At 35.0% G+C, this 144179-nt stretch overlaps 8 protein-coding genes across 10 annotated transcripts; 4 read left to right on the top strand and 4 right to left on the bottom strand.

Moving 5' to 3' along the window:
• Window positions 1–12324: 12324 nt before the first annotated feature.
• Window positions 12325–18413, top strand: LOC123895301 (ribosomal protein L11 methyltransferase). The gene is made up of 7 exons (XM_045945557.1): window positions 12325–13053; window positions 13493–13576; window positions 14666–14806; window positions 15543–15608; window positions 16607–16774; window positions 17591–17920; window positions 18062–18413. The coding sequence occupies exons 1-7, from the start codon at window positions 12814–12816 to the stop codon at window positions 18182–18184; spliced, it is 1152 nt and encodes a 383-aa protein (XP_045801513.1). The 5' UTR covers window positions 12325–12813; the 3' UTR covers window positions 18185–18413.
• A 5772-nt stretch (window positions 18414–24185) lies between these two features.
• Window positions 24186–27324, bottom strand: LOC123895300 (protein yippee-like At5g53940). Its single transcript, XM_045945556.1, has 5 exons — window positions 27114–27324; window positions 25830–25873; window positions 24885–24993; window positions 24667–24722; window positions 24186–24565 (listed from the first exon to the last, which is right to left on the bottom strand). Exons 1-5 carry the CDS (start codon window positions 27207–27209, stop codon window positions 24463–24465), a joined length of 408 nt encoding a protein of 135 aa, XP_045801512.1. The 5' UTR covers window positions 27210–27324; the 3' UTR covers window positions 24186–24462.
• Window positions 27325–41192: 13868 nt separating this feature from the next.
• LOC123895299 lies at window positions 41193–59515 on the bottom strand. Of its 3 annotated transcripts, none has more exons than XM_045945553.1 (17): window positions 59345–59515; window positions 59201–59264; window positions 58865–58973; window positions 58382–58444; window positions 56968–57071; window positions 55630–55696; window positions 55436–55507; window positions 52454–52615; window positions 49936–50009; window positions 49743–49840; window positions 47079–47189; window positions 44978–45084; window positions 43962–44099; window positions 42929–42976; window positions 42644–42758; window positions 42397–42497; window positions 41193–41458 (listed from the first exon to the last, which is right to left on the bottom strand). In XM_045945553.1, the coding sequence occupies exons 1-17, from the start codon at window positions 59397–59399 to the stop codon at window positions 41372–41374; spliced, it is 1575 nt and encodes a 524-aa protein (XP_045801509.1). In that variant the 5' UTR covers window positions 59400–59515; the 3' UTR covers window positions 41193–41371. The 3 variants fall into 3 exon arrangements, with proteins under 3 accessions (XP_045801509.1, XP_045801510.1, XP_045801511.1); XM_045945554.1 differs by having other exon boundaries at window positions 59201–59275; window positions 59345–59453; XM_045945555.1 differs by lacking the exon at window positions 59201–59264 and having other exon boundaries at window positions 59345–59465.
• Window positions 59516–61357: 1842 nt separating this feature from the next.
• Window positions 61358–63804, top strand: LOC123895298 (30S ribosomal protein S20, chloroplastic). The gene is made up of 3 exons (XM_045945552.1): window positions 61358–61601; window positions 61688–61854; window positions 63387–63804. Exons 1-3 carry the CDS (start codon window positions 61466–61468, stop codon window positions 63615–63617), a joined length of 534 nt encoding a protein of 177 aa, XP_045801508.1. The 5' UTR covers window positions 61358–61465; the 3' UTR covers window positions 63618–63804.
• Window positions 63805–71929: 8125 nt separating this feature from the next.
• On the top strand, window positions 71930–75790 carry LOC123895297 (probable aminotransferase TAT2). The gene is made up of 7 exons (XM_045945551.1): window positions 71930–72464; window positions 73390–73729; window positions 73847–74065; window positions 74496–74555; window positions 74961–75116; window positions 75223–75316; window positions 75469–75790. Exons 1-7 carry the CDS (start codon window positions 72199–72201, stop codon window positions 75585–75587), a joined length of 1254 nt encoding a protein of 417 aa, XP_045801507.1. The 5' UTR covers window positions 71930–72198; the 3' UTR covers window positions 75588–75790.
• A 4584-nt stretch (window positions 75791–80374) lies between these two features.
• LOC123895296 (uncharacterized exonuclease domain-containing protein At3g15140) lies at window positions 80375–84784 on the top strand. Its single transcript, XM_045945550.1, has 6 exons — window positions 80375–80758; window positions 81012–81214; window positions 81334–81414; window positions 81828–81944; window positions 82077–82200; window positions 84439–84784. The coding sequence occupies exons 1-6, from the start codon at window positions 80516–80518 to the stop codon at window positions 84637–84639; spliced, it is 969 nt and encodes a 322-aa protein (XP_045801506.1). The 5' UTR covers window positions 80375–80515; the 3' UTR covers window positions 84640–84784.
• Window positions 84785–97925: 13141 nt separating this feature from the next.
• LOC123895295 (protein SAWADEE HOMEODOMAIN HOMOLOG 2) lies at window positions 97926–106840 on the bottom strand. The gene is made up of 9 exons (XM_045945549.1): window positions 106676–106840; window positions 103724–103809; window positions 103577–103622; window positions 103343–103502; window positions 101512–101587; window positions 101359–101410; window positions 100673–100816; window positions 100442–100561; window positions 97926–98652 (listed from the first exon to the last, which is right to left on the bottom strand). Exons 1-9 carry the CDS (start codon window positions 106727–106729, stop codon window positions 98206–98208), a joined length of 1185 nt encoding a protein of 394 aa, XP_045801505.1. The 5' UTR covers window positions 106730–106840; the 3' UTR covers window positions 97926–98205.
• A 1483-nt stretch (window positions 106841–108323) lies between these two features.
• Window positions 108324–114271, bottom strand: LOC123895294 (oligopeptide transporter 7-like). The gene is made up of 5 exons (XM_045945548.1): window positions 114054–114271; window positions 113417–113975; window positions 110399–110968; window positions 109493–109934; window positions 108324–109084 (listed from the first exon to the last, which is right to left on the bottom strand). The coding sequence occupies exons 1-5, from the start codon at window positions 114085–114087 to the stop codon at window positions 108470–108472; spliced, it is 2220 nt and encodes a 739-aa protein (XP_045801504.1). The 5' UTR covers window positions 114088–114271; the 3' UTR covers window positions 108324–108469.
• Between the last annotated feature and the right edge of the window lie 29908 nt (window positions 114272–144179).

The following is a 144179-nucleotide window of genomic DNA, read 5'->3' as shown; positions in this document are numbered from 1 at the left end:
AAGAAGGATTTGTTGTTGATAGAAGTATGGTTCCTCCAGCTCCTGTAAACATGTATAATCCTAAGAGGAAACCAAAGAGGAAAGCTGAACAAGAAAAACCTGATCTTCTGGCTCAGAAGAAGGTTAAGGTAGAAGAAGCTACTGCTGAGCAAAGAACAAAGAGAAAACATGAAGCTTTGATTGGAAAAGCTGCTGCACCATCATCAAAGGAGCCTATCATTGTTGATGATGAAGAGGAAAGTGAAGAAAGTGAATCCTCTGAATCAGAAACTGAATCTGATGAAGAGACTCTGGCTGCACGTTTGAGGAAAAGACCTGCTCCTACTCCTAAAGATAAAGGTAAATCTACTAAGTTCATCTTTAATGAAAATGAAATTGGATTAGGTTACACCAAACCTCTCAGAACTGTTTTACCAACCTCTGATATTCCAACCTCTGACAACCCTTTGTCTGAACTAGAGAAACATCTTAGTCCAGATCCTCTGAATAACCAAACCTTCATCTCCACCTAAACCTCAATCACCTCAACCTCAACCACAAAAAGAAACACCTATCACATCACCATCTGAACCTCAACCAGATATTCCAAATGCTGAACCAACCTCTCCCATCAAACAACCCTCTCCTGAACCAACCCCTGAACAACCAACTCCTGAACCAACAGCTGAACATAAAACTCCTGAACCATCTCCTGAACATATTTACCCTGAATCAACTTCTGACATCTCATCATCTGAACCAACCCCTGAACCCCATTCTAACCCAAGTGCTGAACATGCTTCTCCTGAGCGTATTCACACTTGTGCTCCCAAGCCTTCAGAGGCAGAAGTTGTCATTATTGACAATCCTGCTAATGAATCAACCAATCTCTTTACCATTCCCAATCCTTCATCCTCATCATCCAACCCTTTTCGTAATCTATCCACTCAGTTTCATGATGACTTGGTTAGATTATCTTTGCTAAAGGACAGGTTTCTAGTTTGTCCTTCTGATGTGGATTTGGAAGTATCAAGCATTAAGGCAAGGATTTGCAATGCTTTGGATGGTGCTGCTGAGGAAATTAAGGCTGTGGTTGGAAGAAGAGACTTGGATGTGATAAGCTTCATGAGGAAAAGTCTGGCTAGGGCTGAATTGAAAAGGTTAACGCCTTTCAATCATGACGAACATGAGCGTGCTAAGCTTGCCGCTATATCTGCTGCTGTGAGGCGTCTGTCTGCATTCAAGGATTGCTGGGTTGATTCTACTCTTTTGCAACGTCTTGAGGATCAACGGATTGAGAATGAACGGCTGGAAGAAGCTGCTGCTAGAGTTGCCGAGTTGGCAAATGAGCTACATAATGAGGATGCCACAGAAGAGGATGTACTGAATGTGCTGAACCAGGATGATGTCCTGATGATTGATTATCCAGAGGAAGGTGAACCCTCTGATAAAGGCAAGGCACCTTTAGTTGAAGAACAAGTGCCTTTGGTTCAAGATCAAGCTCCTGTTGTTGCTCCTATTGTTGGTGATCAGTTGCAGATCTTTCAAGAAGCTCTGAGGGAGCAGCAAGAAGGTTTAGAAAGGCAAAGGACAGCTCACCTCAACTTGGAATCCAAAGTGGATGGTCTGGTTTCCAACGTGGGATCTTTGAACGACAAATTTGATCAACTCTTAGCTTTTCTTAAGAAACCTTAGGATTTCTTTGCACTTATTTTTTTATGTTGTTTTATCTTTGTCTGAACAATTTCTTTTCATGCTTGCCTTACAATATTTCAAATTATTCTGGTTATATTTTGCTTGTTTGCTGTTTATGATTATGATTATATTTTCTTCATCTGATGTTTTTGATCTTAAGATGGAACAGAAAAACAAACAAGAACTTTATTTAAACTTTTTATTGATAAAGAGAATGTAGAGTACATAGAAAGCAGAAAAAGAAATACATCAACCTAAATTTAATCAGACTGATCCTCAGAAGAAATCTCCGATTTCTCCTCAGACTCATCTGAAGATAGCTCAATGAGTTCAAAATCTGGGTTGTGTTCTTCTTCTTCTTCTTCAGCTTCTTGTTCTTCTTCAGGAATTAAGTTAGCCAGATACTCTATGTAATCTTCATCCATATACTCTTCCTCAGACTCTGAGTCTGACGAGATGTCAATGATCTCTGTTTCTTGTGGCGTTTTTTCTTCTTTTTCATTCTTCTGATCTTCTTTCTCGCGTTTCTCTCTCTTCTTGTTTGCTAAACGCGCACTGAATCTTCTCATTATTTTTTGATTCTTGCTTTTGATCAATGTTTTGTGAAGAAACTGTGGTTTTCGTTTCCCTTTTATACTGTGTTATTGAACTTTGTTTTCTGTTCTTTGACTTTAACTCATCTTTGTAACTGCCAAGTTTTTCTTTTGACTGTCTTGGTTTTCTAAACTTCTCTCTTTTTGATAATGACAAAAGGGGGAGTAGTTACGCATTAATTGATAAGTGATAAGTTCAAAACTGAAACCACACTTTTATCTCGCTTTTATCCGTTATGTTAAAAGTTGTTATTTTTTAAGTTGTTTTACGTATTTCAAGGTGGAGACTAAGTTAGTTGAAACTGAAATAAATTTCATAAGTAAGGATAAGTTAAGAGTGCAATTTTAACTTAGCCTTATGAGACTTAGGGGGAGAGCTTGCAAACCTCTCACTCTGAAGAAAGATATGAAACTTGTTTTATTTCTAACCATCTTAATTTTATACTAAATTAAAATATCATGGATAAAACATAAAGTTCAGACTTTATGGAGTATCAATCTTAGGGGGAGCTTGCAAACCTCATAAACCTAAGAGAAACATGATAAGTTAATTTAACAACAATTGTCAATTAATACTGATGTTTGTCATCATCAAAAAGGGGGAGATTGTTGGAACAAAATTGATTTAAAAATGTTTGCCCCTAAATCTATAAAGGTTTTGATGATAACAAAGTATTAATTAACAATTGGAAGGACTAAAAATTTATTTTAAGTGTGCAGATATAAGCATCATATAAGCTCTGAATGAAGTTCAGAGGATGTGAATTCAGAAGTTCACAAGCGCTCAGAAGATGTTGGACTTCAGAAGTTACAACCTTCAGAGGATGAAGTCTTCAGAACTTCTTGACTGACTACTAAGCTTCATCAAAGTCTGAAGATCTCTTTGAAAGCTGTGAAGATTCTCTCTGTTAGTCAACTCTTCTACCAATGAAGAAAAGGACCCTTCAAGCCTGATCAGTTCAGCTACCCTCAGTTTGTCTGTTCTCTTTTGAGAACGTGGGTTTTCAGTTTTGTTAGCTGAATAAGGAAAGTCCACTCTGCAGTAGTCAAAGTAACTGAAACTCTTTCTTAGTTTTGGATACAACCAAACTGCATCAAGACAGACTGCTTGAAGACAAAAGATTATCAACTCCAACGGTTCTTTTCGCAACGACTCTTTTCTAGTGGTATATATACTAGAAGATTCAGCTACAACAAGATATAATTATTAAGGATTGAACGTACGCTGAACAAACTCTGAACTTTGTGATATACAAGCTCTGAACCGCTGTTAAGTGTTTTTGCACTTTAGTCAAATACTCTGTACTAATTGTATTTGCTCTCTTTAGGTTCATCTAAGAGCATTTGTATATTGTTATATACTTTTCTATTACTTGAGGAAACTTAAGCTTGTGTGCTTAAGTGTGAAGTCTTAAGCTTGTGTGCTTGAGCATTGTTGAGAAGTCTCTTGCTTGTGTGCTTGAGCAGGTGTAATCTTGTGTGATTATAGTGAACTCCCTTGGAAGTGCAAGGGGACTGGACTACTCTCGTTTTGTGAGAGGAACCAGTATAAATTGCTTGTGTGATTTCTCTCTCTCTATCTTGCTTTTATTTGTGTTATTTATCCGCTGCTAACGTAGTTGAGTTAAGAACTTGAAAAAGTTTTAACTTGGCTAAAACACAATTCAACCCCCCCCTTCTTGTGTTTTCACACCTTCAAAGTCGGTGGAGACTAAGTGATGTTGGGAACATCGTATATGTTGGAGTAGTATAGTAATACTATGTGGTAAGGAAATAAAATATTTTGGATATCTTCATCATGGACGATGAAATGATAGTTAGTCGACGAGTGACTTAAGGTAATATTTTGGATAAGAATATTTCGACGGGAAATGATATCGGGAAGGTCATGTTAAGGAAGTCAGAATTTGGATAAGAGATTGTTTGGAAGATAAAACAGTTATGATGGGGTTCGACGCAACGATTTGGGAATTGCGAAGGAAAAAGAATTTGACGGTTGGATAGTATATTTTTGGCATGTGTTAAGAAATTTGAGAAGTTAGACAGCAGATGGGTGTAGAGGTTGTGCTACCGAATGAATAGTTGGAATGAGATTCGGCATAGTGAAACGATTTAAGAAAATGTTGAGAACCTATGGAACTTAAGGAGTTGTGAAGTATGCAACGGAAGGGTCTTTCGGAGTATTTTGGGTTAAGTGGTTTTGTTTTTGGGGCGGTGCTGTGAGTACCGTAAGATGTTAAGAGAAAGTTTTAAGTAGTTTGATGAGAATGGTTTATGCCATCATCACGATTGTTGACTATCTATCGACAAATCAAGGGATTAGCTGTCCTTGATCTATTGTTGATGAGTAGACGAGATTGTGTCGATTGGGATTGACTGATTTTGTCAAACTTGGTTTGGTTTGGAGTTTGTGTGTGTTGTTGGTACGAATCCGGAAGAAGTGTGATTTTGAATCGGAGTTGTGTAAGAGACCGTATCGGTTAAGGTATTATGACTAGAAAACCCATTGGTTAGAATGCAAGTTGGGAATTAGAAAGTCGGATGAGGGAGTTTATCCGGAGTTGTGTTTTAGTCGGGTAATTTTCGAGGGCGAAAATCTTTTAAGGGGGGTAGAGTTGTAACGACCCAAAATTTAGTATTCGTTATTTAATTATTTTATTACGCGAGGGCGTGATTTATAATTAAATTATTAAGCGGCGAATAATCATTTAGCGAGAACGTAAGTTAATGAGCGAGAAGTTATGTTGTTTGGGCCTTTGGGCGTGGAATAGGCATTGGGCCTAAGCCAAGTGGGCTTTGATCCATGAGAATAGAGAGAGCTATAAGTAGCCAAGTCAACCATGAATAGTCTCATAATTATGTTTCATGAGAAAGGAAGATTGAGAGCTTAGCTAGGGCAAGGAGCTCATGAGGGAGAGGTAGAGCTCGTGGGAGAGAAAGAGAAGAGCAAGCTTGTGGATTCGTCGAGCTAAGGTACGAGAGTTAGATTACATATTCGTGAGTGATTCGAAAGAGGGGAGGATGTCGATTCCTCCATTCCCAAACTCTTTCCACTCTATTTTCTTGTGAGTTTTGTGGGTGATTTTCTTAATGGAAAATGGATTCTTTTGATCCTAACATGTGTAGTGAACTCATGGTAGATGAGGTAAACAACTTTGGGGAGTTGAAAATGGGAATATGTAGATGTTTGATCAATGATTTGCATGTTTATGCAACTTTGCTTATTTTGCAAGAAATTGGCATGATTTTGATTGTTTGATGTATTTGGATGTTTAGAAGGGATGATTAATGTTCCTTGATACCATATATGCTTGAATTAGCTGTTTATAAGAATTTATAACATGTCTAGATGGATTTTTGAGTTGATTTGAGGTTAAACCGCCTTATTGAAACTCAAGAACAGATATTTTTCTGGTATAGTTCGCTAAGCGACCAGGAGTTCGCTGTAGCGAACAGGTTCGCTGAAGCTCGCCGAAGCTCGCTATGAGCAGGTGATCCCCTGGTGAGGTTCGCCATGTCTCGCTAAGCCTTCGCTTAGCGAAGGCCTCTGTGACAGCAATTTTTGTTAATGTTTGTAAGTGTAATTAGGCACTTGTAACATGGTTTAAGGGTATCCTTACATGTTTGTTGATACATGTTGATGTTGTTAATGCTTATTGTTAATCGTTATATGATTGATAAACGTGTATGCAATAAGTTGTAGCTTAAAGTGAGCAATGAGATGTTTTAGCATTAATTTGCAATGTTAAGGAAATGATGTGTGTTTTATGACATAAGTGTAAATGAAACCTTATGTGTATAAAAATGGTTATGCAGATAATTATCATGTGAATAATTATGATTGGAGTGATAGGATATTGTGTTATCCTAATGTGTTAGATGTTGGAATTGTGTTTCCGCATCAGTGAATGAATAGCTTCGAGCTAGATAGCGTCATGTATTTGATGTGTTTAAAAGTAATCATGCATTCATGAATAATTGTGTTATGGGAATCATGTGAATTCCAATAATTGATGAAAATGGACTATGTTTATGAAAAGTGGCCGAAGATGGGATTATGTTATCCGAGATCTGGAGCCCATATCCAAACATGATATAAAACTGTGTGACTCCTCTTTATGGGAGAGATGGTTGATGATAACCGAGATCCGACATGATTTTAAACTGTATTGATGATGATCCTGCATGATCTAAAACTGACACCATCCAGCAACGATGTAAAACTGAATGAGATGGTCTAAGTTGGCCAGCATCCTGCATGATGTAAAACTGACAGCATCCTGCATGATGTAAAACTGATGTAGAGTCCGTGCATGACTATAATCTGAACAGTCCGTACATGACTATAATCTGAACAGTCCGTACATGACTATAATCTGAACAGTCCGTCATGACTGAAATCTGAACAACGTGGAAATGGTACCACATGCATTAGTCGTGTCTAGGGATGACATGACATTGGATAATTGGCATTAGATGCATTAGGGTAAATGCACATGTATTGGATAATTGTTATGTGACAATATCTGATTGGATTGTAATGTGTTTTCCGTATGTGTTAAGCTTTGGTATTTACTAATTGTTTAATACTATGATTGTTGCCATGACTTGGTATGTGAGTAGAGTCCGTCATGACTATAAAATGAACAAGTGTAGAGTCCGTCATGACTATAAAATGAACACTTTGGTAGTGTCCGAGAAGACGTGAAACTATATGATTGGTGTGTTTGTAAATGGATGATTAATTGGTAGTCGTATTTGACGATGTATGTGCGTGAGTTAGAAATGTATGATAGCGTGTGAAGTGTGTAGTATACTACTCACACTTATATTTATGTTTATGTTTTCTAACTCTCTGCTTTGTGTTAATTGCTGGACCTTTGGGGGTCCAGGTTGACAGGTTATGTGTTAGCCTCGTCCGAGTGCAATGGTGAAGCTCTGCTCTGATTGAGACACGGGAAAAAGGGGTTTTTATATGTATATGCATGTAGTCCTCTTAGTATACTCTGTTGGTCTTAAGCTTTCATTTGAAAAGTATCTGTTTTGTATAACTAATAACGCATCGTTCGATGCGAGGTTTTGTTTTTAGTTCATTCGAATATTTTACTAGATAAATGTATTAGTATTATCTTTGAATGAAGTTTGTGATATTCAAACCAGCGCTTTATAAATCAGATTTTCAATTTTCCGCTGCGTATTTTCGAAAAAGATTTTATAAAGGCAGAGTTAATTAAATAACGGGTTTGGGTGTTACAGGTTACGTCTGAAACAACAACTTATTATGATGCAGAGGTGCTAGTGGAAGTTGGGAATTGGTGGAGTGTCGAGTCATGGACTTTGGAAGCTCCTATCACATGTGTTTGAAGAAGAAATACTTTTGAATCCCTAGAGCTAGTTGAAGGTGGAGTTGTTCATCTCGGTGACGGAAAGCTAGTAAGGTTCAAGGTATGGGTGAGTTTCTTTTAACATAATGCGAGGTATTTTCTTGAACTTTGATGCATAGATAGTAGGTAGATACTTGTTAGATAGTTCTACTATTATTGGTTATGCATCTGTTACTAGTGGTGATTCTCATGTTTTGGTTAAGTTGTGGATCTTCGGGTGGGTACTTGTTAGTGACATGAGTTTAGTTGGACTAGTGAAACAAGGTTTACTAGGTGATGTAACTAAATTGGAATTGTTGGAGCCTAACAATGGCCTGAGGTGGTTTCATAGATGTTTGAAGTTGTTCAAGTGACACATTGGCATCATGGATGCAAGGTGTGTGATGATAGCGTGCGGGCATTGGTTGGCGTTGATGCAAGGTACGCGGTTATCTCGATGGCTGATGAACTTCCGGAGAAAGCCAACATGGAAGTTGCACCATAAATTTTCAGCGAGGTTTCGAGATGAAATTCTTGGGATGGCTTGGTTCCAAGTGAAGAAAAATCTTGGGATGGTTTAGTTTCAAGTGAAGAAAATTCTTAGGATGGTTTAGTTCCAAGTGAAGCAAAATCTTGGGATGGTTTAGTTCCAAGTGAATAAAATTCTTGGGATGGTTTAGTTCCAAGTGGAGTGTACTTTTTTATGGTGAAGTATGATAATTTAATTTGTCGGTATAGACAATGAGAATTATGATTGTCGGTGAAGACAATGATTGTCGGTATAGACAATGGAAGCAGAAGATAATGATTGTCGGTGTAGACAATGAAGATTGAAGACCATTACAATCAAGGTGGAGATTGTTGGGATTGATTGCAATGTAAGTCCCACATTGCTAATGAAGAAAAAGACGGAGGTTAAAAAATAGCTATTGAAAGTCCCACATCGCTTAGAATTGTGAAGCAAGGAGGAAATCAAAGCTGTATAATGGACCTAAGTTATTTGTTTATAATTGCACCAGTCAGTAGCACTTTAAGCTTATATCTGATTTTTTTTTGTTTTTCTCTTGTACTCTTGTATTAGAGGGTTGAGAGATGTAGTTAGGTATTTGCTTTGGAGAGTGTAGGTGTATTGGGGGCCAAGGGAAGGTTGAGGGTAGTCTATGTGTTGTAACAATTTTCACGTAGTGTTTATTCTCTGGTTGTTGTTTTTGACAACGACCGTGGTTTTTTCTCCTGTTTGGAGTTTCCACGTTATATTCTTGTGTTGTGCTTGCATTCTTTTATTTTCTCTATGCCTGTTTTTCCCAACAAATTGCTCTCTCCCTGATTTCAACAACTTGAGTTTTGCTTGAAGCTCGTTGATGTAAGCAATACATATATAGGTAAATTCTACGAGTTTACCTTTCCATTCCACCTAAACAAATTGAGTTGGTGTAAAAACTTGATTACAACTTTAATCAGAAGGGGGTATCTTAGTTTTTGTCACAACAAAATGTCATGATTTAGTCTATAGACATTGTGTATTAAGTTTTGATAGGTTAATTCCTGTTTTCGCTCTATTTGATGTAGATACTTTTGCTAGAATTTTTCCTACTAATTTTATATTTTAAAACAATAAAAAATAAAAATGTTTTCAGAAAGTTAAGGTGAACTTATTTTTCTTTTGGTCAATACAATAAGTAAACGGAGAAGCTCTTACCTAGGCCCAACTACTTTAGGCACAATTTTAGGCAGACATACATCAATCCAAAAAATTAAATAGAAAATATATTTGTCACATCAATTAATATAAATTGAATTTATTTTTCTTTAATTTTATTTACTTAATGTGAGTGTGCCTGTTGTTTTTCGGATTTAAAAAACCGTTAAAAAATAATTTTTACAGCCACCGAAGAGATTACTAGGTTGAGTCGCGGACTAGGTCGCTATCTTTAAGATGTTTCGTGGCACTGCCCAAAATTGTGCAAGCAGACTATCAACCACGTCGTCCCCAGGATAAAACAGCCCAGTTACAACTGTATACCGATATGCTACTGCACGGTAGAAATCGGTCAAAGAATACACCTTCTTGAATGGTACTACAATACCACTCGAATTGATGCTACGACATCAATCTATGATTCATCGGTGATTCAGTGGTACTACAATACACTCAAATTGATGCTGCGACATCAATCTATGAATCAACGGTACTACGATACCACATGTGGTACTACAATACCACATGTATTGATGATACTACAATATCAATCAATATAATGACACTAAGGTCATTCCAATATGGTACTAAAACCATTCTCAAATCAAAGGGATAATGGTACTAAGACCATTCTTTATTTGAAGGAACTAGTGATACTTTGATCACTCTCAAACCAATTAACACTAATAATAATATTGTTAGTATCATATATAATACATAGAATAAATATTGTTTTTCTATAAAACAATTACGAATGCAAATCTTTCTAATAAAGAAAATAAAGAAACAATATAAACTATATTTTCATTAATCCAAAGTCATATAGAGGACAGATTATGAACTATAAACAAATAGAAAATTATATTCAACTTATATAATATCAAGTTATTCAATTTCCTCTATATATGATTCATCGACCCACCGCAAAGTTAGACTTATATAATGAATTATCACAACAAATAACAATATAAATTAATTACTTCAAGCTATCACCAATCTAAGTATATACTATACATATTCCTAACCAATTAAACAGATTAAGAATTTAGCTTCAAAGTAATGAACATGATCATTTATCAATGGCCAACATATCTAATAATAATAGTCATATAAGCATAATTCTTATAATAACAAAGTTGTGTTACCTGATCATGTTCTTAAGACATAATGGCACTAGATGCCTCGTCAACGAATTGGATGTTTAATCCTCTGAATCTACCAAATGGTTTTAGCAAGGGAAATCAATACAATTGAGTATATGAAAATGCTAAGCTGATTATAATGGTGGCTTAGCAACTGGTTTTTTCTTGTTAGCAATTAGCAACCCAATTTAAAAATAGATTAAATTATATCTCTATACTTGGCAGCAACCAATACACCATATATTCCGTAGCCATGCTTGTATCTCATTTTCTATATATTTCAAGGAATCTACTCCTTCTTCAATGATATATTGGTATCCACTAAAAAAGAACATAGAAAACTATGGTAGGTAGTCTTAGTGTAGCCATAAAATAGAGTTATTCTCCCATCAACTTAACCGTTACAAATTAATGGAAAATAAATCACAATAAATCAAATAAATAATTGTGAGACTTAATAAATTTATTTCCTCAAAATACACACTAGTATGCTACAACACACTAGTATGTTCTAGTACCCGATATGAGACTCAATTTTATTTTTCAATTCACACACCAATGTGAACTTTGTTCCAACAGTGCCTAACAAATCATTATTTGTATTTGTGCCCATATAAGTATTTCTCAAGTAAACGAGTATTTTCTAGAAGAATTTTTATTTTCTATTATTTAAAAAATTATAATAACTAAATATTATTTACAAAAACGGTCAAAAAGATTAAATATTTCCTTATAACTAAATAATGAATTTTTTTTATGAAAAATGTAAAAAAAAAATTAGTATAATGCTTATAAACAATAAAATTGTATTTTTTTTTCTTATAAAATTATTACACTTCATTAGTTGGAAAATAACTTTTTAATTCTTAAAAATAATCTTTAATTTATTAATCTAAGGGTTAAAAATAATCTTTAATTTATTAATCTAAGGGTTAAAAATAATCTTTAATTTATTAATCTAAGGGTTAAATAATCTGGTGGTATTGACTTGGGACCTGAAAGTGTAATATTCCTCTTTGAGATCTTAGGTTCGATTCTATCTCGTGCCAATTTGGGTGAGCTAATTTAACTTCTTAAAAAAAAAAATCAAGGGTTAAATAAGTAAATGACCCTATAATTTTTCGGAATTTCGTTTTAAGTCCCTAAAGATTTTTTTCGCATTTTTGGTTCCTGAAAAATTTTCTATCACAACTTTTGGTCATACTTTTAATCAAACTGTTGTATACTTTAACATTTTTCAACGGTTTTTTGTATTCATGTTTATATATTATAAGAACATCTCCGATAAAAATTTAGAATTTTTAACATAAGATGAATTATTTATAAATTTTTATGTGCAAAAAACTTAAAAATTCATATTTAATTCATCTCTTGTTAAAAAAATTTAAACCTTTACAAAACAAATTCATATAATGTACTAAACATTAGCGCAGAAAAAAAATTAAAATTGTACGGGTTGAATGAAAAATAGGGACAAAAAAATCATGAAAAAAAATAAAATTAGTAACTAAAAACAAAAGGGTCATGCTAACTAGTGCCCTGACACTAGTTAAGGAACTAAAGAGGGAAAGAAAAGAAAAAAATTGCATTGAATAAACAAAAATTTAAATTTTTAAGATGTTGACTTCACAAATTTCAAGATAATATTACTATCTTTAGTTACCTTAGAGCTGTGTTATTTAAACACAAATTTGGTCAACACGTATTTGACAACGTATAAATACAAGAGGAAATGAGTGTGCACGCATCTATAAAGAATTATATTATTTAAAAAATAAAAAAGTGTATATTTGTTTGGTTTGTGTTTAGAATTTGGGTTGATATATCATTTCTCGTTACCTACCAGTGCCCCGGGCCACCTGTGCATTTTCCAAAACAAAATTGCGGAAAGTTATAGGAAGAAGTTCCCAATTTCCATGTTACCACGGGGAAATACTTGTGATAATCTGTACTCCCTCCGTCCCGTAATATAAGCAAAAAAAATCTTTTTTTGATGTCCCAAAATATAAGCAAAAAACAACTTTTTTAATACTAAAGTTACAAAATTACCCTTAGTCATAATTCACTATTGTTTAGTTTCCCAATAAACTTTTGGATAGTTAGCTTCTTTCAATATGACTTTTTAACTTTCATCATTCAAAAAGCTAATTTTTTCCATTAACAAGAAGTAATTATAACAAGGGTAATACGGGAAACTCAATTGTTTGTTTTGATAAAATTTAGAGTTTCTTAATAAGTGTGAAATATTTTTTTTTTTGCTTATATTCCGGGACGGAGTAGTATTATATTATTAATACATAACACACGTCGCATGCCATCGAAACATCAAACATCGCAGTTCCATGGCGGCGTGGCATTTCCTCAAACATCTAACCTGCACATTTGGCGCCCGTTCGACCACCCTCTCCCGCCGCCCCCTAATGCGCTCATCACTACTTCCGTTTCTCTTCAAACATCATCACAGAGTTAGTTACCACTGGCCTTCCCATAATATCCCAACCAAATTCAAAATCCATACTGCAGCAACAGCTTCTTCAACTCCCTATCTTTCTGTTCTTATTCACTGTCCTAAACACAATGCGGTATTTACTTTACCTTTTTTCTTTTCTCGTTGTAATCTCAATGCTGCACTGCATATTCACTAAGTAGGCGAGTTCAGAGTTTTGAGTTTGAGTCCTATAATTGGCGATTATAGATTGCATTGTTTTTTGATAAGCTACTGATTGCATTGTTTAATTAGTTCATAATAAGTGTTTCGGAAACAACTTATAGTTATGAAAACAGCTTATAGTTTATACGAAAACATAACTTTATTTTATCTTTTGTTATAAATAGAAATTAGCTTAGACATAATCAATACTTATATTGATAAGTGCTTAGTTAAGTTGGGCCATGTTCTGTGTGGAAACAACTATACAACTACAAGTGTTACTCAGACTCCAATTAAATATTTATTAGCTTAGTTCCACCCTTGTTATGTTGCCAAAATGTTTGACTTTAACTTTTCTTCGTGCTCACAAGGATGCGCTTGGAGAAGCGCTGTTATGCTTTGGTGCAAGTTCTGTTAGCATGGATCAAAATGATGTCTGTCAAACAGTAGATGAGGTACACTTTTGCCATTTATTTTAAGTTTTCAATTATTGTTGTTGAGTGCTGTTAAGATCAGTTGCAAGATTACCTGAATATATGTTTATAAGTGAGGGCGGCAATCCTCACCCGATTTTGTAGGGTTGAGTTAGACCTAATACCTAATTCTAAGAGTGAGGATTGCCTCACCTTATAAGCCGGTTTTTTTATTCTTTTCAGATTTATTTTAAACGTAATAATGCTTTTTAGAATTTTGATTATGGTTTTTTGTTTCAAGGTTAATTGAATTTTTTGAAAATAAATATGGTTAGCAATAAAATGAGGAACGGATACCATACAATATAATCATGTCTTCGCCTGCGCACAAATCATGTTTAAATAACAACCTACAAAATATTACTTCACTTTTAAGTTTTAATCATTTCTGTATGACCAAGTTCAGTTGTCCTAATCAATGCCGGTTTGATTGTTTAAGACCATAGAATGAATTTTCGAGTTTTAAGAACATAGGGAAACCAGTAGATTTGCAGACATTTGGCTATTCATGTAGTCTTCTTATTTCTCTTATTTATTGTTGTCGACATTCTGTTGTCTCTTCCAGCACTGTTATTTCCGCCAGTACAATTTCATAGCCTGTTTCTCTTTCATTTGTGATTGTTTTTTTGGATTGGTTTTACATCAGTATGATATCTGCCCTAACTGATGAGCTGTTAGCCTGTTAGAGGTTGTTGAATGGTTAGATTTGGTTATAACTTATAAGTAAACTAGATATTCAACACTAAAAATAATTCACTGTATTCAGATTCAGTTAAGAACTTCACATTACATTTTTATTGATTGATTTTCACTCTGTTCTACTTTCTCTCAAATTTTATCAAGAGGTTTGAAAATCTATGATTGTTCAAGCTATGGTTCTTAGGATTTCCGCTGCAGTTTAGTATCAGGGAATGCGACATTTATTCTTTGCACAATCTTCTTTTACTGTATTTTTGTTTTTCTGGAAGCTCAGCTTTTACAGTAGTTCTTATAACCATCTTTTAAATTTAATGTTGAAAGGAGTAGTTTTACTCATTTGTGTGTGTTCTATAAGAATATTATTTTCTGCAGATATGCATTACTTCTATCTACCCTGAAGACGAGGATATTAACATGAGCATTTCCCATGCATTTGATTCTATTGGATTCAAAGAGAAACCAATATATGAAATTAAAGCTATTGAGGAGGAAGACTGGATAAAGAGATCTCAGGTCAATTTGATTTGCTTATTTTGTTCCTTTTAATTTTCATTGTCTGCTTTGCTATGTATATTAAAAGATTGAATTTAACTTTGTGTAGAAACTCACCTATAAATAATTCTTGCACTAAATCTACTTTTCTCCAGCCATATAGCATCTGCTCTGCAATATATATGTATAAAAGTTTGTGATTAGAAGGTTCCTTGCTTTGTTTTTTCACTCTGAAGAAGGATAGCAGAAACTTTTTTCTCAATCTTTTTTAGTATTTTTTTTCTCAAATTGTAACTGTGGGGCCCAAGTGAAATTCACAGGAGCATTATCATGTGAACCAGAAACTTGTTTTGCATGTAAAGTTGTAGTATGTCGCTAGTGAAGGAACTATTGATAGCAGAAATTTCTTTCTCAATCATTTCTAGTGTTCTCAAATCAATTAATGTGTGCGGCACAAGTTAATTTCACAGGAGCGTTCTTGTGTGCCAGAAACTAGTTTGGGATGTGAAGTTGTAATATGTCGCTAGTGATATAATGGACTTATTGCTAAATTCTAAGTACTAACTACTAATTAATTATTTTATCTCACACCAGAAGTTTACTGGTTTCAATTCATGATATTCTTGAATGCGGTATATTGTTAAGCACAAAATCTTCATATCCTTAATATTCTTGAGTGGCATATGGTTTTTTCTATCCTTAATAAGTTAATATTCTTAATATTGCTGAAATCATACTCATTTATCCATGCTTACAGGAATCGTTTCATCCAGTAGAAGTTACTAAAGGCTTGTGGGTGGTGCCCGAGTGGAGTACTCCTCCTGTATGACTATCTTAAACTTCCTTTGTTGATAATGTGTTGATTACTTGCTATGGTTGCTGATGATGCATGTCACCTCTCTTTATTGTCCTAACTTCTACTGGAAAATACTGCACTTGGAAATAAAGTGCAGTATTCAGACCACTAGTGGCACAAAGTTGCGAATTTTCACGGCAATAAAGTGCAGTACACCATTCATCCTTGTTGTCTACCTAATACTATGAATTCACGGCTTCTGCAGAAGATGGAAAAGTTGGGCCTGTAATGATTGGCGGGAATTTCTCCCATGTAGTAGTCTGAATGGTGTACTCATCTGTATTCAAACATTCTAAATTTCTAATTAGTATAGTATTGAACCGGACCAACACAACCACGTGGTACAAGAATTTTATTTGTCATCCAAAAAATGTGCAAGTGTGCATACAGGCATCTATCCGTCTATGGGTCGAAAACTAGCTATATTTGAGCTTGGCGCCCACCCACTTGCTTGAACAATTGTCCATAAATGGCTCAAGAAAACCTTTTTCTCTTTCAGATACAATATAAGTGGGAGATCCGTGCAATTTTATTATCTCTGTGATGAACAAACACCTTAGCAACTAAGAAATGAGCGAACTTATTTTGTCTATTCACCCCACACCTTAGGTAGCCCCCAATTAAAATTTAGACTATGCCTGTGAAGGAGTTTGTAGCAGCTGTAAAATAAGCCTGAATTATGATAAGGTTTTGTATTTGTTCTGTTGGAAAATACCAGATGATCTAGCTTCTTTCTCATTAAACCGACTGCACATGGAAATAAATTGCTTGATTTAAGTCTTTATACCTTCCGAAGAAAAAACAGTTGAAATTCTCTGTTATGAAGAGAAAGTTTGTATTCATCACCCAAAAAGAATTTTATTGTGTTTATCAGGAACTGACTTGTTTTGTTTTTATGCATTAAATTTAACCCAATGTTCAAAATATAAGCGAATTTCTGCTAACCGTTACTGAATTTCGTATAGGATGTTCAAGCAACAAATATAATTCTCAATCCCAGACATGCTTTTGGAACAGGAGAACATGCCAGCACTAAACTTTGTCTATTACACTTGCATGGCTGTATAACAGGAGGAGAATACATCCTAGACTATGGCACAGGCTCTGGAATTCTTGCAATTGCAGCTGTTAAGGTATTCAATTTATTATCAGCATACTATAGAGTTGAACTTATGTGAGAAAAACTGTTGAAGAACAAGCATACTCGAGACCACATTAATGGTCTTTTAGTTTAAGGCTTAATTACAATTTTGATCTCCCATTTTTTACTCAATTATTGAATTGGTCCCTCTATTTTTAAATCACTCAGTTTTGGTCCATCCTTCCAATTTTTTGACTTCAAAATGATGATGCGACATATTTTAAATGATATGACATACGACCTAATGATGTAGAATCATTCAGGTGAATTAATTATTTATATTTCACTAATTAAATAATAAAAATGAAATTTTTTTGAAGTTGAAACTTATATTTTTTAGGGGGTTTTCTTGTAATTTCATGGGTGCTAATCATTTTATATCATCAGATCGTATGAAACGTCATTTAAACTATGTCAAATCACTATTTTTTAATCCAAAAATATATAGAAGGGACCAAAACTGGGCAATTTTAAAATAGGGAGACCAATTTTTGAGCTGGTTAGAATAGAGGGACTGACTATAACCGTAATTAAGCCAGTTTAATTATGTTCAATATCAGAAAGGTAGAAAATGCAGTCCTGGACTCTGGTGTTTCTACTTGTGTTGGCCATAACCTTTTTGCTTCTCTGCAAAAAGCCCCTAATACTTCTCGATACGTACTCAAAAAGTATTCATTACTTTTACAGCTTTTCAATAATGTTTATATATATATATATATATATATATATATATATATATATATATATATATATATATATATATAGTTGGATATTCCATTCCGATTTTGACATCCTGTTGTATTATTAGTTCGGTGCTGCCTTTGCAGTTGGGATTGATGTAGATGCACAAGCAATTGCATCAGCATATCAAAATGCTGCCTTGAACAACATTGGACCAGACAGAATGCAACTGCAGCTAATTGCTAGCGAAAATACTTTATCGTCTGAGGGTGACCAGACATCTGGAGTTGTAGAGGGAGAAAACACTCTTGACATACAAACTTTTACTGACAAGGATAAGTATGATGTGGTCATTGCAAATCTACTCTTAAATCCTTTGTTAGATAATGCTGATCAAATTATCTCTTGTGCAAAGCCTGGAGCAGTTATTGGTCTCTCTGGTATATTATCTGAACAGGTAATTTAGTTAATGCTTATTATTGATTTTCTTTTTCAATAGGCAGCCTTCTGTTAATTGTCACCTAGGATATTCTGTTTAGTCTAACTGTTTTTCAATTCTATGGTACACCTGGGTTCATAGCCATTGTGTTTTATGCAGGTTCATTACATCATTGAAAGATATTCACCATTCTTAGAAAGCATAGAAGTATCCAAAATGGATGACTGGGCCTGCGTTAGTGGTAGAAAAACTAGGAATTTGGATGCAGATACCTGTAATTGAGGGTTATTTGGGTTGTGTTGCTAAACCTATTGACGGTCGAGGAGAAATTTCACGATGCTGACTCATATGTATAAGTGATCAATTTGGATGGTTCTTGTTTGGTAGTTCCCAGGCAACCTCAATCATATTTTGTATGTTGGGAGAGCAGGATGTATAAAAGTTGCTTTAAATTTATGACAAGTACATGTCTAAGATTGGTTAATAGGTATTTTTTAAAGTAGACTTCATATATCATGTTTTTATCATTTATCTCGATCATTTGTTTATTTTTTAAATAATCAGTAAGAGAATCACTAATGAGCGGATGCCTAGAACTTTTTTTAAGGAAAATAGTGAAGATTTGTCTCTTGATTTAGAGATTTATGGTATATGTAAACTTGTTTGAGATTGTATAAGATGATCCATTGTGGGTCTTACTATTGTATAAGTTTGTTTCGTCAAAGAGCAATTTTGTCATGTTGCCTACCGTGTTTCGATGGTTATTGTATTATTATTGTCATATTGTGGACTAGCTCCTCTCATCTCATCTTCAGTGTCCTGAAGTCCTCTACGCCTGCTCCTCCACCACTGAATCCCTCCGCTTCTTCAATTAATCTTGCTCTCACCACCCAACCTCTGACAAATTCGAAGAAATTGGGAAATGGATTAGGTACAGTTGAAATTTTGGTGCAGTCACTTTATAACCGTTCGATCACGATCGGACGGTTTAAATAAATGCAGTCAATAAAAATCATCCCCACCAAAAACTACCAAACCATGCAGTTCATCATTATCCACCAAATAACTCACCGCCACCTCTCCTCGCCCTCTTTCGTCTTTTCCTTATTTGAGTCCTACGGTCAACCAATCCATCCAGCTTTTCGACAATTGCAAGCAAAGTCTTCAACTTTCTTCATAATCTTCAGCTCTATAACTCCGTCATTTTCGCCCTGAATCCAAACTCTTCCGCACCGCCTACGCCCTCATTCTCTGCATGCCTTGCAAAGGCCTCACCCCTAACAAATGCTTGCACCTACACACTTCTCGTCACAAGAATTCCTATAATCTCTACATTGTTGAGGCAAAATCCATTTTAGTGTTTTAATGACAACAAACCTTATGGAATAAATGTTAAGTTTTATGAATGGTGATCTACTGATGTTTGCACTTGAGTTTTTGTTGAAAGATAGGTAATGACAAAAGTGGACAAGCTAGAAGCCACTCACATCAACAAGTGCATTTTATATACTCAAACAATGAAAGAATCGGAGTAGCATCAGATGATCATAACAAAAGCATCACAAGCTTCATGAAGATTTTTAAAGGATGTTGTTTGAATCATAAGAGGTTTCATTTGAAGATTCAAACAAGAAAGCAAGTTTCATGGTTAATAGTCTTCCTCATCACCACAAGGTTCACAATGAGTATTAAAGATTCAAGGAAGAATATGAAGATCATAGTTGATGGAAATACATTGCATCATGAGCTACATAAGAACATATTTGATGTTATCATGTCAAAGCTCACATTGAGTTTTGTTACATGCTTTGAGGATTTACTACTACAATTAATATCAATGGAAATGATGCATATGTTGAAGATCTTCAAAACCTACTCAAAGTTTCATCTTAGCTTCTCAAGACAAGAATGATCTAAGAATGATTTTCCATGAATTTACAAAGGAGCTTATGCACCACAAGGCATAAAAGTTTCAATCATTGTCTAAGCTAGAAAATGATAATCCTCATGATGAGTACTCCCACGCCTCCACTAAAAGCATCTCAAAGTACTCAATGAACAAGCAACAATGTGTGCAAAACATCAAGAGGAATTGTGGAAAGTTTTGCAGCAACATGAAGATCCCTCTTTAAGAAAATCTTAAGATACTGTTTCAAGAATGATCTGAGAACATTCTTAACAGACAGACTGCACGTTTTGGATTAAGTGCTTTCTGATTTTATAAGTCAACTTTGGACAAAACAAATAAGCACTTTACAAAGGAAATATGGATCAAATCTCTACAGAAGATAATCTCTTTTGGGATCAACAATATTGATGGAATTTGAGCATATACCTTTCCTAGTCATAATTCATGCAATGAATTATGAGTTTGATCTTTCATGATCTTTTATGGTATTGATCATCCAATGGAAATATATGATCATAGGCCAATCAAAATGCAACAACAAATTTTGATCTATGAGTTATGATGCACTTGAGCCAATTACACACAAGGAACATTCTTTAATGCATGTGTCATAACAAGTACTCTTTTGTCCTACATGCTTTGATACTTTTCCAGCTTGTTTATTCTCAAGCTAAACCTATTTCTGAAGTGTCCTTAAGCCTACTGAACAGCTGCATATCACAAGGAAGGAAGGATGAAGCTTCACCACACTTACTGATATGCTGAAAGAATGGTTCAAGAATGATTCAAGAATGTTCCTGCACACAGTTTTGCAAAACCACCTCCAACTGTCATGATTCTTTTTCTGAGGCTTCAAACGGCTATATTCTGACCTCTGACATTGGAAGGAAGCAGGAAACAACTCATTTGTACTTGCCAACAGCTCACACTTCTTTGGCTCTTGTGGATCAAAGCAAAATTCAGTTCAAGACTGTTTCAAGAATGAGCAGAGAATCTGGCAATTTTGCAGCAGCTGTCTAAAGCATCTTTGGCACTGAGTAACAGCTATAATTTGCTCTCTAACTGATATACTTGAAGGCCAAGACTCACACATAAGGTTGCATCTATAAAAGGCAAGCAAATCCAAGAGAAAGAGCAAGAGTTCAAGCTAAAAATCATCAAATACTTGTTTTTGTCTACAAGTTATAAAGCTCTTCTTTCATCACTCAAACTCAGGCTCTTCATTGACATCATATTTCTGAGTTTGCTGAGTGTTTCTATTTGCTTCTCAAACAACATTTGAGTTTCTACAAGCAAATTTCTCAAGAGACCACTTTTCAACATAACCCACTTTTGAGTGGTTGTATCTTTGTCTCTCAATTTTACCACTCACACTCCAGCTCTCTAACAACCTATTGGATCACAATATTACTGAGTGTATTTTGTATAAGCTTCTCAAACTAGTTTTGAGTTTGTGTATAAGCTTAGATCCAGAACAACTTCCTTTGTAAAAGAAAATGGCTCAAGTCAATACGTAACTATTGATTGAGTGACATCTCTGTAAGGCTGAGGTAGATCAAGCTTGTAGGGCTTAGAGGTTTTTGATCTTGGTTTAGATCAAAGAAGATTTGTATTTGAGATCGGTAGTATCTCAAGATCATAGTGAAAACTCACAGGCGTGGGGGTTGGACTAGCCCAAGATTTGGGTGAACCAGTATAATCTTTGTGTGTGAATCTCTCTAACCTTTAACTCTTTATTTTCTGTAAACACGCATCACACGAAACACTTCATTTACAGTTACTTTGAAATTCTCACGCAGCTGAGATTGTTCTTAGAACAATCTGATTTTTAATTCACTAACATTTATCCAAGTATATACTTGAGATCAATTTAGTAGATTGCAGGATTAATTTTAAAAGGGTCACAATTCAAACCCCCTCTTTCTTGTGACTATTTCTTCCACTTCATGCATAACATATATATTGCAGCAAAAATAGTCTATTAGTTGATTTCTTGCAAGAAAATTTTCAATACAAAAAAAACTCTACTTATTCTTGCAAATGAAGTCCCTCAATTCAAAATATTAAAAGTTTAAAACCTATAGATCCAACAAATGATAAATTCCAGTAAAAAAGAGGATAATTAAAAACTAAATTTCTGCTTACAAAAAAATAAGCAAAATTAAATAATTACGTCTTCTCATTCCTAATATTGACTTGAGATTGTCACAAATGTTATTTTAAATTTGCTTCATTACAAACACTCTAAAAACTCTACTTAAATACCTATTCTCATTACTAATATTGACTTAAGATTGTCACAAATATTATTTTAAATTTGCTTCATTACAAACTCTAAATGCTACATTTAAAAGGTCTTTCAAAAAAATGGGCTACAGATCACATCTAACTAACGAAGAAATCTCCATCTCGATAAAACTAATTAATACTATATATTTGAAAATTTAATTTTTAAATTTTTTTTTGATACATAACATAATTTTTTTTACATAATATATTAAATTTATTGGAAAAAGAAAGTATGTGTAAAAAAATAGGAATTTATTGGTGAATTAAAATTAGGTTATAATAGGAAGATAATATGCAAAAATACACTTTCTTAATTTTGTGTTACTATTCTGAATGGACACTTAAAAACAAAGGAGGAGTACAACAAAGAATGAAAACATGAAAATCAATGCTTACGTATTGATCCTACTTTTTTTTTATTAAAGTATTGAACCTACCTTAATTTCCCAAGTACACTATCAAAATATTATATTATGATTGATTTTTTTTTTAATATTATGATTAAATGTTAAAAATTAATGAAAAAATGTTTAAATTAAACGATCACTCTTTTTTTATTCAAACTTTTAGAAGTTAAAATCATTCAAACAACAAAAGGTAAGCCATGGGACATAAAATAAATTAAATTAAAGGCTTAAATATAAAAAGACTCCATGCAATTATGACTTGTTTTGATTTTGGTTCTTGTAAAACAAAAAGTTTGATTTTAGTCCCTGCAAAATCTCAAAACTTTTAAAACAGTCCCTAAACAGAAATATTTGCTGACATGTCCAATTTATGATGATTTGACGGATGCTGACTATGCTTGTTTGCTGACGTGGCTTTAACTATAATACATTTTTGTTTTTAATAAATGTTTTAAATTATAAAAAAAAAACAGAAAATCAGTTAAAAATTGAAGGGTAGATTAATCCAAAGATTGCTCATCTTGTTCCTCACAAACACTAACATTTTTTTTTTTGCATAAACCTCACAAACACTAACATTGCTCTCAAAACATTAATCCAAAGATTGCTCTAAAAAAACTAAACAAATCCCTAAAATTGGAAATCCCCTAAAAACTCATATGTTTGTTCATCTTGTTCCTCAAAAACACTAACATTGCTCTCCCTACATATTTAAGCAAAAATCAACAAATCAAAGCCAAAAATCAGTCAAACCCAACGGAATCATTCTTCTTTGTATTTGAGGTCATGTTTTTGTAAGTCTTCTTTTCTCTCAAAGTTGTCACCACCATTGCCAAACAAAATGATTATAGTTTTTGTGAAAAATGTATTAAGCTATGAAAGAGAGAAAATTGAGTTGGTGTTAATTAGACTGAGATGAATGGCTATTGCAGCTTGCATTCCACAAATCCTAATTTTGATTTTGTCCCTTTCAATGGAGGAACCCTAGGATTTCCATCTTCTTCCTTTTCCTTTTAAATTCTAATTTTTTTTCATTCATATTTAAGCCTTTTCAATTAACCCATTTCTATTTTAAATAAACTATTTTTCTATTTTCTAATTTATTTTGTTTTTCTGAAAAATGAAAAATGTAATTTTTAATTTAAAAGTTAAATGAAAATTACATGTAAATATCTACATCATCAAATAATTATAATCAGCATCTGCCAACTCATCAACAATTTGACATGACAGCAAAAAATCCACCTCAAGGACCTTTTTAAAATTTTTGAGAATTTGCAGGGACTAAAATCAAACTTTTTTTTTTATGGGGACCGAAATCAAAACAAAGCGTAATTGTAGAATTTGATGCAAAGCGAAGAACCTTACCAGGGCTTGATATGCTGCGAATCCTCTTGAAAGGGAGGAGTGCCTTCGGGAACGCGAACACAGGTGGTGCATGGCTGTCATCAGCTCGTGCCATGAGGTGTTGGGTTAAGTCCCGCAACGAGCGCAACCCTTATGTTTAGTTGTCAACGTTTAGTTTGGAACCCTAAACAAACTTCCGGTGATAAGCCGGAGGAAGGTGAGGATGACGTCAAGTCATCATGCCCCTTACTGCCCTGGGCGACACACGTGCTACAATGGACGGGACAAAGGACTATTTTCATATTTAAGCCTAAATTAAAATTGCATACTATAAAGAAGAAAATAAATATCATAAATATTTCCATGTTAACTGTTCTGTCCCTGTGTGAAAAGAGCTAAGGGAGTCCAAAACAACGGTTCCATCTCCTTCTGTTACACACATCATTGAAATTTTTACTTTTTTCTTATCTTCTAATACTAAAATTAAATAGCAAAAAAAAAAAAAAAAATTGGTTTTGATTTTGAACATTTTCAAGGTTCTACCATATTTTTCACGTAACACGGCGTTCTATGACCTGATCCAACAAGTACAAAAGATATTAACATGCTCAATCATCATCATCATCATCATCGTCATCAGTATCACTCATGCTGACACAGCCTTCAGCACAGAATTCAGCGGAGAAATCAATTTCATCAACTATCCTTCCTCTGTTAAATGGACATGGATGGATATGCACAATTAGTACAAACACACTTTAAGGATAGGAAAACAGCTCAGCTCAGATTGTGACAACAAAATAGCATAATACCTTTCAAGAACAAACTTCCCCTCTTTGAACTTTTGGCTCTTCTCATGCGCAGATTCCTAGAAGCGGGATGCAATTTTAAAGGGATCAAAAGAACAAGTATCTATATACATGAAAAATTAAAGCCATTTGTGCAGAATAGACATTCACAGAATTTCACCTACAACACTAGTTTCAAGATATAGATTTGTAAAAATAAGATAGGACAATGAGAGGATTACATATTTCCAGCCAATTATTTGACCGCAACAACAACAAAATATATCTGCGACAGTATGCATCCCTGAAAGCATCATTCTTTCCACCACTTCTCCACAAGTGAAGTTCACGCTGGGTCATGGACCAAAAAGACAAACATACACATGAGAATCGGAATATTTAGATCTAGTGATATCTCCATCAAAAGAATAGAAGGAACCAAGCAATTCCCTAAAATAGCTTCGCCTTCAATTAATAACAAATCATAGATCTAATTCTGATTTTTACTGATAACAATGTACAAACAAGAAATGGATTAGGGAACATACTATCAAACCATGACTCTAGAGAAAAGGGTTATATATGAAGTTCTACTAACTAGTTCATGATAAGGTTCTTTTTTTCTTTGATATTCCTAGGTCATTAGGAATGATCATTTCAAAGCAGCTTTCATTTCCTTTTGGAATGTTCCCTATTCTTAATGCATGACTTCTGTGTATTTATGAAATCAGCAATAGACTATTAAGGAACAAAAAATGCATGATGATGCCCCTTGTTTTGCAGCTCCTGGATGATAGGTCCTTAATAGTTCTTCATTATTACTTGCATTTATAATGCCAATCAACAATTCTAATATGTCATAGATGTTGAAGCATGTCCAGGGTATGTACACATATACATACTTATCCAATCAACGCATAAGAAAGGATTTTCAACCTCAAACCATGATATTTGAAAAGCTACCAAGTTACAGTCACCATATAAGTTAGCATTTAATCCTTATATGTAGTTCAACAAGTTTAAATGCCTTAGTATTAGTTTGCTATTGGAATTTAGAAACACTAATACATTTTCCACATCAATGCAGAAACATAAGCCAATTTTTATATAGAGATTTGACTTATACTGAACATGATTATGCTTGAAAGACTGCAATTTTCAACAATCAAGAACTGAAAAATACTTACACATTATTGAAGAGGTATGCTTTTCCCCTATGACAATAAAATCCCTGGGAAGAAAAGTAATCAAAGATTAGTATCAGAAGTAGTTTAACAATCTGGCTATTAAGCAATCAAGTACAATCTGGCTAAGGCTCAAAAGCAAATTAAGAAGTATGTCAATAAGAAAAGGATGCAGGTTTTTTCAGTGGGTGAGTGGGTCTTTCTAAAATTAAGACCTTGTTGGTAGCTGTTAATAATTCGGAGAACCAAACAGAAGTTGGCACAGAACAACATATTTTTGGTCTTTTCATATTTTTGACCAGTATGGACTACGGTGAGGTTTCTTACAAGCTCAAAACAACAGTATTTGGTGCTATGTTATTTCCTTTATATTAAAAGCTCAACTATTTCGATAGAATAATACGTGTTTTCAGACATTCTTTTTGGTGTTAAAACAAAACACAAACATGATTGAACCACAAAAGTGAAGGGTATCAGTGATTCATCGGCCAAATCAACGGTATTTGCTTATAGGATTTGTTCCAAATTAGTAGTTATTACTTATTAGGTATCCTTCCACTGTAAAAACATGTGTAGCAGTGAGTTACTACATTCCAACTACAAAGTTGGTAATCCTCGCTCAACAGCATAAATGTCATTTGAAATCATAGTTAATTGTGCTCATTGAATGGTTAATGAGTTGCGACACCCTAGGTAGTCAATAGCGGTGAGCGGTGGTGAGCGGCACAATTGCGCACCAGAGCGTGGCTGACTGGCTGGGGCATATTAAAGTCGTGGCCGTTCTGTTCTGTGCATGCAAGTCATGCCCACAATAATCAAACACAAACTGAAATGTCTGGAAAAAAAAAAAAAAGAAGAAGCAAGATTACCATTAATATTTTAAACGATATGCGGGCATTTCTGGGTTTTCGCGCATAATTATCGACTACACAAGAGGTACTTTTACATAGGCACAAGGATCTGGGCACAAGATTTAGCCACACACAAAATTCAAACTAATTAAAAAAAATAAAAATAAAAATAAAATATTTAGGTTTGTGCCCATATAAAATATTTGAAATATGATAAACATCCCATTTGTTGTTGAAAATCATTGTCCCATTTTTTAATGTGAAAATGAATAAACCTTGAATCTGATATTAGCAGGAAGAATCCGGACTAGAAATTGAATCTATTAGGGTTACTAGAAATTGAGAGGGTGAATGCGTGTATAGTACAAATTATTGTTGACATTATGAATGAAGGAGATGGTGATAAGATAACATGAAAAGTTACTGATAGTGATACCCGAGAGATGAGATCATTGGAAAGGGCGAGATGAGTTTTGCAGGACTTGCAACTGTAAAATCTTCCATCCAGCTCCACCGCAAATATTCTTCCCATGATTGATTGATTGATGTCACCGTCGTCAACTCAAACGATAATTCATTAGGTCAAATTCTGATTCTAATTCTAACCACGGTAGGTACTGGCTGACTCAAATGTTTCAACTTCCGCCCACATTTTTCTCCTTTTAAAAATTGAAGAATGTTAACGTGTGCATATATGTATATGTTAAAGTAGTAAAAATAGAAATTATGCCTTAGAATTTGTGCATTTTAACTTTTTAAGCATTAAATGTCTTGTATCATTAAATGTTAAATTTCTATATTAAGATACCTTATCATGTGCCCTATATGCACATGTTAACAAGACCCTTAAAAATTAAATGGTTTAAATGCACTTTTGATCCCCTATTTTTAAAAAAAATGAAGTTTTGGTCCCCTATTTTAAAAATCAACTTTTTAGTCTCCAAATTTTTATTTTTTTTTTAGTTTTGATCCCCATTTCATTTTAAGGCTAATTTTGTTGATGTGGCATTGCCACTAATGCATATCAGCTTCTACGTAGACAAATTTAATATTCATGTCATTATTTGTTTTTAATTCAATAAAACTTATTTTATAAAATATTTTAATTATTAAAATTATAGTATTTTTTTTAAAAAGAAATCAATCAAAAAATAATTCAAAAACATCAAAAATCACACCAAACAATCCATAGCTCTCATTATCATCATCCACTTTCATCATCATATCATCATCGTAAACTCATTAAAATAAAAAATCTCAAAATTCACAACCTCTAATTTATTAAACCTAAGAAAAAACAAATAATCACAACATGGACATGGTCCTCTTTGATTCAAATCAAACAATTGCATATTGAAAGCAAGTTTTGTGTTTCAAGAACCTTAAACTATCATCATCATCCAACTTTATATAAAACCAATCTAGAATTCAACTTCAAACTTAAAACAATTTATGGGTTTTCATTCAAACTCATCCAAAGTCATAGATAGTTTAAAGAGTATGAGTAATTTCTATTGAAACTCAAAATCATCTCTGATTTCTTTTCGTTTTTAAAAATCCAGAAATAGTTGAGTTTGAACGAAAACCATAGGATTGGTAAAATCCATAAGGAAGGATTTTCTCTGACGGTGAATACAATTCTAGTAGTTGAAGGTGTGATAATTAGGGTTTCATATTTTATAAGATTTAACAATTATTATTTCAGTTGAATATATAATTCTAATAATTAAAATATTTTATAAATAAAGTTTTATTGAATTTAAAAATATATAATAATGACATGGATATTAAATTTGTCCACATGAATGTTGTCACATCATTAGTTACAAGGTCACATCAACAAAATTAACCCCAAAATAGGATGGGGGATCAAAACTAAAAAAAAAAATGAAAATAGGGGGACTAAAAAACTGGTTTTTAAAATTGGGGGACCAAAACTTCATTTTTTTGAAAATAGGGGGACCAAAAGTGCATTTAAGCCAAATTAAATTATGTTAGAATTTCATACCAAAAGTTCTTACCCCGTTGGCATGCACATTGTATTATATATGTAGATAGATTTGAGTTCGAATTCAGTCATCCCACTTCTTCTTTTTTTACGGAAAAATGCTTATCTCATTTCATTAATAATAATGTTGTAAATACAAGATGATATAGTGATAAAATTATGGAAACTAGCTAGAGTTGTAGCCGCCCCGGCAAACCTATGAGCAACTTCATTTGCTTGTCTCCTAATGAACTTAACATCAGAGTTCACTAGATTAGAAGCTAGAATATTTCTACAATCATTTAAAATAGCACCAAGATCAGAGAGTTAGGTTCTTTTACTGTAAAGACTGTCGACTATCTTTTTGCAATCCATTTCAAAGTCAGTGTCATATAACTGCATTTCTTCTACCCATTTGAGAGCATGCAGCAAGCCTATGGCTTCACCAATCTCCACGTCGACTATAGGTTCTATCCACTTTGTTCTCGCAGCCACAAACCTACCATGATCATCCATTAAACACATATCAAGTCCCACCTTGTTGCGATCTAGCGAAAAGGAAGCATCTACATTACACTTGTATCTTTCATGTCTTGGCTTGGTCCAGACCGTTTGTTGAGGACTCGGCTGAGTTATATTGGCTGATTGACGGATCTGTTGTGCATTTCGCCAGGACGTGATTAAATGTTTAGCACGTTCAACCACAGTTTGGTCAGAATCAGTGACATTTTCCCACACTTTGTTGTTCCTGCGCTTCCATATGATCCACACCAGTACACAAAAAAAATCTTGCTGGTCTTTATTCAACCGGTGCAAAATTGAGAACAAATTTTCTGCGATATTGTTATTAGCGACCAGACCTGTACCGATATGAGCCCATAAACCTGCTCGCTACCAGCACTGAATACTTCTTGTACATGAAAACAGCACATGCATACTATCTTCGTCTCCATCGTTACAGACATCCCAATGCATTGGACATTGTACTCCACAGCTATTAAGCTTCTTGCGTGTTGGTAATACATCCCGACCAATGCGCCAAATAAGGTTCTTCACTTTTGGAGGAATTTTGGTACGCCAGATATTATTCCATTGACCTGGAACACCGTGTCTGTCTTGATAATTAACTTGCATCATTAACACATTGTTTGTAAGCACTGCAGACAAAATAAACATCGTCTTGTTCCAACTTCCATACTAGCTTGTCATCACGAACAGAAGCATAAAGAGGAGTCTGCATAATCCGTCTCATAGTAATGTTGTCAAAAATACCACGGATCTTGTCAAAATCTCATGTTTTTGAGTTGATCAACATGAGGTCCTTTACTTTTGTAATATCACCAAACAGTTGCATGTCAAAAGGTGTAGTAAGTGGCATGCCTTCCTTGAGCCAATGTTGCTCCCATATATTTATATGCTTGCCGATACCAATAGTCCACCGGCACCCCCCTTGGACTAGTGACTTAGAACTCCATATACTCCTCCAGACATAGCTTGGATTATGCCCGATGCTCGACTCGAAAAAATCACAATTTGGAAAATATTTAGCTTTGAGTAATTTTGTGACTAAGTTGCTTGGTCTTGTAATTAAATTCCAAGCTTGTTTGCCTAGCATGACCATATTGAATTCTTGATGATTTTTGAAGCCCATACCACCATAATCTTTGCTCACCGAGAGTCGTTCCCAAGAGAGCCAGTGTAATCCGCGACCGTTGTTACCACTATGACCCCACCAAAAGGAATTAAGCATCTTTTCTATGTCATCCAGTAAGGTTTTAGGGAGTAGAAAAATGCTCATCACATACGTTGGAATGGATTGCATGATTGATTTAATCATGACTTCTGTGTCTGCTTGAGAGAGATGTCTACTACCCCAAGAGTTGATTTTCTTCCAAATTCTGTCCTTTATAAATTTAAAAGTTGACTTTTTGCTTCTACCAATCATGGATGGAAGGCCAAAATACTTTCCGGTGCCTAGGACTTGAGTCACACCAAGCTGGTGAGCAATATCTTCACGCAAATCAGCGTGTACATTTCTACTACAATAGAACTCAGACTTTTGGAGATTGATAGCTTGACCGGATGCCGCTTCATAAACTGATAGAATGTTCTTTAACACAATAGCCTCATTAACCGTTGCTTTAAAGAATAGGAAGCAATCATTTGCGAAAAGGACATGAGAGATAATAGGTGCTCGCCTGCATACCTTGATACCATGTAAATCCCCTCTGTTCTCAGCTTGGCGAATTAGAGCTGAAAGTCCTTCTGCACATATTATAAAGAGATACTGCGATAAAGGGTCGCCTTGTCGTAAGCCTCTACCAGGAACAACAGGTCCCACCAAGTTACCGTTGACAATGATTGAGTAGTCCACTATTTCAACACATAACATAATCCACCAAATCCACTATTGAGAGAAACCCATCTTTGTCATGATATCTTTTAAGTATTCCCAATCGATACGGTCATAAAACTTGCTAATGTCCAGCTTAAGCGCTACCTCACCCTTCTTACCTTTTGTTTTAGACTTCATATAGTGAATGATTTCAATGGTAGCCATTGCATTATCAAGAATTGATCTTCCTGGGACAAAAGCTGATTGATTTTCAGATATACACTTTTCAAGAATTGATTTCAGCCTATTTGCAAGAACCTTCGCAACAATTTTATAATGAACATTGCACAAAGAAATTGGCCTCCAATCCTTCATGGATGCTTGCGACTCACCTTTTGGAATAAGAGCGATATTTGTTGAGTTAAGGCTTGGGGGAAAAGCGCCACACTCTAACCACGAGCATCCAGCCTCAAATATTTAATAGCCACTTATCGAGGTGAAATTTGAAAATTCTAGCATACTAAAATTACATTACAATTTACAAGTCTTTTATGGTATTTATCAATAATAAATTCATTCTTTTTCTTTTTTCTTTTTTTTTTCTTCAAATTAATCATTTATCTTTATAAATGTGCATGGGTTGATTTTTTATTTTATTTATTAGTAATTATTTGTTTTTTTTACATAAATCTTTTATCTTTATAAAAGTACACGAAGTTAATTTTTTATCCCATTTAATTATGTTTTTAAAGTACACAAGTTCTTAATTAAACATAGGGTCTTATTCACCTTTAGCGGCGATCCCCTTTCTCTTCTCTGCTAGGGCTTGCGGCGATCCCCTTTCCCTTCTTTCCTCATCGTCAATCTCTCGTCATTCTTCTCGCCAGATGGACAGAAATCAAGGAATAAGTAGCTAATTTTTTGATTCTCTTCCGGCCGCCGCCGATAGGGTTCAGGGTTTCGATTATCCTACTCAGGCCGCCGCCGATAGGGTTTGCTCTATTCTCTTCGCCGCAAAAGCTTCTCTTGGGATAACGATGCAGTACTTCTGTTTCGACTTCTCTTTCAAATTCTTCTTCTGTTTCGATTTAAAGTATTGATAAGGGTTACCCACCCTCTGATTTTCTTTTGTGGTATTGCCGTTCCTCTGTCTTTCATTCATATTGCAACATAGGCAAAAACATTCAAGGGGTTTTGCCAGGGTTATTGGAAATTATAGCAAGATAGCCACGGGGTCTTGCTAGGGATTTGGGACTGTCTCCTTTGTGAGAGTTGTTAGTTTCTCTCTCCGTTATCGTGAGAGTTGTGCGTTTTTTGTTTCCGTCTACTTTGCTCTGTTTTCCCGGCTGCGTTGCGTTTTCGCTCTGGGTTGTTGCTCTGCTTTGGTTTTGTCAGGTTGCTGCGTTTTGTTTTCACCATGGAAGCTAATCTAGAGAACCTTAATCTAGGCGAGGAGGAGGTTTTGAATTTCGAGCTGGAGGAGAATGATACTGAACAAGATGATGTTAGCTTATGCTTGGTAGGTCGGTTTGTCCATGACCGCCCTATTAAGTTCAACGTCATGAAGGTGCGATTGGCTGAGGTATGGAGGCCGGTGAAGAGTATGTCAGTAAAGCAATCTTCACATGGTTTGTACTTGTTCAAATTCTTTCATCCATTGGATATTGAAGCGGTAATCAAGGGTGGGCCTTGGACTTTTGACAACTTTACACTGATTGTTGAAAGGTTAAAGGTGGGAGTTTCACTATATGATATTCCGTTATTTCATGTCAACTTTTGGGTGCAAATTCATAATGTTCCGGTAGGAATGATGATTGAGAAGGTAGGGAAAGGGTTGGCAAACTATATTGGAGAATTTTTGGAGTATGATAAAAATAATAACACGAGCTTCTGGAGACAGTATTTGAGGGTGAAAGTTCGGGTAGATGTTAGAAAACCATTAAAAATCGAGAAGAGGATTGCTGTGAATGGTGGTGAGGGGGGTGTTGTCAAGTTCAAATATGAAAAACTCGGACTCTTTTGCTTTGTGTGTGGCATCCTTGGCCACTCAGAAGATAAGTGTGATGTTAGGTATGCCATGGAGAGGGATGATGGGAGGCGAAGTTGGTCTAGCGAAATTAGAGCAGATGTTCGCCGTCCTGGTGGTTGTATGGACTCGCGATGGTTGCATGAGGAAGGGAGCGGTAGGGCTGATACGTTTACTGGAAGCCAGTCAAGGGGAAGTGCACCGAATTCTTCGCATTCTTCCCATTCTCATTCAGAACGTCCAAGTGCACATGCTACAGATAGGGAAAGTGAACCAGGGGTTAACTCTGTGGTGCTTCACGACAACAATGACATAATAACTACCCCGTCAATAGTAACTAATAGACGAAATTCAGTTGTTCCCACTGTACCAGGCGTTATTAGGAATGTTGATACACCGCTTTTAGCCCTCTCTGCTAGGTCCAATCTGAGAGAAAGTAGGCAGATTACCCCATTGTTAACTGATGTGGTTCACCCTGAGCAGATGGAAAATCATATGGAGAAAAAGCGCAGACGTGCTGAAGTTATAACTCCTGCAGCAACAGATGAGCAACTTAACCAGCATTTTTTATCGGCAGGTCCTGGCAGTTCCCAGGACTGCCGGGACTCATGAATATTCTTAGTTGGAATTGTCGGGGCTTGGGCGGCCCGAGCGCAATTCCTAATTTGCGGAAGCTTGCCCGAGAACATAAGCCGGATATTTTATTCTTGTCTGAAACATTATCTCATGCTAGACACCTTGAACCTATTCGGGTTACATTGGGTTACGATTCTTGTCTGGCTATTGATGTGGAGGGGCAGAGTGGAGGTCTGGCGGTGTTCTGGAAGGATAATAATAAATGTAGCGTTTTAAATTATTCGAGAAACTTTATTAATATGTTAGTGGAGGATGAGCAGAAGGGGGAGTGGAGATTAACATGTTATTATGGATACCCGGAGCGTAGTAGACGGAGACAGGCATGGAATCTTTTGCGAGAGTTAGTTAATATGTCCCCTGTACCCTGGTGTATAATTGGTGATTTTAATGATCTACTTTCACAAGAGGATAAAAAGGGCATTCACCCACATCCCAATTGGTTGTGTATGGGATTCAGACAAGCTATCGCTGACTGTAATTTGATCGATATTCCTCTTGCAGGACACCCATTTACTTGGATCAAAAGTAGAGGTACACCTCATGTTATTGAAGAGCGGTTGGATAGAGCTATGGCTAGTACGAGTTGGCTGCATCTCTTTCCTGACGTAAGACTATCTAACCTCTTGGCTTCACATTCAGATCATAGTCCAATTTTACTCCAATGCTCTCCTACTATAACAGTCCGCTTCAATGGCGCCTTTCGGTTTGAGAATAAATGGCTGAAGGAACCGGATTTGGAAGAGACGGTGATTGATGGGTGGGGTGTGAATGACAATGTTGCGATAGTTGATCGTGTTGCTCGGTGTGCTAACAAGTTACAAAGGTGGGGCAAAAGGAAAAGAGTGAAGTTTAAACAAGAGATAGCAGAATGTGTCCGGGAGATGGAGGCGTTGAGGGATAATCAGGGGGAGGAAGAGAGTAAGAGGTTTCAGGAATGTTCTGATAAGCATGCTACTTTACTGGTTCAAGAGGAAGGGTACTGGAAGCAGCGAGCCAAGATGCATTGGCTTCAAGAAGGTTACTTGAATACTCGATTTTTTCATATGTCCGCTTCAGTTCGTAGTAAGAAAAAAAAGATTACCAAACTCATGGATGAAGCAGGTACTGCAGTCCATACTCAAGAGGATTTGTGCCGGGTAGCTAAGAACTATTTTAATGCTCTCTTCAGAAATATAAGCGGCATTCATGAACCCGTGCTTAATCTTATCCAGCAAAGGGTGACAGAGGAGGATAATCATTTACTTATGGCACCCCTGACCAAAATTGAATTACAACAAGCTTTATTTCAGATGCATCCGGATAAATCCCTAGGTCCTGATGGTTTCAACCCAGCTTTCTACCAAAGGTTCTGGGAACATTGCGGAGACGATATCTTTGTAGCTGCATCTTCCTGGTTAGATAGGGGGTATTTTCCTTCTAGCCTTAATGAAACTAATATTTGTCTCATCCCTAAATGTGATAATCCTACTTCGATGAAAGATTTGAGACCTATTTCTCTGTGTAATGTCCTCTACAAGATAGTTTCTAAAGTGCTTGCTAATAGGTTGAAGCTTTGTCTGGATAAATGTGTTTCCCAGGAGCAGTCAGCTTTTGTCGAAGGTCGGTCGATCCTTGATAATGCCCTTATTGCTATTGAAGTTATACATGCTATGAAGAGAAAGACTAGAGGATATAGAGGTGAGTTAGCATTAAAAATTGATATTAGTAAGGCTTATGACAAGGTGGATTGGGGTTTCCTTCGTGGTATGTTAGTCAAAATGGGGTTTGGAGAGAAGTGGATACAATGGATGATGATGTGTGTGAGTTATGTTAACTATTCAGTGCTTATGAATTTTGACAAGGTTGGTCCTATTACTCCGGGAAGAGGTTTACGGCAGGGAGACCCACTGTCCCCTTATTTATTTATTCTTGTGGCGGAAGGACTGACCGCTCTAATACACCAAGCTGTTAGACAAGGAGACATTCATGGTGTGCGAATTTGTCGAGGCGCCCCGGAAGTGTCTCATCTCTTGTTTGCAGATGACTGTTTTTTATTTTGCAGAGCTAATGTTGCTGAGGTGACCCAACTCTTAAGTATTCTACAAACTTATGAACAGGCCTCGGGTCAGGAAATTAACCTGTCTAAGTCTGAGGTGTTCATTAGTCGCAATATGTCACGGGCGGCTCAAGCTGATTTAGCCGGTATACTTGGTGTGCGACATGTGTTGGGAACAGGTATTTATCTCGGCCTACCGTCTATGGTAGGTAGAAGTAAGAAGGCAATTTTTTCCTATATTAAAGACCGTATCTGGAAGAGGATAAATTCATGGCGAGGACGAGCCTTATCGAAAGCTGGAAAAGAGATTATGATAAAGTCAGTGCTTCAAGCCATCCCAGCTTATGTTATGAGTTTGTTTATCCTCCCTTCTTCTTTTATTGATGATATTGAAAAAATGATAAATGCCTTTTGGTGGGGAGGTGGTAATGGTAATAGTAAAGGTATTCATTGGTTAGCATGGGAGAGACTTGCTTGCCCCAAAGATAAAGGGGGTTTGGGTTTTCGGAATTTTGAAGCCTTTAATATGGCTATGGTAGCAAAACAAGCATGGAAAATTTTACAAAATCCAGATACATTGGTGGCTAGGCTTATTAAAGCAAGGTATTTTCCACGATCTACTTTGTTGGAGGCGTCCTTGGGCTATAATCCTAGTTTTGCATGGCGTAGTATCTGGAAAGCTAGACAGGTTCTTTTACTTGGGTGTCGGTGGAGGATTGGTGGTGGTGACAAGATACACGTCATGTCGGATCCTTGGTTACGTGGGAATGGAGAACGCTGGATTCCTTCGCCTCAACCTGAAGGAATGTATAACTTATTTGTTAGGGACCTAATGATAGATAATTATAAAGCTTGGAATGTGACTAAAATTCGTATGTTATTCCCAGTCCAGGTGGCAGAGAGGATTATTGCAACACCTCTCATTGGGTCAGTTTATGTGGATAAAATGGTTTGGGAGGAGGAACGAAATGGGTGTTACTCTGTCAAATCCGGGTACAAGCTTGCTATGAAGTGTATTTTCCGTAATGATAAATACCATGTGAACGGCAATTGGAAAGAAATATGGAAAGCACATGCTCCACATAAAGCGCGTCATCTTCTTTGGCGGTTATGTAGGGGATGTATTCCAACGAGGCGTCGGTTATTAGAACGTCATGTTGATTGTGATGTTCATTGTCCATTATGTGAAGATGAGGTAGAAGATGATGTACACGCTTTTTTCACCTGCGCTTCTGCTCAATCTAGTTGGCAAGCAGCTGGACTATCAGCTGTCTTGGGTTCCGCAGCTTGTCAGCAAGGTAGTGCGGCAGATAGAATGTTTGCCTTGTGTCGGAATGAGGATTACGCTATTATAGGTAGAGTGGCTATGTTGTTATGGAGTATATGGCATAACCGGAATGATAAAATTTGGAACGATAATGTTAGAAGCCCAATCCAAGTTGGCCGGACTGCGTTTGAGCAGTGGAACGAGTGGATTGCCGTCCATAAATTGCGAGGTAACGATGATCATGATGTCCCGCTTGCCAGCACCATTCGGTGGGAAAAGCCTCGTATAGGATGGTTAAAGTGCAATGTAGATGCAGCATTTTTTGTCGGTGAAGGTAGGACCGCAATGGGTGCTTGTTTTCGTAATAATTCTGGTGCGTTTATGGCTGGAATTACGCAGTGGCAACAAATGACTTTATCAACAGAGGAGGGTGAAGCATGGGCACTATTGCAAGCTATGAATGAAGCTAAGAATAGAGGTTTTGAAAGCGTCCAGTTTGAAAGTGACTCTCAAGTGTTGGTTGATGCTATTCGTACCAAACGGCGAGGCAATTCAGAGTTTCTTTCAATCGTTAATGAAATTATTCTTGTTATGTTATCATGTGTGAACTTTGAAGTTAAGTTTATTAGGAGACAAGTGAATTCGGTTGCTCACACTTTAGCTAGGGCGACCAATTCCTGGACTAGTTTCCATAGATTTGAGATTATTCCTTCATGTATTGAGCTTTTGATAATTAATGAAATGCAGTAAGTTTGTTTGGTTCAAAAAGTACGCAAGTTCTTCTTGGACTACAAAAAATTTAAATGATGATGAGTTTGGACCAAGACTCATTAAAAAAAACATGTGGTATTTAGATGTCAGATGTGGCACAACTTCAAGAAATACACAAAGAAGAAATTGGGGGAAAGAATCAAAATGATGTGGGGGGAGGGGAGGTGCTCGAGAGCGGCGGTGGCAGGAGGTATGGGAGGAGGCGGATGAGTAATCTAGATGGTCTAGGGACTGTTAAATAATGCCTGGAATTTACTCGAAGGGCGAGGGAAGGTCAATGGTTATTGTTATATTAATAAAAACAGAAGGAATGATGAGAGGAAGATGGGTGTGCAACATCAACAAAAGAGGAATATTTCTCTATGTATACAGTAGATGAGGAAGGGTGGATGTCATTCTCGAGAATTAATGTTTGCCTATCGGAAGACGTTGAATATAAAAAAGAGACGGAGAAACTTTTTAATATTGGGGGGTGGTTGCTAGGAATGTGAATCGTTTAACTATGATTGAAAAATTAATAGAAATGGATCAAGAGAACGATATTATTAAGGTGGCAAGCAACTACGTACGGGTTTTGTCATGGTGGATCAATGATAGTTTGCTATTGAATATTAAAGGAGGGACCATGGTGAGTGTGAAGGAGTTAATTAGGATGGAGGGGGTATAGGTGATGGCATTTGTTGAAGAGTAAAAATTGTTTGGCCCATCAAAGATCTAGATCCAAATGGCTAAAAGAAGGTGATGCAAATAAATACTGGTAGTTATTTTCATGCATGTGTTAAAGCTAGGAAGAGAAACAATACTATTGTGGAGATTAAGAAGGTTGGAGAAACCGGTGGAGTGGAGGTATGAAAGGAGGTGGTGAAATATTTTGTGAAGCACTTTGCGGTGGTGGAGGAGTGGACTTGGCCTCAACTTGATGATGTAGGGTTCCCAAAGACTCTCTCTGTCTCTTTCTCTCTCCCTTCACCAAAGGGTGCTTCTTGAAGGTGCTTTTTGGGATGATTGCAAGGGTAAAATTAAGGTCATGATGGATCAATTCTTCTTCAATTCTACACTTCTAAGAGGTTTACTCTCCTACTTCATTACTTTAATTTCAAAGGTGATTAATCCTAATTGTATTGAAGAATTTTTCTCAATCTCCTTATTGGAAAATCTATATAAGATTTTGGCTACATTTTTTTGCAAACAGGCTTAGCAAGGGGATGGATTCTTTAGTTTCTTGTAATCAATTGACTTTTTGTGAAAGGGAGGTTTTGGTTGATGGGGGTGGCAGTAATAAATCAAGTGGTAGATTTGGCTAGAAGGCCAAAGAAAGAGTGTTTAATTTTTTTAAGGTTGATTTTTTAAAATAAAAACTTATGACTCGGTGAGTTTGAGTTTTTTGGATTACTTCTTAAAGGTTCGGTTTTGGTGATAACTGGCATGAGTGGATAAAAGTTTGTGTTATTACTGAAAGTTTATTGGTCCTTTGGTTCTCAATCCAACCGTTGAATTCAAAAATCTCATTGAGTAGATTAATTTTACAAATTTTTATAAAAATTCAAAACTATTTGATACTTTTTCTGATAACTTCAATTGAACGTACGACAAACTTTTAAAATTTCAATAGTCTGAATACATAACTACATTGTTTGAATTTTTATAAAAAATTGTGTAGTTGATATACTCAATGAAATCTTTGAATTCAACGATTGGATTGAAGAAATATAATGCCGATATCGAGTTATTAAGCATAGTAAGTCAATGAAAACTTACTACTGGAATCAACGGATTCCTCCTCTTAATAATATAATAATAAAATAAATTTAATTACTATGAAATTTACGTTCTAAATATTTCTAATCAAATTTTTAATATTTTATTAAAAAATATACACGAGACCATTATTTGTGACAAATATATTAAAAATTGGATAATTTGTCATTGATAATCATAATAAAATTTATTCATTTAATAAGTTTTAAAAAAATAGCACAATAGTTTCATTTATATTTGTCACAAATAGTTTCACTTATATTTTAATAATATAATATACCAAATTTTTAAATATTTTATGCTAATTAAATTGTTACCGTATATAATATAATGAAAAACTTAAATATCGAATAAAAGTCAATGACCCGTGCGAATGCACATGCAAATGCACGTGTTTTTAAACTAGTAAAACATAAAAATGATAAATTAAATAAAGGCTTTAATACACTTTTGATCCCCGTATTTTGAAAAACCTGAACTTTTGATCCTCCTATTTTAAAAACCAACTTTTTGATCCCCTATTTTGAAAAAGCTGAACTTTTAATCCCCTATTTTAAAAGCCAATTTTTTGATCCATATTTTAGATTTTTCTGAATTTTAGTCCCCAACTCAACTTGGTCAAATTTTTGTTGATGCGTCGAGCTCATTAATGACGTGGCAATTTCCATCTTGACAAAACATTTCCATGTCATTAATCTTTTTTAAAAATCAATAAAATAAACCTCTTTACAATATAACACTAACTAAAATAATGATAATTAAAACAATAAAATAATTAATGATAATTAAAAAAACAATAAAATAAACCTCTTTACAATATAACACTAACTAAAATAAACTTCTTAACATTATTATGTAACTAAAAATCAGTAAATTACTCAAAGAAGTCAGAAAAAGCAAACAGTTCTTTCCAAATCACGGAACCCTAAGAAATCAGAAACACAAATCAGTAACGGGTGGGCTTTAGTTTTCCTCTCAATCGTTCATTGATTTTGTTCTCAATCATTAATTTTTTTTTGGATAATTTACTGATTTTTAATTATATATTTTTTTTGGTAAGGATTTTTAATTATATATATGTATACAGGTTAATTTTACTATTTTTTTAATTATTGTTAATTAATTATTTTATTGTTTAATACTTTTAAAATATTTGATGTAAAGAAATTAAAGACATGAAAACATTTTGTCAACATGTACACTACCACATCACTAATGAGCTTGACACATAAGCAAAAATTTGACTAAGTTGAATTCGAGGATTAAAATTCAGAAAAATCTAAAATAGGGGGATCAAAAGTTCAGGTCTTTCAAAATAAGAGGATCAGTTGGCTTTTAAAATAGGGGATTAAAAGTTCAGGTTTTTTAAAATAGGGGGATCAAAAAGTTAGCTTTTAAAATAGGAGATCAAAAGTTTGGATTTTTAAAAATAGGGGAATCAAAAGTGTATTAAAGCCTTAAATAAATAAGCAGGACTTATTATTTAATTTATGGAATTAGAAATACACAGTACACCGTAAGGTGTGGTGGTACATTTAAATGAAATAGACGTTATGTTTATTAAAAAAAAATGTGAAGTCGCGTTCAAAAATCACAAGTTGTGTTAAAAAAAGTGAAGTTGTGATAACTGATAAGGAGGTTGTACTTATATGTACAACTCCCCTACTAACAAAATAATATATATGACTATTAACTAACAATTATCAACAAAAAAAATAATAATTAAACGACAAGAAAACCAAACGCTACAGTCTAGACCTGCGTTTTCTCATCCTTGTAAAATTATGGCTATGAAGGAAATAGTAGTAACGTTTCTGGTCCATACCACTGCAAATGGCATTAAAAAGAACAAATATATTACAAGATCAACTTGCGAAAACTAAAATCTATCGGCCGTCATCACAATAGGTTGAGCTTCAACCCGCTTTCTATGAAGATACGGACCCATTCCTACAGCTTCTTGCAGCTGCACACAAGATACAACAGAAAAGTTTGGCATTGCCATTGTTTTATTGATTTGTTTGGCATATAAAAGGTGCACAAACACGAGAGTGGATTCTCTAAATTTGAGGGAAAAATTGAGGAAATAATGTGTTTAAATCCCGACCCTCCATTTTATATAATAAGAAATCAATGGATAGAATTAAAATGAAACAACTTTCTCTCTTCTTCCTTTCTACAGCTCTACTCTCTCTCTCTCACACACTGCAACACGCCAATCAGCACCACTTACAGCTCACTCTCTCTTCCTTGCTACAGCTCTACTTTCTCTCTTCTTTCTTTTTTTGACAGTAATTACTCACTCATAACCTTCATAACCACAAAAAAAACAGCCAACCACAAAACTAAAGCCCACCCGTTACTGTTTTATTGTGGTTGTTGAAGCTTTGACGGAGAAGAGTGACTGGAGACTGGAGAGGTTGTCGAAGGAGAAGAAGGGTGTTGTTTTGCTTGAAAAAATGCTGATTTTGTTTTGAAATGCATTATTTATGGACCATTAAAGAGAGGATCTGGACTTCTTCCTGAATCCTCTTAGTGATATTTTCAATTTTTTAGTTTTAGGGTTCAACATCTAGAATTAGCTTCTCAAAGATGTATGCCATGGAATTAAAATTATAAGTTATGGTTTGTTAAATCCATTGTAATCAATTTCTCTAATGTTTGCAAAGACCCATAAGAAAAAGAAAAGCTAATCGGAGATTCCATTCATGTCTGCCATGGAAGTTGACTTTTTATTTTATTTTTTTAATAGGAAAACCTGATTTTTTAAGATTAAATCTGGGCCATTAATTAAAATGGAGGGCCAGGATTTAACATTATTTCCTCAATTTTTTATACAAATTGAGAGAATCCACTCTCCACAAACACTAATGCAAAACATAACGGGAAAGTCTGGCATCTAACCTTAGCAGCTATTACCGCAAAAGCAGGATCAGCAGAAACTCCACTAGACTGCGTCAATGATTTGTGGATCCGCTTGCAGCAGTTATATCTAGCTTCCATTCCTGAAATGCTCCAATTTGTGTTAAATATTTAAAATAATGCGTATTAGAGAAAATAAAGTAGGATCAAACACCTAATATCCAGTCGCTAAACATATGGAATGAATTGTATGATGCACATTAACAGTAATGCAAATCAAAATACAGACCTATTTTTGTGGTTTCGGTACTTGGGTCGGTCACAATATTTATAATCTCTTGTCTTGAGCATATCTCCATCAAGCACCAAGGTCGAGACACCAATCCACTTATCATTCGATAACCCTGAAATCATGTCACACAAAATCACATCAGACTTCTTTTGATTAAATTATTTGGACTGAAATTGAGTTTTGGGTTTTATAGTGACTGATCGACTTCTAAAGCTATTTAATCTAATGTTCAAGCATAGTTACTTAAAACATGAAATACAAAAATTAATATTAATGTCTCACCGCTATACGGATTTCTGAATCTTGCTGCAAAACTGACAGAAAAAGACCCTGCAAATTGCATGAACATGGTGAGTTCCAGTGTATAGAAACTGGGGCTTAAAGATTTTGTAAAAGAAAACTCAATAAACATTATGCCTTTGAGAAGTTTAGCTTCTAAGAGCATCAAATTTTTTTAAAAAAAAAGGGTAAAACACATACAGTGCTACAGTTTACAAGTAACAAAACAATAAAATATTGTAAGTGATAGCACTGCTATTTAATCAGGGTCATCTGTTGGGTAAGATTCTGTAAACAGATTGTTTGTCAAGTACTTATGTTATGACCAAGATGCACTTCCTGTAGGAGATACTGCAGATCTCTGATTTGAGAATCGGCTTTTTGATTTAGTTTTAAAATTTCTATTTATTTATTTCCTCTTTTAATCCTCTCTTTCCTCAATCCAAGTAATAGCCTTTAATGCAATCCTTCTAATAAAGAAGGCATATATATACTGTTGAATAACATAAGAAAGTATTTCTGCTATTCACTTTTGACATATTTCACGGTGCGGCTAATAATCAAGTTAATTCACTTTCTGTGATGTTCATATGCAACAATAGATGTTCTAAATTGTCATATTTAGATGAAAGGAAGGAGAGAAATTAAAGTGGCCCTTGAGCAAATGTATTTGGAAACAATTTTGGCCATCCCCCACAATTATATAAAACCTCCGGAAGTACACATCTGGATGGGACAAAAGCTTTTATCCAGATGTGTACATCTGAAATGACTTTGGAGTGTGGGAAATTTTTCTCTCACGTATTTTGATAGAAAGAAACTATTCAACCTGGTCTTTTTGTTTCACATCAGAAATTTCAAATTACTGGAAGAGTCATGATTAAGATATAGGACAAAGCCACAACTAGAAAAAGTTGAGAATATGCCAAACATCTTTTTAGCTTAGATAGAAACTAACCATTATACACAGACACAACTACAACTAAACATCAACTAGCCAGAAATAGCATTTAAAATGAAAGTGTTAAAAGATGACCGATGGTGTCAGCTTTGAGCTCCTAGATGCTGTTTCATAGAGTAAGCGCAGCAAGTTATCTTCTGCTTCAGCATCAAGTATGATGTCCGACTCGGATCTGGTTTCACCCGAGATGTTTCCAAGAGCATGCAATGCAGCCTGTGATTGAAGTTAAAGATTGAATCTGAATATTTATTTTGCTGTTTTAAAAGAGCTGTACAAATACATAGTTTTTTTTTTTGAAACATTGTACAAATACATACATGAGATACGGTACTGGGATCTCGGAATCAAATAACCGCTAGAGTTACATAGGGTAACTAATCAAAGTCTCTCAAAATATAAGGGGAAATATTTATTGATAAATTAGATTGGAGTGCAAAAGCATCACAATGGAAATAGAGATAACAACTATGCTAACACGAATGACTCCAACAATCATTTGCAGAACATAATATATTTTTATTAAAACTAAAACGAGAAAAAGGAAAATCAGCATGGGACCATAAACCAAAACCAATGAATAAATTCATGATGACCAAAATCTAAAGTTGGCCATACGCAGCCTATTATGAACAAAATCTTAATTAAAATTAGGAAGAGAATCCCACCAATTATAACCATTGATTAACACAGCAAGCTTTTCAGAACAATTGTCTTCTCTAAAAATACGTGAGACTAGAAACTGCTTGATAAGTGACTAGTGGTGTAGCAAACCAGGCAAAATATGATTTGATTTCCCCTAATTTTATTTCATCCTCTTTGATTTGATTCAATCATTATTAGTCTAATTAATGGGACAAATAATCATTATTGTAGTTATTGGTGGTGGTTTTAGGGTGCCAACATAGTTAGGAAACATTTAAGCCATGTCATGCATTTGCACTCAAATTTTAGCTCAGAAATTACTGGAAAACTGCTTGCAGGATTTTATGGCAATGCAAATAAAATATAGTTTAAACCTTCAGGGAAATATGCTCATCCAGATCATATGCAGCCTCAAAAAAAATTCAAAAGAAGGTATCTAGTTCACTAACCAGTTGTCTACCATGCCTTTCTGGTCCTTGTCGATCAAAAGCAGCATCAATAACATGTCTAGCAGCAGGTGATGTGCCTGAGAGTAGTAATTTAGCTCCTCTGATAACTAGGCTCACAAAAACCATGAAAAGATGAGGATCTCATAAAACAATTAACAACAATCGAACTCGTTTGAGTTTATGAGAGTAATAATGTAACTTCTTTGATAGCCAGGATCCCAAAAAACAAAACAAATTTAATATTTTAAGGAGAAGAGGCTCTCGATAAAACAATATATTTAGTGTAATGGTTTTTAAATTACTTTGTAATTTTCAAAATTGATTTTAAAAATATTTAGTGTAGAATTTTATCGAGAGTCCCTTCTCCTTAAATTATTAAATTTGTTTTGTTTTTTTGGGATCCTGGCTATCAAAGAAGTTACATCATTTGAAAAAAGTCATAATCTAGAAAGAAAGAAAAAAAAAAACAGGTTTCTAACTTGAGAAACTACTTGAAGTTGTGATTATAACTTCCTTTAAAAGGACTGTTATTTCACTTTGTAACCAGACCAATAGTACCTTCTGTTTTAAATAAAGTCTCAAAAAAACAAATAAAATGTTTATACAATCTTAAATAACTTCAATTTTAGGCTTCAACAAATGTGTCGTAAATCTTCTATTAGTATTCCACACAACTGCCTCAACATTACAAAACCGAGCATGTTGAAATTGATCATTGTTTCATAAAGGAGATTAGATAGTGGGTTAAACGGAAGGACTGTCCAATGAAAAGTTTGAGAACCTCATTTAGAAGTATAGAATTTTTTATATCAATTTACTAGATCGTGCTGCTGAGAGATGAGGTCCCACATTGGTTATGAAAGGGCTGAACTCTGTTGATTGTGTTGAAAAGAGTAATAGCAGTTGTGATCTACTATTGTATTGGGTATTAGAATGATTGAACAGTTATTGTCAGAACCATTAGTAAGACAACTATTCACGCACATTCATCTATGAGCTTAAGCTTTTGGAAAAGTTGGTCCATGATATATGAAACAATAGTCAACATAGCATTTGAGATATCTCCAAATAAATAAATTGGGAAACAACTATGACTATCTAAGCAAACTAAATCAAATGTGATCAATAAAAAGAATAATCTACAATCAACAAATACATTAGCATTAGATTGTTTGAATTCATAATAACTTGATACTAACTTCTTAATAGTAGTTTGATAGAAAAGCTCAAACACAAACCCTTATTTATAAGGTATAAGACTCCTATTCCTAAATAACTAAATAAATAAAACAACAAATCATCATAAATTTCTAATATCCTAGGAATATGGAAATTAATCTTTCGAGATAATCTAAAATACTCTAGAATTTTTTATCATACGTGATAAACATCTATGCGACTTTAAATATATTATAAAAAATATTATACGATATTTCTTATATTATAATAAATGGTAACATATTCTAATAAAAATATTGTAACATAATCTGACTCAAACTGCCACTTCTACAGCCTTCTGTGACAATTGTGCTTAGCCAGACCATAACTGATAGTTATTCAATTGTAGAAGCTGACATTGGTTCTGTTTTTATCGATAATCTTCTGTAGTCATTATAATACATTTATAACATATTGTTTGAGTGAGTTAACTAAAAATTCAGAATTATTCAGATTTTCTCCTTGAAATATTCTCCCTTTCAAATTTCACTAGTGCCAAATGACAAATAAAACATACTGTAATCAGCTTTCCTATAAAGAGATGCAAAGGATCTGTGTCACAGCTTGCAATCAGCTTATAATCATAATACGACATACTCCCTCCGTCCCATATTATAAGAAAAAAAATCACTTTTTCATGTCCCAAATTATAAGCAAAAAAAAACCAACTTTTATCATTTTCAAGATAGACTTTTACTTAATTTACTCTCTCTCTTCTTTTCCCCATAATCAATAACCAATAAAAATTCTTTTTACATCTTCCCATGAAACTTATTTCAACAAAAACACAAAAAGCCATTCTTGAAATTATCATATTTTACTTTTCTTAATAAGTGTGAAAATATTTTATTTGCTTATATTATGGGACGGAGGGAGTACTTACATAATCCTATTTGACCCAACGATTCAAGTGCAGTTTCAAATTCATCTCTATTAGAAGGGTCCTCCAAGGACTGAAGTCTACCATCAATGGAGGAAATAACAATTTTAGCACCTGAAATCAACATCACAACAATGCATATATATCAGTGAACAATTTCAAGGTCTTTTATAATAATTACAGAATTGTGCAGCATAGTGTGGGAAGCCCATGGACATTTTACAAAAGAACTGCAACAACCCCTGCAAGGAGAGACACTGTATTTGCAAACAGAACTTGATCAGGCTGCATAATATCAGCAGTTTCTAGTTCATTTGAAATTTTGCAAATTAACATGTCAACTACAAGTACAACTGACCACAAGGGCTAATAATGTTCTGTAAATATTGAGATATTGAAAACAATATTAGTATCAATCAAGATATTGTCCTTATTGAATTTCCTGGAGAGTAGTTTCCTGTTTTCCGGGAATCTACTTCCTGGCCAGAAAGAAATGCGCAGTACGAGCCCCAGACTAAAGATAGGACCAGGAAGATGCACACAAGTCCATGGACCAAACCAGGCTCTGATGCCATGTCAAAATTATGGGTTTATAACCATGTGTGGAGGTGCATATGGCAGAAGACGGTAATAGCAATTTTGTCGAGAGGATTCTGAACCTGGTAGTGGTGGAACACCGGAGAGAAAACACATGGCGGCAGACAAAAGGTGCTCAGTGGCCGCGGGTACTGTCCACCCGTGAGCAGCACTGTTGCTGAGGTAGAAAAATAAAAAAGAACAGACAAGGATCGTGTGTGGAAAATTCAAACTACTGATACCATGTAAGAATTGTATGGGCAATTTTGTGCGTCATAAAGCCACACATGATTTGTATTTATAATCAGAAAAGGAATCAAGTAATAATTACATAGGATCAAATCCCTAATTTGGGTAACGCTGTCGCTAATTTTCAGCTGCTATTATTTACATAATAAAAACATGCTAAATATGTTTTCTAACAAAATAAAATAACAAGAATTTAAATTATTTCTTGATAGAAAACACTAACAACCCCTATTTATAACCTTAATTTGACAGTCTTCTACTAGGGGTGTTAGTCTACAATACTCCAACATAATATCTAGATATTCTCCTTTAGTCTAACAACCCCCAAGCGAAAGCTTACTGAGCTTGTTACAAATATACTCTTTGAAGAGAAAATATACAACCAACTTTCACTCTTTTTAGTTGATTTTATTCCTTAATTTTTAGGGACAGATTAGGAAGGATAACATCATGCTCGTACATTGTACTCTACAATAAATACATTAATCAATCTCAAGTACTAGATCACCTGGTTCGATTTTTCTAAGGTCAGCCGCTACCTAAGAGCAAACCCTAGTTCCGGCTCCAGACATCAATTTGTTATGCTGCCAGTGCTCACTAGACCCTATTGGTTTGTTGCAGACCCTCTCTAGCTTATAGGTCATATCTTTTTCTCTGCTGTGTTTGAGCGTTTTTACGACTGCTTGGAGCCGGATTTGAGTTTCTTGGTAATTTGTGTTTGTTTCTTCTGGCTACGCCCACTTGAAGAGTGCTAGAAATATTATTTTCAACATTCACTCCATTATTGGGTGAAACAGATGTGGGTCTCACCACTTTATGTGAGATCCATATCCAAAGTGTGGGACCCACATTAATTAGTGAGTGTTGGAAAGAGAGTTCTTAGCACTCCTCTAGCGACTTTACTGCAACATGTTTGAGTTTAGTTATTGTTTGTACTTTGATGGTCGCAAAACAAGCTTCCACTTCAACCACTATATCATTTTCCTATCTCACTCTGAGAGATCTTGGATTTTAGAATTCGGTGCTTTTGATCATATAGTTTGGTAATCCTCTCTCATTTCTAATTGTCACCACCTAAAACACCTCACCACATTACCTTTGCAAATGGTTCAAAGGCACAGTCTATTGGTGTTATCTAAGCTTCTTACCTTCCATTCCTGTCTCTAAATGTTGTCTTATTTGCTCCTAGTTGCCCCTTAATTTCAATTTGTCAGCTAATACACACAATTTTCCAAAACATTTACTTTTGATTCTTTATAAGGGACCGAAGTACGAGATAGACAATTAGAACATGATCTGTTTATCAGGGTCCCAATTACCTTTGTATAAGTTATGAGTTTTAGATAAAAGGAAGAGAAAAACAATATGAACTTGATCCAATTCTTGAGATCTCAATTTGTAGAAGTTGAGTTTTATATAAAAGGAAGAGAGAAATGATAAAAACTTCAATACTATTGATAATAACTTAATAAACAAGACTCTTAATCTTAAATAAACAGGGAAATAAAAAATCATAATAATATCAAGTAATATAGAAGTTAATCCTAAGAGATGATCATGTTCAAAGATTATAATCTGATCCTAAGAAATAACTAAGATACTCTAAAATATTGTCAAAGATATTATAAGAAATTTTCTTTTATTCTAGCACTCCCCCTCAAGCTAAATCTTTAAGCTTGTTACAAATATACCCTATAAGAGTTTGACATGTGGTGTTCTCCTCATAATGCATCTCAATATGTATAACGCACATTAGTTCGAAAAAAATAAAATCAAATTTATGTATCTCCCAACAAATATTAGTAAATAAAAGAACCCAATGGACAAATGGGCAAGTCTTACATGGTTCATCTATGGAAGAGTATGTAATTTCCTTGGATAGTATCCTTCCGCTTATCATCATTGCTCTTGATCTTAAAATTGAATCCGAGGAATCATCACTAACATCATGAAAACATGTGATTGAACCATAAAAACAATTTTCACAACACCCACTAAAGGAAAAATATAAAAAACTTGGCCACATAATAAGTACCTAATTATCGATGAAAGCAGTTGAAAGAGGCTACTCTTTGACAAAAATTCTGCACCATGCTCAACCTCTGCTAGCTGCATCCATTTCACTAGTAATGAGAATATGTAGATATGCACACAATGTAAATTGGGCAAATGTAAAACAATTGATAATTGTTAACATAGAATTCGTAAATTCTGCCTGTAAGTGTGTGATAGACACTTAAGAGTCAATATAAGGGTTCATAATGGGTGAGTAGAAGAGGGAAGTTAAATAATGTGCGTGATCCGTGCTTCAATGACGGTCAAACTACAGGGACAGTGATGTGATCCTAAAATTCTATCCTTTAACAAGAATTATTTCGGTCATGGAATAAAAAGAACCAATTAATTTTGGTTGAAATTGTGATTTTCGTAGTTTTATATATGTTTGTGTTAATTTTCGTGCAAATAAGGTGCTGAAGCAAAGGAGTTACAAAAGTGATCATGAGCATCCAAAAGGGAGTTCAGATATGCTCCATTAGCTTATCCTCCAGTTTGCTCCAGTTCCTTGCTAGATCTATGACACGTGTAAAAAACAATAATCAACCGTTCTGATTTAAAGTAATGTTTTTCAGTTTTAAATGTACCAAAAACAAATAGAAGAAACAACCCAAACCGCCGCCGTGAAACAAATCACCTATAATAGATCTTGTCTTTCTTCTCCCATCTTCTCTTCTCCGGTTCTCTTTCTCGTTTTTTCATATAACACATATTTTACCTTTTTGTTTGTTACATGTTATTTTTTCACCATTAATCCTTTTATATTCCTAGAAACACGATGACCCTAATTTTCTTCTCACAGAGCATGATTTTTTTTTTCTGTACTCAAAATTGCAGAAGCTTACCATCTTAAAATTGAAAATATGAAATTAAGATTAATTATAGGCAAACAAATTTTCATTATAGCCAAACAAATTTTCAATCAAACAATCTTCAATCTTCAAATTGAAAAAGGGAAAGGGAAAAATGGCAGCACAAAGGAGACACTTGAATTGTGAAGCGACGAGGACGGTAAACGGCGAGTCGGCGACAAGGAGAGAAAGACAGCGGCGACTGAGTGACACAACGACGGAGATGGGTGGGTTATTTGTTTCACGATGAGAATAAGAGGTATCTCAATTGTTTAATCTACTTTACCATTTTTCAATCTCACCCGTTGATTTCTTTTATATCCACATGTCATAGATCTAGCAAGGAACTGGAGCAAACTGGAGGATAAGCTAATGGAGCATATCTGAACTCTCCAAGAGTAGGAGAGAGAAATGGCGCTGGTTATAAAAGGAAGGCAATAAAGTGGTGCTGCTACATATTAAGAGCAATGAAGAGCTATTATTCAGTCATCTAAATGACGAAATCAATTTGTAACCATCCAAGCATTACTTCAGCCGTCCATATCATTAATCAGCCACACAAATATATATTTTTTGGTTTATAACCCTCTGGTTCCTAGGGGAAAGGGGCCCTAGTAATCCAGAGTTCGGCCGCGAGGTAAGTAAAGTCTGGCCAAAAAATTGTTCCACCCAGGAATCGAACCCAGGTTCTCCCGAAATCCGTCCTTTTTGGTGAAGCTCATTAACCACTTAAGCCCAATGACTTGGTTAGCCACACAAATATTTATTTTCTAATTATTTTGTAACAATCTTGTAATAATGCAGCCTAGTCATTGATGATAGAATTATTGGCTGTATTTTTATTAGTTTCTCTTGCTTTCTATGTACTAAAAACATGGCCTTACCTCTATATATATATATATATATAGAAGGCACACTGCTGAATAAAGATATGATGCATTTTGTTTAAAAAAAAAAACCACTTTTAGTGATTTTTATGAGCATTGCTCTATTGGTTCTGGATTGAACCATCTATCTATCTTATCAAGAAACCACGTTTCTTGTGGCGATCCTCACTTGGTTTATCACTATTCTTGGATTAGAATTGTGATTGCCTTCATTTCTGTCTATTTCCATCCATTCTTTTTATTTTGTTATCTAATTATCAAGTTTTTTCTCTCATCAGACAGGCTAATCTGGAAAAGATGAAATCTCCTGGTAGGGTCACTAGTCAGATCGGCCATGGAGGAGATGGATAAGGCAGCGGCGGTCAGATCGGCCATGGAGAAGATGGATGAGGCAGCGGCGGTCGACGGCGCTGAGAAGCTACCTTAGTGGTCTGCACTTCTAAGGGATTTGTGAAGGTGCCAAAAAGGGCCATGCAATGAAGGATGGTAGGGTTTAAATTTGGATGCAGAAACCCTGGGATCAGGAGCTATGATGCCAATATAAAAATAGATAAGAGAGAAAAAAAATTGAATCATCCATGTTAATTGTATCGCACAAATAAGGAAACACATCAAAAATTAAAATTGTATGAAATCAATGTCCTAATTGCATTACAGCACAAACTTACTTAATTACAGATCATATCTAATAGTATCATATATAGCCACAACGAGACAGAGAAATAGAGAGAGGGGAGAGAGAGAGAGAGAGAGTAGTCACCTCATACAGCAGCTCGAAAACGCTTAAAGTTACAAGGGTATCATCTGCACTTCTGATTTCTGCTTCCAACAATTTAAGTAGGTTTAAACTGTATATGGCAGATGCTGCTGAGGTAGATACAGAGAAAAGCTTCACCACTAAAGCCAATACACGAACTCGACCCTAAATCAGGATGGTAAGAGGATAAATAATAGTACATTAAGGAAAGTTCAATCAATGGGTGAATCACACCAAAACAAAACGCGTGACACCAGCAAATTAAAATCAAAAAATTTAGTTATTACATACAAGGATAACAGCTATATATATATAGAGGGAGAGATCAAATTACACCGGTGTAACATTTGAGTAATGTTACACCGCTCAATAACGCTTCAACGAATACAAATTTTACAAAATCCACCGTTGGATTGAAAGTTTATATCATTTAGATCATTCATGTTCAATTTTACAAAAATCTAAAAGCGTTTGATATGTTATTGAGACCGATCAAAATTAACGCTTTATGTGTTTTTATTGAATATATGAATTTAGTTATTACAATACAAGGATAACAGCTATATATATATATATATATATATATATATATATATATATATATATATATATATATATATATGGGGAGGGATCAAATTACACCGGTGTAACATTTGAGTAATGTTACACCGCTCAATAACGCTTCAACGAATACAAATTTTACAAAATACACCGTTGGATTGAAAGTTTATATCATTTAGATCATCCATGTTCAATTCTATAAAAATCTAAAATCATTTGATATGTTATTGAGATTGATCAAGCTTAACGGTATTCAATAAAAACACATAAAGCGTTAATCTTAATCGGTCTCAATAACATAACAAATATTATTAAAAGATCCTATTCAACGACTATATAGGGGGTTGCTAATATTATTAAAAGATCCTATTTTATAAATATATCCCCCCACCCTGCCAACAAGCTCAAGGTGGATTAACAGTAGAAACTGGCTCAGTAGAATGAGCAGTGGATGCAGAAATCTGGAGGTTTAGAAAGGATTGTAAAGAATGACAGGAATAGGAGGTGGGTGATGGCATAAGCTGCAGATGTTGGTTCAGCAGATGGTTTGAAAATAAGTCTGTATAAGGAAATATAAACTCATTGAATAAGAGTCCGAGAGTCAGACATTCAAGAGATCAAAAATCAAGCTTATGGGGACTGTTTGGCTTTGAGAGGAAAGGAACATAAGCACAACTAAAGACCTGGAGTGAAGTAATGAATATTATGTTATTTTTGATTTATTATTGATTTATATATTATATCAAATATCAAATATAAAATAAAAAATTATTATTGGTCCAAAACCAGCCGAACCCAGTCAAACTTTTGAACCTTGAACCAGTGCCAACACTTATTCAATTCATGGTCTGGTTTTGATTATCTTGCCTATAATGACTCCAAATATTTCATCTAGGCTCTGTTTGGCAAAAATAACTTATGGCTGATAAGCTAGCTGATAGCTTATGGCTGATGGCTGATAGCTTCTAGCTGATAAGCTGTGATTGAAGTGTTTGGTAAGATTAGCGGTTCAACTGACTGATAAATGTAAAATGACATAAAAGGACATCTTTAATTCAATAATGTTTTTTATCCAATTAATACTATTTAAGATACTTAGAATTTAATATTTTAAGTTTATTTTATTTTTTTTTTACAATATTTTAAGTTTATTAATTCAATAAATATATCTTTCAAACATTATTATTAAACTAATTTTTATACGCTGAATTTTTTTTTTAAATTATTATTTTCCTTTCAGTTGATATACTTTATGAAAAATAACAAAAAAAAAAATAACAACAAAATATATTCACAATATAGTATAATGGTTAATTATAGTAAGGTACGTTGTTTCAAAAAAAAAATTATAGTAAGGTACGTACCTATGAATTGATAAAAAAAATAATATGTTTTAACCTTCATATTTGAAAATAGATAATAAGACAACGTTAAAACATACTATATACATGTGGTTTTAAAAGAAGCAACGTCAAAACATGCATTTACTTATTTTATTTTAAATTCTAATGATAATAAATTATAAAGGGTAAATATGGATTTTAGTTAAAATAATAAGGGTAAAAGAGGAAGAAAAAATGAAAAGCTAGAAACTATAAGCTCAGAAGCTACTTGAAATAGCTTCTGAAAAAGAAGCTATAAGTAAGTAAAATAAGCTAAAAGCTCTTTCTGAAAAAGACTGTTACCAAACAAGTCTTTTAGCTTATAAGCCATAAAACAAAAGCTAAAAGCTAGCTTTTTTGGCTTGCCAAACAGACCCCTAGTGATGGGTGGATCATGGAGAATGAAGACTTTGTTCAAGACCAAGTTGGAGAGGATGCCGTTCCAATTTTTTATTTTTATGATGATAATGATGAAGACGGAAAGGGTACTTCAGTAATAATACTCCTCTCTCTCTTTTATTTATACATTTCTCTTAATCTGTGTGAATAGATCAACAAGGTCAGTTATTATGCGACGGAGGGAATAAAGAGGAAGGAGTTAGATAAATATATCAAAATAGGCGATGGGGGGAATAAAGAGGAAGGAGTTAAGTATATCGAAATAGATAAGATGATATACTCAGATAAAGATATCTTGGGACTGCATCACACGTGTCTTGTTTTTTTCTACCATTAACAAGGAACATTGAGATCTTTGAAATTAGAACTGTTCTCCTGACTAAATTGCATCAGTTTCCACGCATATAGGTACCAGTACACTGATAGTAAAAACATTTGAGGTCTTGAACCATTAAAAAAATTCTCCCTTGAACGTTATTTCCAAATCATAAAAAAGATAAATCACAGCTTTATAAGAGAAGAGCTCGGCTTACTTTACAGAACCTCCCCGTGCAATATCAAGACTAAACCCTCCAAATAGTCTATATGTTAAAATATACAATGATAAATGCAAAACCGTGCATTAACATATTAGTATTCATACCAGTGACGAACATTGTGATGCTATGATCCCAAGGTCTGTATCACCTCCTTTGGTAGATGGAAAGACTATGTCCTGCAATAGTATTATATGTCAAACAGAAATCATGAAGAATATGGTGCTAATTGATCACCTATCTATCTTCCATTCAAGTAGAAGCATGCAAGCCTAGGTGACTTGACAATAAAATCTCTTACCATGCCTTCAGGAAAACTAGCCAACTTCTTTATTGCATTGATTGCCGCAGCTGCCACATCTTCGTTTCTGCATATGTGAGAAGATGAGAATTCCTCTCACTCACAAGCTCCCTAAATTCTTAGGATATAGAATAGGGAAAACTAGGTAGGAAGTTAGTTAGTTAGTTAGTTAGTTTAGTTAAAGAAGTATTTGTATAAATAGGGGAATACAAATACGAGGATAAAGAGGGTATTATTGAGTATTGTAATCATTGTGAATGTGAGTACTGTGAATACAGTATTGACTCTATTGGGAAGGGGAACCCATACATGGGATATTTCTCTCATATTCTACTTCCCAACATAAACTGGCTCGCAGGTGTAGAATCTAGCATAGTCCAATTGCAGCACACCGATCTCAAAGAAGGGTTGCAAAGATGATGGACCCAAAAGCGTAATATAGGAAAAACAGAACAAGGGTTGACAAACACAGTGGAAAATGTGCTTGTGGGTGGTATTCTTGCTGGAAAATGTAGTCGAGGCAGTAGGCAGGCTCTACTGAAGCGACAGTCCTTCTTGTAATCTAAGACTAAAACAATTGTTAATACATTCCCAAACGTTTGGGAACTCCACAGCAAAACAGTGACAGGACAGATCAAAAGAGGATTGAACTAGCTCAAGATAGCATGTTGAAGTATGTGTTTTAGATAAAAGAATAAGAGAAATAATAAGGACTTTGAATATGACAATGGTGTAATATTATTGATAAAGATTTGATACTAAAAGATAAAACACTAACACCTATATATAGAATTGCGAGACTTCTAATCTTAAATAAATAGGAAAATCTTAATAAAATAATACGAAACTAATCTAAGAGACAATCTAAGATACTCTAACTTCTAAGATTAGAAACTAATCCTGGGCGATAAACAAATATATAATATAAAATCAAATATATCATAAGATATTTTCTTTCATTCTCACCCTCTTGTTTCAGCATTTTCTTATTTGTTGTTCCAGAACCCCAAGACTTGAAATTACCTTGATACAGGCCCGAATTCCAGCATTAATATAGACAATTTTTGCAGTATAATTCAATTAAATCACCTGGTACTTATATTATACTGAAACGTCTTTATACTAGTGTATCCAATGCACACTTAATGTCAAGATGAGGTACGAATGAATTCTTAATTAATTCAGCTTATCTAATTGGAACTAAATCACTCAAGCTATTTACAGGTGATACAATAACTGGCACAATAAAAGATCAGGTGTTACTGAAACAAAGCACTAGGGCAAAGCAGCTATGATATGATATGATATGAGACACATAATAATGTTTTCTCTACTTACCCATTGATAAGGCAATCAAGCAAAAGAGAATATATGTTAAATTCTTTAATAAGATGAGCAGCAACTGTGTGAGAATTGTCAAGATTCTTGAGAAGGCAAGTGACCTGCAAAAATCAGTTAAAAAGTTATTTGCACGAGTAGAAAGTCATAAATAACTATCAAACCATCTCAAATCCATTTGAAGAGAATTTCTCTTGGAGTAACCACTTTTTAACTATTAATTTCCAAATCAGATATAACACTATTCAATAAAAAAGTTGGGCAGAGCAATTTTGAAGATTTGGACTCAAGATAGAGCATATAAGTTGAATTCTCCAAGCTTGGAACAAATATATTGCTCCCAATCTGATCTGTTTCTACTTTCTTACCTGCCAATCTTATCTTAATATTAAAATTATAATTAGGGTGGTTAGGATCACTCCTTTCCCTGCCAGTGTATCTCTCTTATTAATATTCCTTCCCTCCTAAAATTCACATGGAATCAGAGCTTCGGCTCTGATAGCCCTCGATGGCAAAGGCAAACTCAACTACTTGACTGGAGACACTCCTCAACTAGGAAAACCCAATCACTCTTCAAAAATTGAAGTCAGAAAATTCTCTCATCATAGTGTGGCTGATTAATTCAATGGGACTCACATTAGGGAAGACATATTTATTTCTTCCATCCGCTATAAGGATGTATGTGAAGCAGTCTACAATTTCTATTCCAACTTAGATAACTCGTCACAGTTTTTTTATCTCAAAACTCAATTATGGCAGTCCAAACAAGGAGTCCAAAATGTCACCACCTATTACAACACCATGGTTACTCTTTGGCTGGAACTGGACCGGTGTTACTACGACGGTAGGGAAAATCCCAAAGGCATGGCTAAATTTAAGAAAAGAGAAGAAAGAAAAGAGAAGAAAATAAAGAGTCTACATGTTGCTAGCAGGTCCCAACCCATAATTAGATGAGGTTGTGGCAGAATACTTGGCAGAAAAACCACTGCCATCAATGCGTGAAGCTGAAACGAAAAAATACTACGAATTCAAACTTCACTCATGATAGATTAACTGGTGGCTGTTTTAGCTTTTTCCACACAGCTTACTACAGAATCGTCACGTATAAAGTTTTCATTGAGTCAAGTTATAGTACATTGACGAGTGTCAAACCACATTGAAGTAAAACAAAGGCAAAGTTCAAATTAAAGAGAATGCAAAATAGATTCCACTATTAAAAATAAAAATGTTTGTTTCTTTATGGGAGGTGCTTGGGTGGTTCTTTTTGCATTTTGTAGGGTATTTGGCGATCACTTTCTATTGTATGACTTTGGCATCTCTTGTGCCTCCTTTTAGTAATTTAATGTATTTGGCATTTCCTAAAAAAACAAAAGGATTTAAATAAATTTGGTATATACATAATATATGGACGTACTGTTTTGCAAGCTAAGGATCTGACTGCTTGAGAATCTGCCTGCAGACCAACTTGAACAAATGGCTGAGCCAAAAACATAATATCAAACCAATAAGCATATAAATATAACAATAAATTCATAATTTACTAGGAGAAATCATAGTTATCAGCATGTGTGTAGACTGAAAATTACTGATAAAACACAGGAAACAAATTTTTGATGCCCCTCTAAGAATAATAGTTAAACTGTACAGAAACAATTTCCAAAGTATTTTGCTTTTGTCCATCAAAAGGTTTTAATTGTTGAGAACACGCTTTGAAACGCAGTGTCTAGAATCTAAATTATGTGATTCCAATAGTACAAAAACATTATTATATATAAATTGAAAAATAACATATGCATTAACTAATTATAAAATATTAAAATTAAATTACTATGAAATTATGTTGATATATTTTAGAAAAGTACAATGAAACAGAAAAAGGAGTAGGGAAATCACAAACCATATACTGTGGAATCAAGGAAGCACCCAACTTAGTTTTGAATAACCTTTGAAGGCATTGAACTAGAGTACTTTCAAGACCTGGCACATCAAATTGAGTCTGCAATGCACTGCAAAATTAAAGGAGAAAATGAAGCATAAGTTTCTCTTAACAGGTCGTTTCACTTTCAGTCGCTATTTTCAAATCAACATTGATTGAACAAAACCCCAAATTTACTTGATGACAAAGAACAGAAGAAATTAAGTGGAAAAACTAAAAATAAAACCCTAAATCATGCATCACATAGGCTTTATGACAATAGAAGGAGAAAAAGAAAAGTGAGAAAAAGAAAGTGACTTGATTATGAGTGGAAGGGGGAAGCGATTGAGAAATTGTGTAGCAGAATGATCACTATGAGAACCTGAAATAAAACTGAGCGATGTTGTTATGCTACAAAGTAATAGTAGAATAGAATGGGAAAAGTTAAGTATAGATAGATACCAGGGTAGTGGGCGAAATCTGTAGCGGCTTCAAGGAGTTGGGATTGTTCGTCCATTGCTATTTGCTCTGCGTAAGGGCAAACACATCAATGAAGTCCGAAGAAGTATCAGAACCGAAAAAGAGAAGGGGATAATAGCTAAATCTACGAACAAAACTCACAGCATCCGAGTTAACAGCATACAACGGCAAAATGCATGATAAAGTTAAAGTCACTGAAGTATCCCTGCCTCCGGATCTGCAGCGTTGAAGCTCAAATCATTGGTTGAATCTCTAATTGACTGAAGCCGATATTTTCAATAGAAATCAAATGAACACCGCAACAATACGGGACAACAAAAACGTCGCACAAAACGACGAACAACACAACGCCGCACTCAGACGGCGAAATCACAAAAAAGAAAACACAAAAGAAAAACTTGATCAATGTGAAGATCACTTATTTAAATACAACGGCAAAATGCATGATAAAGTTAAAGTCACTGAAGTATCCATCCCTCCGGATTTGCAGCGTTGAAGCCCAAATCATTGGTTGAATCTCTAATTGACTGAAGCTGATATTTTCAATATAAATCCAATGAACACCGCAACAATACGGGACAACAAAAACGTCGCACAAAACGACGAACAACACAACGCCGCACTCAGACGGCGAAATCACAAAAAAGAAAACACAAAATAAAAACTTGATCAATGTGAAGATCACTTATTTAAATAAAAAAAAAAAAGAAAATAAAAAACAACTATGAGGGGTGATTTTGGGTCAAAAATTGACCCTAAAACCACCCCTCCTTGGTAGATCAAGAAAAAAAAACTAGGTTAAGGTGGGGGCGGTGGCTATGAAGAAAAGGAGAAGAAAGGTTTTAACACGTAGCAATAAAGATGTTTTCTCTCTGGAACGTGTATTTTTTATACTCCAAATATTCCAATTTTGTCCTTGATAAAAACTCTGGTTCGCACAAACCAAAGTTTTTTCTAGTTCAAATTTAAGGAAAATTTGATTAACAGGAGTTAGGATCCTCTCCATTTCTCATTATTTCCATTTCTTCCATTATTGTATAGTTTTGGGAATATAAATGCAAAAATGTGATATTAAGTGGGTCCAAATATTTTTTATACACCCAAAAATATTTAAAAATTTTGGTAATGGAAGAAATGAAAATGATAGAAAATGGAGAGGATCTCAACTCGATTAACAGAAACCGAAATTTTTTTCAAGGCAAAAAAAATTTGATTCATGGCAACAGAAGTTTTTATTGAATGGCAAAATAATAAAATTCAGGAGAAAAAGAACCATGGAGGCCTAAAGAGAAAACATCGGCAATAAATGTTCTACGTGTAAGAGGTGTTAAATGGGTTGATCCGGCCCTGCCCAATCCGATCCTACTTAGTGGGCCACTGTATATATGGGCTGGCCCAACCTGGCCGATTTTATTTTGTTTTTTTATTTATTTAATTTTTTTACATGACTTTGATATAAATTCCTCGTAATTATGCAAATAGCAGTCACATCTTTATACAAGCCAAAGTTTTTCAATTGATTTTGAGAAAATAGCCATTACAACAACATGGGTAGTATGAATTGAAAAAGTATCGGCTTAGAAATAAAAAACTTAACCCGTCAAACAAAAGTTTTATTGACTAAACTTTTTATAATCTTTATATTGTTTGTTCCTATTTTTATGCATAGATTCATATACTATTTTTTAGTGAAATTTTTATGTAAAGATTGTTTTGTGTTTGTTCCTATTTGTATGCATATCATCTTTTTACTGTATTTATCTTATATATTCTTTCTATATATTTTTATAGTGAAATTACAATGAAGAATATAAAACTTGCAATGTGATTAAAAGTAATAAGGATAAATTAGTAACTCTTGTCGTAATCGATTTTAATATACTAGTAGTAATAGATACAATAGATTAGTAGTAGATGAGTAATTTTGGGGTTTTATTTTTTATTTTATTTTTTGAAAATAATAAAATAGAATAAGGGCAGTATAGAGATTATGTTACTCGTTGAGCAATCCTTCATTTCAAGATTTCATAATCCAATCCAATTGAATTGAAATTGAACCTCAACTCAACAACAAAGGGATAAGAGAGAGAAAGAGAGAGAGATATGGCAGCAGTTTCATGCTCATTGCTGAACCTTCCATCCAAAATCAGGAACCTTACCTTATCTTCATCTTCTTCCACTTCAAATTCCGCTTCTCTAAGTTTCTCCCAAAACATTTCCCACACTGTTTTTTCACAAGGTTCGTTCTATAAAGTTTCTCTTCTTCCGATTAATTAATAATACAATATTTCTCATTCTCTCTCTCTCTCTCTCTCTCTCTCTCAGGTAGGTTGTCGTCGTTGAGTACGGTGCAGAGGCAGAGGCGTGGCGTTGTAGTTTGTGAGGCGGCTCCGAAGAAGGTTGATTCGGCAGAAAAGAGAGCTCGACAGGCCGAGAGACGTCGCCTTTACAACAAAGCTCGTAAATCAGAGATAAGAACCCGTACAAAGAAGGTAGCATAACAGTAATGTAATACCCCCCTCATTTTCCGTTAGAAAAATAGCATAAAATTGAGGACAAACTAGTCCTCGGCATGAAAGGACTATTTGGCTTTTATTTTTGTTAGGACTAATTGTCTCGTAAAAAAATTTGTGAGGGACCAATTGGTCTTCACTCTAAAATTTGTGTTCATTTTAAATTGGTAACAAAGAGATGGAAGACTCGTGTAATGAATAATTGTGTTGTACAGAGAATATAGATAGAATGATAGCTAGGGAAAATGCATTTTCAAAGTGATGAAAAATGTGTTTTTTACTTTACAAAATTTCTAAAAATGTTGAATGTGTTTTAAAAAATTTGTAATGGAAATGGTAAGTGAACCGAGAAGTATTGAATCTATATTCTATCATGTTTATTCCATTCACTGTGTCTTTTTAGTGAGGGAAGTGAGTAAAATGGAGAGATAAAGATGATTAAAGAAAGAGATAGAGAGAAAAGTAGGTGATTTTCGCTGGCTGAAGTTAGAGAATCATTCCTCATAGTGGTCACTCAAACCTAGGAGTTGTGTTCGTGTTTTTGCTATAAAGTGATGTTAATCACAATCACCCATAATGTGCAACTTTCCTGTGAAAATTTGGACCATTGATAGTATGCCACAAGGGAGCGAGAGCGAAAGAATAGAAACAAATGGTGTGATGTGATAAAGTATTATGGGATAGTGGGAAAGAAAATGGAAAATGTTATGCAGAAAAGTAACATTTTCTTTTTGTTCCAAGTTGCTGGGCACAGATTTGGTTTCCAACCAAATTTTGCATTATAGTTTGTTTCGGCAGGTTGCTTGCATTGACTCAGACATTGAGTATCCCTTTATATTTTCTCTTATTAATAATATGGGCGTTCATAAATAATAAAATGTTTTGTTTCAAAAAAAGAATGTGCCATCTGGAAATAAATGGTTACAGATTACAGTAACAAATGGTATTCAATATTCTCTTATCCCCATTTGCTGTTTGCATAATTCTCTTGCAAGACTTTAGGGTAGATGACATGATTGTTCTTAGTTGTCCGTTCTATGGAGTGATTAATTTCAGGTGAAGTATAGGTATTGCTGTCTATTATTCCGTACCATTATGGAAGAAGATTCGGTAAAATATGCACTTCTTCGGGAATAAAAAAAATTGATCTACTTTTATTTGGTATTTTTGGATTTAATTCTTTGATTCCTCGATACTCAATGAGCGAATGTCCAAGTCAATAGAAAATGTTTCTTTCATAGAAAACTTGCTGAGGAGTATCCAACGACGTACTATGTAATATGGGTGTTGTATAGGTGGTAATGGAAACATTTTTTGACACTTCGACAGTTTGGAAGGAGAAGGGTGTGTGCTTCATAGTTCTAGTTTCTGATGATTTTTGTCCTTAAAGATGTTTTATAATTATTGGGAGGACAGAGGAGAGAAACAAGATTAGATAGGATACTACAAACAAGTTGTAGTTTTATTTACATAAGGGATTTTTTAATTATCTTACTATCAATGATCTGTAGGTTTTGGAAGCACTGGAATTGCTCAAAAAGAAATCTGATGCACAATCGGAAGAAATCCTCACAATTGAGAAGATGATTGGAGAGGCATACTCTATAATTGACAAAGCAGTGAAAGTTGGAACATTGCATAGAAACACCGGAGCAAATCGCAAGTCTCGGCTTGCCAGAAGAAAGAAGGCAGTGGAAATCCATCATGGCTGGTATGCCCCTGTTCCTCAAGCCGGTGCCTGAAATAGTCGTTAATTCCTTTATATGTACCAAAGTGAGTACTTAACGCATATTTTTCTCACGGCTCAAATCTTGTATTTTAGTTTTCTTTGACTTCAGCTCAAAGTGGTTTAGTGTACTATCATCATGTAGAGAGACTCTCATTTGATGTTAACAGCATCTTCGTAATTAGCCATTGTTGTATTCTTTATATTGCATTGCATTGCATGCCTCCTTAAACTTAAGTTAAGCACCTCTGGTTAAAACTTGGTTGTTATAGTCTTGCTCGTGATTATCAGTCGTGCCATAAACGCTACCTATTGAGCCACATTTACAACTAGAAATCAAAACAGAAAGTATAAAATGATCCACATCCCCTATTTAATAGAGTAACTTCCTAAAGGAACATACCCTCTGGATCCTTAGAAGGATGGTGACTTGGGATTTGGGAACAGGTGGAGCCATCCTTCGTTGTGTAAAATCACAAAAACATATCCCCTCATATTCTCTCAAAAGTTAATAAGATCAAGAACATTTTCCCACCTTCCCTCCAAGAGCAAAACACCCTTCTCCCTTGTACATTTTGATATTTTGCTTAGGTGACATTCAATTAAAGAGTTTACTTATGTGACATTCAATTAATTTTTTTTATTTGTTTTGTAAAACAATTGAATCTTCTCTAACCCATTATTTAAAAAAAGATTAAAAAAAAAAATCTCCAACCCACTTTGTTGGCATTCAATTAGAGAACTTGCTTACGTGACATTCAATTGAATCTTCTCCAACTCACTATTAAGAAAAAAAAAATAAAAAAATCTTCTTTAACCCAATTTGTTGGCATTAAATTAAAGAGCTTGTTTACGTGATAACTCAAATCTTCTCTAACCTAATTTTTACTCAAATAATATATCAAAACAAACGCATAAATATTATTAAAAAAGAAAATAATCTCATAATATACTAGTTAGAACTTAGAAATACAAGAGAATTGTCAATTCTCTCTAATTAGGTGTCATTTTAAAATTCCTCATTTTTGTAAGGAACAAATCCTTTTCAAAATTCTTGGAATTTCACAAATTCTTTAAATTATTATTCAAATAATAAATTTTAATTCAAATAATTTTAATTCCTTCGAAACATTACTTTCCCTCGTTAAAATTTCTCATCCAAACATATTCTTAAAGAGATTTTAGATGAATTTTGTCGTACCATATCTTTTTATTACATCAAACATGCCCTAAACGGATAAGTTAAGCTTGAAGGAATAGCTGGTTCAAAAAAAAAAAAAGAGCTTGAAGGAATAGCGTGATTGGTCGTACTTCTGACTAATACACGAAATCAGTCTGATATGTTACGTTTCCCAGACGACAGTTATTTATGTAATTGAGACATGCATGCATCTCTCTTTAGAAATAATAAGTGATCATTTGTCACTTGGCTTCATTTTTATGTAAAGATGATAAGTCCTAGCCTAGTAGTACATTTTTTTAATTTATGATTATATTGATTTGTTTGTATCTTGTCAGCATCAGGCATGGGATATCAAATAGGAAGGATGAATCATCAAACTTATCAACTTAAGGTTAAAAACAACCATAAGCAAGAATGTTATTCTTTATATTTGTAAATGTAATAAAAGAAATTTTTTTTTTTTTTTTGGTAAAGAAAAGAAAGTGTTTTAAATACGTAGTTTTTTCAGAGTTATGATTTCATTGTTTGAGTTTGAGTAAGACGTTGTTTTGATTTATTATATATTTTGTTATGATGCTCATTAGTTTGAAAAACAATTTGAACGACTTTAAATTTATAACGTTGATTTACAAGAGTTTATATTCAAATTTAAAATTCTCTATTTCTCATTATATATATTTGTTAGGCAAGTTAGGAGCATTAAAACATCAAAGTAATTAGTAGATACTAGAGAGACTTCAGGTAGTACTAATAATATGGAGAACAAACGTCCAAGTTTTACCAGACTTGACGCTTGGTGGACTGTGGACTGGTATGGAGAACCATACCATGTGAACTCTATTACACTTTGACCATTCATGTCATTGTATGCTCATCTCAGCTCGAGCAGGAGCTCTTCCTTCTACATACTCAACTCAGTCCAATTCAACATGCCCAGCTAAGCTCAACCATGTACTTCACCTTCAACTTGCCCAACTCAGCTTGACCAATAGCTCCACCTTCAACATGACCAGCTCAGCTCGAGAGAGCTTCTCCTTCTGCATGCTCAGCTCAACCCAACCTTCAACATTCTCAGCTCAGCTCGAGCATGAGCTCCACTTTCAGCATACTCAACTCAGCTCGACCATGAGCTTAACCTCCAGTTTGCTCAACTCAGCTCGACCTTTAGCATGCCTAGCTCAACTCGACCATGAGCTCCACCTTCAACATGTCTAGCTCAACTCGACCATGAGCTCCTTCATGCCTAGCTCAGCTTGACCATCCAGATCATGTTGAGCTCAACCTTCATCACGACAAGTTCAGTGTGGTCATGCAGGTCATGCTGAGCTTCACCCTTAGTTCAACTATGCAATCATTTAGACCTCGGTTTGGCCTCCCACTCATCTTGTACGAACATAATGACGTGAGCTAGGTGATTGACCCTTGGCAAGTGTACCAACTTTGTTGTCAAGTAATAATATTTATAAAGATTCGTCTCCATAGAGATTGTGTAACAAAGTAATTAGTATGAAGTTAGGATGTAGACTAAAAATTTGCATTCACTTATAAAAGATATTTTTGAGATATTTGAGAAATTTAAGTTGAGAAGGATTGGTTAGGTGCTGTCGAATCCCTCCTATATTCCTATTTGGTAATGTGGCGTTATATTCCCTTTCAATTCCTTTTATTATCACGACGAATTAACCCTAAAGTAGTGAGATGTGTTTTTGCATACTAAAATCACCTTATTCAAGTAAAGACACATGCCCTTGAGCAAAGTTGGAATTCATGAACGCATTAATTCGGTGAACGTTAATTCTATAGTCTCTAACCTCGAGTTTAATATTACTATCCCTAGTGTCGGTTAGACTAATTATCCCAAATCTCTAACCTCGAGTTTAATATTACTATCCTTAGTCACGACGTAGATAATCTTAAGAACGATTCATAAATATACGAATTTAATTACCTATGAATCTAGCATGAATGTACAAAAGATAATTAAAGATAATAAACTGAATTGTCAGTAATATAATCTTTTTCAAACCAATTACATGGATCAAATCATCCTAGGAGAGTTCATCTATTCGACCTAACCTAAGAAATTTAGTTACTCATAATAGTAATCATCACAACAAAATAGTTTATAAAATTACACATAAGAATAACCTCGATAAAGCGATAGGAGAATTACTCCCAATGGGAGATTTCCTTCCTTGAGCTCCTTGCCTTCTTTGGGACTTGTTGGATTTCTCCTTCTTGAATTGGTGAAAGGCTCTATTTATAGAGTTTCTTGGGCTTCAGGTCGTGCTCCACGCCATTCTTCGTGCAATCGTAGCACGATGCTTCAAAAATTCTTCTTCGTGACACAATATGTTATGTAGATTTTCCCAAAATTTATTCTTCCATCGTGGCACGATGCCGTCAAATCTGATTTTCTTCAATTTTTGCTCCTTTTTGGATAAGGTTAATAGCTTATGATGGTTTTACTTTTCTTTCTTTTTTTTTTTACTTTTTAATTGCAAGGACATGAACTTTAAGACTCTTACCGACAAGAAACATAGAGTACACAAGGAAGGATAAAAATCTATTTTTATGGTAGCATGTTGGGATCTTAATTTGGATGTGGAGAAACAAATCAATTTTTTGAAAAAGATTTTTGGCTCTCATTTGATCCAACTAAAGTGAACTAAGATATAAAAAGATATACATGTGTTGCTATCAAACTAACTTCAGTGGATGGCCACAACATATTAAGACTATTTAATTACATTGGTTGGATGCGGCCTCTGAAGGATGATGAAGTAGAAATCAACGTCACAAGGAAGGGGAGTTTGATGGTTTTGTTCAATAATAAATTATTTAAATCAATAGTGGATAATAATTAACAATCTAAAGATGGATATTGCAAATATAACAGTTTTTTTTTAAGGAAAGAAAATATTATTAATCAAACAAGACAAGAGATTACATTGCCTTTATTTTTTTGGATAAAAGGTTTGATACAATAGGGGATATCATTGATCCACTCTTTGTTGGGCTCAAATTCGGCCAATTTTGCCAATCACGGGCTGTCTGGTTAGCCTTTCTTCGCACCCACCCAATATCAAAGTTAGGGTTGTCTTTGAGAAAGAGCTTGCAGCGCCGCACAACACTCCCCCAGCTTCTTCGAATCTCATCGTTTCCCTTTACAACTCTGACTAAAGTTTGCGAATCTAGCTCAAAGAACACGTTTCGTTCTCCCATCTTTTTCATCCAATCTATCACATAGATTAAACCCATGGCTTCTCCCGTCACAACATCTGCAATCCCTTTGTGAGCCCTAGTTGCAACTCTGACGGTGCTTCCATCCGACCGTCTTAGGACCAAACCTGTCGACCAATGGCCATCACTGCTTAGGTGAGCATCCACATTGATCTTCAGGATGCCCCTAAGCGGTGGACTCCAGCTAGTGTCGTTCCTGCAACCGTTCGTTTTCACATGAGGGACTTGGATTTGCTGCTCAAAGCCATGGAGTTGGTACTCTTGAAGCTGATTGAACACTGTCGAGCTAATATCTTGAGCAGGTAAGTGTTTTTCCTGAAAGACTAGTATATTTCTCGCATACCATATTCCATAGATGATTGTTGTAATCTTTTCTAAGTATTCCTTGTTAGTGTTGTTTATCATATAATTGATCTAGTCGTAGATGTCAGTAAGATGATTTTGCCCTATGTTTAGTGTTAGAGATGAGGCAAACCACACTTGTTTTGCCCATTCACACTCTAAAAATACATGATGAGTAGTTTCCATAGTATTTGAGCAACGAGGGCATAGAGGATCACATCTGACCCCTCTTTTGAACAAATTACTTTTAACTGGTAAGGCATTATTAAGAACTCTCCATAGAAGATGACTGTGCTTAGGGGGCACATTTAGCTTCCAGATAGTTTTCCAGATATCCGGAGATTGATTAGAAGTAGTTGCATTTGAGTGATTACCCCATTCCATGATGGCATGGTAGCCAGCCTTAACTGAATATTGTCTATCTTGTGTCTTGTCCTAAGTGAGTATATCAGGTTGAGTTTTGTCGATGATTGGAATGTTAAGAATCATTTGGGCCTCATAGGGGTGGAAGACCTGATTAATAATATCCATATTCCATTCATTATAGTTACTGTCCATGAGTTCTTTTACTTTAGTAAGGTTCAAGTTATTAGGCTTGGGGTTGCTCCTATAGTTGGTGCAAATTTGTTGAATCCAATTGTCATCCTAGATATTGACATCTTGACCAGATCCTATTGACCAATAGCTACCTCTTTTAAGGACCCAACTAGCTTGAAAGATACTTCTCCATGTATAGCTCATGGAAATATAACAGTTTAGTGTGTGCGTATATATAATTTTGTAGAATTTAATTTATATGCACCGTGAGTCTAAAGTTATTTTATACATGCATCCAATAATATATCAACACATGATGTATGGTATTTAAAAACACATGATGTGTCATGTTCATTAAATGATGTGGCAACACGTTATTGGATGCATGTGTAAAAAATCTTTACACTGACAATGCACAACAATTAAACTCAATTTTGTAAATATATTATTTTATCTTCTTGTAAAAAGAAAAAATTTGACAAAAAAATTAAGATATATAAGTTGTCTTTTTGCCATTATATTATTAAATAGATTAATGGTTTTTTTTTTTTTTTTATAATGATGAGGGCCTAAGCCCAAAGAGAACATTACATAATGACTAGTCTAGGGGTATTATCCCCAACATATCAGCAAATAATAAACTACTTAATTGCGACGGACACATATCATAGAAAATACTACCAGATCTCAATGAACACCCAATATTCGCAAGAGCATCTGCACATTTATTTGCTTCATGGTAAGTGTGATGAATAACAACCTCTCATTCCATCTCAAGTAGTTGACGAATCTTATGAACCAAAGCACTCCCACGATGACTCCCTCTCCCCGCTTCCGAAATAGCTTGTACCACTGCCAATGAATCGATATTCAGTTCCACCGCTCTGAAATTCAGACTTTTAGCATGTTTCAGCCCTTCGAGTACACCCCACAACTCAGCTATAAAAGTATTACCAACCCCAATAAATTTAGCATATCCTCCCAGCCATTCTCCTTCACTACCTCTCAACACTCCACCACATCCTATTATTCCATCATTAGAGCATGAGCCATCAGTATTCAATTTAATCCACCCACTAGAAGGAGGTTTCCATTGTATTTGAACAACCTCTTTCACTTTGTCAAAAACAAGCCTGCTTGCTTTTTCTACATCCAAATATTCTTTAGTTCTCTGAAAGATATAGCTGTGTGGTCGTAATGGACGAATAAAATTCCCATCATGAAACTCTTTATTACGCCAAGTCCAAAGTAGATGACATGCCATTGCCCAGTAATTATTCCAGCCAACTCCTAATTTTCCATCATCTTCACTCCACAAATTAAGTGCTAACCAATGTTGTAAGTCATCACTTTGAAAAAATTTATCTCTCACATGAACAGGAACCACGTGAATCCAAACTGTCATAGCAAGAGGGCAATCCCTCATTATATGTAAAATGGATTCAGTAGTATCACCACAATAAATACATACAGGAGAACCAATACCCATCTTGTGTTTTCTCATATTTGTAAGTATCCAACCATGCATCATAATTCAAATGAAATACTTCACTCTCTCTGGAAATTTGAGTTTCCAAACTGATTTCCACTTTATGTCTTCTTCAGCTTAATCAAAATCACAGATAACATGATACATAACAGCTATGGAAAATGTATTTGTATTGTTACCTGACCATATTCGCGTGTCCTCTCCCGCGCTTGAATCCGGAGGTAGAATGGTTGCAATTTTCTGACATATAATATCTGGTAGCCAACCTTCTAACCAACTCCATTTCCACTCTCCATTAGTATCAACCATATCCTTCAATTTGATATTATGCAGATGGTCTGGAACAATTAAATTCAAGTCTCTAATTCTTGTATCTTCATTTATCCATTTATGATTGCAAAAATCTACACTTTAAGATTGATGGTTCAATGACAAAACATTTTTGTGTGATTGCAACTTTGTAAGGTCATGGTGGGTTCGAGCCTCCAATTTTATAGTAATTTTTAAATACCACATGTTCAAGACTCGCATATAATAATTTCATATTTTTAATTTATTATTATTATTATTATTTTTTGTCAAGTAGTTTAGTGGCTATAAATTCCATCTTAAAGGTAAATAAGTCGAGTGTTTGGGGTTCGAATTCCAGCTCCTACACATAAAGTGCGATGTCCCTAATAAAAAAGATAGTATAGTGTAATTTAAGCATCTCTCAAGGAGGAAAATGTAATTTTCTCAATTAAGAAAAATAAAAAATAGAAAGATTGAAATATCATTTAACTATCTTTAATTTCTTAAACAAATTGATGCCTCGACTAGCCAAAAGGTAGAGTTGTCAAAATGGACTAGTCCGAATGGGCCTGTCCGAATTTTTTTGGGATTTTTAGCCCTTCCCAATAAAGGCTGTTTAAAATATAGGCTAGCCTGATTGAGTCACGAGCGGCCCGCAAACCTGAATAAATTATAATAAAAAAAAATTCAAAATAAAATATATGAGTAAGTATGTAACATTATTAAAGTTCTTAATAACAAAATTAAAAAAAAAAAAAAAAAAAAACTCTGAATAAGTATAATAAAAGATGAATTGATTCAAGCTCTTTTGTGTGCATGTAGTTTGTTATATGAGATTGAAGATATGCTTATTAAAGTTCTATTATTTTTCAAATGTTTAATTAACCAAAGAATTTATATCTTTATTTTTAACAACCAATTTTTTATTTATTTCAAGCCCTTTTCAATGTTTAATTAAGGTATGCTTATTAATTTTCTCAATTTTGTAATGCTTATTGAAGGTATTGAAGGTATGCTTATTAATGTTTAATTAAAGTTCTATTGCTTCAAGCCCCTTTTTTATCCGGGTATTTTAGCCCGGTCCGATGAAGCTGGACCGGGCAGCCCGTTTTGACGTGTCTACCACCAAAAGGGATAGATCGGTCCGTTTTGTCATCCCAAATCGCCACGTAGTTATCAAACTATTCACGACATAAATAATGCCGGGTTGAAATGGTAGCCAAGATGGTTATCTTCCTTCCACATATTTTGTTAAGAATTTACAAAAAGTCTAAAATAAATTAGGCAGTAGCATTTTACAATAGACTAGAGAGTATTAGACTCTTAACAACTATAACAAACTGCCAAAGTTTTGTTCTCATGTGCAGGACAACAACGTAACGTGTGGTCTTGAAGTAACCAAACTGTAAATTCAGAACTGCCCAGTGCCCACATCATTATTTTTTATGTACATATATACGACAGAGAGGTACGTACCCAACTCAAAAAACAAAATAGGTTAGAGGAGAGAACATGGAAAGTGTTGTTGTTGGAACAATGAACCATGAATACAAAGCAACTTCCACCATCACAATTAAGGGTATTCTAAGTCTTCTAGTGGAAAGTGTCGGTGAAAATAAAGATGAAAGCAAGAGTGTTATTTCTCTTGGAATGGGTGACCCAACTCTCTCCACTTTCTTCCCTAACACTAAGGTTGCTGAAGAAGCTGTTGCTGATGCACTTCATTCTGGCAACTTTCATGGCTATGCCCCCACTGCTGGTCTTCTTCAGGCCAGAAAGTATGTAATGTTTCCCTTTTCCCTGCCTCACTTTTTTAATGGTTCTTTTTTCTTGAAATTCTTGAAACGGCCAAAATTAGTTGTTAGTGTTAGTATTTTTCAGCTTCTCCAGGATTTGCATTCTAAACCTTTAACTCTTAGCTCAAACCGGTTGAGCTGCCCATCCAACCCATTAATGGTTTTTTCTTGTCATTTCCGAGGAATGCTAGCAACAAACTCTTTTCGACTTATTCTCTTTTAGAAACAAGTCTCACTAAATTATGTGTCGAGCATAAATTGACGAGACCTATATGAATTTCAACTAATAGAAGAGTGTGTCCTGAAAAGAGTATGTTGCTACTTATTGGTAGCAACAAGTTAGTTGAATACAAATCGTGATTAAAAGATATATTTGATCATTTGAAAATTCTGTGTATATTTGTATGGAATTTGGATTGTAGCTAATAACATTTAAAATTGTTGTTAATTAAGTTAATGAGTTGTGACACTTTGTTGTATTTATTAAGAGAAACACTTTGTTTGGTTAGGCAGTCCAGTGGCTAGAAATTCCACCTTTAAGGTGAATAAGTGGAGTGTCCGGAGTTCGAATCCCGACTTCCGCATATAAAATGCGATGTTCCTACCAATTAAGCTAAGCTCACGGGTACTGTAACAACAATATTTGTTGTTCAATGAATCACTTCATTCACTAGTATTCTATTTATTCTGCCAAATCCGTACTTAGCTTTTCTAAAACATACGCCACATAAGTGTTCGCATTTTTCCTTAAAAAGTATGCCATACTAAATAGCAGATCTCGTTTATTTTCATTTACTGAACATAATTAACTACGTACTTAAACTGTGTTAAATATTGAAATTATTGCCGAAATTTATTTTCAAATTATCATTTATGATTCTGAAGTTACTTTTGATGTTGATGACAGTGCAATTGCCAAATATCTGTCTAATGAACTCCCTTACGAGCTATCATCGGATGATGTTTTTATAACCTGTGGATGCACACAAGCCATTGATGTTTCAGTTGCATTGCTAGCTCGTCCTGGCGCAAATATCTTGCTTCCAAGACCCGGCTTCCCAATATATGAACTTTGTGCTGCATTTAGACAAGTTGAAGTGAGGCATTATGATCTGTTGCCAGAAAAGGGTTGGGAGGTTGATTTAGATGCTATTGAAGCCCTCGCAGATCAGAACACAGTCGCATTAGTGATTATAAACCCTGGGAATCCTTGTGGAAATGTATACACTTACCATCATTTGGAGAAGGTTAGTTAGTATATGGCTACAAAGACGAATTTCATTCTTTGCTGCTAAAATTTGACAGCATGAAATTCAACAGGAACAGTTAATTGATGTACTTCGTTTGTTATTGACTTTTTTTAGATTGCAAAAACAGCAAAAAGGCTTGGAACAATTGTGATTGCTGATGAAGTTTACGGTCACCTTGCATTTGGGGATAATCCTTTTGTGCCTATGGGAGTTTTTGGGTCTATTGTTCCTGTTCTAACTCTTGGATCCTTGTCTAAGAGATGGATAGTACCTGGATGGAGGTTGGGTTGGTTTGTGACAAATGACCCATCTGGTACTTTTAGAAAACCAAAGGTTAATTCTCTCTTAATTTCCTACCTCCTAGGGTTAGGCGTGTCCCGGTATCGGACACGCGTCGGTTTCCGACACGACACTTATAATTACATTGCATTATTCATTTTCTCAAATTATTATTATCGGTGTCGACGGGTCAGTGTCGTGTCCAGTGTCCGTATTTGTGTCCGTGTTCATAGTTATAAATACTGCTGGTGCTTATAATAAATGGATTGTGCTAACAAAGTGGCTTTACGACGCTGATTATTATAGGAAGGAAAATTATGTATTTATTACACTCACAAATGTTTAACTTATATTTCCAAGACAAACTTTCTTGTTATGGATTACTTACTCAATGCCCTTAAGGCCCTCGTCAGCGAGACCCTAATAAAATTTTATCCTGTTCTTCATTCCATGTTAAAAATCTGACCAAATGTTTCTTATGCAGGTAGTTGAGCGCATCAAAAAGTATTTTGATCTATTAGGTGGCCCGGCTACCTTCATTCAGGTTTTTTAATTCCCTATTTACATGGAGACAAATTGATTCATATCATTTCGTGTCCCTTTCATTATGACTCAATAATGTTAAAGCATTGTGACTGATACTGATCATACCACTACCATCTGAAAATTAAAAAACGAAAATATAAAAGGATGTAGGAAAAGACATTTAATTTGGTATGATGATAATTATAATACAACTTTAAGCATGAAACAAAGAAATAAATGTTGCACTTGAAAGAACACCATATCAAACTAGATTTATCTCTTAACTAGAAGCATTTTGTTTACTTCTCAATACAGTAGTCATTTAAATGTAGTATTCATATATCAGAACATCATCCGAAATTACTCGGAAAAATTTTCATCTATTATTTATTCAACATGATTGGCAGCAGCTTTGGTTTGACAGGCGGCTGTACCTCGCATAATTACACAGACAGAAGAAGTTTTCTTCAGAAAAACGATCGACAATTTGAGGCATACCGCAGATATATGTTGCCAAGAGATTGAAGACATTCCATGCATTTCTTCCCCTTGCAAACCACAAGGATCCATGGCTATGATGGTGAGTGTGAAACTTTGACTCAGAGATTACTTTTATGGAGAACAGAACATGTCTCAAAAAACAAATCACTCTTTATTTATTTATTCTTGAATTTCATGACATGCAGGTGGAACTAAATCTTTCGCTTCTGGAAGATATTAGCGATGATATTGATTTCTGTTTCAAACTTGCAAAGGAGGAATCTGTTATCATTCTTCCAGGTAAAATTATGTAAATCATGCTAATATTTACCATTTTGTGCATCTTTTTTTGAGAGGCATTTCATTTACACATCTGTCCAACCAATAATCTCATCTATAGATATAAGTCCTAATTCAGAACTTGGAGTTTGATAAATGAAAATTCATTGCAGGAACTGCAGTAGGGCTAAAGGATTGGATTCGTATCACTTTTGCTGCTGATCCATCTGCTCTCAGAGAGGGTATGCAAAGGATAAAATCTTTCTATCAAAGACACGCGACAAAACAATAAAGAAAACAATGGCGAATAAACAAATATGCATTTTCTAGCACTTGGACTCTGTCTCCTGCTAAAGATGGTTTCATTCTTTTTTACCACACTCACAGCAAAGGAAGATTAGCTTGTATTAATGTAATTTTTTTCAATACTGCATACAGTCTAAATAAAAATAAACATTGCAATATCAGAAATAAATAAATCCTCTTCATAGTGAATTTTTATTATTCAAAAATCTTAATTGGTGCATATGATAAAAAAAAATCGCTTAAAAAGATCATCAATAGGTAGAAGGAAGTGATATACAAGTTTTCTTTTTCTCGATACATAGAAACAATTTATTAATGTCAATTAATCTCAGCATGGGCAAATGCGGGTTGAAGACCATACTCGATCATTTGTTTTTCAGATGAGGAGAAAAGATACACCCAGTGCATCAATAATGCAAGATCTTTACAAGATACTATCTTGATAATACAATAGTGCACCCCTATCCTCGAATGAGGGCATATTCGTTCCATATATTGATTTGACTAGATTCAATACGAGATGATTTCATAATAAACAATTTAAGAATTTAATTTATATGAACCGTCAAGTGTAAAATTATTTTACACATGCATCAAATAATATACTGACACATCATGTATGGTATGTAAAAACACATGATGTGTCAAATTCATTAAATGATGTGGCAACATATCATTGGATGTATGTGTAAAGAATCTTTACACCGACGGTGCACAACAATTATACTCAACAGTTTAAATCCAAAGGATCCCTACTATTTTAACTGAACTTTAATGATCCACGACACAGTCTCAATCGACTTGCTTGTAGGGATGACAAAAAAACCCAAATCCGAGAGACCCACTCGAACCCAAATCCAAGTCAACGGGCGAAACCCGATTTGACTGGGTTTGAGTTTGGGTTTGGGTTCGGGTGACACCCGATAATATGGGTGTGAGTTTGGTATCAATCAAACCCACACCCGAAACCCATACACCCACCCGAAATATTTTATAATTACCTAATTACCCCCATAGTCTCCCTTAATTTTCTTGGAATACCTTAAATTTTAGTTGTAATTTAATTTCTTGAAAGTCTATGATGTAATTTCTTGAAAGTCTATGTTTGAATTTCCTTGGAAGACCTTAATTTTAGTTATAATTTAATTCAAAGTGTATGTTGGAATTTAATTTCTTAAATTTGCAAATTATTTTCAAATGTGCTGCGGGTTTGGGTGGAAAAAACCCGAACCCAATGGGTGTGGGCGTGGGTGTTGTTTTGCCACCCGAACAGCCTTTGGGTTTGAGTTTGGGTTTGGGTGATGATTTCGGGTGTGGGTTTGGTAAGTGTCAAACCCGCACCCATGGGCGTCCGTTGCCATCCCTACTTGCTTGTAAGAATTAACAATTAGAGATCGATATATTATATGAAATTAGAACACACTTACTTGATAATCAACAATCATGTTTACCGGAGAACCACCAATATATTAGACAAGGTCTTCCTTTGCCTAATCACATCGGAACCACCAATATATTAGACAAGGTCTTCTTTTGCCTAATCACATCGGAACCACCAATATATTAGACAAGGTTGAGGTCTTTGATGGGAAAGACAACAAATGAGCTTACTATGTTTGTACGTAACGGGAAAGGGGACCTAACCAATCTTATATAAGATCACAACCCTAGTACCACCCATCACGGACTCTAGAGTTGGGCCTACACTTTGTTTCTACACAAATCAGAACTAGTGTTCAAGCCCATTATTACTGATCACAATTATCGGGCTTAAACATCATCAAATGGATCACAACAACATCAACCCGTTTTTATTAAAATCAAAAGTCACAATTGATTGCAGCCCACAAAATATTAGAAAATATTCTAATATTCTCCCACTCGGGCAAAATCAATTGTGTATATTTAATTTAAAGAAAATACTTTGAAAACGACTCTAAGGTTGATAACATATTTATTAACGTGGCCACTATGATCCCAAGATGCAACATCTAATTAAGACTTTGTACAACAAAAGTTAAATGATATCGAATCATAGCGGTAATTATATCATTATCGATACAACACCTTCCATGGTTACAAATACCACCAAACTCTGTCAACTAGTCATCTGTGTAGAGTGTAGCGAGAAAATGATATGTTTGTGATCTCAACCATACTATCATTTTCTTCGTCAGTCCTCAATTTCTCTCAAATGCATTAAAGCTAGAGAAATTCAATGGTCCATAAGATACCACAAGTCCAAGCTCTCAAATGATGTTGACTACTGCAGTATAATGATCTAATCAACATCGAGCTCCAATATTTTAGACATAATTTATCTCAAATGTCTCAAAGCCAGAGAAATTACATGGTTCTTAAGATACCATAATGCCTCAGCTCCAAAATAGTATTGATCACCGGCTAAGTAATCCCGACAACACTGAGCTTCATTTATTTATTTATGTTTACACATAATGCCTTCATTTATTTATTTATGTTTACACATAATGCCTCAGCTCCAAAATAGTGTTGATCACCGGCATAGTGATCCTAACAACACTGAGCTATAATATTTATTTATATAATGTCTCAGCTCCAAAATAGTGTTGATCACGGCATAGTGATCCCAACAACGCTGAACTATAATATTTATTTATATTTGATTAAAATAATTTCAACATTATGAAGCAGTTAATATAAAATTTTAAACTCCCACTAATCAAGCATATTAAAAGAATATAAGTTATCTCTCACTAATCAAGTGATCTATGATGTTCAACATTTCAATGGAAACATAACAATTATGTGGGCTAATGCTACGGTGACCACCTTCACAAGTGGTCCACCGTGGACAAGTGATCTATCGAATATGAATTTTACGAAATTCACTGTTGGATTGAAAGTTTATATCGTATAGATCATCCATAAATTTTTTAAAATTTTTTGAAAATCATTTAATATGTTATTGAAACCCATCAAGATTTACGTTATTTAATAAACCGTTAATCTTGATGTGTCTCAATAACATATCAAATGATTTTCAATTATTCTAAATTTTTATATGGATGATCTATATGATATAAACTTTCAATCCAATGGTGGATTTTGTAAAATTCGTATTTGTTATAATGTTATTCATTACTGGTCCACCATAGACCACCTGATGAAGTGATCCATATTAGAATTTACCCAATTATGTGTGGAGAAATTCATTTTTTTTAATCAAAACCAAATTGGATTAGTATTATCATAATGAGGTCAATATAATAGTACAATCACCTTTGGGCATAATGTACAAACTAAGGTTAAAACCTCAGTCAAAATCTCAGATGATTTAATCAATGAGTATACATTGAACTTTGAAATTTGTCACCTTTGAGCAGACAAATTACTCTGATCAATGCATCCTCCAATAACTTCATCTTAAATTAAATTTTAATTATAACATATAATAATCACCTTTGTGCAGAAAATCACATGTCATAATTAAAAACATCCCTCAAACTACAAAGAAATTCCATCAATTAATATAAACGGTCCCACTTTGGTGGTAACGGCCTATACCAAACGCACGAAATCTCTTGCACATGAATCTAAATTAAAGTTTTCATATATAACTATATGTCTTTAGTTGCGGAGAGAGATCATTACTATGAAACAGTTAACTCATAAGAGATCATTACTGTGAAACAGTCAACTCAATTTAATAAATAAATAATTTATGCAGCGGAATAATATGAGATTTTATTTGAATATTATTGAGGATATAAAGCAAATAGTCCCGAACTTTTATAAATACATAGACTCCTCAATATAAGTCTCTATAAACATTTATAAATAGTTGACATGTAAAACTCTCCCACTTGATAGAGAATTATAGTTGAGTTACCAATCCAAAACAAAAGTGTTAAAATATTTAAACAAATATTCAAGTATTTTCTCTATCACACAATGGACATGTCAAACAAATCAATACAAGGATAGTTCAATTTTCAATTGCTCAAAAGAATAATTTCAACAATAGTCTACAATTGAGCACTCGAATAATAATAACAAGGCAATATAGAATTTCTAAAATATTTATAAAGGGGATCTAACCAATCTTATATAAGATCACAACCCTAGTATTACATGGACTTTAAAGTTGGGCCTACACTTTGTTTCTACACAAATCATAATTAGTGTTTAAGTCCATTATTATTTTGATAACAATTATCGGGCTTAAGCATCATTAAATGGATCACAACAACATCAACCCATTTTTATTAAAATCAAAAGCCACAATTGATTACAACCCACAAAATATTAGAAAATATTATAATATTGCTTCCATACAATTATAACGTCTTATTCGAACATATATAATTAAGTTTTTATTTTTTATTTATTTATTTTTACATATGGATTATCCCCGGTTTTTAGCATTGTTGTAACTTTGAAATTTTAATAAGAGTGTGTTTGGATGGGGGAATTTTTTGAGGTAAAGTAGTGTTTTGAGAAAATTCAAATGATTTGAGGTGAATTCCATTGTTTTGATGATAATTTGAAGAATTTTCAAAATTATGGAAATTTATGAAGTATTTTGTTTAAGTTAAATTTAGATAATTTCAAAATGACACATAAAACCAAAGAATTTGAATCTCAAGGTTCGTTGCAACGTAATTCTAAGAAGCATAGACTAATTTGTCTTTTTGTTTGGTATGTATTAATAATCAATAAATTAATAACTCTCTAGATTAATAAATTTCTTCAGTAATGACATTATTAATTATTAATTTAATAATGTATTCTAAAGAGATTCTGTACTTGGATTCGTTTCCTCTCTACTTCTAGTTCTACGTGGTGCCTGAATCCCAAATCCTTGTAATTTATTTATCCGAACAATCAAAATAAAAACAACTTGGTTGATTGAGAGAGAGTATTCAACTATCTATGGCGGTTGTGAGAACTTGCTTGTTGAAGGTTTTGTCTCATCGTCGTAATCGCAACCCTTTGGTTTCTTACCTCTCACACTCACCACCACCTCTTACTACTACTACTACCGCTGCTTCTACTACTACTACTACTACTACTCCAATGCACTCCTTCACCCTCTCCGCTTCCCTTTCCACTTCCCACACCACCACCCGCTCCAAACCAATGTGCTTGTACCACACACAGGGAAAATGCACCAAGGTTTCTCTTTCTGCCTCATCTTGCTTCGCCGTCCACCTGTTTGATCAAATGTCTCTATCAAATATTTGAAGCACGGACACACTCGACACAACACTCACACGTCCACACCAATAATAATTTGATAAAATGACATAATTCAATGTAATCACAAGTGTCCATTGTCGGTGTCGGTTTCGGGCACCACGCGTGTCTGCCACGCCATAGGTATATATTTTGATGGTGTTCTTTTCTTTTCATTTCTCCAAATTTGCAGATGGATGATCTTATTCACCTTGACAAGTTTAATCATGATTGCTCCAGAGACCTTCAAGTCAATATTGCTGATTTAAACAAAATACGCTCACAGAATCTAGACTTTTTCCTTGTACTTGATTTAGAGGGCAAGGTTGAGATTCTTGAGTTTCCAGTTCTAATGATTAATGCTAAAACATTACACGTTGAAGACATTTTCCACAGGTTTTCATCTCACACTTTATACCATGTCTTGCACAACCCATGTGCTGTGAGGATTATCAATTTTGCATATCATAATACTACTATTTTTCTGTTTCATTGTTCCTTTAACTGTCTCATAGGTTTGTGAGACCCTCAAAGATGACGGAACAAATAATTAATGAATATATTGAAGGAAAGTATGGAAAAATTGGAGTTGATAGGTATGAAGCTTAATTTTCTTTAAATCCTTACTCTTCATACTTGTGACCTTTAAACAATGTTCACAGTTTTCAATTTTATTACTGGAAAATGTTTAACAAGCTGACACAACCATGTTCCAAATTTATTACTTCATGCAGTGTTCTGATTGTAATATTTGTAATTTATGGCTGCTTGTAGTAAAGTATTATTTCATTCATGGATTTGATGTATGTGTTAGACCAGTAAAAAAATATTGGTTATTTATAATTTTTGGTTGACAAAGACAATAAATAGATAGTACACCAGAATTCATTTATTATGGTGGGTTACCAAGGGATTATCAGCTGTTCACCCCAACAGTTCCACTGCTACCCAACCACTATAACTATACTACTAAGATTAATCGTAGCAATATATTTTATTTTTTTTCCAGAGTTTGGCATGACACTGCCATACCATTCACGGAAGTTATTGATGAATTTGAAGCTTGGTTAATGCAACAAAAGCTATGGATTGGAGGTGAACTTAATCGTGCAGCATTTGTTACTTGGTAAATTTCATGGTTTGCCTCTTATATTTTTCCTTTTTCTAATTTGAAATGTTACATTAATTTTTTGCTTTATACTTCTAGAATAACTTTTTTTTTCTTATTCTTTTAAATAATACTCTTTTGGTTTTGAAGTGGAAATTGGGATTTGAAAACAAAGGTCCCTCAACAGTGTGAAGTGTCAAGGATGAAGCTTCCCCTCTATTTTATGGAGTGGATTAATCTCAAAGATATCTATCTGAACTTTTATAATAGGAGGGTAAGTTCTTTCAATATTTAGAATTTATAGAGTTATAGAAACTTTGGGTAAATGGTTCGGTTGTTGTGTTTTGTGATAACTCTATGGATGCTGTTTATCTAAAATCAACTTACGGTCTATATTTTGGAGCATAAATGGTATGGTCTAGTCTCTTAAATTTGGTTATAAGGTTTTGAGCAGTAAATTTTGGTTTTAACACTGGATTTCTTCTTCCTTATTGTCCTATTTTGGTGAACATGTTTAATCAAGAATTTTCATGAAAAAGTTTCTGCATATCTAATAAGAATATAACCGGTCCCAATGTTGACGGAAATAATGTTCATTAAGAACTCTAATGGCAAATTTCCTAGGCCCGACATGGGTTAAAAACTAACAAGGCAAAGAACAATACAACTCAAAAGACTTTTGAAAGGTCCAAGTTTCTTCCAATTATTCCTTCAAAAAGTTAACCTGTTGATCCCTCTCCTACTTTCCTAATCCCCTATTTATTTTTTCTAGACTTAAATATAGTTTGTCCTACAAAAAAACCTGTTTTTGCTTCTAGTCCCAATATATAATTTTTTTGCTTTAGTCCCTGAGATGTCATATTTTTTCTAAGCTATTGCTTTCGTCACTGAATCTGTTTCCATCATTTTAGCTTCATCGCTGACACGTTGGTTCTAGGTCTTCACTCTTCAATCGTTCTTCTCCTCTTTTGCTGTCTCAATTGGAATTTCATTTCATTGGTTAGTATCTTGCTGGAAGTCAAATGAACCTTGAGCCGTCAACAACTGCAATCTAAAATCTGGCTCATCTTCCTATCTGATATTGGCAGCATGTCCCGGTGTCTTGACTTAAAATGCCAAAGAAATGCGAGTGAGAATGCCTTCCAAGTTCCAACTCATCTTTGGATAACCTTAATTCCACCAGAGCCACCATTTGAGACCTCTCATTGCCTTCACGACCTCTGTCTTCTTCACCAAACATCTCCTTTAGTGTTCCCCTCGCATTGCAAATCACCCACCAATAGTTGTCATATTCTCTATCAAACCCTAGATTCTCTGTCTCTTTCTTATTAACTCTCATCGATAGAAATCCATTGTAATAGAAACATAAATTTATATTATAATTATAGATCGAAGAGGAACTATTGGAGAAGATTAAAGGAGTGAACCTTCATTTTGGTCCCTAATAGCAACCAACCAGAAACTCTGTGAATGCCTCTCCATACTCACCACTACTCCCTTTATGATTAAAGTCCCTAACAGAATTACATGGAAATGCCCTCCATGTCACTAACTAATTCTCATTCTCTCACGGGTCCCACCTTATGCCATCTAGAATAAACCTCACATATTTTGGGCTTTTTTGAGAGTCAGTTCTGCTAATGGACTTGGTCCAGGTGTCCTAGAAAAAATAAGCAACTAATTCTCTACCCTTCAGTCCTCCTCCCCACTAATGTTGTATTGCCTGACATTCTTTGGAATAGATCATTTAACTGTCATAATTGCAAATTTGTAAGGAAGTGGGTGAAAAATGAATGCCGGTCAACGGTATACACATTTAAACATAAAACCTAAAATGATACTGTTGGGCCCCTAGCTACTGATGTTGGGCCTCAGAAACAAACGAAGACTTGGAGGGTGTATACACGTAGGGGGAACGGTGGTACTAAGTAATAGAAGCTGGCAGAGAGAGAGTATTAGTTAACCGTTTTCCATTTTCTGTGTTGCTTTATAGTGGAGGGGGTGAGGTAGTTTTGCTTTATTGAAGAAAATATCTAAGTCGTAAGATGGAGAGCTATAGCTCTCTGTAAGGGCTTGCCCTGTGGCAGTTAGAAGTTGATTCTACTGTAAATCCCTCTTTCATTGAATACTAGATTTACTCTCCTTATTTCATTGTATGTGTGATCTGTGTTTTCTGGGTCTTAACAGATAAGCCTTATAAAAGGTGCCACTTCAGCAACGCCATACACATTCCGGTTACAAAGTCAAAATAGAACTGTTTTCTATTTTCTTTTCTTTTTTTTCTTTTTAGTGGAATGTTTTCTGTTTTCTTTTGTCATGCATAACATTAAATTGATGATTATGGAAATATTTTTAATACCAACTCAGTTAAAGGGGTCTTTAAATGAAAGTACAAAATGTTTATAAACAACTTCAGCTTTTTCATGTACATGGAATAGGTTATGTGTTGTATTTTTTTCTCGAATCCTAATGTATATACAATATTACATGTTTCCTTGATAATGGATAACAGGCCACAGGAATGGTTACAATGATGAAGGAACTGCAAATACCTTTGGTGGGAAGTCATCATCTTGGCATTGATGACACAAAGAACATAGCAAGAGTACTGCAGCACATGCTTATTGATGGTGCACTCGTTCAGATTACAGCAAGGAAGAATGCTAGGTCTCCTCAAGATGTCAACTTTCTTTTCAAGAACCGTATCAGATAGAGCGGACTTGTCAATGGATTTTGTAACTTTTGTACTCGTAAATTTCAGTACTAAATTGTTGTGTTGAATTTAGTTGTAAAGGCAAATTGTGACGTGAGTGAAATATTGTAAATTTTAAAACAAACTGCCACTGTGTTTATGATCATGTGAATGTGAACATCAGTACTCTTAATTCCTTTTAACCACACTTGGCCCTGCAGCATATAGTTTGTTTTTCCTGCAAATTATCAATAAGAAATATAGCCATAAACATATTTTGTCCCTACCACTAGATTTTCGTTTTTCTTTTATGAAATAAGTAGTATATCTGTACGATTTTGATATAGCATGACATCGAGGGTGGGGTCATTATTATAATCATTTTTGGTTTTACCTGGAAGGCGTTGTCAAAAATTCGTAGGAAAAAGGGTCTGTGTCTGTGTGACAAGTTTAAATTATTGAGATTTTTCAAAAGTTAAACTAGTACGGAGTTTGACTACGGTCTAACTATTCACTTTAGAATTATCGGAATGATGATGTATGAGTTTATGTGAAATATTTATGGTAGTTTTAAGAATCTTTTTTTGACAAAGGGTCATGTTAACTTGTGTCCTAAGGGCACATGTTAAGCTACCTAAAAATAGAAATATAGCATTTAATGATACAAAGAATTTAATGTTTAGATAATTGAATACACCACAAGTTCAATAAATTTTTTCCACATTTATCTTCTTAACATGTGCCCTTAAGGGCACAAGTTAACATTCTCCTTTGACAAAAAGTTTTAAGAATCTTATTCATTATTACTTTGTCATTTAAATGGGAACAAACCACCGACTGCAAGTCGTGTATTGAGCGACCCCAAAGGGGTTAGGTGATGCGGAGAAGAAGCTCATCACACCACCACCATTGAAGGTACATCTTGAACAATGTTGTTTGGATCTATCTGGTGGAGGAGTACGGCAGAGGAAGCTAGAGAGAGGGAAGACGATCGACATCTGGGTTCTGTTTTTCAAAGAGAGAAGAAGCAAACCGAGAGCAAGAAACCCTTTATTTGAAATTTCAAAAATGCAATAGGTAGAACAAAACTGTTAGGTAAAAAAATGATTTTATAATTCTATATATATATATATATATATATATATATATATATATATATATATGAGTCAGGATCCGTTGACACCAACTAGTTTGACACCAAATGTTACACCTCTCAATAACGTTTTAACCGATATAAATTTTATAAAATCTACCGTTGGATTGAAAGTTTACATCATATAGATCATTTGTGTAAAATTTCAAATAAATCCAAAATCATTTGATATATTATTGAGATACATCAAAATTAACGGTTTTTGTATTTTTTTAAATGCCGTTAATCTTTATGTGTCTCAATAGCATATCAAATGATTTTGGATTTGTCTGAAATTTTACACAAATGATCTATATGATGTAAACTTTCAATCCAACGGTGGATTTTATAAAATTTATATCGGTTAAAACGTTATTGAGAGGTGTAACATTTGGTGTCAAACTAGTTGGTGTCAACGGATCCTGACTCTATATATATATATATATATATATATATATATATATATATATATAGAATTATAAAATTTGGATTAAACAAATCAACGGATAGGATTTGGTGTCAAACTTTAAATTGACACCTGATGTCAACGGATCCTAACTCTAGATATACACGTGAGTTAATATAGGAAACTATTATTAGCCATTGATTAAAAAAAATAGAGGGTTGAGATTTGGTGTCAAATTAAAAAAAAATAGAGGGTCAGTTCTGGCATCAAGTGGTTCCAGCCCCCTCCCGATCGCAGTTGCGGGGGATTGAACCACGGTCCTCCCTACCAAGTTTAACTTCAATCACCATCACTGAACCAACTAACGATTGATGGAGTTTGCTAATTTAGACTCACCTAAAAACATGTAGGTCTAAATAGGGGTGAACATGAACCCGAGACCCGACTCGAAACCGATATAACCGACAACATATTGAAGCATTCGGTCGGGTGTGGGTCGGGTCAACAAATTGCGAAAAACCGGGCATGAACGGTTGCATACGGGCGGGTGCGGGTCTCTAAAATTCTATCTCTCCATAACCAAAACCGACCGAACAACCATTAGATGCAAATTAATTTTTTTCCTTCTCTCCCTCTCAATCTCATATACTCTTCTCTTTGTTATTTTTATCCATCTTTGATATAATATAAAAATGTTATATTTTACAAAGCTTATAATTAATAATATGGTGATGAAGAAGGTGAGAAAAATATTCTAATATATATATTCTAGATCTATTTTAATTTCTATGTCTCTTCTACTGGATATTTGATTGTCTTTAGATCTATATATTGAAAGAAAGTAACTGTATTTAACCCTCTTTGTTTTTTAATTTACTTCGTCTATCTTTTGTTGCATTGTGTACGAGGTATTAAACTATTCGAAAATTAGGAATTTTTGGAGAATGGATGAGTTTTAGATGTAAACAAAGCTCCGATATAACCCGTAATAACCGACCCATCCGACCCGCCACCTGTATGACCCGAACCCGAACAAATCGAAGATATAGACGGTCGAAATTGGGTCCAAATTAAATGATTACGATTTTTATCGATTTAGTGATTTTCGGCCCGAACCCGACCGAAACCGACCGATGCTCAGGCCTAGGTCTAAATTAGCAAAGTGGACCTTTTACTTTGGACATAAAAACCAATCACCAATTATCAAGCATGTTATAAATAAAAGGGTAATTATGTCAATTTCATTTAAAAACCATAAAAAAACGCAGCAAACCAAAATTTCATCTTCATCGTAACAGGGATTGTTTCCGTCGTTTGTTCCCCAGTCACTATCATCTTCGTCATCCTCCTCTGCAATTGCAATCAACACTATCATCTTCATCGTCCTCCTCTGCAATCGAAGCTATCATCTTCATCGAAACTTCAATTTTTTTTTCTAGATTTTAAACACGCGTCAATCAACAAATGAAAAACAAAAGGAGCAGAACCACAATCTCGATAAGAATTATTACACGCTTCAATGACGTGTAATAGTTTTGTTCGTCATTTTGATTAAGGGCGGTTCTGATGGTTAAGATCTATTCTTCCGTGAAATTCTCTCGATGATGAGATCTGTGCATAGAGCTAATGGCGGTGGGGATGCAGCGCCGCCGCCGGTAGACGTCTTAATGACGTCGACGACGGTGTAACGTAGGAGATGGAACTATGGCCGGACAGGGGATAGTACGACGGTCGAATCGCCGACGGATGGAGGAAGGCACAACGCAGATTTGATTTGCAGTTTGTGTAGTTTTTTGTTTTTTTTTGAAAAAGAAGGCTGGACACGTGGCTAAATGAGGTGCATTTGATTGATCAAATGGACAACATTTAATAAAATTGGGTTCCTGTGGATCATGGTGGAATAAGAAGTAACTCACGAAGACTGTGATGACAACGTTTAATAAAATTACCTAATTAACCCTCAATTTTTTAGTGTAAAATAACTAAATGTCAAGGGTTTTTTTCAAGTGAAAAGGTGCACCTTGCTAATTTAGACCTTCGTGTTTTTAGGTGGGTCTAAATTAGCAAACCTCATATATATATATATATATATATATATATATATATATATATATATATATATATATATATATATATATATATATATATATATATATATATATATATGAGTCAGGATCCGTTGACACCAACTAGTTTGACACCAAATGTTACACCTCTCAATAACGTTTTAACCGATATAAATTTTATAAAATCCACCGTTGGATTGAAAGTTTACATCATATAGATCATTTGTGTAAAATTTCAAATAAATCCAAAATCATTTGATATGTTATTGAGATACATCAAAATTAACGGTTTTTGTATTTTTTTAAATACCGTTAATCTTTATGTGTCTCAATAGCATATCAAATGATTTTGGATTTGTCTGAAATTTTACACAAATGATCTATATGATGTAAACTTTCAATCCAACGGTGGATTTTATAAAATTTATATCGGTTAAAACGTTATTGAAAGGTGTAACATTTGGTGTCAAACTAGTTGGTGTCAACGGATCCTGACTCATATATATGATGTATCATATGAAAATTGTAAAGATATATGAGAATATGATAATAAATAGGAGCCCTTGGATTAAAACTTAACTTAAATGACTTATCTTGTATCTCTCCCATCGTATACTATGAACTTGTTCTCTCTCTTCCTCTTCCCACATACCATGAACCTGTTCCTGTGAAGTCCCGATACTCAAAAAATGACAAAGTATCGTGTTCGATAGATATTCGATACTGATACTCGTTCGATATTCTCTGATACATGTATCGGAGAAGTATTAGAAATTAATATTATTATTTTTTAAAAAAATATAACTGATATGTGTCGGATACTTCTCCGATATGCGTATCGGAAAAATATCGGACAATTAATGCGCTTTGACGATGGAAACGTAGAAAAGGTGACTGATACAATTCATATTTCCTCTTAAGTGTTGAATGTTGGAGTATGATGTTACTAACTATGTCTTTGTTGAATAGTACTTAACTTAATATATGTAATTGTCACTTGTTTACTTAATTTGAGTATATTTAATTTAGTTATGTTTATATATTGTGCGTTTATATATATTTAATTTTAAATTTAATTTTTAAATAACGTATCCCGGCCGTATCGTATCGATAATTTTAAAAAATTTCCCGTATTATCGATGTCGTATCGTATCGATATCGTGTCACGTATCAGGACTTCATAAACATGTTCTCTCTCAACTCTATGCTCCTCCACCTTCCACCGCGCCTCTCTAAACTCACTGACAGTGATATATGTTGTATTTGTAAATCCTAGATGTAAAAATGGGCAGCGGCACAACCGTGCTGCCTATCTCTCTTTGTTCAATTTTTTTTACATACAAGAAACCCAAATCGAGTTGTATAAATAAAGACGAAGTTATGTTAAGATGAAGTTATGTTGAAACAGGGGATTCTAATTATTTCTTTTCCTTGAGAACAAATCAAATTGCACAGTACACAGTCGCCGTCGTTTCGTATATTCCAGCACCTATCATCGTCACCGTTTCACCATTGTTGAAGCTATTCAAAAATTAATAAATTCAATGCCTCTCCCTTAATGAATCAGGTTCATTGCTACTGTTTTTCTTATTATGTTTTTGGCTCTTTGAACTTGGGTCTTCTTGAGATAGAAAACGATGTCAAATAACCGATTATCCCAAAACCTTAAGGTGTTAAGATAGAGCCATATCAATGATTTTATATTATTTCTAATACGCCCCCTCACGCAAGAGCCCACTTGGGCTTGAAGCGTGGATAATGCATAGGCCCACCTACCATATGCTTAAATTCCACTTTTTAAATAGAAAGTGAGGGGAGCGGGGATCGAACTCTAGACCACTTAGTCACAGAGGCTCTGATACCATGTCAAATAACCGATTATCCCAAAACCTTAAGGTGTTAGGATAGAGCCATATCAATGGTTTTATATTATTTCTAACAAACGACGCCGACGGAACAGGAGAACAACATCACGGTAGAAACGACCGACACGGCGAAAAACGGCAACCAACAACAATAAAGGGAGTCTCAACGGTGAACAGCGATGCAACCAAGAGCATCTCACAACAAAGTTTGAAGGTGGAAGTGAGATTCACGGAATTGAGAAAATGAGAGAGGAAGAAGAAGCGATAAAATGGGTATTAAAAAAATAAGAAAAAGAAATAGGTTGTCACTCACTTAATATTTAATCCAATGGTTAAGATTCATTCTCATATTCTCATATAACTATATAATTCTAATATATATATATATATCGAAACTTTAAGTGAGAGAGATTTTAAAATGAGAGATGAGAGGGTTAAATATTAGTCACAAGATTAAAAGCAACGGTTGAGATGTAATTTTTGATACAAACTTGCGGCGCTCTTTGTTTTCTTCTCATCTTTTCATTCACACCGATTTGTCTTCTTGTGTGCGTTGGTTCTCTGAAACGTTTCCCACAAAGAAAATCCTATTCTCAACTCACGGTGTTTTTTTTTTTTGAACGGCTATTCTCAACTCACAGTGTTTGCTCTTTGCTCTTCTCCCATCTACTATCCTCTTTTTTTTTTCGACAACACTCTTTATACTCTTGTTTACCGTCTCCACCTTTGATTATTTTATGGAAACCATTAACATTAGGATTGATTTACTCGTTATCTCTTGCTTTATATCAAAGAAATAAAGAATCGAAAGATAATAGAAAATGAATCTCCTACATCTAATTAACCCCCTTTTGAATGATTTTCAATTTCTACTTTTGTATCTAATAAACCTTAAAGAAACATTTTTTTTTTCTATCCATCATTGGGAAGGCCATGGTTAGTTTTACTATCCCCCTTTTTCTATCCCCCTTTTTCTATCTAAAGCTTCTGAGTTATTTTTTATAAGGACGAGCTTAAATCTTGGAAACAATAATTATTGATACTCGATTAAAAAAGGTCATGGCTTTCTAGCTTCCGAGTTATTTTTTTGGCTAAATCTGTAGTTGAAAACACAAAAGGTTTTAACTTGACAAAGATTCAGATAACCAAAACAATTGCAATAATTTTTCACAGATTGATTAGCCAAGTTTGTTGAGGTTGTAGGAAGAAAAAAAAAAGCTTCCATGGAGAAAAGCAAACTTTTATGAGAGAGACTGAGGAGGTTAGAGTCACGAGAAAAGATGCATAGGGATATGAGTTGAAAAGATTACCCTACAATTATGATAATTAAAGATCATAATAAAGATTGATCCAAAGGTTCTATTTAACCCTCTCACCCTCTTATTTTAAAATCTCCCTCACGTAAATATATATATATATATATATATATATATATATATATATATATATATATATATATATATATATATATATATATATATATATATATATATATATATGGGGTTTTCTAACTTAGACCCTAGTTAGGTCTAAGTTAGCAAGGTGCACCTTTTCAATTGGACCAAAATACCCATTCTTTTTAATTAATTAACCAAAATACCCATTAGTAGACGCAGATCCAGTGTCGCGCGCGTACCGAAGGACCATGGTTACAGACCGTTGATTTCCATCAGACAGCCAAGATGTGATCTCATCAAGACTGTCTGATCAATCAGACAGCCCAGATCATCCTGATCCATCAGATTCCAGCGCCTGCGCCACACTGGATTACAACCTGGAGAGAGAAAAATTTGCTTTTTAAAAGTAGGACACGTGTCACACAATGGTTGGCTGGGCGTGATTTTTGTTCATTTAATACTTTGAACTCAATTATTTCGTTGTAAATTAATTTTTTATTTTTTTATTTTTATACCAAAATTCATAATTTTTTTTTGTCTACAAATAGAGACTTGATTCGTTTGATTTGGACACCGAAAAAAAAACGCAATTTTTCACTACCTTAATCATATTTTTTGGCTACTAAATACGTTACTTGTGTGTTGTAATTTAACACGCACCACTCAACCAACTCACTGAAACCATTATACCAGGAAAATAGTAGATAATATTCTGGAAGTTTTGGTATATTTTATGAAATTTTTGGAGACCTGAAACTATTTTTAGTTAATTAAATGAGATAAAACGGTAATTAAAAACTAATGTTTGCTTCTGAAACCATTTTACTGGTAGAATGGTTGCACATAGTTTTATTCTGAAACCATTTTACTGGTAGAATGGTTTCAATGAGTAATTTATTAATTGTGTTTGCTTCTGAAACCATTTATCTGGTACAATGGTTTCAGAGAGTTGTAATCTGAAACCATTTTGCTGGTAGAATGGTTTCAGTAAGTTGATTATTAGTTATTTGCTTCTGAAACCATTTAGCTTGTAGAATGGTTGCACATAGTTGTATTCTGAAACCATTTTACTGGTAGAATGGTTTCAGTGAGTAATTTATTAATTGTGTTTGCTTCTGAAACCATTTATCTGGTACAATGGTTTCAGAGAGTTGTAATCTGAAACCATTTTGCTGGTAGAATGGTTTCAGTGAGTTGATGTAAGGTAGTGAAAAATGAGATTAAGGTAGTGAAAAATTGGGTTTTTTTTTTTGTGTCCAAATCAAACGAACCAAGTCTCTATTTGTAGAGAAAATTTTTTTATGAATTTTGGTATAAAAAAAATAAATAAAAAATTAATTTACAACGAAATAATTGAGTTCAAAATATTAAATGGAAAAAAATCACGCCCAGCCAATCAGACAGCGACACGTGTCCTGCTTTTAAAAAGTAGATTCTTCTCTCCAGGGTGTAATCCAGTGTGGTGCACGCGCTGGAATCTGATGGATTCGGATGATCTAGGCTGTCTGATTGATCAGACAATCTTGATGAGATCAGATCTTGGCTGTCTGATGGAAATCAACAGCCTGTAACCATGGTACTGCGGTACGCGCGCGACACTGGATCCGCGTCCATTGATGGTAATTTGGTTAATTAATTAAAAAGAATGAGTATTTTGGTCCAACTGAAAAGGTGCACCTTGCTAACTTAGACCCAACTGGGTCTAAGTTAGCAGCCCACTATATATATATATATATATATATATATATATATATATATATATATATATATATATATATATATATATATATATATATATATATATATATATATATATATATATTTAAGATGTATCATATGAGAATGATATGTTTGTATGAGAATGAATTTTTAGCCTTTATATTAAAATAAATGGTTCAGATTAAAAACAATAATGTGTGCCTCTTTCTATTCTATCCATTCTCCTTCACACCAATTCTCTTCTTCTCATCATGACTGTTGTCTTCCGTCACCGACTCTTCATTTCCGGCCGCCATCTTCCCATCTCATTCTTCTCAATTCCGGCCGCCGTCTTCCCTTAACACAACACCTGAATTCTCAAAATTCCAATTCAGAGCAACCAATTTTGCACAACCACACCAAATCTACGATTCATTAACTCAGAAATCTGTCCAATATTACAAAAAATCAAATGAATTTCACAGGTCTTCATTGTAACATGATTTTTTTTTTTAATAAATCGTAACATGAAATTGGATTGGTTATTTATAATCTTATACAGATCCAAACCATTAAAAAATCCTCAACATAAAATTGGATTTATCAACAAACAAGAGGGCACGATAAATCAATTTTATTGGTTGAAACACCACAATCAGATTGGGTTCTTGAAGGTGAGAAGACAAATAGTTTTTTTTAAAATTCAACACAAAATCCCCAAATCTCAAGAAGAAGTCAAGAAACTAGATTGAAATTGCAATCCAAAAGAAAAGAGGGCATCGGTTGCTCGCCGTAAGTAGAGAGACGATGGGAAGGAGGAGGAGCAGAGGGACGCAAGAAAGTAGAAGACAGACGAAGGAGAAGAAGCGAATCCTGAAAACAAGATGGGAATACAAAAGGTTCTGTGATATTCACGTGAGGTTGGGTTCATTTGACACATAACTCACTTAATTTAATCTTAATCTTTCCTTTTTAATCTAATGACTATTATTCATTCTCATATTCTCATATATATTTATCATTCTCATCTATCTATTATTTATATGTTTAGGAGTTTCTCTCTCTTGATCAATTTCATATGTGGCATCCTCTCATTTATCATAATCTATGTGGCAACTTGTGAGAGCATGTTTTCCTATGTGACAACCTTTGAGAACTTCAGTAGAAATTATGAAATGTATGTACTCATATAAAGATTTTTTTTTTTTTTGGTGTCCTTCTCAATCAAAATTTAATGCTAATTCAAAAATAATCATTCAAAAGGAAACAATTGAATACATTTCAATTTTTTTAATGACAATGTCAATTTTTACTTTTCTTTTGTGTCCTTCTCAATCAAAATTTAATGCTAATTCAAAAATAATCATTCAAAAGGAAACAATTGAATACATTTCAATTTTTTTAATGACAATGTCAATTTTTACTTCTAATTTGATTATTTGATATTTTATTCATTATTATTATTATTACATTATTATTATTATATTATATTTTAGAAACAAAGTCATTTTGTCTCATAATTTGTCAATTAGATAATTGCTATTAAATGACATTTATAATTTCGATCTTCATTCTATTAATATAAATAGCTGTGATTTGCAACCGATTTCACACACTATTGCAATTCAAAATTATACTTTTTGCAATCTTTTATCTCTATTCTTTTTTTGGGTGATTTCACTCTCATTTCCTTCAACTTTTTCGTTGTTCTATTTTCTTCTTTCAATGTTTTTTTTTTCAAGTTTAATATTATATAGTATATTTTTGTATTTTAATGCTATCCTTTTTTGTGCCTAAAGGAGATAATCTTCTTTTCTTATTTTACGGCAGGTGCCCGTCTTTTTTGTGCTTACAAGGAGATAATCTTCAACTTTTTCGTTGTTCTATTTTCTTATTTTTGAAGATGTTATATGCATTTTTTTTATATATATAAGCTTTGTATTTAAATGATGTTTATGATTAATCATAATTATACTAATTTTGAGCTATAATTTTTTATTAGCAGGTCCATACGGAAGAACATATTGTTCGTTATTCAAATTAGGATTAGGTATTATCAACTGATGTTAGAGTTTTAAGTATTTATTTATATTTTTTTTATATTTTATTGTCATTTTTTTAATCATGTTTACTTATTAAAAAACACTTTTTGTTCATATTATTTTTTATTGGTGTAAATCATGCTTATAAATGTTTTTTTTACTATTATTAATAAATGTTGTACTCTTTTTTTTACTCATTATTTTTTTGTTTGTCTAATTTTTCATGTGATATTTAACAAATATACTGATAAAATAATAGAAACTCATCGAAAGACTATACTATAGAACGAATTGCTTATCAAAAAAAATTATATAGAACGAATTGGCCAAATGTGGAACTGAGAAATTGAAGGCTTAATATGTTTCAAAACAAAATTGAAGGCTTAAGAATCTCTGAACAAAAATACTCACCTTAAAAGGAATATAAAAAAAATAAAAATAGTAATTTAATTGTTCACAAAAAAATTTATTCTTAAACTTCATACTTATCGAACAGAGAAAATGGTGTGATTGTCTGAAATATAAAATGAATGAAGTAATTGACTTCATAGATTATTTTTCTATTTTATTATTTTATTAATTTTATTAATAAAAAAAAGTTACATAGTGATTTATACCAAACATAATATTACAATACGGGGTATTGATAAAAAAATAATCTACATGGAGGTATTAAGCAAAAAATAACTTACACGGGGTGTGACATACATTTGTAGATTTTATTATATAAAAAATACGATAAATATCAATTGAAAGTAAGGAAACTAACAATAATTTTATATATAAAAAAGGAAAGAATTAAAAGTAATAATATCATGTATTACTTTGTTTTTATTTTCCAAACATCACTGTAAGATAAACAAATAGATAAATTTTTTAAAATTTGCACCATTAACAAATGAGATATGCATAAAAAAATGATATAAATTTTTTTTGTGTCAAGCAAATGACAAATAATTCCACTGTTCATTACACAAATGTGAAATTTTTTCACACGGGGACATGGGCTAAAATACTCCATAAGAAAACAAATGTCTAAAGGAGAGAGATGACGATTAAGAACTAATATATATTAACCGTTAGATTAGTTTTTGCTTAATGACTTTTTTTATAAAAATAAAAGAACAAATATACGAACATGTGGGTTGGGAACGGGGAGTGGAGTATCACTCTCCGTTCTACCATTTCTCCTTAAAATCTCCAAAATTTGGATCATTTATCATATTTAAATAAATTATTACATTAAATATAAAATTAATTTTAAAAATAATTAAAAAAACCACAAAATATTGAAAATTTAATAATCCATATTTTTCATGTGTCAAAAAAATATCTATATTTTTCATTGAACATTAACCCGTGCAAATGCACGGGTAAGCTATACTAGTTTATTTATTTTTTTGAAGAAATCATTCTCATATTAAAAATATATATATATATTTTTAATCTCAAACGTTGACACCAGATTTGACATCAAATCTCAAACGTCTACTATTTTTAATCTGTCGGTCCTAATTATTTGATGGAAAAACTTTTGTGATTTGTTCTCATGGTCTATACCTAATCGGCACACTTTGATTTTTCTTCTCCATCACATCAACCAACAAAGTTTGAAATGTTTTCTATGGCTGATCTCAAAGTTCTCAATGACACAGCCACCTACCCACCTCCTCAGTCCTAATTCATCCCATTAAAGATAACTATTTAAGGCTTTGTCTAACATGCAGAGAAAGTCCTCCACAGTTAGCAATTATACTATAACAAATATGAATTTTACAAAATTCACCGTTAGATTGAAAGTTTATATACTATAGATCATCCATGAAAATTTTGAAAAAAATTGAAAATCATTTGATATGTCATTGAGACCCACCAATATTAACGGTAGTTAATAAAAAACCATAAACCGTTAATCTTGATGGGTCTCAATAACATATCAAATGATTTTCAATTTTTTTTCAAATTTTTTACAGATGATCTATACGATATAAACTTTCCATCCAACAGTGAATTTTGTAAAATTCGTATTCGTTATAGTATAATTACTAACTTGTGCACCGTGGAGGACTTTCTTCACTTGTGCATGTTAGCCTTGCCCACTATTTAAAGGATTTTCTATGTGATCATTAAAATTATTTTTTGAAATTCAATGCGGCTGGATATTAAAATCATATTTCTTTTCACCGATCTCAATTTCAAAACTCAATTCATATAGTATAAAAATTACCGATTGAAACAAACCCATCCAAATACCCTATAATCACCATCTCCCCCAAATTGTGATCAATTTTCATGAATTATATTGTCTGCATAGGTTGCAACATGCGGAATCAACCAACAATTGAATGTGGTGAATCGTTATAAAATTTATAGAAGCAAGGATAAGTATCCAGGAAAAAATAAAAAGTATGTCAAGTATGCTTGTTATTGTAAAAAGAGTAAGAAACTCGGTATGCTCACTAAATAGATACTACAGTTAATTTAGAAAACATGATAGCCTTTGATTAAAAGAAATATATAGTTGAGATTAGGTGTCAAACTAAATTTTGACACCTGTCAACGGATCCGGACTCATAAGTAAATTTTGTTGTAATCAATTTTAATATATTAGATGTGTGGCTTCAACTTTTTCACCCCCACCCCTATTTTTTTTTCATAGGTAGGGTATTAATTCAAATGTATTATTAATGATTTTAAGTCATTAGAAAATGCGTTTCTATTAAAATATATTAAAGTGTAATTCATACATACTGATACTACTTTAAAGAGGATAATATATATTTTACCATAAATAAAAGACGAGGTGAGTGTAATTCTAGCACCTCATAGTTCAGATGCAAAAAGCTCATGTACAAGCATTTTGTGCAAAAGAAAAGCTATCCAACTAGTTAGTTGTTTGAAAAGGCATATGCCAAATTCTATCAAGAGGTTTGAAAAATGATCCTCACATAAGGCAGAAGACTTAACGAATCATATTCAAGCTACTTCCCTTCAGCCTTGTTCTGAGTGGAGACTTCAGGAATAATGCTAGAAGTAATACTGCCAGTAGTAATGATGCCGGCAGCCAATGGGGCAAAGCCTGGAGGGACAGCCAATGGGGCAAAGCCTGGAGGGACAGAAATTCCAGCTTGAACATCAGCTTTTGTTTCAGCTTTCATTGGATCCACATTCATACTTTGTGGTGGTGGTTTTGGTATAGAAACATTTGTTTGCAAGACTGGTGTTACTATATGAATATTTGCAATCTGCTGCTGCTGCTTTTGTACTGTTTCAGAAGAACTAATAACCCTAATGCCATGAACATTTGTTGGATGATCTAAGCTAATTTTCTGCTGATCCGCAGGCGCTGCATCATTAACGGCATGAAGTTGATGTAATCTGTAATCAGTTTCAGGCCTCCGACAAACCTTCCTAAGCGGCACAATTTCCTGCAAAACCACAGAATATGTGAAATAACAAAACACGTCAAAGAAGTGCTCAGGGCCGGCCCAATATATTGTGTGGCCCAAAGCAAACATTAAAATAAGGCCTTTTATTTTTTAAAAAATAAAAAATTGATTGTACAAAAATAAATAAAAATATTTTTTTGGGTAAAAAGCTACTTAATATTTATATTTATTAAAACAAATTATATTTTTTTATTTTTTTTAGATAAGTAAACATAATAATAGAAAATAATTGATAAAAAAAATAAAAAAAATACATTATATAATAGCGTAGATGATCTTTTTTATTTAAGTTAAAAAAATATAACAAGTAGAGTATATTATAAAAGTAGTAGTAAAGCCATTATAGTTCGAAGAGAACCACAACAAATAAAAATGGATAAAATAAGAAAAAATAAACCACTTTCTGGAGCAGGAGTTGAACCCGCTCAACCTCTCTGTGATAACAAGCCTCCGCGCCAACTGAGCTACGCGATCTTCTTGATGAGTTTTGGACGTGAGGCCTATATATAACATACGCAAAATGATTTGGAGGCCTAATGGGCATTAAAAAAATTAATTTTTTTGTGAGGCCTAAAGCTAGGGCTTGGGCTGCCTTATGCTTGGGCCGGCACTTCAAGTGCCCTTTAATAGAAGTTGTTGTTAAAATTTTGTAATGAATGAGATAATGTCTCTTTCAAATGACATGATTGTGAAGAAATAGAGTAAAGAAGTCCAGTCATAAATCATTTAGGTCAACATTTTGTGGTCATCATTCTGCATTTCCTGCGTAAGGAAATGACTGACGGAAAAATGTTAGATCCGCAACGGGAACATGAGATCCAGTTGCAAATTGTGCAGGCCCATCTACTCCAGAAAATGCAGAAACAGCATCAGCTACTCCAGGTAGTGCTAAAAACAAATTATGCAACATCGTGCAACATTGTTGTCTTTGAGTAGCTGATGCTGTTTCTGGCGCCAAACCGAAAGGATGGGTACTGCAAGAAGCAGCCAGACCAAGCCACAATTAAGGAGGCTAGGGTTTATGCGAACGCAAGGCCCCCCTTAAATCGGGAGCTCTAATGCTGGTTATAGAAATAATATTTGATTTGATATATATTTCAAAGTTATTAAGTACAAGCACTAATTGGTTTAAATAGGTTATTAAAACCTAATGAATCTAACTAATGGACTAATGGGGCAAATACAAATTACTATTAATAATTACTACTATAAAAATCCATTATTTACAACAAAAAGGAATGTTTCCAAGCTAGGAAGGATAGATAGGGAGAGTGTTGTAAATAGTGAATATTTGTAATTATTAGTAATAATTTTATTTGACCTATTTACCAGGCCCATTAGGTTAGAATAACCTATTTAAACGTATTAGTGCTTGTACTTTAAACTATATCAGTTTGCTATAATGGCTTTACTACTAGATGAAGAATGAAGTTTGGTCAAGCATTGTTGACATTTTAAAACATAAAGGACTTTTTTCCTTAAACATCAAAGACTAACTTGACATAAAAAAACCAACTTGATACGAAAAATAAAGATAAGTGGGGATATTAAAACATAAATATTTGCACCTTAAAATCAGGAAACAAAATCCAAATAAATGAGAAAAAAATAAGGACTGATATAAAAAAAATTAAAAACACGGGGAACAAAACTGGAATAAGTGGAAACTATAAGGACTAAAATCTTGTAAATTTAAACCAAAAATCAATGTAACAATCAAACATAAAAGATATAAATCCAAGAGGGCAGTCTTATTGAATATTAATACCTCAGACTGATCGTGATCATAGCGAACCAAAAATCTACAACGACAACCTCTTACATCATGCCTCCGTCTTTGAGCATCAAGGACATGGGCATCAAAGTAAAGAGCTTGTTCTTTACCCTCCTTTAGTGTCAAAAACAATAAATGGTAAGAAAAATAATTTTTTCTAAAAGCAAAATTTATAGAGTTGACAAATTTCCATGAACAAATTCACTTATTATGACACATCCCAACCTGAAAACAAAGTATGAGATCACCAGGGAGCACTGCGACACATTCTGATGATTCACATGGAAGAGAGCGCGGCCTGACATTTTTTTGCACATTAATCCATTCATCTTCCTCGGATCCAAAACCAGCAAAACGCACTAGCACTTCCTGAAACATGGAGAAAGATGAGGTTCACAACAGTCAAGAAACGCTGTTCAGGAAAACGCACTAGCACTTCCTGAAACATGGAGAAAGATGAGGTTCACAACAGTCAAGAAACGCTGTTCAGGTTTCGCACAAAATAATTGACGGCAAAACTCAAGACAACTATTGCACCATGAATCACAATAAATGACCGGAAACTGAGAAGTGAGAATCAAATCTAGTTAAATTTTTTTACAAGTAAAATTGTCCATGACCATTCCATTATACTTCTTTAAAGAAAATATGGAATCAAAACATCAAGTACATTTGATGGCCACTATACCAGAAAACAGTTATATCAAACATTAAAATGTGAACATTAAGAAAAAATTGTCATTAATTTATGATCTTGGAACCCCTCCCCGATGTTAGACAGGATGCCAGGATCTCAATTTTGACTAACTTGATTGGAATACTATCAGAACAAATGACAACTTAAAACCATATCAAAAAGCCTCAGATTCTTTTGGTAACTTAAGATGGAGATAATCTCATGTTGATATTACCGGGTCACTACTCTCCAAATGTCTGTATGATAGAAAGTTAGCCACATCATACCTAACAAAAAAAAAGACCAGAAATCAGGTCCGCTAATGAAAATTAATTAAGACAAATATACAAAAGAATAACCTAAACATGATTAAAGAAGAAATATTGACCATGCTCCATCCCTTCCAGATTTAGCTTCAAATTCCATAACCGAATTTTCAGGAGCTACTTTTGCTGTTGTTTGAGCTGAGTAGAGAACAAAATGAAAGTAATGTATGTATGTAATTAAATGAAATCAGAGCATAAGAACATCCACAATGAAAAGCGGGACCTTTTTCCTGATTACGATTTTTTCATAGACAATTGAAAATATAAAGCAGTAATGTACCACCCGAAATAAGGGATAAACCGCCCAAAAGTAATGTACTTCATATATTAACATTTTCACTAAAAAATGATAGCAAAATACTGTGTTCATAGATATACAATTTGGGGGCAAGATCAGCCACAGCCTATGATTAACATCTAGACAAGTCTCAATACACATTTAGCATACTGTTGGAAAATCGACCTTCGTTGCAGCCTCCAGCACCTTTATTATGCTAAGTATGAGGCTTTACATTTTTCCCCACATTGCCTAAACGGTGCTTATAAGGCTTGGGCAGTCCTCACCATACAAGCCAGTTTTTGGGATTGAGTTAGGCCTAAGCCCAAATTCTTTGACAAACCTCTAATTAGGAGAATCTATGGAAACCACTAATTACTAATATAAATAAAAGCTAGCAGTAAGCATTTAGTTAGCACATAGCATTCAGTAAGCCCAAATTCTTCTGTATCCATTCTCGATCTATGCTCAGATTCATCCTGATAACTCCAAGAGATTGGTTGTTGTAGATATAAAGATTACACCATTTACCTGATTCTGGTCCAGTTCTATTACGCAATGTAGTCAAACATGAGAACCTAAGTAGGATCGGTAGGCTGGTGAAGGATCGTAAAGACGAGGGTTGTAACACGATTCGTAATATCCTACTCAAGGGTAAAATTATAACTTCACATATATACACACACAGACACAATTATTTTACAATTAGTTTATATTGCTATTATTATTTTACTATTCATTTATGGTTCTATTATTTTATTTTTTTGAAACATTTATGGTTCTATTATTACAAAATAATATTATTTTAATTTAATTGTCTTTTTTTTTTCTAATGACAAATCTGTATTTAATTATGCTATTGGTATAGTCCAGTATATAAACGGCATGTTATTAGTATGTCATATAATTTATTTGACCCAGTAAGTCAACTTTTCTGCATTGGGCTTTAAGGCCCAGAGAAGTAGTCTTCTATTTTATCCTAATTTGACCCATCTTCTCCTCCACAAACATGTACACGCAAGCAGATGCCGCCAGAAAATGTAGATCTGGCCAGAAAACCAGGATATTTGTGAAAAGTCGAAGCACGGTTGAGGTGTTGTGGCACGCAAGGTCGGACGGCCCTACGACCCAGGGCACAAACATGACTACATTGCTATTACGGACACACTGACTTTAGTATCATACAGTATCTGTTACCCTTTCAACCCTTAATGATATTATCCTATTTTCCATTATTATTGTAATAAGCATAGAAGTTAATGATAATGAAAATAAAAGTGGAACATAAGGTTGTGGAGACAAAGATCTTAATTGTAACAAAAATACTTTTGACCGTACTCATACTGCACTGCAAGTTCAAACTATAAACAAAATGTAACTGAGCACATATACATCTCGCCCTATAGGCTATGTATGGTAAGCTAAACAAATTAGAAAGAAAAAAAAAATAGCACAATCAACTCTCGGAGAAATCCAAGAAACAACACGGTGACATGGTATAAGATCTTAGAAGAATACATGATTAAATTTTCAAAAGAAAAATACACTAACAGATAAGTGTGAATATGAATTCAAGTAAAACAAATGACTTTAAGCACCTAAAAGCAACATTCTACCTGAAGCTGAAGGAGCAGGAATAGGAGAAGCTGTTGGTTGAGCCATAATCCTTCCTGGGGCCAAATCAACCCGAGGCATGGGCGTGATATTTAACTTTGCAGGAGTCTTACTAGACTTGGCCCTTATCGCATATCGCTTATTTTGAAACCAATTCCATACCTATAATGAAATGGAAAACTAAGAAGGTGGAGGGCAAAAGATTCCTCGTCGGTAATAAAATAAAGCAGTCTTACCTGTTTCATCTGTACTGTAATCTTGCCTTTACGGTTGGGTGATTCACTAAAACAAAAAACAGAATCACAAATTTAATTCCACTTTTCAGGAGCATATTAAATTCTACTCATACAATACTAAAAATAATCATATGTACTGTGACACACCTGAACTTGTCTGCAAGAGCATCAAGAACATCTTTTGCTGGCATTGCATTGTTGTGATCTGAAAGAATAGCTTCCATTTCTGTCACCTATACAGATAAAAAGTAGTTTTTGGAAGAAAGAAATCTGTCATTGGAATTGTGAAGTTATATTAGATAAAAAGCGAAAATAAACAATAACGACTTTGAATATGATAATGGTTAGTGAGGGGTTATATTAGAAACTAAGTCTGACAACTGCTTGTGAGACAGAGACGGGGTGAGGGAGCTTAGGAAACATGAAGTGACCAGAGAATCTAGACAGAGAGAGCTGAGCTAGTTTGAGTCATAAACCACAGATGAATGACCTAATGAACATTGACGGAAAAAGGAGACACCGCTAATACGATTCATCTATGGGAAATGAGTCATTGGCGGGAAATAGAAGCAACTGATATGATCCATCAGAGAGTAAAAAATTGTGTGACAAATACTGAAAAAGAAACAAGCAATACAATAAATCCGAAAAGTATCTGATAGAGGAGCCAAACAGAACCCAAGAGAGCCAACAACCACATTGAGGTGGTGACAGAGGTTGGTACCACTTGTGAGCTAAGTGGACAAATACGATGAAGGTATGATAGATGAGACGAAGAGAACTAGAAAGAAATGGCCAGAAAATCAAGACACACTAACTGGGAAGAAACGGGGCACCCAAGATGTGCTGAACAGAAGTGTAGAGTCTAAGAAGAACAATGGAGAATCCAAGTAAACAAATAATAGTAAAGTTTCAGATAAACTAAAATTAGAGAAACTAAACATGTAATGAATCTGAATATTATTCAATATGATCAATCTGAATACAAGTGAAGTATTTATAAAACCAAGCTACTAACTGAATCTACAACTGCCTGGCTACTTGAAAGCGGTCCAAATTAGCAGTTGTCCTCCTATAAACCAACACTTACACATTATAGCACATACTCTATTGTTCCACCTTACAAACTCAGGGTCGTTATATGACTGACAACAAGGGTCTTATTCATCACATTTTCCCTAACAAATTAGAGATCAAGCTCCAAATGCTTTTTACAACAGTGAAACATTTGATTGTGAATAAGTGAAATTGTACTATGATAAATGTAATTCTTTCAACAGGGATTATATCCATACGAGTTCAAAAGTAGATAGGGCTAGGCAACAATACTATAATTCAGTACTTCTATTTCTAAGATGAACCATCTGTGTTTTCTTTTACACAAAAAACCCATTTGCACACAATGTCTTATTATCGGGTAAAGGAATCAAGATTCAGGTTAGATTAGCAAATAGTGCATCATATTCAGATTGCATAGCCTCTCTCTAGTGTGGTATATATTGAATTTAATCTGTTCAAGTTGGTTTTAAAGCAGTGAGGAGTATATGTGAGCTTAATTCTAAGTTTGACAACACAATATTTTGATCTTGGGGAAACCACTGGTGCAGAAAAATTAGGAAAGGATGATTATATGCTTAAGGTAGTGAAAATGTGAAATAGGAGGGCCTAAGAGGATTGGAATAAGGGAATAAGGTTTCATTAAAAAGTACATCTTTTGAAATATAAATTCTGCCATCAGCACGACGACATTTGTATCCTTTATTATTTGAAGAGTAGACCATAAATGTGCAATTATCTAACTTATTATTTGTATCCTTTATTATTTGAAAGGCATGGTTCCAAAATTTAATTGGGATAAAAGGGATAGGCCTGTCAGATATGTGTCTGTGTTTTACACTAAAAAACACTAATTTGGTGATGAGTGTGAGAACAAAATAGTCTATGGACATTTCCTAGGTTAGATAGGTATGTTGGAAAGGCCAAAATTCTCCTCCCCGTTCCCCAATCTTTTTTAACTGCCATAATTTTTTGATGTAATTGCAATTCTATAAGGATTTAAGCTTCTGGAACACACCAAGTGTCTCTTATTTGGATAACAGAAAATAAATCCAAGTGAAACAACTAAATGCATTAACAAAGGTAACAGAGTAGGAATATCCCCCAACTGATTTAGTAGGTGCTGGTCCCAATAATTCACTGAAAATGAATTCAAGAGATGGATTTTAAACCGAGGTAGAACGACGAGAAGGTAGCCTGTGAGATTTACCCATTCAGCAAGCAAAAAAAAAAAAAAAAAACCAATGGTGCTTTAATTTGCAATGGACATTTACAAACATTAGAAACAATAGGCACCTTGAGGGTGACCTAGTCTGCAAATTAATAAGTATGGATGTGAAGTATGATGATTTACAGTGGAATTGAAAACAGTCGGTACATTATTTTCAGTTTGCAAGGATGAAATGAAACAACTGAATTGCAAAAGTTTGAAACATAATTACACCTAGCTTGAAGCTGGTAGCAGAATTCGTAAACAGTACAGACCATTCAAACCAAGTTCTTCCTGAAATGAATTTCTTATTATTTCTCTTCTCATATAATCTAAAACACCAATGGAGTTGAATAAAAAAAAAAATATGTAATCGGCTTGAAACATAGGGTAGGAATTTAAAACACTGAAGTTAGAGTGTGGACCATTCTAATATTGATTAGATAGCCCAGATCCGCGATAGAAAAATGGGTGAATACATGCAATGCAATCCATTTCTGAGCTAAAGACATGCAGCAATGGGCAAAACATGTAAAAACAATAACCACTATAGTATATGATTAGTGATTAGGATTCCATGCTTTAAAGGTGTAAGTTGACCCGACCTATCTCAAAATTTATTTAAGATCACATGACACCACTTTCAAAATACTTGAACTTGAAGCATATATTTTCAGCAGCATCAAACATAAACAAAGTATTGAGTATCTTGAAACCAAAACCATAAAGTATTTGCATTACAATCAATCAAGCAGTTATGAGCGCTGAGATTAAAAGAAAAAAGAGATAGAATGTGAAGTGAGAGTGGAATTGAATAATAATAATAATAATACCTCAGGCTGGGTGAAACGGAAGGCGGGGCCTCCGTTACTGGGTGGGCGACCCATCACCGACCGGCAGGGGTTCGATCGAAAGAGAATGAAACCCTGGTCTGGTCGTCTGTCTGCTCTTCTGGTTGCGCTTCTAAAAATTGGAAATTCGTCCAATTATTTAAACTCAAATTAAATTATTATAAAAAAAATAATAAATAAAGTCAGATAAAATTATTATTTTTATTGGATTTTTCAATTTTTTTGTAGAAACTAATACAATCAGAGTCATCAGACCATATTGCTTTTTTGTTTTTAATAGGTCATTGGCTAGATTCATTATTATTGGAACGGTAATTATTTGATTTGATTAAAAAAAATTATCATATAAATATTTCAAAATTTAATAAATCTTGCTTTAAAAAAAAATATATTAATCTTCTAAAAGATTTCAGCAACTTTCTTGACCAAAAACAGATTTCAACAACTATTTATTTCAAATTTCCGTCCCAATTAATTCCTGATTTTATGAGTAATATTGTTGGGCATGCTAACGAATATGATTATGATTTTAGACGTCTGGATTGAAGATAAAGTTAATGTTTGTTTTAAAAAATTAACTGAAATAAACAATAGGATAAACATAATTAAAGTTAATGGATCAATTTACAACTTAATTAGTTAAGAGACTAATTTGTAACATTAATTAGTTAAGAGACTAATATGAAACTAATAAATAAGTTTTTTTTTTTGTTACCAAAAGAGGGAAACCAATAAATAAGTTAATGGATATTTTTGAGAATAGCTTTATTACCTAATTTAAGATTCTTTTCGCGTTTCTTTTTTCTTTTTTGTTTTATTTTGTTTCTTACTTTTCCACTCACAAAGAGGTGGTTATTTGTGTTTTTTCATTTTGAAAAAATAAAAGAAAATTATTTTTTAATAAAAAAAACTACCTCTTTGTGAGAGGAAAAGTAAGAAATGCATGTAAGGAAATGCATGTAAGTTTTGTCCTAATTCATATAAAAAAATAGTTAATAACTTGGGTTTCGAAGGACTATGATGCCGTTATCTTCAATTTTTAATTTTTTTTTTAAACTTAGGTTTCGAAGGACTATGATGTAGTGGAGAATATGTTTATGACACGATATGATAAAATTTTAAAAATTTGTGGATATTTTTAAAATATAATATTAGTGTATTTCTATATAATATCTTTTTTATTTTATATGCAAAAATTTATTAATTATTTACATTTTACACGGAGCTCGTTGTGGTTTTTTTTTTTTATATGCAATTTTTTTTGTGGTTTTTACTTTTTATGTACTTATAAATGCAAAAACAAATTTTTATACGTCAGATACGATAAAAATTTAAAGAATATGTTTAAAATACTTACATTAATCAGGAGTTTTGCAAGATTATGATGTAGTGGAAATTATACGGCACTCATCATTTCCTACGATCTAGTAGAATTTTTCGCAATAATGACATCATAAAGTGTCATTGAGTTAAGGAGTATATCAAAGATCTTGTAGGAAGCAAACTGAATGTAGAATTCTGAGAGTGAGCTAGAAATGATTGATTTCACTCTATGATTAAATGGGAAGTCCAAAGACAGGCACATTATCATAAAGGGATTTTACAGGAGTATGCAAATTGGCTCATTCAGTGAATGCAAATTTACAACAACTTTCATAATCGAATCAAATATTTTACAAAAATTTATATAAATCCTGTACACAATGAAGAGCTAAGAAGACATCCATGTGTATCTCAGCTAATTCTACAACTACATTTCTTCATACATATGCATACTCAAAAAAGAGGACACCCTTTAGATATCACACCTGGAGCAGTTGGACATTTAGCTAAAGGGCATCTATCTGGGTCACTGCCCCACCAATCTAGGCTGATATGCTGCATCCCTAAACACAAGTAAAGCAAAACTCCCATGAAAGCTAATCCGGCATCAAGTGCACCAGATAAGACATAGTTGTGACGGGTCCACCAGCCACGATAATAACGGTAAGCAACAAATCCTGAGACAAATCCAACAAGAACCCAACTAGTGTAGTTGACTGGTGTAGCTGGAGGCATTTCTGTTAATGCTCCTAACATCACTGGCATAGTGATAAGTCTAATCCATTGTTTATCAGGGAATGCCTTGTGTGCTAGCCAAACAGTGAAAGGAGCAATAGCCCCAGCCAAGAAAAACCAGTTGATGGCTGAGTAGTGTCCAAGATTTCCAAATATTCTGCGAGGGCCTATTAAACCCCATATCACAGATGAATCATAGAATACATGATCACCTGGGCAAGTCCACGGGCTTCCTGCTGGAAGTAACTCTCTATGGCATATACTTGGAACTGTTTCTATTAGCCACCATGCTGTAACTAAATGCACAGATGCGGCTATTATGGTACCAAGTACCTGAAAAAGGAAATCATACAATTAAGCAAGCAAATCATAATTACTAATTGTATGGAGTATTAACATGTTTGGCATCGACACAACACCTATTCATGTGATTATATTTAATTATTCCAATTTCTCAAATTATTACCGGGCGTGTCGTGTTCGGGGTACATCTCTCTGTGTTTTTGCTTCATAGTTACAAGACAATTTAGATTGAAGGCGTGTTTGGTGGCCATTGGCCAATACCAATATGACACCAACATATGTAGTTGGTTATATTTAAATATTCCATTTTCTCAAATTATTATTGTTGTCGACGTGTCAGTTGTGTCTGACAGTGATTCACAGATTACAAGAAATTTAGATTAATATTTACGACATAAGAATCAACTCTTCCTTCTAAAGAATTAGTGTTGTGCAAACCTGTGCCAAGAACATTGCTCTAGGAGGAATCTTCATGTAATGGCCAAGCTTAAAATCTTGCAAAAAGAAAATGGCCTGTTTCATACTCACGTTCCCAGTAACTTTAAACAACATGACTGCAACAGGATAACCAGGGTAGATGTATCCAATTATATACTCTGTTATCACATTCAAAGCCGGTGCCTGATTTGTTGTGGCTCTGATTATTCCGACAGGAAGAGTAAACAATAACGCAACAACACAGGCTAACATCACACCCCACCATGGTAGCTGGAGTTGATCGTTGTAATACTCACATATAAATATAGTTACCGTAATGCTGAACAAAAGGATGCACAAAAACCACCATTCAGGAACTTGTTTATAATGTTTTCTCATGATCTTTGTGTGTATATCTATCTTCTTCCCTTGAAAAGCAGACTTGCTTAGCTGCAATATGTCACTGCACAGATAACACATGTTATCAACAGGTGATTACTAGTCATGTGTTTTTAAACTCATTCAATGAGGTGGAAGTGACAATATATGATTGTATGATTTATAATTCTAAATTGCGGTTCCCAAGTGCAATTGCAAATGCAATATAAATGTTTTAGAAATCTCTGCAACAGTGTCATGACAACAATTGCAGCTGTATATATCCCATTTTGCTGCAATATCAAGATTTTTAGTGTAACCATAACGTAACCACAGCTGCAAGGTATACCTATGATCATGTATATAGTACTAAATTGTGGACTGCTTGCAGCAGTAATATAAAAGTTTAGGAAATCTATGCAAGAGTATCACAACAACAATTGCATCTATCTGCATCAATAAGGTTTGCAGGGTAACCGCAACCACAATTTAGAACCATGATTGTGTATAGTGACATGCATAGAAATTCAACTCTAATTATATAAATACCTGCCGTGGAAGAGCAATACATGAACAAGAGTTGCAGAAAGGCAAGCAAAACCAATGCCATATGACATAGCAAACATGGTGCTAAGATAAAGAGGGCCCTCGCGTTGATAAGCCTCCATGTCAAGGTGAAAGTTAGAGTCAATAATAGCTGAGATGTTGTATTCTTGACCATTGGTGTTGAATAAACTATCTGAAAATATGGGAAATCTTTTTCCATAGTAAAGATTAAGGCCATAAGCAATAGGAACAACGACATACATGAAAATGCCAAAACCAGCAGCAATGTTAGCCGTAGCAAACCATGGACTAGCCAGAGGGCTACCAAGATAAGAACATATACTTGACCAATCAAATCCAACAGCTCCAACTCCAAGACCATGTAACCCTGAACCTAGCTGTTGTGCTATAACTGTATTGGGAAATACCCAACATATCCAAGAGAGTGATGTTAACATTGGGAACAAGTAGCCTGGAAACACATAATATGCAAAACTGCAAATAAATGTTATAAGGAAGAACTGATTTCGTGTTAACCCTCCCTTTTGCCTCTCCTCTTTCTCGTGCAGCGCCCTGAAATCAAATCAAATTTATTATGTTTTGATTCAATACTTAGATTAGGTGGAAAGTGACTCCTGCCCCACATAATGCACTGGACTGATGGACTGTGGAAGTCGAACAACATTATTCAATTGTTTTATTCATCTGCGTTTGCTAAATTCAAATAATAATCTTCTTTGAAAAAATGAGGTGCTTGCCTTTTTATTTTTTTTACTAAGTCAAACTCTTACTAATGAAAGTAGTGCAAAAAAGTATAAAGTCTAAATACATATAAAAAATCTGACAACATTATTCAATTGTTTTGGACTTTTTCTATCTCTTCTAAGTTCTACCCTCATTCAAGTCTAAATCAATATTATTAATTTTATAAAAAAAAATTATTTTTAGTACTAAATTCCCCTAGAATGTAGTATATATTAATAATTTCTTTTTCTTTCTAGACTTAGCATTTAGAAGAGGATTAATTTTTGTCAAAAAAAAAAAAAGAAGAGGATTAAATTCTTCTGCATCTGTGGCTTATTGACGAGTACAAGAAGATTTAAGATATTAGGATTGGCGGTTTGGGTCGTATGCAAGAGATTTAAGTATATACTCATTGGCGCCATTGTAAAAAAAAAAAAAGAGTACAATTTTAAAAAAAAAAACAGATACAATATTTTTTTTAAAAAAAAAAGATACAAAAGAATATAAAATTAAAAAGGAGGATTTTAAATAAAAGAAATAATTATTAAAAATTAGAAATATGAAAGTATGTCATATAAATCACTTGTAAGCTTTACTTCTCTTTCATAATTTTCCAACAAAAAACCATATCATAATATTAACAAGAGTTTAATGGAGATGTGTTTTCATAGAGATGAATCCTCTTTGATTCAGCCATCTCTTGCAATAGTTGATAAATCATAAAGAGAAAAAACAAAACATTTTAGAAGAGAGAGAAGAAAAATGAATCAATGAATTAAGATCAATGATTAAGATTAGTGCAGCACATAATTCATATTTTCAATGTAAAACTATCTTACATCGACACCAATCATAATTCATCATTTGTGTCACATTAGCCCCCCGTTTTAAAATTGTTGTTTAAAATGGTGTAATGAAAACACACTTATTTTTAAAGTGTAAATATATTGGATGAGTGACATTCTGAAAATGTGCAGATGAGAAAAAAATATACTGAGAAGACTCGTGTTAGTTTGTGATAATAGTTTGCAATTCTTAAAAACAATCTAAAATGTTACGAAATTTATTTTTTTACCACTAGATCAAAACTTTTTAATCTTACTTTTAAGTAATATTAATAGTTTAATGGAGACCCATTTTACTTTTTGTAAAATAACCACATAATAATGTTAGATTAAAGATTAGGAAATAATGTTTCATGGAGCTTGTCGTACTGCCAGCACCTTATTCATTTTACCAAGACAAATAAATCTTTTCCTATCTGTTCTTTCCTTCTGCAAATCTATTGTAAATCAAACATTTGATTTTTAGCCTCCTTTAGGCTTTCCACTCTTTTATTCCGTAAAATTCATCGGTATTATTCTTCCTTTGAAATTGAGATTGCAAATCAAATATGGGATTTTGTCATTTGATTTGAGATTGTAAATTTTCAATTGAACATCACTATAGCCATATGATTTTTTTTTCACCATTGAACAAACGAATCATTTCAATTCAAGTATGAATTTTATTTTACAATACAAATTATTGTCCAATCTGTGTTGAAAGAATTAGAAATTTTTTCTGAGAAAAAAAGGAGGTTATGTAATAGGAGAGAGAATGAAACATTAGCGATGGTAGACATAGCCATGGATAAAGGCCTCAAGTTTGCTTAAGTGAAATTTAACAAACCGGAAAACTTATTCTATTAAGTTATATAAGTTTTCCGGTGAACAACGTAAATTTAAGTGTTCCGGTAAACATTCATAGTTTTTACATAAAGGAACACTTTAACATACCGGAAAAGATAAAAATTTACCGGAACAATTTTTTGTGAGTCTGAACAGTCTACCGGAACAGTTATAAAATGACAAAATAAAAAATATTAAAATATTAAAATATTTGATAAGGATAGAATATGTATTTTAAAAAATATGTTGGGGTAGATGGAAGATTGTTGGAGTAGAAAAAAAAAATTCCAAGTTCCAAATCTTCCAATTTTTAACTTATACTCATTTTGTCAAAAAAAAAAAACTTATACTCCGTCCTTAAATATAAAAGACCGGTTTGTGATTTTTCTTTGTCTCTTTTTTATAAAGTCTCTTTCAAATTTCCAAAGTTTTTAATTATTTATTTATCAACATACCCTTAATTATAAATATTCTATAAAAACACGAACTTGTTCTATCTCTTAAGGATAAAATTATAAAAATAATATTTATTGTCAACAAATTTAATACACAAAGTATTGTTTTTGTCAAAAAAAAAAAATAAATAAAAATTAAATAAATAGTTTACCTGAAAAGAGATACTTGAACGAGATTTTGGGGCCACCACATAGCAGCGGGCTCAACTAAGTAACGACGGAAAACTCCAGCCCAACCAAAGCCCAAAACCTGCGTCGTTAAAACAACCAATAACGCAACTAACACCGTTATCTCCTTCCTATAAAAAACTTTAACGGCGCTAACGAAATGAATAGCGTAAACACTAGCAGCACCCGAACTTGCAAAGATCGTAATAAGCACGTGCTCCTTAACATTGAACTTCCCTGGATTCAGTGTAAACTCCCACTTTTTCCCTTTCATGAAAACTCGTTTAGTCACAGTCGATGCCATTAGGTGACCCAACGGAACCACCGCAATCTGTGCTGAGATTGCTGTTACTGAAAGAGGCTCTCGCCGGAACCCGAAGAATTGGTTCAGGAAAGAGAGGAGAACGCAGGCTAGACTTCCTAATGTCCATGTTCGGAAAGTGAATACCGGAAGTGATGGATCGTCGGTCACCGGAACTGTTAGTGCTACCTGTTCGATCGGAGAATTCTCGTCGCTGGATCTGGATGCGTCGTCGTTTTGAACTGAAAGTCAACGGATTAGTTTTTCGAATGAAAAAAGAGCATAGTATTAATAAGTTATATAAAGTGTAAGATGCATACTTAGAGCTTCTTTGATTTCGTGATCACTATCCATATTGCCCAACCTGAGGAGAGGAGTGATGGAAAATGATTTTGGAATAAAATAGGCTTTTCTTGGAGGGATTTTATTTGATTATTATTATTATTATTTGATTATTCATATATGGATAGGTCATGACAAAATTCATTTATTTTCAATTTTAAATTATTGGACACGAATCTTGTTGGGAATTCGGACCAAATTCATTTTAGAATAATATTGGTTGAAATTTAACATGTGCGCTACTTTCTACTACTACACTAGGAATGTGTTTGGTTCGGCGTCAAAAAAAAAATTGATTCTGACAGAATTGAGTTTGATAGAATTGATTTTGGTTAAAAATGAGTTTAGTGTGAATTGATTTATGTTTGGATACATTAACTTAAAAGTGATTCTTACAAATTTATGTTGTTTGGATAGATTGAATTGAAATTGCTTTTGAATGTCTAATTACCAAAATGGATTTGAATTGTAAATAAGTAATAAATATTTTTTTTTGGTACATTATAAATTTTAATTAATAGTGAACATCAAACAGATGACATTTGAAAATTTGTCAACAAAAATCACCAAAACCAGCCCAATAGTATTGAAAAAAAAAACCCAATTATCTTCTCTTTGCCGAAATGAGTGTCTCTTACTTCCATTTTTTCCAGGGCTTTCTACAATTTCTACTTTGATTTATCTCCTCATATCTTATTTTCTTAATACTACCGTTTCTCCCTCCCCTGTATCTCAATATTCTTCTCCCATTCTTAACATCCATCTAATCTGTCTTTTTCCGCATCATCAACAATTCTACAGGAGTGGCCGCAAATCTGTGTGGTTGTGGAATTAGAGGAAAGGCAACATGCAATTGGTTGGAGTGGTAGATCTGGGTGATGTGTGGGTGGATTTGGGAAAGACAGCGTCTTAAGGGTAGAGAAGGAATAAGAAAGAAAGAGAAAAAGCATCGCAGAGGAAAAATCCAAAATCGATTCTGATTTCACGCAGAAGCTTCGATTTGTAGCTTCAGGGTGAACTCGCGTCTGGGCCAAGATTCACGTTTCAGAAACTCAAATTCGATTTTATCCAAACAACATAAAAAGAGGAAAATCACGTTTGGGTCGTCAAAACGTGCGTTTGCAGAGTTGTAACGCGGAACCAAACATACGCTACATTTATCTTCTCAAGAATCACGTCATCAAGTGGTTATAATGGACTGATCATGAATAACATTATAATAAATACGAATTTTATAAGATTCACCGTTAGATTGAAAGTTTATATCATATAGATTATCCATAAAAAAATTGAAAATAATTTGATATATTATTGAGACTCATCAAGATTAACGGTTTATTAAATACCGTAAATTTTATAAAATCCATATTCGGTAGATTACTTATCCACGATGAACCACTTGTGAATGTGGTCCGCCGTAGCATTAACCATATTTTATAATTTTTTTTACCTTGTCGTTTTTTACTTTTTGGGTAAATTGTTTGGAAAGTTGTACACCCCCTCAAACACAATGTTTCGGTAAGCATTTTGATTTTTCGGTTTGTAAATTTTACCTAAACACTTAGTAAACTTGAAATGATGTTATAGATATTACTCTCTCAATCTCAATATATAAGATCTTTTTGCAAAATTTTGTTATCTAATTTTATAAGACATTTTTCAAAGTTCAAGGTGCATTAATTAATTTTTCACAAAACTACTTCTAATTAAATGAAGAAAAATAAATTATTATTATTACTTATTTCTCTCTTAATAATTGAAGGATAATTTGGAAAGAGAATGTATATTATTGACAAATTTAATGCAAAAACTATTTGTTTTGATTCATCTACTTTTGTGAAAAAGATCTTATTTATTGGGACAGATGTAGTACGAAATACTTCTTTATGCACATTAATAAATGTGTACAAAAAACTAACATTCATGTAAAGTTAAGCGAAATCAAACCACATGTTACACGAAAGCATGTACCGTTAAACATCTATATAAATAAATCCTAGATAGTTGTCCAAATGACTATCTAAACCCTAATCCATATCACCCACTTAAACCAATGAAAACATTTCATTTATCCACATCATCCACTTATATTCTTTTAATGTGTGGTACTAATTGTTGTTGTTGTTGTTATTATTATTATTATTATTATCATTTTTGTTTATTTTATTATTTTGTGTATTTTATTATTTTTGGTTCAAAATAGTTAATGTTTTTCCTAACAATCTTTTGTCCAATATTTCTTTATATAGGGAGTTGGTCAATTGTCACAATATGTTTCAAATTAATATAAATGACTGATTCAATAATGAAATAGTTTATCCAACACATAATGCTCTAATGAGATTTATAATACAAAAAAACTTATCATGTTTCAACATTAATTTTTCCTAATGGTCAATTATATGTTGTCAAGAGTTATATTAAAGAGTTATATTAAAGAATGAATTAAAGATATTGCTAACCGATTTTAATGAAAAATATACCAAATCAAGGTAACTTCAAATGTGGTGAATAAATAAGTTTTTTCAAATATATAACACATTTGATATCTATACCGTATTTAGATAACTTCTATTGTTATTATTATTTTGATAATACCTATTGTTTCGATTTAAAGTGACTACCTATATAAATAATTTTTTGATGTTATAGTATAAAACAACACATAAGACCCGTGCATCGCACCGGTAATCATCTAGTTGAGTTGGAAAACTAAGATACTCTTTGAAGGTTAAAAAATAGAACCTGGCGTAGTGTTGAAACACAAATGGGCTGATTACATACATACATACATACACAATGAGTTTGTATCAATGTGATACAAAATCATGGTTTTAGGATTCTAACTGACATAGAGGATATATAATTATAATCATATATCAATCTAAGTCTCTATTGAAGACAAACTTAGTTGATGTAAAATGATCTAAATAACTATCAACAAAGAGAATAACATTCACGCTCATAGATCATTTTGGTTTTTGGCTTTTTACGATTCTCCTAGAAAATCAATAACATGTCTTTTACATATCAAGAGGTTGAATGATTAAGATTACATTAATTCATTCTAACAGAGCCTCTGATATTTTTAAGTGCTTTAATATGCTATGCTATCATCATAAGATGCATATATGTATACTTCACATCAGAAAAGCTCAAGGCATAAGCATTGTAGTGTGTTTCGACTTGCATAGAAGATCATGAAATTCACAAGCAAAAAGAGTCATGAAATACCTCGTACCCCTTTTGTGGTGATATCCTTAAACATTCTTACACTCTCACAATTTTTTCTTTATTCGCTCACACATGCGTATTAGAAAACATCTCTTCTATTTATAAACGAAATAGAAAAAGAGTCTTTGTAATAGTCATTTCTGCTGATATACGATTGTTGATGGAGATGCGGAGTACCTTGTGCTATATTTGTCGTTCAGTGCAGTCGTCGCATGTGTTATTGTCACATGATCATGCTTTTTGTACTATCCTTGATTTGCATCATATGACTGTTGGAAGGAAACATTCTCTAACGTCTGATGATTCCTTTGCTCGGCAAGTGTTATCATATCCTTTAAATCTTGTTTCCATTTTGATATCATTCATTTGATATTCTGGAACAGAGGATGAAAGTCTTCAACAATAATTCAGAGGATTATGAGATGTTGACTTTGTTTCTTGTCTTATATGCTTTCCAGAGTTTGAGATGATCATTTGTATCACAGATGAATGTTGATGAAGTTTGGACACATATAGTCTTCTTCTTGTAGTCTTAGATATTTTCCAGACGATGAACATAACACAGTCTTTGACTACTTGTCACTGACTTGCCGCACAAAGAATGATGATCCATATTATTTTTGTTCTTTATATTTTCGTTGAAGTCTTGAACAATGTCCAGGAGACAAACTTCTTCTTTTACTAAGACTTTTTTTTTTTTCCTTTTTCTATTGTGTTTGTCTAGAGGATTATTCAAAATTCTATTGTGTAGAGGATCATAAGAATATTCTTGAACACACAGTTAAATAAATTGTTCCTTTTATTAACTTACGTGTTTGTTATCATCAAAACACTGAGTGAATGAGATATTGTCTAGAACACATTTTGCTGTAACACTATCTTCATCCTATATTAGATGATACGTTTGATCATTTCATACTGTTTTGAAAAAGTGTAATAATTAAAGAGAGAGAATGTAACTTTAATGTATTATTGTCTTTAAAAAGTATTGATGACATTTGTGTCAAATAGAGATCCAAAGTTCAATTTGAGTTTTTGGAGAACATTTTAGAAGGCTTTAGGCACTCGACGTCAGTCGAGTATGTTACATCATTCTTAGACAGAGGGACAATCGGAGAGAACAGTCCAAACCTTGGAGGATATGCTTCGAGCTTGCGTCTTGGAAGACAAAGGAAGCTTGAGAGATCATTTGCACTTGGTCGAGTTTGCCTATAATAATAGTTAGGCTTAAATGCAGTTTTACCCCTTATTTTGAAAAATCGGAATTTTACCTCCCTATTTTAAAATCCGGAATTTTGACCCCCTATTTTAAAATTCTAAATTTTACCCCCTATTTTATAATTTTTTGGATTTTGCCCCCCTCCCCCTCCCCAAATTCTACACAAAACTGCTTTGGAGCCTCAACTTCAATTATCGTATGGACCTCATCAGGTTTTCTCTTCATCCCATCAGAGGAGATTTAATGAGCCCATATGGAATTCTACACTTGGAAGATCATACCCGGTGACCTTCAATCCATTAGCATGACAAATTCATGTACGCTTCCGCTTATGATTATGATTATGTTTTATTTCTTAATGATTAACATGATCGACTCTAGGATTTATGAATCAATTCAATTCTAAAAAGTGGTATCAGAGCCGTCAATCATTTAGAAAATAAGGTTTTGTGCCGATTTAGTTTTATCGGCCTCTATTTGGTTTTCGGCAAATTCTATGCACTGGTACAGTGGTACACGATGTTTCGGTTGATTGCTCATTGCAAATTTTAGGTTCATATTATATATTAATCTTGGTTGTGTTGTGCATCCATGTGTCGGTTTAATATTGCGAATTGCTAACATGTAATTTTGGTTTATATACTCTGTTCCGTTTCAAAATTATGGTTTTATGGGTTTTAAAAGATAAAATCAATGGGGAATCTAAATTGCTGCTGTTTGGCAATTTAGTTTTTTCGGTTGGCATATGCACTGCAATTAAGTTTCTTGTATGGCAAAATTGATAATTTTGTTGGCTTCTATGCATCGTTTTGGTTTTAGATGTTCAGTGCCAATTTGGTTCAATTTATGTATGGCAGTGCATTGATATATAGCTCCACTAAAAGTTTTGGGGTTTCTTTTTTATTTTAAGAATGAAACAATACTCAATGGATTATTATACTTCAGTTTCTTCTTCGGTTCAATTTTGCAAACAGCTTTTCATAACAAGATAAATTGCTATGGTTGTGTTTTATGCTTTGGTTCCTTTTGTTTCACACACATGGCATCTGGTCGATTCAATCTGAATGAATATAAGCTTTTTTTTTGTTATGTGCTGATCTTAACTGTTGATCAGAACAGGTAGAAGGCCAGCTGGAAGTCCGTTGAGCAGGTGATAGGCAGCAGGTCCGAGCAGATGATCCACGGAGGGGGGGTTGTACCTGCAGGTGCTCCGATGCCTAAGTCAGTAAAGGTAGAGAGCAAAAGAGATACTAGAGAGAAGTTAGAGAGAGAGAGTAATTGTGATAATGAATAGTATTCTGCCTTGCTCTCCCAAGAGGGAGAGTATTTATAGCCCCCAGCTCTGGGCCAAAGGTCCTCTTAGTGGGCTGGACTAGCCAAGGCCCATTAAGAGGGACTGCCAAGATATTACCCTTAGATAGTGGGTAGAGTAGTAATTTTACCCTATCTTGGTGGAGAGGTTGTGCCATGCTGACATGGAGGTGGTTGGGCAAGCCATGTGGACTTTGTGAGGGTCTAGGTGGACTAGCATTAGTCTAGTCCAGAACAGGAGCCCCCCAAGTCGTTGCTCCTAGGCATAGGAGTGATGACTTTAGATGTGTGCCCAAGTGCAGAAGGAAATCTCCTTGCAACCTCTCTTGAACAAAAGTGGACGAGGAAGTTGCTCGTCAAAGCCTTGCTCGTAGCAAGCATCTGCAATGTTTTGCTCGAAGTGGTTTTTCGAGGATATTTAGTATTCTGCTCGTATCTACTGCGAGGAGATAACTACGAGAGGGATTTGTTGCTCGTATTTATGACGAGGAGATAATTTATAAGAAGGAATTGTTGCTCGTTGCTATGACGAAGAAGTTAGCAACGAGGAGGTTTTCTGTAAAGCGCAGCCTTTTGTTTGAGGACTTGCTCGAGCGAAATTCGAGCATCCTTTTTCGTTGGGGATGTGAAAGGGCGCATTTACTGCTTTAATTTTTACGAGGGAGTGTAAGGACCATTGGATCAAAGCGTCTCTTCACTTTCCTGGCTTGGTCTATATAATAGAGGAGAGTGAATTTCATTTTTACTTTTCACTCTCTCTCTTCAATTGTGAATCTCTCTGAAGTTTCAACTTACTAGTCAAATCGTTCTTCAGATTTCCTTCATATTCAAGGTAATTCTTTCAAATTTTGTTCTTTAGATCCATTTTTTGTTGTTCCTGCCCAGTTTTGGGCGTTTTTACATGAAGATTGTATGAATTTATGAACATTAAGATGAATGTGCCGGGCACCATATGAATTTAGTGCCGAGGAGCTTTCCTCCCCTTTAAAACTTTAGGTTAGACGACTAGCGACGGGGAGCCTATCTCCCCGTTTCAAACTTTAGATAGTTTATTTGAGTGACGGGGAGCCTATCTCCCCGTTTCAAACTTTAGGTAGTTTGAATATGCCGGAGAGCTTGTCTCCCCTTTTTAAACTTAGAACATTTTTTCATGAAATTTGTTGTTTAAATTTCAACCGGGGAGCTTACTTCCCCGTCTTTAATTTAGAAGTTTTGAGGAAATTTCGTTATACAACCTTAGTGCCGGGGAGCTTACCTCCCCGTTTTTGCCTGCCTTACCCTCCTCGGTTTGCTTTTGATTGCCATTTGAAAAGGGCTTTGGTCGGGGACAGCGTCCTCGTCCTATCTTGCGCCCTTTCACTTGAATTGCGGTGAAAGGGTGGATTTGGTCATCGAATTCACTTTGTTTTTACTGCATTTCAGGTTTTAAAATGTCAGAATCCGAGGAGGTTGTGGAAAGCCAGGGTGCGGAGAAGTATACGCTGGTCGACTGTATAACTGATCCTGCATTGGATTGGGTTGCTCCTGAGCCCCGGGGAATAGCTTCGGCGCTTACTCCCAAGGATCCTAGATTATATACCACGGTCGAGCAGAGGAGAGCAAACGAGCCCCAACACTGGTCGATCCGTTTACCCGGGGAGGATGAACGGGTGTGCTCGTCTTTTGCCGGGCATGATTTCGCTATGTATGAGTTCGTCTTCAAGGAGATGGGGCTTAGGCTGCCGTTCAGCCCTTTTGCGGCCAGTGTTCTTAAAGCCTTGCAAGTGGCTCCGTCACAGCTGCACCCGAACTCTTGGTCATTTATAATGGCGTTCGAGCACCTCTGCGTATATAAAGGTGTTCGTCCCAGCCTTCCCCTCTTTTTTAGGATCTTCAAGATTCAGCGCAAGCCGACGAAGGAAGTAGGACGAGCACCTCGTCAAAATTGGGTTTCGTTGAAGCATCACGAGGATGTTAAACTCTTTAAGATGTTTGTGGATTCCGTTAAGGATTTCAAGGAGAGGTACTATGTCGTCCGGCCAGAGTCTCCATCTGCCCGGGAGAGTTTAATGGAGCTGGAGGAAGATAGGGACGAGCAAGGTGTTGCTCGTAAGGATGCCAGCAGGCAAGTTATAGTTCGGGCAGTTCCTAAGTTCCCGTTAAGCTGGTCGTACACCCACTTCCAGAAGGAGCCTAAGGAATATACCACCGGGGACGCAGATTTGTCTCCCGAGGACATGGCTGCCTTCGAGAGTTTGAAGACCTTTGTGGCCGGTTTTACTCCCGGGGTCTGGACGACTCGTAAGGGAGTTACAATAAGAGATGAACACGGGGAGCCTAAGGCCTCTCCTCGTTTTATTAATACTAGGACCCTCCTCAAGTGCAAAAATGCCGGGGAGGTTAAACTGTGCTTGGGTATTGTTTCCTTTCTTTTTAACTTAGAAAAATTTCTGTTATTATTGTATGTATTCCTCATCTTTTACTAACTTGCTCGTCATTTGTTTGCAGACGAAATGGAAACTATTGTCGAGCGCATGTTGAAGGCCAAGCAGGATGAGAAGGCGAGCAGGTCTGGCCGAGGAAAAAAGAAAATTGTTGCCAGAGCGTCCCAGGAGGTGAGGCCGGGGACCCCTTCCGTGCAGGTTATTGGGACCTCGGGGGGTGGTTCGGGCACCCCTACATCAGCTCCCCGGCCTCCTCCAGCTAAGAGGACAAGAGGAGAAGATCCCCCAGTTGAGGAGACGGGCATGGGAGGATGCAGCAAGTTTCCAGTTCCCCGGTGCTATACGGTGGAAAAGTTTTTTGAGAAGTACCCTCCGGAGGTCTTTGAAGCTGAAAGGACTGCTATTCTTGACCAGGAACCAGAGGTCCGTAGGCAGCAGCATGCTCGTGACATGGCTGCTATGGTGCGAATGGTCTCGAGCTCCCTTGTCCTTGGTGACGAGCGGGAATCCTTACTCGAGCAGCTGAACACTGCCCAGGCCAAGCACGAGCGGGCCAAAGGTCGGATCAACCAGCTCAAAATTGTTGTGGATGACCTCAAGGAGAAGCAAAAACGCTGGGGTGACCAGCTGGATGAGCACCGTAAAAGGGGAGAGGAGTTGGAAGCTGCTCGGGCTGAGATTGAAAGGCTCACTGCTGCTATGGCGCCGGGCGAGAACGAGCACAAGGCTGCCGAGGGCTTGACCACCCGAGCAGACTTGGTCAAGGTGATTGCTCAGCTGTCCCATGACTTTGTAGAGGGCACTGAGTATGCTTTTGAGAATGCCGTGCAGCAAATCAAGTGCCTTAATCCTGACGTGGAATTGGTGACCCGGGGAATGCATGTGAACGGGCAGGTCAAGGATGGGCAGATTGTTATCCCGGCTGGTCTGGCCGACTCTGATGAAGAAGAGGAGGATGATGCTGAAGTGGCGTTCGAGGAGGGTCATGAAGACGAGCAGGGTGACAGGCACGAGCAGGAAGATAGGTGCGAGGAGTAGATGTCCCCGGCCTTTCTATTGTAATTTCCTTTCTACTGTAATTTATTTTGTCTCTTTGAATTTTTGGGGCCTTTGAGCCATGGTTTGTAATTTTGGAACAAGTGGGCTTTTGTCCCCGTTTGATTTTTATGACAATTCCGGGCAGGTGCCCGTTTTATTTATCTATGCTTGTTTATAACTGCTCGTCTGTACCTGCTCGCATGTATGTTTACATTTTCTGCTCGCGTGTATGTTTCCTCATTTTTTAACTTAGAAAATTTTACGAAATTTTGTTATTTAAAATTTCAACCGGGGAGCCTCCCCGTCTAATAACTTAGAAAATTTTTGATGAAATTTTGTTGTTTAAAATTTCAACCGGGGAGGTCTGGTCCCTACTTTTAACTTAGCCAAATTTTATGCTAATTTCTTGCTCAAAATCTGAGTCGGGGAGCTTGTCCCCATTTTAAACTTTAACGAAATTTTGCTGTTAAAACTTTCGTGCCGGGGAGTTTACCTCCCCGTTATTGAGGTGCTCGTCTGGGCATGCTGGTATGCTTATTCGAGCAAGTTGGTGTGCTAAGTTTTGCCTGTTTATTTTTATGCCTGTTTTGTATGCTTATCATATTTTTGCATGTAAAAATGCTGCGCTCGTTGTTACTTTGTCGGGGAGGTTTCCCCTGCTTGATACTGAGCATGTTTTATTGAGGGTAGTCTCCTCTGTTTTGACTTAAACAGTTTAGGGAACTATATAAGCACTTAGAGTTGTTTCTAAGTTACGCGAATACGAGCACGCTAGTGTACCTTTCTTCGCAACCTGAACCTCCCATCGCGAGCTGGGTGCTAGGTCGTGGCACGGGGACGATGGGCTCGTTTCGAGAGTTATCCTCGTCTAGTAGGAGTTCTATTTCCCTTATGGTGAATTAGTTCCCCTGCTATGGTTTTAGATGAGCACGTGTGCCATGGTGCCCTCCGTTGTTTAAGGTGCTCGATTCGTTGTGTTCTGAAGTGCGAGCAGCCTTTTTTGGTGTGGCAATAACTTAGCTGTAATATTGTTTCAATTTCTGGGCGTTCCAAGGTCGAGGAAGTTTCTTTCCTCGAAGGTCCTCGAGATAGTATGCACCATTTTCTGTTTTGTCAATGACGCGGTATGGTCCTTCCCAATTGGGTGCAAGTTTGCCATCCTGGGAGTCTGCATTGCGTCTTAGGACGAGGCTGCCCACCTCGAATTCTCTTTTGATGACTTTGGTGTCGTGACGGGCAGCTATTTTCTGCTTCAGGGTGGCCTCTTTTAAGGAAGCTCCTGTTCGAATTTCTTCGACGAGGTCAAGCTCCTCTCGAAGTGCTTCGTCATTTTGCTCCTCGTCTAGAGGTTGCTCAGTCCGACGAGATGGTTCCCCAATCTCTACGGGGATAACTGCCTCCGTTCCGTATACCATTCGGAAGGGGGTCTCTCCGGTTGTGGAGTGTGGGGTTGTTCGATAGGCCCAGAGTACGTTGTCAAGCTCTTCGACCCATTTCTTTTTGTTTTGGTCGAGTCTTCTTCGTAACCCTCTCAAGATTACTCTGTTGGCTGCTTCAGCTTGCCCGTTGGTTTGGGGGTGCTCGACCGATGTGAAGTGCTGCTTGGTGCCCAGGGCAACAAGGAATGCTTGAAAATCTTTGTCTGTAAACTGTGTTCCGTTGTCTGTGACTACCACCTGTGGTATTCCGAATCTAGCTAGCACATTTCTTTTGAAGAAGCGCAGGACTCTGAGTGACGTGATGTCGGAGAGGGGTTCGGCTTCCACCCACTTTGTGAAGTAGTCCACTGCTACTATTAGGTAGCGATTTTGATAAAGTCCTTTGGTGAAAGGACCAAGTAAGTCCATGCCCCACCAGGCGAAGGGCCAGGGGGAAGACAAAGATTTTAGTTCTCGAGGGGGAGCTAAGTGCATATCCCCATGCCTTTGGCATTTGTCACATTTTTTTACGTGGTCTTTGGCGTCCTGTTGCATAGTAGGCCAATAGTACCCTGCTCGTAGAGCTTTCCTGGCCAGTGACCTTCCTCCCAGATGTTGGGCGTTAATGCCCTCATGGATTTCGCGCAGGATGTAATCTGCTGTGTCCTCGTCCACACATTTTAGGAGAGGAATGGAAAATCCTCTCCTGTATAACTTTCCATCAAGGATGACATAGGAGCAGGCTCTTCGTCTGACTATAGCTGCTTGTTTCTGGTCATCAGGGAGAGTTCCGTGCTCGAGGAAGTTGTATACTGGAGTCATCCAGCAATCTTTGTCGCCAATGACATTTATGTCCACAACCTTGCTTGGTTTTTCTATGCTTGGTCGAGGGAGTATTTCTTGGATGACAGATTTGTTTCAGCCCTTCCTTTTTGTACTTGCCAGCTTGGACAGGATATCTGCCCTTTTGTTATGCTCGCGGGGAACATGTAATATTTCAACAGAGTTGAACTTGGTGATCTTTTCCTTTACTAGCACTAGGTATTCAGAGAGGTTATCATTCTTGGTCTGATACTCTCCTAGCACCTGTGAGGCGACCAGTTGCGAATCTGTGTAGATTTTTATCTCCTTGGCCTGCAGGTCCTCGGCCAAACGTAGTCCAGCGAGGAATGCTTCATATTCTGCTTGGTTGTTTGAAGTTGAGAAGGATAGTGCTAGGGACACCTCGATTAGTAAGCCATTCTCATTTTCAAGAATGATACCTGCACCTGCTCCTGTGGCGCTTGATGCTCCATCCACAAAGATTGTCCATTTATCTGCTCCGTCCACTATAGGGGAGGAGCTCGTCATCTCTGCGACGAAGTCAGCTAGGACTTGGGCTTTTAGAGCTTTTCTGCTCTCGTAACGAATGTCGAATTCTGAGAGTTCGAGGGACCATTTGAGCATCCTGCCCGCCATATCTGGTCGGCCAAGCAAAGACTTGATTGGTTGGTCTGTTCGGACAACAATTGTATGGGCCAAGAAATAATGTCTTAGCCTCCTCGCAGCATAAACTAGTGCAAGGGCTATTTTTTCAATTTGTTGGTACCTTAGTTCAGGACCCTGCAAGGCTTTACTCGTAAAGTATACTGGTTTCTGCCCTTCGTTTGTCTCACGAATAAGAGCTGCACTTACCGCCTCTGAGGCGACGGAAAGGTACAGGTATAACACCTCCTCGTCATTTGGTCGTGAGAGGACAGGTGGCTCTGATAATGCCTTTTTCAGATGTTGGAGAGCTTGCTCGCATTCATCTGTCCATTCGAAGACTGCTTCTTTTTTTAGTAGTTTGAAGAAGGGAAGTGCATGTTGTGCTGATTTGGATACAAATCTGGAAAGCGATGTTAGCATTCCATTAAGAGTTTGTATGGACTTCTTATCGCTCGGAGTGGGGAGCTCGGCAAAAGCTCTGCACTTGTCAGGGTTGGCTTCAATTCCTCGCTCGGTTAGGTAAAACCCCAGGAATTTTCCTGCTCGGACCCCGAAGGTGCACTTCTCTGGATTGAATCTCATGTTGTATTTCCTGGCCTGCTCGAACACCTTTCGAAGGTGCACGACATGGTCGAGTTCCTCGGGGGATTTTACGATCATGTCGTCCATGTATACCTCGAGCATGTCTCCTATTTGTCCTCGGAAGACTTTGTTCATCATTCGCTGGTATGTAGCTCCTGCATTTTTGAGACCGAAGGGCATTACGTTGTAGTAATAGTTGCCCGACTCGGTCATGAAAGCTGTTTTTTCTCTATCTGCTACTGCCATTGGAATTTGGTTATAACCTGAATAAGCATCCATAAAAGACAACAATTTAAAGCCAGAAGAATTATCAACAAGTCTATCAATGCAAGGTAAGGGATAAGAGTCTTTAGGGCAAGCCCTGTTAAGATCGGTATAGTCGCAACACATCCTCCACTTTCCATTAGATTTTTTGACAAGTACAACGTTGGACAGCCAGGTTGTATACCTGGCCTCCGAAATGAAATTTGCCTCTAGGAGGTCTTTTACACATTTTTCTGCAGCCTCCGATTTCTCAGGAGACTGCCTACGCCTACGTTGTACAATGGGAAGTGCAGTCGGATCAATAGTCAGCTGGTGACATGCTACGTTGGGGTCCAAGCCGGGCATCTCGGAAGCGTGCCAGGCGAACAGATCAGCATTTTCTTTCAAGCAGGCTTCAAGTTGTTTCCTAGCAAGTTCGGGGAGCCCAGTCCCAATCTTCACTGCCCTGTTCGGGTCTTCTCCGAAGGGCATCAGCTCGAACTCCCCGTCTGGAACTGGACGACGGTGCTCTTGACTTGCCTCGTCGTCTTCCTTCTTCTCTTTGCGGAGCTTCTTCTCATCCTTGTTTTCTTGTTTGGAAAAGCGGTTGTCGAGGTCGATGGAGCTGATTTCTAGCAAGGGCAGGGAAGTTGTTGCCTTGGACTCGGGGAGCTGCCCGATATATTCATTTCCTTTGGAGGACGCATTGAAGACTCTTCTTGCAGCTTCAATGTCTCCATGCAGTGTCGCAACTTGGCCTTTATGAGTATAATACTTCATCTTGAGGTGGGCAGTTGAAGGGACAGCCATTAAATCAGCAATAGCTGTCCGGCCCAGGATGCACTGGTAGAGAGAAGGGCAGTCTACTACCAGGAATTTCACTTTGATGGTCTTTGAAGTTTCTTCAGAGCCAACGGTGACTAGCAGGTCTACATAGCCCCATGGCTTAGTTGTTGCTCCATTAAATCCGGAGAGACCAGATCCAAAATAAGGAGTGAGGTAGGTTTCATCTAGTTGCAGAGTCTTGAAAAGTTGGGAATACATGATATCACAGGAGCTTCCTTGGTCGACCAGTACCCTGCGGACGTCCATATTTGCCATGTCCACTCTGATGAGCAGGGGTATCTGGGAGTTTGCAGTTCCACCGGGCAGCTCTTCCATATAGAAGGCTAAGGGTTTTGATTGCCCTTTCGGTTTATCCAAAGTTGCATTCAGGTTGGAGGAGCCATCTATCAATTCTTCAAATTTTCTCTTGATGGATCCCACAGTTTGTTTGTCAAAACCTCCACCAGAGATAACCATAGCTTGGGCAAGTGCGTCCCATTTGTTCAGTGTGGGAGCAACATAGGTGTCGTCCAAGTAGTCAGGGACAAAGAAGTCTTCAGGTCTGGAGATGGCAAGGGCAACTGGCTTGTGCCCGGATTTTTCTGGTGCAGCTTCTTCAGTGTTGCTGGTCTCAGCAGCTTCTGCCCGGGGAGCATTGCCCCTCTTCACGTATTGTTTGATTTGCCCATTTCTAATCAAAATTTCAATGGCATCCTTCAATTGGATGCAGTCGTCAGTCAGATGGCCGTAGCCTTTGTGGTACTTGCAGTATTTGCTCTTGTCTTGGCCAGGCTTTGTGGGTTGTTGTCTTGGAAATTTAATTCCTGCTCTAGTGAACTCAGCTGAGTTGCACTCTTTCCAAATTTCTTCCCGAGTTTTACTAAGGGGAGTATAGTTGCTGAAAGTGCTGGGAGGTCCACGGGGTTCTCTAGGCCTTTCGCCTCTTCGTCTTCCTCCTCCTCGGCTGGACTGTTCAGCATTTGAATGAGGAGCAGGCTGGTTGTTTCCTGCTCGCCCATAACGGGCAGCATCTGCAGCTTGTTGTTCCTCATATTGGATGTAGGCTTGAGATTTAAGGAGGAGGTCGCTAAAGGTGCGTGGTTTTTCAATTCCCACGGCTCTTGCAAAGTCACTGTTTGGCCTAAGGCCCCTTTGTAGCAGGTATTTCTTCTTGTCATCAGTTGTTTCTACCTGGACGGCTTCCTTGTTGAACCTCTCTATGAAACTGCGGAGGGATTCATTATCAGCTTGGAAGATGGCGTCCAGGACTGCCTCAGTCTTTGGCTGCTTGCGGGAAGCAGTGAAGTGCCTGCAGAACTGGTCGGTCAGATCCATCCATGAGATAACGGAGCGAGGAGCTAGGCTGTGGTACCAGGCTATAGCTCCCTTTCTTAGTGTCGTTGGGAAGATTCTGCATCTAATTGCTCCGCTGACCCTTAAGAAGTTCAGGGTAGCATTGACTGATGCGATGTGTTCATCTGGGTCAGTAAGTCCATCATAAGCTGAGAGAGGAGGTGGTCGCTCACATCCCTTTGGAACGGGTGCTTGAAGTATGTCGTGAGATAAAGGGCAGCGGGGATCGTCCTCGTCACTCTCTTGTGAGTTTAGGGGAGGTGAGCCCTCACGATCAGGAGTTGGGCTCCTGGAGAATTGGTCAGTGTGATGGCTGCGGCTTACTGGCTGCCCTTGTTTGGTCATCAAGCTGAGTCCCTGGGGAGAATGACGACGAGGAGGTGTTCGGTCCACAATTTTTCCTTTTTTCACATTTGGAGAAGATATACCCTCGCGGGGAGGGGAGACATGGTCTCTTTTCTTGCCAGGTTGCTCAATCCTCTCAAGGGCAGGTCGTCGTTGCCTGACAGTTTCCTGACGAGGAGGGGATTGAGAAGTAGGAGTTCTCCTCGGGGGAGAGTTGTTCCTTGAGAGTCGCTGATTCCTTTCCAAGCGATCGAGTCTCAGATTCTGCTCGTCCATTCGGCGATTCTGGCCTTGGAGAGCTTCGGTGGTTTGTTTCAGGGCAGCTATGAGCGTTGCTAGTTCAGCATTAGTAACTGAAGCAGCGGACAAGTCGGTCTCTGCTGATTTGCCCTGCTCGGACTGAGGGCGCTTCCCTGCCTGCTTCTCAGTCAAGACGACCAAGTCGCCATCCTCAGAAGTCCAGGAAGTTTCCTGCCCGTCTCTAGGGTCTGACTCGGGGAGGGCCTGGAGGTCAGTGATGAGAGCAGGAGACAGACGGGGAGAAGATGGAGGAGCAGCGTCCTCAACGTCATTGTTGAAATGAGATGAACTGGCCATGATGAAAAAGTGATTGATTGGTTTTGTTCTTTGGTTTTCTTGCTCGAAACAAAGAAGGGGAGAACTCAGTTCCCCACAGTCGGCGCCACTGATCTTAACTGTTGATCAGAACAGGTAGAAGGCCAGCTGGAAGTCCGTTGAGCAGGTGATAGGCAGCAGGTCCGAGCAGATGATCCACGGAGGGGGGGGTTGTACCTGCAGGTGCTCCGATGCCTAAGTCAGTAAAGGTAGAGAGCAAAAGAGATACTAGAGAGAAGTTAGAGAGAGAGAGTAATTGTGATAATGAATAGTGTTCTGCCTTGCTCTCCCAAGAGGGAGAGTATTTATAGCCCCCAGCTCTGGGCCAAAGGTCCTCTTAGTGGGCTGGACTAGCCAAGGCCCATTAAGAGGGACTGCCAAGATATTACCCTTAGATAGTGGGTAGAGTAGTAATTTTACCCTATCTTGGTGGAGAGGTTGTGCCATGCTGACATGGAGGTGGTTGGGCAAGCCATGTGGACTTTGTGAGGGTCTAGGTGGACTAGCATTAGTCTAGTCCAGAACATGTGCCATGAGGAAATACCTGTTCCTATATGAATTTTCTTAAATGTTATTTTAAGATGTAAAGTGCTTGGAACAATACAGATTTGAATTTTGGATTAAGATTATAAAATCAAAAGCTAATTATTTTTCTGGCACGATTCTGCTTTCACTATTTCGGTTCCCGTTTGGTCTATATAGATGTTATTCGGTATCAATTTTTATGAGGTTCAGTTTCTCATTTTTCATGAGTTTCATCTTTATATTGTTTGATTTAAGTAATCTTATTTCAACACAGTTTTCAGTTTGATATTTGTTTTAGAAACAAATTGATCGAAATAAGAATAAGCATTTGATATGTGAATTAAGTGTATATTTTGAATCAGTGCAACAGTGCTTTATGTAAATTCAAATTTGAAAGCACTATTGTGGGAAATTGCAAGTTATTTTATGCATGCAGCTTTGGTTATAATCTTTGGTTAAGTAATTTGAAATTCAAATATTTCACGGTTTAAGTTTATATTTTGAAATAAGTTGATTGAAATATAATGTTGTCAAAGTAACCTCTTTTGTGGAGATTAATTTATTTTGAAATATAAAAGGTTGTGTGCTTGTAACTTATGTAAATATTTAACCGGCCCAAAGGAAGGTAACTATTTTACAGAATTATAAGTGCACCTGTGGTGATAAACGCGTGATAATTATTTGGTTTTACGTGTGAATAATAAATTGGCCCAAAGGAAAATTTGTTATTTGACATGTTTTTATTATCGGTGTTTGATTATTACGCCAAGGTATCACTGAAAAGTTAATATATTTTGTCCAAAGATAGAATGTTAATGGATTCCCGATATCTTGTAATGGGATTTACCTTTATTTGAATTTAAAATTACTTTTATTTTAAGGCTTATTTGAGCATGTTTTGCTTGATTTTTGTTCTCTCTTCAGTTATGAATGACATGTTGAAGTTACTTCCAACGTCAATTTAGTTAAATGGCTCAAACTTCAAGTTCTAGAAAGTAAATCTTTTGATAGTTCTTGAAGTATGGATCTCGTCGTTGCGTTCAGGATTGATTCTCCCTCACCTCGTACGATGAGAGTACCTCTAAACAAAATAGGAAAATTGGAAGGTGGGAGAGGTCAATTTGCATATGTCGATGATCATAAGAAATGCCACTATGGGAACATTCTAGGGCAGACTATCTGAAAAGATAAATACAGTAACATTTTTCATTAAGTAAATTTGAAAAGAGGTTTCTCAAGAACGAAAAGTCTTATATGCCTACGCTTTTGGGAAACCTTAATTCAATAAAACATAAGGATAAGCTGCGGATACAATGCCTCAAAAGGAACAACAACATAAAATTTAAATCAGGTAACGATAGTTGTTTCTTTTGTGGAACTAAAGGGTAAAGAAACATTACTTTAATTGTCAAACATGACATGTTAAGGGAAGGTATATTTCTTAATCTGGTTTGTTTTGAGGTTGATTTAACTTTGGTATGTAGACACACATGTTGGATAGATTCCGGTGTCACAACTAACAACAGTGTGCCTATGTAAGGTTTTATGAATTCTCGGCAACCAAGTGATGGTGAAAGATACATCTATATGTGGTTGACGACAAAACAGTTCAAGTTAAGGCAATTGAAAAATTTAGATTATTAATAAAGACTAAATTTTATTTGAATTTTGATGAAAATAATTTTTTTTTTTTGTATTTCTTTTAGACGAAGTTTAATTTCTATTTGTGTTTTGAACCTATTTTATTTTTTTGATTATTTGGGAATAGAAATTTAAATTGTTTCAAAATTCAAAATTAGTTGGTTCTGGTTCTTTGTCAGGTTACAATAATCTCTATTCAATTTAACACAATTGCTTCATTTAATCAACCAATGAGAATTCAGGTACATTTGACACAAGATATTGGGTGACATCTCTAAATGGAGAATAAAGAAACTTATGTCAAATGAAATCTCAGACTAAGGTTTTACAAAGAAAAAAAAAAGGAAAATAAACCAATGAAGGAGATATGAGGCCAATAAGACTTTGGATGTCCTTGAACTTATAAATATTGATATTTGTGTGCCATTCTTTCCGGCTGTTTGGAATGGTAAACAACATTTATAATGTACAAAGACGATTTTCTATATGACATCATTTATCTCATTCATGAAACAAGAAAGTCATTGGACGTGTTAAATTTTTATCCAGGCTGAAGTTGAGAATCAACTCAACTAAAGAATCAAAAGAGTTAAGTTTAACCGTGGTAGTGAATACTATGGTAAATTTAACAATTCAGGTGAACAACGTCCAATAATTTTTATTTTTCAATTAAAAATGCAGCACATGCCCTTAATGTCCAGTTAAAGCAAGACCTTATAAGACAAATGAGAAGAAGGTACAAGTTTTATGATCCCACAATTAAATTTCGTTTTTCTATCAGGAAATGTCGGTTCTTTGAGGATGTCGAGTTTGCATGTGGAGATATGGTTATGGAGGAATATATTGATATTCCCACTTGTGTTTAACTCTCCATGCAGGAAATTGTTCCAGATGAACAAACTCTTACACCTCAAGAACATATGTCATTCAGGAGATCCACGAGAGAAAATAGAGATATAATACCAGATGATTATATTGTATTTATCCAGGGACATAAGGTTAACATTGGAATGATAGATGATGATCTAATCAGATTTCATCAAGCAATGACATTTGAGATCTTTTCTCATTGCCATAAGGTGCAAAACTCATTGGTCTTAAATTTAATAAAAATTTAAGACCAAGAGGGATTTGATAGGCGATGTGAAGAGGTAAAAAGCTCGTCTTGTCACAAAAGGATTTACATATAAAGAAGGCATTGATTATAAGGAGACTTTCTTTTGGGTTTTTTCGAAAGACTCTTTTAGGACCATAATGACATTGGTGGCACATTTAGAACTTGAGTTACATCTGGTGGATATAAAGACAACGTTTCTAAATGGTAACATTAATGAAACAATGTATATGGTGCAGCCGGAAAATTTTGTTTCAAAAGATTCAAAATATATGGTTTGCAAATTTAAGAAATCCATATATGAACTCAAGCAAGCATCTCAATTATATGGTATTTCAAAATTCATCAAGTGATCATCTCATTCGGTTTTGAGGTGAATTTGGTTGATGATTGTATATATCATGAGTTGTGTGGGAGCAAATATATTTTCTTGGTTTTGTTTGTCAATGACAAGACGGTAAACCATGTGGCTAAGGGAGACAAGTTTAGTCTCAAACAGTGCCCTATGAATAACTTTAAAGAAAAGTAAATGCAAAAGATTCCTTATGATAAGTAGTAGAGAGTCTAATATATATTCAGTTTTGTATGCGTTCAACTATTGCGTACAATTTTTGGGATGTTGGGCAGATATTTAAAAAATTTAAGATTAGACCATTTGAATCAGCCAAATGGGTCACACAATATTTAAAGAGAACAAAAGACTACGTGCTCATGTATTGGAGGTCAGATCTTTTTTGAGATCATCTGGTGTACTGACTCCGATTTTGTTGGATGCAGAGATAACATATCATGAGACATCTGATTATAGAACTTTGTCACGGGGCCTCACATAGTGGATAAGGAATTAAAATACCACTAAAGTTATTTGTGACAATAAATTATTAGTTCTATTTTCAATAACAAGGAACTTGACAAATTCAAGAATATAGAGATCAAGTTCTTGTTATTAAAGATTAAGTTCAGAGTGAACAGTTGTCTATAAAGCATATCGGTACAAACTCCATATTTGCGGATCCGCTTACTAAAGGTTTTTACCCAAAAGGATCCATGAGCATATTGCTCATATGGGTGTCAAGTCATTAAGTGATATTCAGTTTTAGTGGGAGTTTGTTATTTTTAGTGCTTTTATGATATAGACATACTTCAGTTCAAGTAAGGCTTAAGAATATTTTCTGCACAAATAAAGTTTTGGTATGTTTACACTATGACTTTGGTTAAAGTTTGATCCCACTAAGGATAAGGAGGACCAGTTGAAAATCGACATATACAGACCAACTTCATGTGATTTTCATGTTACACATTTCATGATGGATCTATGTCATTTAGTTGTGTCACTATTGGTGATCATTGATGGGTTTAGTTATGATTGATATAACGAAAATCACCTTGGTTCTATATATTGACATGACTAATGGACGAGATAATTTGGATATGCTTAAGAGTGTGTTTAGATGGGGAAATTTTTTGAGGTAAAGTAATGTTTTGAGGTAATTCATATGATTTGAGGTGAATTCCATTGTTTGGACGAAAATTTGAAGAATTTTCAAAATGATGGAAATTTATGAAGTATTTTGTTTAAGTTAAATTTAGAGTGTGTTTGGATGAGAGATTCTAGAAATTCAAGGGATTTTAAATACTAGGCAATTCAATTGATTCAATTGAATTCCCTTGATTTTTAAATTCCAGTGTTTGGATAAAGTGTTGAAATTCCATCAATTGTGAAATTCTTTGTTTGGATAATGTAATTGAATTTCCTTCATTTAATTTTATTTATTTTAATAAAATCGACCATAAACCCAAAAATTGGCCGAAAAACTGGAAAAAATCGGCGGAAAAACCTAAAATCGGTCAAACACCATAAATCGGCTGAAAAACCTAAAATCGACCAAAAGCCCTAAAACCGACTATAAACTCTAAAATCGGCCTAAAACCCAAAAAATCGGCAGAAAAACCTAAAATCGGCCAAAATTCCAAAAATCGACTATAAGCCCTAATATCGGCTGAAAACCCAAAAAATCGGCGAAAAAACCAAAAATCGACCGAAAACCCAAAAAAATGGCCGAAAACCTAAAATCGTCGAAAATCCAAAAAATCGGCAGAAAAACCTAAAATCAGCCAAAATCCAAAAAATCGACTATAAACCCTAAAATCGGCCGGCAACCCGAAAAATCGGCAGAAAAACTTAAAATCGTCCAAAATTCCAAAAATCGACTATAAACCCTAAAATCGGCTAAAAACCTAAAAAATCGACCGAAAAACCAAAAATCGACCGAAAACCCAAAAAATTGGTCGAAAACCTAAAATCGGGGGGAAACCCAAAAAATCGGCAGAAAAACCTAAAATCGGCCAAAATTCCAAAAAAACGACTATAAACCCTAAAATCGACCGAAAAATGAAAAATCAACCGAAAAACCCAAAAATCGACTATAAACCCTAATATCGGCCGAAAAATGGGTTTATAGTCAATTTTAGGTTTTTCGGCCGATTTTGGGGTTTATAGCCGATTTCAGGATTTTTGGTCGATTTTAGGTTTTCGGCCGAGTTTTTTGAGTTTAGGGACGATTTTAGATTCTTCGGCCGATTTTTTGGATTTTGACCGATTTTGGGTTTTCGGTTGATTTTTGGTTTTTCGGCCGATTTTTTGGATTTCGGCCGATTTTAGGGTTTATATTCGATTTTTGGAATTTTGGCCGATTTTATGTTTTTCTGCCGATTTTTCGGGTTGCCGGCCGATTTTAAGGTTTATAGTCGATTTTTTGGATTTTGGCCGATTTTTTGGGTTTTCGGTCGAGTTTTGGTTTTTCGGCCGATTTTTTGGGTTTTCAGCCGATTTTAGGGTTTATAGTCGATTTTAAATTTTTTTGCCGATTTTAGGTTTTTCTGCCGATTTTTCGGGTTGCCGGCCGATTTTAGGGTTTATAGTCGATTTTTTGGATTTGGCCGATTTTAGATTTTTCTGCCGATTTTGGTTTTTCGGTCGATTTTTGTTTTTTCGGCCGATTTTAGGGTTTATAGTCGATTTTAAATTTTTTTGCCGATTTTAGGTTTTTCTGCCGATTTTTCGGGTTGCCGGCCGATTTTAGGGTTTATAGTCGATTTTTTGGATTTTGGCCGATTTTAGATTTTTCTGCCGATTTTGGTTTTTCGGTCGATTTTTGTTTTTTCGGCCGATTTTAGGGTTTATAGTCGATTTTTGGAATTTTGGCCGATTTTAGGTTTTTCTGCCGATTTTTCGGTTTGCCTCCCGATTTTAGGTTTTCGGCCGATTTTTTGGGTTTTCGGTCATTTATTGGTTTTTCGGCCGTTTTTTAAGGTTTTCAGCCGATTTTAGGGTTTGTAGTCGATTTTTGGAATTTTGGACGATTTTAGGTTTTTCTGCCGATTTTTCGGGTTGCCGGCCGATTTTTTGGATTTTCGGTGATTTTAGGTTTTCGGCCAATTTTTTGGGTTTTCGGCCGATTTTTTGGGTTTTCAGCCGATATTTGGGCTTATAGTTGATTTTCTGAATTTTGGCCGATTTTAGGTTTTTCTGCCGATTTTTTGGGTTTTCGGCCGATTTTAGAGTTTATAGTCGATTTTTGAGCTTTTGGCCGACTGTAGGTTTTTTCTACCGATTTTTTGGATTTTCGGCCGATTTAGCTTTATCGTCGATTTTAGGTTTTTCGGCTAATTTTAGGTTTTACGATCAATTAGTAATTTTTAAAAGTTTATAGAGAAGAAGAAATTTCAAATTCTTTGGTTTTATGTGTCATTTTGAAATTCTCTAAATTTAACTTGAACAAAATACTTCATAAATTTCCATCATTTTGAAAATTCTTCAAATTTTCATCCAAACAATGGAATTCATCTCAAATCATTTGAATTCCCTCAAAACATTACTTTACCTCAAAAAATTCCCCCATCCAAACACACTCTTAGAGAATTTCAAAATGACACATAAAACCAAAGAATTTGAAATTCCTTGTTCTCTATAAACTTTTAAAAATTACTAATTGATCGTAAAACCTAAAATTAGCCAAAAAACCTAAAATTGACGATAAACGCTAAATTCGCCGAAAATCCAAAAAATTGGCAGAAAAAACCTAAAATCGGTCAAAAGCCCAAAAATCGACTATAAACACTAAAATCGGCAGAAAAACCTAAAATCGACTATAAACCCAAAAATCGGCCGCAAATCCTAAAATCGGCCAAAATCCCAAAAATCGACTATAAACCCTCCAATCGGCCGAAAACCCAAAAAATGGACCGAAAAACCCAAAATCGACCGAAAACTCAAAAAATCGGCAGAAAAACCTAGAAATATGCCGAAAAACCCAAAGTCGACCATAAAGCCAAAAAACTCGGCCGAAAATCTAAAATCGGCCAAAATCCAAAAAATCGACTATAAACCCAAAAAAAGGGCCAAAATAGCAAAATTTGACTTTAAACCCTAAAATCGACCGAAAACTCAAAATCGACCGAAAAACATAAAATCGTCCAAAAACCCTAAAATCGACTATAAAACCCTAAAATTGGCTGAAAACCAAAAAAATCGGCCGAAAAATCTAAAATCGTCCCTAAACCCAAAAAACTCGGCTGAAAACCTAGCATCACCCAAAATCCTGAAATCGGCTATAAATCCCAAAATCGGCCGAAAACCCAAAAATCGACTATAAACCCATTTTTTGGATGATATTAGGGTTTATAGTCGATTTTTGGATTTTTCGGATGATTTTTCGTTTTTCGGTCAATTTTTGGGGTTTTGGCCGATTTTAGATTTTTCACCCGATTTTTTGGGTTTAGGGTCGATTTTTGGTTTTTCGACTGATTTTTTGGCCGATTTTAGAGTTTATAGTCGATTTTAGGTTTTTCAGCTGATTTTTTGGGTTTAGGGTCGATTTTAGGGTTTTTCGAACGATTTTTTCGGTTTTTCGGCCGATTTTATGGTTTTTGGCTGATTTTAGGTTTTTCGACCGATTTTATGGTTTATAGTCGATTTTAGGTTTTTCAGCCGATTTATTATTTTTGACCGATTTTGGATTTTTTCCGCCGATTTTGTGTTTTTCGGCCGATTTTTGGGTTTTTCGGCCAATTTTTTGGGTTTAGGGTCAATTTTATTAAAATAAATAAATTTAAATGAAGGAAATTCGATTACATTACCCAAACAAAGAATTTTACAATCGATGGAATTTCAACACTTTATCCAAACACTGAAATTTGAAAATCAAGGGAATTCAATCGAATCAATTGAATTGCCTAGTATTTAAAATCATTTGGATTTCTAGAATCTCTCATCCAAACACACTCTAAGGAATATAATGGCGAATTTTGAGCTCATAAAATCTAACACATGTGTATAATTACAAATGTGACAAGTGGGAGATTGTTAGGATTTTTGGGTCACAATAGTAATATTACATGTGTTAGGGTCATTATGTAATTAGCCAAAACATCAGTGGTCTAATTACTAATTAATAATAAGTCTATGGCTAAAAGCATAAATATCATGAAAGGTAATTTATTGTGTAGATACCATAAGTCAATATCTAATTTGATGAGAGGCCAAATTAGAATATTGAAAACTAAGAAATAACCCTAAGGTTATTTATAAGGGTTATGGTCCCCAATTGTAGATATAACGTGAAAAACGGCGGCTCATCAGGTTTTCTCTTCATCCCCATCGGAGGAGATTCAAGAAGCCCATATGGAATTCTATAGTTGGAAGATCACATACCCGGTGACCTTCAATCCATTAGCATGACAAATTCAGGTATGCTCCCGCTTATGATTATGATTATGTTTTATTTCTTAATGATTAACATGATCGACTTACTCATCGAACGTTTCCGTCCCCAGATAATGTCGAGAAATCTATTAAACCTATCAAACCCCGATCCCTCGGGTGCTTAATCGATCCAATAACATTAAGTTCCAATACTTTAAGTGAATATTAAATGTAAGTCTATTCCTAGATCTTAGCTTTTAATAGATGTTATCCTAGAGCAAGATTCAAAACATATATTCCTATACCATTTCAAATCCAAAGATGAAAACAATAACAACAAGGATAACATCAATATTGATTTGTAACTAGAATATATATAACGCCATGATCAAGAAAAACACATATTAATAGAGTAATTTACATTCAATCCCAACAACAAGAGAAATTAGTTACCCATATTCATGAGAACTTTACAAAAGATTAAGAAGAAAAGAGATGAACAAACATTACAATGATGATTCCTCAACTATTGTTGTGTATCCACCTCCAAAACCCCTTGAATCTGCCTCCTAGGTCTCTCCTTGATGAATTTGAGTGGTGGGAATGATATATCTTCTGTTTTTCTGCATCTGGTATCTATTTATAGTGAAACTGGATTTTTAAGCTAGCCCAGCCAGCTATAGCTGGCTCCGCCAGCTACCTTACTTCATAGCTGGGTTTGCTAACACGTGTCCTCTGAGTCACCTCCCAGCTCTTCTGGCTTTCTCTGGCTGGAGCCAGAAATGTTTTACCAATACAACAGGGTATGTAGCTTTATATGGCTTAAGCCAGAAACTCTCTGCCAATTCAACAGGATCTGTAGCTTTCTCTGGCTTAAGCCAGAAACTCTCTGCCAATTCAACCAAATTTCTAGCTTTCTCTGGCTTTCTCTAGCCCAGCCAGCATATATCAGTTCAAACATTAATTCTTCATCAAAAATTCAACTTTAAGTACAAAAACCTGTCAAAATGATTGAGATTAAAGATAAACTAACCAAAATTAGATCAACACGTATATGTACAAGTTCTTGGGGACTTATATACACAAATCTTGCAAAATAAGTCAATAAGTGCATAAATTATATATGTAAAATTACTACTTTTTGGCACTTATCAATTACCCTTGTTGACATTTCAATTTCATCGAATTTGGAGTTACGATGCGTTCGGTAAACGATGTTGAATTTGATGGTCAGAAGCAGATTTCTGCAGAATTAGTAATTGGACAGGTCTGCACTAAATCGAAAAATAATCTCCCTATATAACTCCAAATTTAGTGGACCTAATTCTATCGAAAGCTAACTCGATTACGGTCATTTTGGTACCAGTTTGGTGAATTATTGATCAAAATTGAGTTTTGTGCGAAGCTTTGAATTGGATGCTCAGAAGTAGATTTTTTTGCAGAATTTTGGGGGGCAAAATCCAAAAAATTATAAACAGGGAGGGTAAAATTCCGAATTTTAAAGTAAGGGGATAAAATTCCGATTTATTCAAAATAGGGGATAAAACTGCATTTAAGCATATTAGTCTAGCATCAAAATGACCCCTAATGAAGCAATTTATGGGAGGAAATGTAGAACACCTCTACTGGACCAAAGTTGGTGACAAGGAAATTTTGGGACCAGAGATAATTCAGGAGACTACCTTAAAGATCAAGTCAGTCTAGGAAAAGATGAGAACCGCTCAGATTATGTTGAAAACAAACTATGACCATTATAATTCAATGAGGATGATCATGTTTTCCGGAAGGTGACTCTAAAATTGGGGTTACTAATTTTTTACTATTTTTAACAAGCATGAGTGAAGAGAGAGAAGCTCTGCTAGGATTATGATAATTTCGTAAGTGCACGAGATTATTGTCGTAATAAAAAGAGTATCGATCCACAAGGACTATAAAATTAGAATAGGGTCTCTTTCATGTAGTTAATATTAATTGAGAATTACTTTTATCACTTTACCGGTTATTCGCGCGCCTTACGCATTTCTCATTTTACCCTTCCGCTACTTAGGTAGCGGACGTTATAAAAATCGTGGCAGGGTGTTAACATCCGCTACTTATAAAGCGGACGGGGGCATATTATAAAAATAATATTCTTGAGAAACAAACACCATCCTACGTATAATCCGCTACTTAAAAAGCGGACGGGGGCATATTGGTAATTTTGTAGGGCGACCTAGAATCAGTAGGGTGCCAAAGTCTCATTAATTCATCAACAAGTATGGATTACACCAACGTTCAAAAAGTATGGATTACACCTGTAATTGAAATATCCTTATTTTATTTTACCCACGGATGTTAAAAAAAGTACTGCTCCGTGTTCATGGCAGATTTTATCCACACAAAGAAACATGTTACAAACGAATCCTATCTCTCTATTATATTAATTTAGGAACATAGTTATCCAAACCAAAATAATTCAAGCCGAATTAGTTATTGGGTCACCCAATGAACTGGTTATTGTTGATTATCTTTGTTTGAATTTCAATTTTCCAAGATCATCATGGAATTATTAAGGATGGTTTTATTTAGTTGTACTCAAATATGTGGCTGATCATAAAAATTATCAACAAAAAAAAATCAAACATGTGGGTGAATTACAATAAAGTGTTACTAATACCTTTTTTTTACGGTAATAAAGTGTTACTAATACTTAAAATGTGAAAATCAACAAATCAAAAGACACCCATTATTTTGCAAATTTTTTAAATCATAAGACATTTTATCGATGTTAATTGCTGGAAGATCAGGCTGCAGGTTTAGAACTTTGGAATAAGATCCTGTCAAAGTAAGCAGGATCTTCCCAATGACGCTTCTAGAGAGATTGATTGACCAGGAAACATGCAATCTCATGCCTGTTCTAACAGAACAATCACCAATATGAAACTCATTCTACATAGTAGTATTTAGTACACAACAAACAGAGGCAGATTATACATTGATCGTATGCGGATCAATCTAATGATTTTCATGGGTGGAAGAAATCATCATCAGCTATGTACCCAACCTGCCAACATCATACAAATTCTGCTAGATATATCCAAGATATGACTTCTCGTCCACATATTGAAATTAATTTTACATGAATCTGGATAAGTTTTATATGAGCAAAAGAAATAAAGAGTGGCAATCATAAACAAGACTGAAATAAGCAGCGCAAAATCAGAGAACAAAATCATATTTATGCTTTTCATGTTTGTCTACAACAACAATGTACTCGAAGTTGGTTCTTTATATCCAAGAAATCTTGAAATTAACAGACAAATAAAAAAAAAAAAAAAGATTCCCTCCTTCTCAAGCACACGTTTGTTTGAGTCATTTTCACAAACACTACACGTGCATAAAAACTAAGAAGAGTTGCTACCAGGTGTATTGCGAATTCTGTAAATAATGCGTCCTTTGGAGGAGTCATAGCGACTTACTTCAACTCTAACTCTATCGCCAGGAAGGATCCGAACAAAATTCTTTCGGATCTTTCCGGAGATATAGCCGAGGATAAGGTCTTCGTTATCGAGGCGAACACGGAACATGCCGTTGGGGAGAGACTCTGTGATGAGACCTTCGTGGACCCATTTCTGCTCGCTGGCTTTGTCGGGCGTTGAAGACTTGGCGGAGACGGTGAAAATTGACGGAGGGGAGGGGTTTAGAGGGGGAGGGCGGAGGAAGGATGGGGTACGAAGGTGGAGAATGAGGTTATTGTTGTGTGGGAGAAAGGAAAAGGAGTGGGTAGTAGTGGAAGATAGACTATGATGAATGGTTGGGGCGTGGAATGGGATGGAAGATGAAGTAAACATGTTTCTATGATGATGATGATGATAAAGGATTTGGAGGACTATTTGAGAGAATTGAAGGTTTAAACTTCTGAGGTGGTTGATTGGTGGTGTGTGTGAGGAAGATGCGATATCTTTTTTGGTGGGAGGGATAAGGTTTAGCGAGAGTATAATACTGTATAGTACAAAATAAATACACAGGAGATAAAAGCTCAGTTGGTAGGGAAATTATATATGTAGAAGTCAAAGTTCGAATTCGAGATACTTCACATATTTATCTTTAAGGTGAATTTTCTAGCCACCAATTTATTTGACAAAAAAAATTATAGAAAAATTATATTTTGTATAATTATTTTTGGACATTAACGCCGGCCCTAGTTTCTATTTAGAATTTTCTTTTTTCCTTTTTTCTAACACTTTACTCCTTTGTTCATCGAAGATGAGTGGTTTTAAGTCATTTTTGATCTATAATCACTCCTCTATCTATGTTGTTTTCTTCTTTTAATATAAATAAGTGATCTTCACATTGATAAATTTTTATTTTTTTTTGTGATTTCGCCGTCTGAGTGCGGCGTTGTGTTGTTGGTCGTCTTGTGCGTCTTTTTTTGTTGTACCGTATTGTTGCGGTGTTCATTTGATTTCTATTGAAAGATCGACTTCAGTCAATTACATATTTAACCAATGATTTGGGCATCGACGTTGCAAATGGATACTCCGGTGACTTTAACTTTATCATATTATTTGTTGTAGGCACTTTGTTGTGGTATGCTATTAACTTGGATCATGTGAGTTTTGTTCGCAGATTCATCCTTTACGTTTTTAGCGATGTTGATTATGTGATTGTATTTGATGTATTCTATCCATTTGAATGAATGAATATCATTTTGTTTTTCTCAACAAAAAAATGGGACGATTATCGGATAATTTTCTCTCTAATATTCTCACTATCTCTTCTCTTTTCTTTTTATTTATTTTCTTTGTCTAAAAAAAGAAGGAAAAAAAAGTTGCGACAAAACAAACATAAAAATGAAATGAGAATAATGCTTCATAATAAGAGCAACAAACACATCTTTGAATTTTTTTAGTCTTTCCCCGTGTCAGGACTCGAACTCTGAATCTTCAATTTTTTAACCCTTAGTTCAACTAGTTTAACTAGTTGAACTACTCATCCCACTCATTGTTGAATCTATTTATAAGGATATACTCCCTCCGTCCCAAAATATAATGGAAAATTGATCAAA

The sequence above is a fragment of the Trifolium pratense genome, linkage group LG7 (genome assembly GCF_020283565.1).
Source record: "Trifolium pratense cultivar HEN17-A07 linkage group LG7, ARS_RC_1.1, whole genome shotgun sequence".
In the NCBI taxonomy this organism is placed as follows: Eukaryota; Viridiplantae; Streptophyta; class Magnoliopsida; order Fabales; family Fabaceae; genus Trifolium; species Trifolium pratense.
Note: the sequence above shows the minus strand (reverse complement) of the source record. Positions and strands in the feature narration are given on the sequence as shown.

Coding starts and splice junctions, on each gene's coding strand:
- LOC123895295 (XM_045945549.1), bottom strand. CDS start 106,729: ATGGGTCGCCCACCCAGTAACGGAGGCCCCGCCTTCCGTTTCACCCAG. Junction 101,588..103,342: donor TCCTGCTCCTTCAGCTTCAG/GTAGAATGTTGC, acceptor TTCTCTACTCAG/CTCAAACAACAGCAAAAGTA. Junction 100,817..101,358: donor ATTTGGAGAGTAGTGACCCG/GTAATATCAACA, acceptor TCCATGTTTCAG/GAAGTGCTAGTGCGTTTTGC.
- LOC123895300 (XM_045945556.1), bottom strand. CDS start 27,209: ATGGGAAGAATATTTGCGGTGGAGCTGGATGGAAGATTTTACAGTTGC. Junction 25,874..27,113: donor CCAATGATCTCATCTCTCGG/GTATCACTATCA, acceptor TTTTCTTCCCAG/GGATTTTATTGTCATAGGGG. Junction 24,566..24,666: donor GGGAAGTTTGTTCTTGAAAG/GTATTATGCTAT, acceptor TCCATTTAACAG/AGGAAGGATAGTTGATGAAA.
- LOC123895298 (XM_045945552.1), top strand. CDS start 61,466: ATGGCAGCAGTTTCATGCTCATTGCTGAACCTTCCATCCAAAATCAGG. Junction 61,602..61,687: donor CCACACTGTTTTTTCACAAG/GTTCGTTCTATA, acceptor TCTCTCTCTCAG/GTAGGTTGTCGTCGTTGAGT. Junction 61,855..63,386: donor TAAGAACCCGTACAAAGAAG/GTAGCATAACAG, acceptor AATGATCTGTAG/GTTTTGGAAGCACTGGAATT.
- LOC123895301 (XM_045945557.1), top strand. CDS start 12,814: ATGGCGGCGTGGCATTTCCTCAAACATCTAACCTGCACATTTGGCGCC. Junction 14,807..15,542: donor ACTGGATAAAGAGATCTCAG/GTCAATTTGATT, acceptor CCATGCTTACAG/GAATCGTTTCATCCAGTAGA. Junction 16,775..17,590: donor TTGCAATTGCAGCTGTTAAG/GTATTCAATTTA, acceptor TTGTATTATTAG/TTCGGTGCTGCCTTTGCAGT.
- LOC123895299 (XM_045945553.1), bottom strand. CDS start 59,399: ATGGACGAACAATCCCAACTCCTTGAAGCCGCTACAGATTTCGCCCAC. Junction 57,072..58,381: donor GATCCTTAGCTTGCAAAACA/GTACGTCCATAT, acceptor TGATTTTTGCAG/GTCACTTGCCTTCTCAAGAA. Junction 55,697..56,967: donor CTTGATTGCCTTATCAATGG/GTAAGTAGAGAA, acceptor TCACATATGCAG/AAACGAAGATGTGGCAGCTG.
- LOC123895296 (XM_045945550.1), top strand. CDS start 80,516: ATGGCGGTTGTGAGAACTTGCTTGTTGAAGGTTTTGTCTCATCGTCGT. Junction 80,759..81,011: donor CACAGGGAAAATGCACCAAG/GTTTCTCTTTCT, acceptor CCAAATTTGCAG/ATGGATGATCTTATTCACCT. Junction 81,945..82,076: donor CGTGCAGCATTTGTTACTTG/GTAAATTTCATG, acceptor TTGGTTTTGAAG/TGGAAATTGGGATTTGAAAA.
- LOC123895294 (XM_045945548.1), bottom strand. CDS start 114,087: ATGGATAGTGATCACGAAATCAAAGAAGCTCTAA. Junction 113,976..114,053: donor CGAAATCAAAGAAGCTCTAA/GTATGCATCTTA, acceptor GTTGACTTTCAG/TTCAAAACGACGACGCATCC. Junction 110,969..113,416: donor GTTCAAGTATCTCTTTTCAG/GTAAACTATTTA, acceptor ATTTGATTTCAG/GGCGCTGCACGAGAAAGAGG.
- LOC123895297 (XM_045945551.1), top strand. CDS start 72,199: ATGGAAAGTGTTGTTGTTGGAACAATGAACCATGAATACAAAGCAACT. Junction 72,465..73,389: donor GGTCTTCTTCAGGCCAGAAA/GTATGTAATGTT, acceptor TGTTGATGACAG/TGCAATTGCCAAATATCTGT. Junction 75,117..75,222: donor AAGGATCCATGGCTATGATG/GTGAGTGTGAAA, acceptor CATGACATGCAG/GTGGAACTAAATCTTTCGCT.